The sequence below is a fragment of the Brassica napus genome, chromosome C7 (genome assembly GCF_020379485.1).
Source record: "Brassica napus cultivar Da-Ae chromosome C7, Da-Ae, whole genome shotgun sequence".
In the NCBI taxonomy this organism is placed as follows: Eukaryota; Viridiplantae; Streptophyta; class Magnoliopsida; order Brassicales; family Brassicaceae; genus Brassica; species Brassica napus.
In genome coordinates this window covers 8,249,603-8,393,781 of record NC_063450.1, presented here as the reverse complement: position 1 = coordinate 8,393,781, position 144,179 = coordinate 8,249,603, and the positions used below count along the sequence as shown (strand labels likewise).

At 39.2% G+C, this 144,179-nt stretch overlaps 7 protein-coding genes, 2 long non-coding RNA genes, 3 other non-coding genes and 1 pseudogene across 12 annotated transcripts; 6 read left to right on the top strand and 7 right to left on the bottom strand.

Moving 5' to 3' along the window:
• Positions 1–33,834: 33,834 nt before the first annotated feature.
• LOC125590796 lies at positions 33,835–33,941 on the bottom strand. The gene has a single exon (XR_007326798.1). It is a non-coding gene; the product is annotated as a small nucleolar RNA R71 (small nucleolar RNA).
• A 10,484-nt stretch (positions 33,942–44,425) lies between these two features.
• Positions 44,426–44,532, bottom strand: LOC125590754. Its single transcript, XR_007326758.1, has one exon. It is a non-coding gene; the product is annotated as a small nucleolar RNA R71 (small nucleolar RNA).
• A 17,984-nt stretch (positions 44,533–62,516) lies between these two features.
• On the bottom strand, positions 62,517–63,241 carry LOC106453687. The gene is made up of 2 exons (XM_013895908.1): positions 62,800–63,241; positions 62,517–62,707 (listed from the first exon to the last, which is right to left on the bottom strand). The coding sequence occupies exons 1-2, from the start codon at positions 63,239–63,241 to the stop codon at positions 62,517–62,519; spliced, it is 633 nt and encodes a 210-aa protein (XP_013751362.1).
• Positions 63,242–76,682: 13,441 nt separating this feature from the next.
• Positions 76,683–78,181, top strand: LOC106453686 (annotated as a pseudogene).
• Positions 78,182–92,173: 13,992 nt separating this feature from the next.
• On the top strand, positions 92,174–93,701 carry LOC125590255. Its single transcript, XR_007326566.1, has 2 exons — positions 92,174–93,112; positions 93,251–93,701. It is a non-coding gene; the product is annotated as an uncharacterized LOC125590255 (long non-coding RNA).
• A 563-nt stretch (positions 93,702–94,264) lies between these two features.
• LOC125590388 lies at positions 94,265–100,232 on the top strand. The gene has a single exon (XM_048763943.1). It carries the CDS (start codon positions 94,572–94,574, stop codon positions 100,230–100,232), a length of 5,661 nt encoding a protein of 1,886 aa, XP_048619900.1. The 5' UTR covers positions 94,265–94,571.
• LOC125590853 lies at positions 95,154–95,260 on the bottom strand. Its single transcript, XR_007326855.1, has one exon. It is a non-coding gene; the product is annotated as a small nucleolar RNA R71 (small nucleolar RNA).
• Positions 100,233–101,369: 1,137 nt separating the features above from the next.
• On the top strand, positions 101,370–102,954 carry LOC125590705. Its single transcript, XR_007326712.1, has 2 exons — positions 101,370–102,351; positions 102,490–102,954. It is a non-coding gene; the product is annotated as an uncharacterized LOC125590705 (long non-coding RNA).
• Positions 102,955–115,701: 12,747 nt separating this feature from the next.
• LOC106453684 lies at positions 115,702–116,988 on the top strand. The gene has a single exon (XM_013895906.2). It carries the CDS (start codon positions 115,702–115,704, stop codon positions 116,986–116,988), a length of 1,287 nt encoding a protein of 428 aa, XP_013751360.2.
• A 16,966-nt stretch (positions 116,989–133,954) lies between these two features.
• Positions 133,955–135,211, top strand: LOC125590387. Its single transcript, XM_048763942.1, has 2 exons — positions 133,955–134,438; positions 134,496–135,211. Exons 1-2 carry the CDS (start codon positions 133,955–133,957, stop codon positions 135,209–135,211), a joined length of 1,200 nt encoding a protein of 399 aa, XP_048619899.1.
• Positions 134,270–143,365, bottom strand: LOC106451486. Its single transcript, XM_013893417.3, has 2 exons — positions 138,789–143,365; positions 134,270–134,426 (listed from the first exon to the last, which is right to left on the bottom strand). The coding sequence occupies exon 1, from the start codon at positions 139,635–139,637 to the stop codon at positions 138,885–138,887; it is 753 nt and encodes a 250-aa protein (XP_013748871.3). The 5' UTR covers positions 139,638–143,365; the 3' UTR covers positions 134,270–134,426; positions 138,789–138,884.
• Positions 135,559–135,981, bottom strand: LOC125590386 (uncharacterized protein At4g04775-like). Its single transcript, XM_048763941.1, has 2 exons — positions 135,853–135,981; positions 135,559–135,783 (listed from the first exon to the last, which is right to left on the bottom strand). Exons 1-2 carry the CDS (start codon positions 135,979–135,981, stop codon positions 135,559–135,561), a joined length of 354 nt encoding a protein of 117 aa, XP_048619898.1.
• On the bottom strand, positions 136,571–138,866 carry LOC125590385. Its single transcript, XM_048763940.1, has 5 exons — positions 138,789–138,866; positions 138,007–138,711; positions 137,466–137,806; positions 137,322–137,400; positions 136,571–137,251 (listed from the first exon to the last, which is right to left on the bottom strand). The coding sequence occupies exons 1-5, from the start codon at positions 138,864–138,866 to the stop codon at positions 136,571–136,573; spliced, it is 1,884 nt and encodes a 627-aa protein (XP_048619897.1).
• Positions 143,366–144,179: the final 814 nt, after the last annotated feature.

The following is a 144,179-nucleotide window of genomic DNA, read 5'->3' as shown; positions in this document are numbered from 1 at the left end:
CCGGAGGTCTGTGATACATGAGCTCATAGGGACTCTTGGAATTAGTTAAGGCGGTATGAGGGAGAAGGTTACTGAGAAAGTTGGCCGTGAAGAAGGCCTCAACCCAGTACTTCTGAGGAACTTTCCCATGAAACATCAACACAAGACCAAGCTCAGTAATTTGGCGATGCTTTCTCTCTGCCAAACTGTTCTGTTGTGGTGTATGAGGGCATGAGATTTGTTGTTGAATTCCATGGAGTTCTAAGTATTTGAGAAACCTGTGGCTAGTGAATTCACCACCACCATCACATTGGAAAGTACTGATTGTAGCTTGACCCTGATTTTGAGGTAAGGCTTGAAACTTAATAAAGATTTCATAGAAGTCAGACTTGCATCTCAAAGGATAAAACCAGCAAAATTTAGTGTAGTGATCAATGAAAACTACATAGAATCGAAATCCTTGAATAGACAAGACTGGAGAAGGACCCCACAAATCACAATGGATCCTTTTTAAAGGTCTAGAAGCTACAAAAGAAGAAGCTACAAAAGGTAATCTCGAACTCTTTCCTAAACGGCATGCTTCACAGGCACGCTTGGAACTTTTGTTGATGAAGATAGCCTTAATTGCGGAGAGCTGTTGTAGAACTAAGGGGTTGGGATGACCAAGTCTCTGATGCCACACTTCATCACTAGCACTGATCTGCCTTGTTGAATACAAGACCCGAGGAGGTGATGAATGTACGGAGTAGAGGCTTTTAGCATGAGGTCCTTGAAGAAGAACCTTCTTTGTTGCTTATCATATATACGCACATTATCACAGTCAAAATCAACAGAGAAAGGAAAGTCTGATGTCAACTTAGAAATATACATTAATGATTTGGCAATCGCTCAGACAAGAACATCAGAGACTAGAATGTTACCTGATGAAGAAGCCAATGATGTAGAGTCTGTGTGAGTAATAGGCAAGAACTCACCATTTCCTACCATAACCGAGTCAGAAACAGAGTAGACCTGAGCTTGTTGGAGATGGTTAGGAGAGCTGGTAATGTGAGAAGAAGCGCCTGAATCAGGGAACCATTCAAGACCGTTGCTGTTTGTGACATCAGTGATACGCAGAGCAGTCTATTTTCAAAGCGATGCCAACAACGGAGAGCATTGTGACCTGTTTTGCCACAGATTTGACAAGTTGGTCGAGAATCTGAGTCAGAGGAGACAGAGGACCCTGAAGAAGAGCTGACATGTTGGTCAAATCCTCTACCTCGAGTGGAGAAAGATCCTCGACCTTGACTGCAACCCCTTGATCGATAGTACTGGCCTCTACCACGTTTAGTGTAGAACGCCAAGTGTGGAGAGACATTATGTTGAGAAGAGTAGCTTTGGAAATGGTCGTCGTAGCTGGTGAGACAAGGGATGATGTTTTCGAAGGTGGGCGCATGAGAGGAGTCCATAGATCTTTAAATGGTGGTTTTGATCGGTTCATAGTCTCGACCTAAGCCATGAAGCGCAGCAAAAACATTCATACGCTCTGGAACAGGGCTTCCAATAGAGGAAAGCTGAGAACAAATGGACTTTATCTCTTGCAGATACTCAGACATAGGCTTGTCGAGCTTAGAGATAGTCTGAATCTTTCTCTATAACTCAAACAAGCGAGAGGAAGAGGAGCGGTTGTAGTAACGAGCAAGAGAAGTCCACACCTCGTGTGAGGTTTGACAGTCAATGATAACACCAAGTATCTCTTCAGAGAATGACCCAAGAAGCCAAGATTTCACCACTTGGTCCGTTTGAAACCACTTGGTAGATTCAGGGTTTGGAGTCTGCGTAGCGGAGCCATCGATTCCACTAACCGTTAGAGTAGCTGGAGGTTGCGTAGTATGGCCGGTGACATAACCGAGGAGACCTTGACCATTGAGAAAAGCTTCAAACTGAGATTTCCAGAGGATGTAGTTTTTCTTTGTCAAGGTGATGGTGACGCTGTTTGTGATTCTTAGAGAAGGTGGGTGATAAACTTCAAGATTCTGAGCTTCCATGCACTGATACCATAAAAGCAACTGTGATTTCACAGCTGTGAACAAGATGAAGTTCAATTTTATTAACTTTTTCCCTTGAAGGCAAGTGATTACAACTCAGGTTTTATTTATACAAGAAGAGTAGAACCCTAGTATGTGACAGATGTCATCATCATATGTCTTTAGCTTCATCAAGGGCTGGGAATGGATCGGACAGCTCAACCTTGAACGTACTGTCCTTGGTCACAGCTTTGTCTTGTAGCTTGCTTCTGAAAGGAATATTCTTTTGTGACCGTTGCTCTTTGAACCGTAGATCAGAAGCTGAGTTGTCACTGTTTGGTTGCTGATCCAAGTGAGATTGGTCTTCTTCATAAACCATCTTTGCTTTTCCCTTTTCTTCACTTGTAAGTCTTCTTTTGGCGGGAAATTGAGTAGAAGTTTGAACCTTAAGCTCTGTTTTACTTTGATCTCTAATAATGATGATGGTAATTTGACAGAATGCTTATTCCATTTCTCTAAAAGCTCTTCAGAATAACAACACTAGCTGCTCGATTCTCTTTGGATATTTCGTATCAGAGCCTCCAGCAAACATCGTTTTCGGTCAGAGACCAGTAACCAATTTCTATAGCCTCCTTGGCTAAACCAGGATTTCCTGCAACAACGGTAACTGATTACAAACTCAATTTGGGGAAGAGAGTGGAAGGCAGAAAAGTAAAATGATTGATTTAAGGTTCTGTTTATTACTAATACTTTCTCCAGTTAATCTCATAGAAACAATGAATATCTGCCAAATGTCTGATTTCCTTTCTAGTTGCAAGAGCCACTCACTTCAAAGAGCAATCAATTTCCACAAACCTTGTTGTATCCTGTATGAATGCACAGAATCGATAAAGGCTAAAACGCATCCTCAAATTTTTTTGTTTGTGTTAAAAGTTCCAACAATAATACGATTACACAACAACCTCTGTTGGGGAGGTATCAGGGAATCTAAGGCGCAGAAAGATCTTAAATGACGAAGGTGGAATCATACACTGTTTCCGCCAGACATGATGTTTTTCAAGTTTGGTCAGCTCCCCTGGTTTTGCCAAAATTCTGATAAGAAAATTGCATAAACAACAGAATCAGATATATATATATATGTGTGTGTGTGTGTGGCAAAGGAAGGAGATGGCAAGAAAACGTTTAACTTACATCTCAACCAACTCGAGGATGAGACAACTCCACTTGGGGTGGCTATTGAGTAATAGTAACAAGTAATGCACCCATGTGTTGGGAATGCCCTGAAATCTATTGTACTAACTCTAGTAGAAGTTGTAACGTTGAGGTTCTGACAATCGTATAATATTAGGTGGTTATAATGTTTTGTTAGAAACCACTTATAATCTATGAATTGAGAACTCATTGCTAATATTATATGATCCTACACAGGGGCGGAACCAGAATTGTTTTGAACATGGCGCATATAAACATTTTTGGATAACATTGGGCATATAAAGATGTTTAAGCAAATTTTAACATTAACTATTAACGAAAATTGACAAATCAAGGTGGGGTACAGGCCACAGCTCCTCTTGTTTTGGGTCCGTCCCTGATCCTACATGATCACACCTAAGCAAATTGGAAAAGGTATTATATATATGATTGCACGTCACATTATAAACACATTAAGGAACGTGTGTGCATTAGTCTCTTTTTTAAGATAATTGGGCTAAGACCACTATTAACCAAATTAGGTTAATGGTACCAATTATATAAAGTATGCAATGCCGATAATAAAACCTAAGAGAGACAAAAGGAGTTTGTCAAGTTTCTGAGATTTGATCTCGACGGCACTAGCATCTCGTTTCGATCCAGTTTGTGTGCGTGTGGATACCGGTAGAAGCACGACATTTGGAGTGCTAGAAATCTCGATTTGGTTTATCCATCTTTCCGGTAAGAATAACCAGGTATATTCGAAACCTTGAGATCTATATTTATTTTAGTATTTACATGAGATGAGATGTAGGCAAACTGAATTCATAAAAAGATTTATAAACCGGTATGAATTCATACAGTGGTATCATAGCCTATTTGTTTAATACTAAAATTGAATCTTATTTAATTTATATATTAATATAGATAAATAATTTTGTTCGATCTTGTATTAATTGTTAATCAACCGAGTCTGTGATAATCGTAAGTTGACGAAGATGTTCATCAATTTCCAAAACAAAGATATGCGTATATTAGATACACATGTCTTTTGGAAAGGTCAATATCTTAAGTTGATATTGTATATTACGATCACGACATCCTGAATTATATGTTAAAGATTATTGACTTTTGGAAACTCTAGAATATACGTTAATAGAGATATTAAATGGCTGATATGATCATCCCGCTAGGTATGCGATTAATTTATATTATCTAAATCACACTTTTCATACCTTATCTATACTATTAAATCATGATCCTATTGTCTTTTTTACCTTAGCCTGCCCTTTCTTTATTAACATTGCATGTTTCATTAAGGGCAATCAAGTAATATTAATAACACATCTATATTGGGCCATTATTTTCGGATCCAGCCCACTATCCACATCAGATCTCTCTTGGGCCATTTGGGCCGATTAAGAAATCAGATCCAATTCTCACATTTTTTTTCCTTTGGGCCATTGAGTCCAAGTTCAAATAATTTTTTTTTTCAACCATTCTTAATTATTTTTTTTTCTTTTCTTAATATAATTTAAGCATTTATAAAAAAAAATTGATTTTTTCATTGAAAAGTATAAATATTTATTAAAAGTATATAATTATTTTTATTAAATATATTTACCACATAATAAAATTAATTCATCAGAGTTATACCAACTTAATTCATTAAAAAAATAAAATTTAATTTTTTAAACATAAATAGTCATTTAAAATGAAACACGATAAAGAAAGATAAAAAGTTTAAGTCTTTTATAAAATAAAACACAAATATATGAAATATGACGCTAAATATTTGTCAATTGAAAAAAAAAGAAAATAAACCCGCGCTTTGAAAGCGCGGGTCAAAATCTAGTTTGCATTTAGAGTACATGCATGACTAATCTAAAATCAAGCACGTATTATTGTAACAATAGTTGCTAAATTTTAAGACTAATAAAATATACTAGGTTGAGACTCCCGTCCTCCGCGGGATGAGAATAAAAAATAAGAAAAAAATATTTGCATTTGACTTTAAAATTTTAATTTACATGTTGGTTTAGATTTTTATAGTACGATTTGATTAAAAATGGTGACTTTGTAATAGGAGATTCATAATATTGAAATAAATTATGGGCTACACAATTAGTAAATGTTATGTGTAACATAAATTATAATGAAATATAATTTAAATTATAATACTACATTATACTTTTAAGAATATGTCAAACTAAACATGTCGTATATGGACAAATGTCTAAAACGATGAACTTTTAAAGAAAAATTCTATAGGATAGCCTTTTATAGAGTTAAGGAGTAGGGTTCTGAGAATATGGTTTCAAATTTTAAAAAATAAAAATAAATATTTAAATTAAAAAAAAAAGTTATTTTGGTCATTTTCTTCTTCGAGGGCTATATTTTGTGACAAAACTTTTAAAATAGCTCTTTGTGAAAATTGCCTACTTTTAAAACTATAATTTCTTGAATCCAATATGTTGTTTGAATTGATGGGCTTTATAAACAAAGTGAAGAATTATGCCCTTATTAGAATCAGCTCATTAGTTTTCCTCTTTTTTTTTCAAAAGGGGAAAAGCAAGTGTATTAGGGTTCTAAAAAAGGGGAAAAGCAAGGGGTATAGTAAAAAAAACAAAAGGGAATTAGGGTTCTAAAAGTTCTATGATCAACAGATCAAAAATATTCACTTACTCATTAACCGAGTAATTCTGGTGAATAATTTTCTTCTGTGGTTTCCATTCCTACTTTGATTCATTTTGGTTTGCTTATTTCGTTGCTCAGACACTACTTTCATATTATAATCAGACAGTCTTCAATCGTTTAGTTATAGTACATGCGATCAAAATTGTTGGAGGTCTAATCACGACTGTAAGAGATTGAGAAGGAAGGGAAGACACTAATAGCATGAATGAAAATGAATGGTTGTTCTTTCTTAAATTTGACAAGTAATAGTTTTGTCTTTTAATTTTCTACAAAAAAATAGAATGAGAGGGAATGAGAGGAAATTATTATTCCTTGTGAATGATGATTTTTTATAGGAACGTTAGGTAATGCATTATTCCCATCATTCCCGGTCACCATTCATACCCTAAAACTAAGGCGAATAACCTTAACCCTAATTCTCCACGTGAACTTTTTAGGCTTCAAATTGGAAATCATATCAAAACCTGCCATTGTAAACGCTAAGAACTGAGCCTGAATGTTCAGAGATGATTCTAACTTGGAATGCATTTTTGTTGTAGGTGTAAACTCGTATATATAGTAGAACCGTACACGTTTAGTATTAATGAATACTAGATCTCGATCCGTGCAACCGCGCGAGTTTTTGTTTTCATTTATTTTTATATAAATATTTTATTTTCAATTCTAAATTGGTATATATTATAATATATATGTGTCTATCAATTTTTAAAATACAATAAGTTTACGGTATATATTTTTTATTGAATAGATTGTTTCAAACTATCACATGTATTTGTATCTTTTTATATATATATATTTTCGGATTATTATTTCATTATTAAAATCGTAACTATATATATAAAAAGATTAGTAAAATATTGTTTTTTGTCATATTTAAAGATATTGTAACATTTCACAAATTTAGAAAGTTTTTAAAAAATTAAACTTTTTGCTTCATAGATTTATATTATCGCGGGTTTTTGTTTTCATTTATTTTTTATATAAATATTTTATTTTCAATTCTAAATTGGTATATCTTATAATATATATGTGTCTATCAATTTTTAAAACAGAATAAGTTTATGGTATATTTTTTTATTGAATAGATTGTTTCATTCTTTCACATGTATTTGTATCTTCTTCTATATATATTTTTGGATTATTATTTCATTATTAAAATCGTAACTATATATACAAAAAATTAGTAAAATATTGTTTTATTGTCATATTCAAAGATATTGTAACATTTCACAAATTTAGAAAGTTTTTAAAAATTAAACTTTTTGCTTCATAGATTTATATTATCGAGTAAATAATTAAACATTTAGTTTTGTTTAATTTTTGAAATAAACTATATAGTTTAAAATTTGTTTTCATTGGTTTAAGGTAGTAAAGATTAATCATTGTTAGATAATATGATTTTTGTTATTTAAAAAGAATCTTTATAATTTTAAAAATTAACATCGACAAATATTTAAATATTTACCAAATAGAGGTATTGTACTACAACAATAAATTATATTTATTTAATTTATACTATCTATAAATCCAATAGACCATCTATTGTTTAAATCCAATTATTAATATGCCAATAAAAATTTCTAGTTGGCCCAAAATTTAAATGATAAGATTAGATATTAAATGTAACATGACTTTCTAGAAATAGGTCTATTAGGTTCATTTTAAAAACAAATCACACATGAATCAAGGTTGTGACTTCTGTTTTAATATATAAGATTTTACGATAGTCAATTAGGTGAATCTTGATTTTCAAAATTTAATTTTTTCGTATATATTGATTATTAATAAGTTAGAATATTTTCACCCTGTTAATTGGACAGATAAAGAAATACAATAATTGATATCACATAATTGTAGTAAACTTTTCCTTTCTATACATTTGTGTAGATAGGCAAAATCTTCATTCAAATCTTATATAATTACGTATACATTGTGAGGTGAGAATATAGAAAGTGTAAATAATTTGACCAATCACGGGATCCTAATTATGTGAATATACATAAATAATTGTAGTCAACGTTTCCATTCCTAAACATTTGCTTGATTGTCACATTTTCATTTCACTCATATATAATTTTGGGATAACCATTAGGTGAGAATATAGAAAGTGTAAATAACTTTCCCAATCATAGGGGGCTCGAATTATGTGAATATATATAATAATGTATAACATATTTTGGTTATATTTTTTTCCTGTTTGTTTGTTTTTTTTTTTTTTGACGTTTGAGCTGATCTATTACTCAGGCTTGAGGTGGTCTGGGGAACCAAACCGGAATAGAACAACCAATGTAATACATGTCTCTGTGAAAGGATCGTCCTATATATCTTAGCTAAACAATCAGACGATACATTTTCAGAGCGAGGAATAAAAACAATCGAGAAATCTGAGAATCTGTTATTCAGCTTCTGCAGCTCATCTAATTCAGTGGAGAAGTTGGGCCATGCTCCTAGGTCTTGAATCATTGAGATTAGATCTTTACAATCCGTGCCAAAAACCTGACACGTCGATAGTTGAAGCATGCATTCCATCGTCCACAGAAGGGCATCAAGTTCCGAATGAAGTGGTGAGATTCTTCGTCGCTGATTTTTTGCTCCCAATAGCTGAGTTGTTCCTTCTGAGGTTTTCCATGTCCATCCATAACCACTAAAGAATGCGTCATGTGTCCATGAGCCATCTATTAGGCATCTCTCAGAACTTGCTATCTGGTCAGAGGTTGTTGTAACTGTCTGTTCTTCTTGTTTCATGTTTGCTTCGAACCAAGCATGGCATTCTGATTCAGCATGACATTCTGATTCAGCATGTCGGACAGTTTCCAAAGGGTCTCTGTCTATTCCTCTGAATAGTTTATCATTCCTCGCTTTCCAAATATACCACATAATCCAGGGATATGGATCTTTAACCAGCTCAGGGTTTTCAATATCGTTTTTCCTCCAAAAAAGATAGTCGACGTTCGCGTAGTGACTCGCGGTGGGGAACATTAATGGTGGAGTTGGGGTTGCTGCATGTGCCCATGTCTGTAATGCTGGTGGACACTCAAAGATGACATGATTTATAGTTTCATCATCTGTTCCACATCTAGGGAAATAATTGTCACATCACATATGACGATGTGCTAGGTTACTTGTTACTGCTAGTTGTCCAGAGATTGTTTGCCAGATAAAATGTTTTAGCTTTGGTGGAGCTTGTATCTTCCAAGAAGAGGCTTGGAGTTTTGTGATGCTCGGTTCCCCCTGGGTGTCCACTGTTTCTCTGTTGAGGATGTTTCTTGCTACCTAATACCTTAATTTAACAGTATACATCCCACTCTTAGTAAAACTCCAATAATATTTATCCCGTTGATATCCTTGGCTGATGACCAATGATTGAATCAAATGGATATCTTCATGGTTTACATAATTTTCAAGCATCTCCGAGTTCCATGTTTTTGGATCCTTTATCGTAAAATCGTGAACTGACATCATCGGATGGACCGCTTGTGCTATTGGCCAAGCTTGTCTTGCTGGTATTGTCGGTATCCAGTGGTCTTCCCAAGCTCTAATCTCATTTCAGGAATGTACTTTTTGTCTGATCCCCAATAGCATTAGTGGTTTCGCTGCCATTATACTCGTCCATCCATATGAAGGTCTATCTGTCTTGTTTAGCCGCAAGGGCGTGCTACATCTGAAGTATTTTCCTCTTAGGACTCTAGCTACCAAAGAATCTGGGTATTGTACCAAGCGCCATAACTGTTTGCCTAGTAGGGCCAGATTAAATTCATGGATTATCCTGAATCCAATTCCTCCCTCCACTCTTGGCTTGCAGAGATTTTCCCATTTTACCCAATGTATACCCCTTTTAGGAAGGTTCGAGCTGTACCAAAACTGTGCAATGACACTAGCTAAGTTTTGACAAGTCTCTAGTGGTAGGAGCAGAGTTGACATTACGTAAGTAGGTAGAACCATTAGAATAGACTTTATGAGTACTTCCTTTCCTTCCTTTGTTAGTCAAAGTCCCCATTAACGCTATAGATGATATGAACTGATGAATTTTGAAAAATCCCAATCACCGTGTTTCAATAGTAAAAACACGATTAGTATCATTTTAAATTGACGCACTTAACGTTTACATTCTTTTCTTTTCTTTTTAAACAAAAAACGTTTAAATTCGATACTATAGAATTCTTAGGAAATATTAATCATTATTATTTTTGATTTAAATACTATACCAATAGTACGCACAGAGTTTAAAAAAAAATATTATACAAAAACTACAAAAAGAAAAATGTTCCAATCTTAAAAAAACGACTATGCTCCCCTAACTATTCATGTGTCCATCCGGAAGTTCGAGTTTTGTCAAGGACATGTAGAATCAGCTTATTTTGATAGTAGATGTTTCGTACGTTTCTAATATATTGGGGGATGAAAAATCTCTTACATTGATATCTGAGTTTAATAGTCATTGTTGAACCATATTATATGTAAATAAGCTTAAACCACAATGTTTCTGTCGATATTTGAGGTTAAATATATATATATGTTACTTTTTAGTCAGTCATACAGATGAAGCTCTAATTAAAATGCTTCTTTGATGATTTCTTGGTCTCAGCAGGTTTATCAATGTATTATACATGGGATGAAGAAGTGAGATTTTTTATAGGTGGGCAGTAATCAAAAACAACTTTCTAAATTCTAATTAGTTTATATGTAAACCATATATGCAGTATGTTCGTGACAATGTGTATAGTGGAAAGAATATATACGAAAAAATCATATGTAAACATGAACATTTTCATTTCCCCTAATTAATATACGTCCGATAAATAAGAGGATCGTATCTTAGTTTGTATTAACATACATGAATTGTCTTACCAATGGCACAAGCTGTAATAAATCTAGTTAGGAAATGGTTTTTCCAAAAAATGGCTGAGAAGGATTTTCAAACCGCCACATCAGCATGGCACTCATGTAAATAAATATTGAAAAAACCTGACACGTCGATAGTTGAAGCATGCATTCCATCGTCCACAGAAGGGCATCAAGTTCCGAATGAAGTGGTGAGATTCTTCGTCGCTGTTTTTTTGCTCCCAATAGCTGAGTTGTTCCTTCTGAGGTTTTCCATGTCCATCCATAACCACTGAAGAATGCGTCATGTGTCCATGAGCCATCTATTAGGCATCTCTCAGAACTTGCTATCTGGTCAGAGGTTGTTGTAATTGTCTGTTCTTCTTGTTTCATGTTTGCTTCGAACCAAGCATGGCATTCTGATTCAGCATGTCGGACAGTTTCCAAAGGTCTCTGTCTATTCCTCTGAATAGTTTATCATTCCTCGCTTTCCAAATATACCACATAATCCAGGGATATGGATCTTTAACCAGCTCAGGGTCTTCAATATCGTTTTTCCTCCAAAAAAGATAGTCGACGTTCGCGTAGTGACTCGCGGTGGGGAACATTAATGGTGGAGTTGGGGTTGCTGCATGTGCCCATGTCTGTAATGCTGGTGGACACTCAAAGATGACATGATTTATAGTTTCATCATCTGTTCCACATCTAGGGAAATAATTGTCACATCACATATGACGATGTGCTAGGTTACTTGTTACTGCTAGTTGTCCAGAGATTGTTTGCCAGATAAAATGTTTTAGCTTTGGTGGAGCTTGTATCTTCCAAGCAGAGGCTTGGAGTTTTGTGATGCTCGGTTCCCCCTGGGTGTCCACTGTTTCTCTGTTGAGGATGTTTCTTGCTACCTAATACCCTGATTTAACAGTTTACATCCCACTCTTAGTAAAACTCCAATAATATTTATCCCGTTGATATCCTTGGCTGATGACCAATGATTGAATCAAAGGGATATCTTCATGGTTTACATAATTTTCAAGCATCTCCGAATTCCATGTTTTTGGATCCTTTATCGTAAAATCGTGAACTGACATCATCGGATGGACCGCTTGTGCTATTGGCCTAGCTTGTCTTGCTGGTATTGTCGGTATCCAGTGGTCTTCCCAAGCTCTAATCTCATTTCAGGAATGTACTTTTTGTCTGATCCCCAATAGCATTAGTGGTTTCGCTGCCATTATACTCGTCCATCCATATGAAGGTCTATCTGTCTTGTTTAGCCGCAAGGGCGTGCTACATCTGAAGTATTTTCCTCTTAGGACTCTAGCTACCAAAGAATCTGGGTATTGTACCAAGCGCCATAACTGTTTGCCTAGTAGGGCCAGATTAAATTCATGGATTATCCTGAATCCAATTCCTCCCTCCGCTCTTGGCTTGCAGAGATTTTCCCATTTTACCCAATGTATACCCCTTTTAGGAAGGTTCGAGCTCTACCAAAACTGTGTAATGACACTAGCTAAGTTTTTGATATCTTCTCAATTTGCATTGTTTTAACCATTCATTCTAGCATATGCTGACCATTTAGGATAGCATTTAGATATGTTTAGGATTGCATTGCATTACATATGTCCTTATCAGGTGATGGAGATTTCAATTGGTGACTTTGGAGCATTTAGAGATGGTTTGGAGGCAAAAAGGGGTGATTCTCGAGAAAGAGACGCATTGATCAAGTGTCCCAGCGGCATAAGGAAGTCCCAGCGGCCTTTTGGCCCCTCAAGAAGCCGCTGCCAGCGCTGTGAAACGGAGAAGTATGGGAGCGGCCTTACGCAGCGGTGTACCGAAGCCGCTGTAGACGCTCGAGAGATGAAGACTCAAGAAATGGAGAACAAGTGCGGGAGCGGCCTGACGCAGCGGTGTGACGAGACCGCTGGCAAAATACCTCCTTCCCTGCCGCGTTCGTACTTGTCGCAGCGGTGTACCGAAGCCGCTGTAGACGCTCGAGAGATGAAGACTCAAGAAATGGAGACCAAGTGCGGGAGCAGCCTGACGCAGCGGTGTTGCGAGACCGCTGGGAAAATACCTCGTTCCCTGCCGCGTTCGTACTTGTCGCAGCGGTGTGATGACGAAGCAAGTAAGCCGCTGCGAGTGTCCCAGCGGCTAGGCGGAGCGGTTTCACGTGGCCGCTGCGAGTCAAGAAAGTCAACATTTTCCGGGTTTGACCAGATAATTACCAATTTGTGTTTTGGTTAACCCAGGTTTGTTGGGTTAAACCAGGTTCGACTTTAAGCTACTATAAAGGTCCTTCAGACCTAATTGTAGGATCTTATCTGGTTTTCTATCAAATCACAAAAGAACTTGGAGGTGAAAGATTATATCTTGATCATTTCTCTCTTGTGATTGCTTGATTTTCTTGATCTCTTATCATGTTTAGCACCAAATCATCTTTGATTCTTGGGCTCATCATGGAGAGTAGTGAGTAGTCATCTTTGGATTCATGGGTTAGGGAGATTAAGGGTGATTAAGCTAGATCTAAGGTGTTTAGGTATAGATCAATCTTATTCCTTGCTAGTAGAGGGCTTTTAATGCAATTTTAGAGTTGGCCTCTCCAAAGTTGAGCTCTAGGCATTTCATACCCGAAAGGTGTTTGATGAAATGCCTGAACCAACTCTCCTAAGCTTTTAACATCCTTTGCCAAAGGGATTTGTTGTTAAAGGTGTTAAGATGGCTAGTAGACTTGAGATTAATGATTACTTAGGTAACATTCAACCAAAGGAATTTGATGCTTGAGTTATCTAGGTAAATGAGCATTCATCTAGGGATAGAGTTTGCTTAGGATTGTGTCTAGGCCTAAGGAAGATATAAATTGGTTAAAAGTTGACACCTTTAGGTTGAATCTTGATCACCCAAGATCAGTTCCCATAGCCCATGAGTTCTCACTTCTTATAAGAAAGAAAGCTTGTGCCTTTATTGCATTTTAGGTAGTAAGTTAGTTTCAAATCATCTCAAAAACTGGTAGCACTTAGATTAAGCATGGTCTTGCATTCCCTTTGCATCATAATCACTTAGGATTGGTTCGACAATCTTTTATACTACATTGATTTGATCTTAGACCCTTGAAAAGTCTTGTATCAAATTGGCGCCGTTGCCAAATTCTAAGTTGATTGTGACATTGAGATTTAGTCATTTGCTTGAGACTAAGTCAATTTTTATTTAATCGTGTTATTGCTTCTCTTTGTTCTTCTCTCTTTGCATTTCAGGTGTATGAACACAAGGAGCAGAGGTCCAACAAACCTAGTTCCAAGAGTTGAAGACATTAGAGCACTTGAGAGGGAAATAGCAAGACAAAGAAGAGAAGTAGAGCAACAGGCTCACTTGCAAGGGTTGGGGTTTGATATGGAGAATCTGCCTTAAGATGGTGAAGCCCAAGGAGGCAATGGTCCAGGAGCTGATCATTTTAGACCACAGCGCCAGCCACAACATCCACAGCGCCAAGCTCGTGCCATTGGAGCCTATGATCAACCTCACATTCATGGTCATAGGTTGGGAATCAGAGCACCAGCTGTGGAGAACAACAACTTCGAGATCAAGTCAGGGCTGCTCAACACTATAGAGAACAACAAGTATCATGGTCTTGCTGCTGAAGAGGAGTTGGCACTTGAAGACTCTCTACAACATGCCTTAACAATTGAGAGAGAGGTCCAAATGGTTGAGAACAAGGAAAGTGATGCTTATGTGAAGATGCTGGACTCTCACAGAGAGATTAGTGATGAAGAACAGAATGAGGAGATTTCATATGAGGATCACCATGCTTCCCCAACTTCTCAACAAGAGAATCTCCAAGAGGATGATTGGAGTGAACTCAAAGCACCAAAAGTGGAGCTTAAACCTCTTCCCCATGGTGTAAGGTATGATTTCCTTGGCCCTAATGAGACTTACCCTGTCATAGTGAGTAGTGAGCTTAGTGAAGATGAATTGTCTAAACTTTTGAATGAACTTAAAAAGTATAGAAAGGCAATAGGCTACTCACTAGATGATATTAAAGGGCTATCACCTTCTTTATGCATGCATAGGATACATCTAGAAGATGAATCTATGACTTCTATAGAACATCAAAGAAGGTTGAACCCCAACTTGAAGGATGTTGTTAAGAAAGAGATTCTAAAACTCTTAGATGCAGGAGTCATCTATCCTATTTCGGATAGCAAATGGGTGTCTCCTGTGCATGTTGTTCCAAAGAAAGGAGGAATGACAGTGGTTAAAAATGATAAGGATGAACTAATACCAACAAGAACAATAACAGGACATAGGATGTGCATAGATTATCAAAAACTTAACAAAGCATCTAGAAAGGATCATTTTCCATTGCCATTCATTGATCAAATACTTGAGAGACTTGCAAATCATCCATATTATTGTTTTCTTGATGGGTATTAAGGGTTCTTCCAAATCCCCATACATCCAAATGATCAAGAGAAAACGAATTTCACATGCCCCTATGGTACCTTTGCTTATCGAAGGATGCCATTTGGGCTATGTAATGCTCCAGCCACTTTCCAAAGATGCATGATGTCTATTTTCTCTGATCTTATAGAGGATGTTGTGGAGGTGTTTATGGATGATTTCTCTGTCTACGGATCTTCGTTTTCTGCTTGTTTGTCAAATCTTAGCAGGGTCCTCAAGAGATGTGAAGAGACCAACCTTGTGCTGAACTGGGAGAAGTGTCACTTGATGGTTAAGGAAGGGTATGTGCTTGGACACAAGATTTCAGAGAGGGGGATTGAGGTAGACAAGGCCAAGATTGAAGTGATGGTTGGGTTAGCTGCACCAAAGACGGTTAAAGACATTAGAAGCTTCCTCGTTCATGCTGAATTCTTTAGAAGATTCATCCAAGACTTCTCGATGATAGCAAGGCCAATGACTAAGCTTCTATGCAAGGAGGTTGCATTCGTCTTTGATTGGGAATGTCTACAAGCCTTCAAGAAGTTGAAGGAGAAGCTGGTTAGCGCCCCAATTGTGCAGCCACCAGATTGGGATCTCCCCTTTGAGATCATGTGTGATGCCAGTGACTATGCTGTGGGAGCTGTTCTTGGTCAAAAGAAGGACAAGAAGACTCATGTGATCTACTATGCGAGTAAAACTCTTGATGAAGCCCAAATGAAGTATGCCACAACTGAGAAGGAGTTGCTAGCCATTGTCTACGCCTTTGAAAAGTTCAGAAGCTACTTAGTTGGGTCAAAGGTCATAGTCTACACTGATCATGCTGCATTGAGACACCTCATGGCCAAGAAGGATGCTAAGCCAAGGCTGTTGAGGTGGATCTTGCTGTTACAAGAGTTTGACCTTGAGATTAGAGACAAGCCAGGAGTTGAGAATAGTGTAGCAGATCACTTGTCTAGACTGAAGATTGAGAGTGGGATCCCTATTGATGAAGGGCTTCCAGAAGAGCAAATCATGGCCATTGGAGCGGTGGTAGCAGTTTGTGAAACTGGAAAGAAACTTGAAGAAGTGAAGGCAACTGAAGAGAAAGGGCCTTGGTATGCTGATTTGGTGAACTACTTAGCTTGTGGGAGAGAGCCACTTGATCTTGAGGGATATGCCAAGAAGAAGTTCTACAAAGATGTGAAGCGATACTATTGGGATGAACCTTACCTCTACATCCTTTGTAGAGATCAACTCTATAGAAGAGCAGTAGCTGATGAAGAAGTTGAAGGGATCCTCACACACTGTCATGGATCATCCTATGGAGGGCACTTTGCTACTTTCAAGACTGTCTCAAAGGTGTTACAAGCTGGGTTTTGGTGGCCTCATATGTTCAAAGACACTCAAGACTTTGTCTCTAGGTGTGATTCATGCCAAAGGAGAGGAAACATCACCAAAAGAAATGAGATGCCTCAAAACCCAATTCTAGAAGTGGAGGTGTTTGATGTGTGGGGTATTGACTTCATGGGACCATTCCCATCATCTTTTGGCAACAAATACATCCTTGTAGCTGTTGACTACGTCTCCAAGTGGGTAGAAGCTGTGGCAAGTCCCACCAATGATTCTAGGGTGGTGATAAAGATGTTCAAAAGTACCATCTTTCCAAGGTTTGGAGTTCCAAGAGCTGTCATCAGTGATGGGGGTTCTCACTTCATCAACAAGCTGTTTGAAAGTCTTCTCAAGAAGAATGGTGTGAAGCATAAGGTTGCAACACCATACCATCCTCAGACAAGTGGACAAGTTGAGATCTCCAACAGAGAAATCAAGTCTATTTTGGAGAAAACAGTGGGGACTACAAGGAAAGATTGGTCCATCAAGCTAGATGATGCACTATGGGCTTATAGGACTGCTTACAAGACTCCTTTAGGAACCACGCCTTTCAACCTTGTGTATGGGAAGGCTTGTCATCTACCGGTTGAACTTGAGTACAAAGCATTGTGGGCTGTTAAGTTGCTGAACTTTGACATCAAGAGTGCAAAGGAGAAGAGACTTCTCCAACTCAATGAACTGGAGGAGATCCGACTTGATGCTTTTGAGAACTCAAGGATTTACAAGGAGAAAACCAAAGCTTTTCATGACAAGAAGATCTTGAAGAGAGAATTCAATGCTGGAGATCAAGTGCTTCTCTACAACTCTAGACTGAAGTTGTTCCCCGGGAAGCTCAAGTCAAGATGGTCCGGTCCTTTCAAGATCAAGGAAGTTAGGCCATATGGGGCAATTGTGTTATGGAACAAGGATGGTGGAGACTTTACAGTCAATGGACAGAGGGTTAAGCTCTACATGGGAGCCACAACAGAGGATGAGAGAACCTCGGTTCCTCTCTCCGATCCCATTCTCGCCTAGCCAAGAAGAAAGGAAGTCAAGCTAGAGACTTAAAACAAGCTCACTTGGGAGGAAGTCTCATGTCTATCCTTGTACATATTTTATTTTTTTTCTATTTCTAGTATGTCTTTGGCTATTTTTCTGTGTCTATGTGTCTATCAGACCTTCAGGTCCAAGAGGAGAGATTGTGGCATTAAACGAGGTGTGGTGAGGTTCAAAACGCTCACAGCGGCCAACCACAGCGGTCTACACATACCGCTGCGACTAAATGAGAAATATGCTTGAAGTCTCACAGCGGTATCTTGGAGCGGTCTCATCAAACCGCTGTGAAAATACTCTACCCCCTGCCCGATTCGTACTTGTCGCAGCGGTCTGTGAGATTTTGAGGCAATAAGCCGCTGTGAGAGGCGCAGCGGTCTGTGAGATTTTGAGGCAATAAGCCGCTGTGAGAGGCGCAGCGGTCTGGCGGAGCGGTTTACGGTGACCGCTGCGACACTCAATTGCGCGTACTGGCGTCGATTTCCGGTTCAATTCAACTGAACCGGATCGAAATCACCAAAACCCGACGCGAGACACTCCTTCTTCCTCTCTAAAATCGTATCTCTCTCTCTCTCCCTTATCAAAAACTCCATACTTTCATTCTCTCAAACATAAAAACTCATAAATCTCTCAATTCTTCACCAAATTCGTTGATTCAAGTTGCTATCTCCGTGATTTTCACTTCGACTTTTCATTTCCCTACTCTTGTTTATCTGAAACAAGCTAAGGTATAGAGAAATCGTCATCTTATTTTCGGATTTATAATTTCCATTTTTTTTAAAAGTGGTTGCATGGTTGATTTCTTGTTCAATACTCGTTAATTATGTCCTTTTATGCTTGATTGATGAGTTGGGTAGATGAAAAACGTGTTTAATTGACCTGAATTCGAATTTGAAAAAGTTAGGGTTCATATTGGGGATTTTCGAAATTTGAAATGGAGTGATTGTTTGATGTTAAAATTGAGTTTATTGAGTCATAGAAGATGAGTATGAATGCCATTTGCTGTTTTTGAACTCATTAACTCTTTCCAAGCTTTAATTTGTTTCTTATTGATCATGTCACTTATACAATTTCGAGCTTGTTGATAGCAGGACATGGGGAAAGATCGCGGTCCCGGAACTGATCGCATTGTGGATGTAGGCACTTCGTCTCGAGCTGGGACAAGAACCAACCCACCACGAGCAGGACGATCAAAGCCAAACCCACCAGCTCAAGTTTCCCGGCGCAGAGCTCCACAGCAAAGAGAAAAGTCGCCAGCTGACAGAGCGACATTAGAGGCAGAGATCGAAGAGATGATAGAAGAGGGTCTTAGAGCTGATACTGAAGATGAGGAGGAAGAAACACCTGCTCCCAAGCCAGCTAAGAAGCGGAAGAGAGTGCCCCCAACCAGCAAACCGACTTCAGCACAACTCTATGAGCGCCTTTATGATGATGTCAAATGGAACCCCATGAGATTTCCGGATGCTGAAGCTCTTCATGCGCTTGGGATCTATGAAGATGTAAGGATGATTCTCCGGAACATGGGCATGGAGTCACTACTTGGCATGAGCTACGGGATTCACAAGGAGGCTTCTTGTGAGTTTTTGTCTACATTCTTCGTGCAATACCATTGCGACGAACATAGGACCGAGGGGTTTGGGCGCATCAGTTTTAAGATCAATGAGAGAACCTATAAGGTGGGTTTCAAGAAGCTAAGCTCCATTCTCGGTTTCTCGGACAACCGTGGGTCGTTTCTACCTGCTAGGTCGGCAATTGTGGATGACATATGGACAGTGATTACGGGGTGGTCGCGTACAGCGGGAGAGGACAAGAGCAATGACATCTCTAACCCGGGAGTGAGATATGCCCACAAGGTCCTTACTCACACCTTTTACTCACGGAGGGAACCGGGCGGAGCAAACGATGATGAGCTCAAACTTCTAGCTCTTGGACTTCTCCCTATTCTTGAGGAAGGAACGCTACTCCACACCGATCCGGAAGATTTTGAGGATTTGGGACTTGTGGGATTGTTGATGAAGCGGTTTGAGTACTACCGAGATTGGGCTTGGACAACTCCGAATGAAAAACCGACGCTGTTTATCGGGAGCTTCATTACTCCGATCTTGGAAGCATTTGGGATAGATTTGGGACCTCAGGATCATGCTCCAGCCTCCATTGATCTCGCTTACTTGAAGAAAACCCATTTCCTTACCGGCCAATCTGGCGATCGGTATGGTTACCCCTTTTGGTCCACTGATCTCGAACCTGAGCAGCTACAGATATTCCTACCTTGTGAGAGATTGACGACGCTATCTGATCCTCGGCATGTACTCTTCGCTCCAGCTGCTCATGAGCTCATTCCCGCAGATTTTGGTGTACTTGAGACCATCACCAAAGCGCGCAAAAAGAAGACCAAGGCCAGTTCTTCTCGGGCAGCTCGTCCTAGTGATGCTGATGACGAAGGACCGACCACACCAGCCTCGGTGTATGGGACAGAGAGATACCACTTTCAGCCTTATGGTGGAGTTACACCGAACATTGCATTGCGCCAAGCTCTCTCTCAAAACGCCAAGTTGCTTCGGTGGAACAAGATGCAAGATTCCACCATCCACAAGCTGAAGAACTCAGTGAAAGCGCTTAAGAGACAGATGAAAAAGGTCACTGCACTTCTCTCTCAAGTGTCTATCGGTTCTGGTTGTCAACGGGATGACGTGTTGGCAGCTGCTGGTCCATCTACTCTCCCATACCCCGTCTTCTATGGACCTCCTCGTTCCCCGGAGTACCGACTCCGTCGTAGACGCAGGAACACAGCTCCTCCACCCCGAGCCTCCTCCAACGAGTCTCCTTCAGTCGCTACCGACGACGACGACACGGAGGGAGCATCCTCCTTTGCTTAGCCAGGTTTCATCATCACCCTTCCTTTGTATATATCAGTTTTTCTTTGCATTTATTTCTCTTTTCGGTATCTCCTCCTACTTTCTAACACAGAGACTGTGTGAACAAAGTTTGGGGGAGGTATCAAGTATTTGATCATGTTTTCTTTGATGAATTGAGTCTCATGCATCGCATTGTACATACATATATGCATAGAAAAAACCAAAAAAAAATAAAAATTTGAAAAACACAAAAAGAAACATGTAGTTGCATCACTTGCACTTTTAAGATTGAGTCTAGAGCATATAGGTTGCATTCACTTGCATTGGGAATAATGATTTAAAATGCCTTGCAAAGAACCCTTGTCTAGAACTCAAAATGACACCCTAGTTAAACATATCAAGTAGCTTAAGCATCTCTTGAAAACCTTGTACGCTTCGAGCCTTGAAAACTCTTCTTGAAACTTGTTTGCTTGCTTGATGTTAGCATTGTTCTTAAGATCAGCTCCAATCTAAACTTGGCTTGAATGAACTTAATCTCTCTTGCATATGGGCATTTGCATACTTGATCATGGATCTCATACACATTTGGGTTATCTTATTCCTTCATACCTATCTTTGTTAACCCAAATGGCACTCCTTACCCTAAAACCCTAACCATTCTTTGAGACCAAACATTGAATTGCATGAGTGAGGCCTCTTTTGATAGCTTGTCATGTGCAAAATCTTGAGAGTATTGGAGGCGACATAGGTTTATTCTCATCTCTTGCTAGCACAATGAGTTAGCATTTGGGGGTGGTGAGAGGGGTTTGTGTTTTAAATTTCAATATCTTGGGTTTGGAGAGTGAGAAAGATGAGAGATATGAAAATAAAGCTCCTAGGGATATATATAAAAAAAAAATGATAATAAGAAGCTCTTGATTATGCAACAAAGAACCTTCCCCCTAAAAAAAAAAAAAAAAAAAAAAAATAGGTGGCAGAGCTTGTGGAAAGTGGATTAAAATCCCTAGTGAGTGGGTCATAAAAAAAAAAAAAAAAAAAAAAAAGAGAGAGTTGTACATTGAGTGAGTGATGTGAAGGGTTTTAGATTGATTTTTGAGATGATGATAAAGAGGGTAGAACTTGTGATCATTTATAACAAAATGGGGTAGAATGATGAGAATGAATCTATGTATGCATGAGTTGCTTCTAATCTTAGATAAATTTTGCATAATGATCAAGCTCCTTGTTTTGAGTGATAACCACCCTTAAATAAAAAAACATTTGAACCCATCTCTTCATTCATATTAGACCATTGCATACCTAGCCAAATGATTGAGATCATGTGCCCATTTGTGAGACTTCACCTTGTGTGTGTGTGTGTGAATCAATGTGAGAGCTGATTGAAGGGACTTGTTGGTAGAAAGTATTGCAACTTGAGTAGAGGAAAAAAGAGTATGGATAGGCCTAGAGAAGCTAGAGTATAATAAGGAGAATGCTCATGCTATTTGCTATGTTTCTTTAGGATGTTAAGTTGAGTGCTAGGAAGTGTTACTTTTGGCTATGAGTTCCCACCTTCAAACCTCTCTCTCTTATGAGTTCTTACAAGGTCACTTGAGGACAAGTAAGATACAAGTTTGGGGGAGTTGATATCTTCTCAATTTGCATTGTTTTAACCATTCATTCTAGCATATGCTGACCATTTAGGATAGCATTTAGATATGTTTAGGATTGCATTGCATTACATATGTCCTTATCAGGTGATGGAGATTTCAATTGGTGACTTTGGAGCATTTAGAGATGGTTTGGAGGCAAAAAGGGGTGATTCTCGAGAAAGAGACGCATTGATCAAGTGTCCCAGCGGCATAAGGAAGTCCCAGCGGCCTTTTGGCCCCTCAAGAAGCCGCTGCCAGCGCTGTGAAACGGAGAAGTATGGGAGTGGCCTTACGCAGCGGTGTACCGAAGCCGCTGTAGACGCTCGAGAGATGAAGACTCAAGAAATGGAGACCAAGTGCGGGAGCGGCCTGACGCAGCGGTGTGACGAGACCGCTGGCAAAATACCTCCTTCCCTGCCGCGTTCGTACTTGTCGCAGCGGTGTACCGAAGCCGCTGTAGACGCTCGAGAGATGAAGACTCAAGAAATGGAGACCAAGTGCGGGAGCGGCCTGACGCAGCGGTGTTGCGAGACCGCTGGGAAAATACCTCGTTCCCTGCCGCGTTCGTACTTGTCGCAGCGGTGTGTTGACGAAGCAAGTAAGCCGCTGCGAGTGTCCCAGCGGCTAGGCGGAGCGGTTTCACGTGGCCGCTGCGAGTCAAGAAAGTCCACATTTTCCAGGTTTGACCAGATAATTACCAATTTGTGTTTTGGTTAACCCAGGTTTGTTAGGTTAAACCATGTTCGACTTTAAGCTACTATAAAGGTCCTTCAGACCTAATTGTAGGATCTTATCTGGTTTTCTATCAAATCACAAAAGAACTTGGAGGTGAAAGATTATATCTTGATCATTTCTCTCTTGTGATTGCTTGATTTTCTTGATCTCTTATCATGTTTAGCACCAAATCATCTTTGATTCTTGGGCTCATCATGGAAAGTAGTGAGTAGTCATCTTTGGATTCATGAATTAGGGAGATTAAGGGTGATTAAGCTAGATCTAAGGTGTTTAGGTATAAATCAATCTTATTCCTTGCTAGTAGAGGGCTTTTAATGCAATTTTAGAGTTGGCCTCTCCAAAGTTGAGCTCTAGGCATTTCATACCCGGAAGGTGTTTGATGAAATGCCTGAACCAACTCTCCTAAGCTTTTAACATCCTTTGCCAAAGGGATTTGTTGTTAAAGGTGTTAAGATGGCTAGTAGACTTGAGATTAATGATTACTTAGGTAACATTCAACCAAAGGAATTTGATGCTTGAGTTATCTAGGTAAATGAGCATTCATCTAGGGATAGAGTTTGCTTAGGATTGTGTCTAGGCCTAAGGAAGATATAAATTGGTTAAAAGTTGACACCTTTAGGTTGAATCTTGATCACCCAAGATCAGTTCCCATAGCCCATGAGTTCTCACTTCTTATAAGAAAGAAAGCTTGTGCCTTTATTGCATTTTAGGTAGTAAGTTAGTTTCAAATCATCTCAAAAACTGGTAGCACTTAGATTAAGCATGGTCTTGCATTCCCTTTGCATCATAATCACCTATGATTGGTTCGACAATCTTTTATACTACATTGATTTGATCTTAGACCCTTGAAAAGTCTTGTATCAGTTTTGACAAGTCTCTAGTGGTAGGAGCAGAGTTGACATTACGTAAGTAGGTAGAACCATTAGAATAGACTTTATGAGTACTTCCTTTCCTTCCTTTGTTAGTCAAAGTCCCCATTCACGCTATAGATGATATGAACTGATGAATTTTGAAAAATCCCAATCACCGTGTTTCAATAGTAAAAACACGATTAGTATCATTTTAAATTGACGCACTTAACGTTCAAAAAACGTTTAAATTCGATACTATAGAATTCTTAGGAAATATTAATCATTATTATTTTTGATCTAAATACTATACCAATAGTACGCACAGAGTTTAAAAAAAAATATTATACAAAAACTACAAAAAGAAAAATGTTCCAATCTTAAAAAAACGACTATGATCCCCTAACTATTCATGTGTCCATCCGGAAGTTCGAGTTTTGTCAAGGACATGTAGAATCAGCTTATTTTGATAGTAGATGTTTCGTACGTTTCTAATATATTGGGGGATGAAAAATCTCTTACATTGATATCTGAGTTTAATAGTCATTGTTGAACCATATTATATGTAAATAAGTTTAAACCACAATGTTTCTGTCGATATTTGAGGTTAAATATATATATGTTACTTTTTAGTCAGTCATACAGATGAAGCTCTAATTAAAATGCTTCTTTGATGATTTCTTGGTCTCAGCAGGTTTATCAATGTATTATACATGGGATGAAGAAGTGAGATTTTTTATAGGTGGGCAGTAATCAAAAACAACTTTCTAAATGCAGTATGTTCGTGACAATGTGTATAGTAGAAAGAATATATACGAAAAAATCATATGTAAACATGAACATTTTCATTTCCCCTAATTAATATACGTCCGATAAATAAGAGGATCGTATCTTAGTTTATATTAACATACATGAATTGTCTTACCAATGGCACAAGCTGTAATAAATCTAGTTAGGAAATGGTTTTTTCAAAAAATGGCTGAGAAGGATTCTCAAACCGCCACATCAGCATGGTACTCATGTAAATAAATATTGAAAAAACCTGACACGTCGATAGTTGAAGCATGCATTCCATCGTCCACAGAAGGGCATCAAGTTCCGAATGAAGTGGTGAGATTCTTCGTCGCTGATTTTTTGCTCCCAATAGCTGAGTTGTTCCTTCTGAGGTTTTCCATGTCCATCCATAACCACTGAAGAATGCGTCATGTGTCCATGAGCCATCTATTAGGTATCTCTCAGAACTTGCTATCTGGTCAGAGATTGTTGTAATTGTCTGTTCTTCTTGTTTCATGTTTGCTTCGAACCAAGCATGGCATTCTGATTCAGCATGACATTCTGATTCAGCATGTCGGACAGTTTCCAAAGGGTCTCTGTCTTTTTTTTTTTGTCAAACAAACTACTTCCATTAATAAAACTTCAGTTCAAATAACATTAAGTAGTCTAGAGAGGCTTGATCGAGCTAGTGTATCAGCCTGAGAGTTTTCAATACGGGGAATAAAGATAAACGATACTGGACAGAAGAGAGTGGCAAGGATCTTGATGTCCGAAAGGACTCTTGCAATCTCATTCATGCCCCCCCTGAACATAGGGTAGTGATAAGGACCTGAGAGTCCGAGAATACTTGTAGGCTTTGAAGATCTAACTCTTTAGCCTTCTTTAGAGCTTCGCGCATTGCCAGCGCTTCTGCCATCAGTGCTGAACTGACGTGGGATCGACTGGCGGCTCCTCTGCCTAGCACCTCCCCTGCTGCATTCTTGATAATCCAACCCATTCCTCCTGCTAACTCTGTTTCTTTCCACGCACCATCAGTCCAACAAGAAGGAGTCGAGGGGAGTCTTTTACCGGTATGCTTTGCCATTTGCTTCTTCGTTGCCTTCTTGACGTTAGTCCTCTCCCATTCTCTAGCATCTACCACTGCTTTTGAGATGATGTCCTCCACTTGGAAGATTTTATCTTCAAAGATCAATTTGTTTCTTGCTGTCCAGAGATTCCATAGCAACCATGGGACTAATGGATATGAAGTTAATCCTGTAGGAGGGAGGACGCCTATCGAAACATGAGATGACAGCCAATCTCTAAACGGTTCATTTGTAGATACTCTGTCACCCGGTGTTACGAGGGGGGCTTTCGCCCAGACTTCAGCAGCAAAACGACAGTCCAGTAAGAGATGAGATATCGTTTCCAACTCTCCACACCTTTTACATTTCAACTCAGAGGTGATTCCTGTAATAGCCAGAGGAGTTCCTACCGGTAGTGCGTTGTGAAGCGCTCTCCATAGAAAGTGACGTATTTTTGGTGATGTTTGCAGCTTCCAGACCGTTTTCATCCAGTTGAATTGATCATTGGTCAAGTCGTTTTTTTCTTCAAAAATCCTTTTGTAGCCTGACTTAGTTGTGTAAGATCCTGAAACGTCAGGTAACCAGACTTGTTTATCCAAGGGCTTTAGCGTGCTTGGGATAATAAGTCTGATTGCTTCCTCATACTGAGGTAGATGGAGACGGATCCTATCCAGGTCCCACTCTTTGGTTTGCTGATCTAGGAGGTCTGAGACAAGTAGGTGTTGGTTAGAGTAAGTTGGAGGTCCTATAGGGGCCGCTGGTATCATTGGGGAGAGCCACTTGTCGGTCCAAACTTTAATATCCTCTCCATTCCCAACAATGAATCCCAAGCCTTTTTTTAACACCTCTATTCCCGCCACAATGCTTGTCCAACCATGAGAAGATTCAGATTTCTCACCACTCTCCATGAAGGCGCTGACTGGAAAGTATTTTCCTTTTAGTACTTGAGCAAGGAGACACCGTGGGTTACTTTCAATGCGCCAACTAAGCTTTCCCAAGAGAGAATCGTTGTAGTCTTCTATGTTCTTGAAGCCTAACCCTCCCAAATATTTAGGCTGTGCCATAGTGTCCCAAGAAACCCATGCAATCTTTCTCTTATCAGGTGCACTGTCCCACCAGAATCTTGTGAGAATGGACTGGATTCTCTTACACAAAGATCTCGGGATCTTGAAGCTCGACATGTGGTATGTTGGCAAGGAGGTAAGAACCGATTGCAGCATGACATGCTTACCAGCACCTGACAGGAAGCGGTTTGGCCAAGATTGAGCCCTTTGTCGAATATTATCCACCATGCCCGTGAAGACATCACACTTCCTTCTTCCAAAAGTCTCTGGTAGCCCCAAGTACTTTCCCATACCACCCTCTTTGTTGATTCCCAGTGAGGATGTTACTCTTAACCTGATGCTATCTGGAGTCTTCAAAGAGAATGTGATCGTAGACTTATCTAGGTTAATGCTTTGTCCTGAGCTTCTTTCATATCTGCACAGAATATTTTGCAGAGCTCGGCAGTTCTTCACATTAGTTTTACAGAATAGCATCGTATCATCGGCGAAGAGTAGATGATTGACATATGGGCTCTTCTGCGACACTTGAAGCCCTCCAAGGCTGCCATTTTGCTGGGCGTTTTTGCATAGACCAGATAGAACCTCTGTGCAGAGTATGAATAGATAGGGGGAAAGTGGATCTCCTTGTCGGAGGCCTCGTGTTGGGATGAGAAAGGAATATGTCACTGAGGTGACACACTCCATCACCCACTGGATCCAAATCCCCCGAAACCCGAGACTCTTCAACACTTCTTTGAGGAAACCCCACTCTATCCTGTCATACGCCTTGCTCATGTCGGTTTTTACGACCATAGAGCATCGCTTCTTTGCCCCTGAATTCTTCAGGTAATGGAGGGTTTCGTGTGTGATTAACACATTATCCGAGATAGCTCTACCTGGGACGAAAGCTGATTGATGCTCTGAGATCAGCTCTGGTAGTATACCTTGCAGGCGCAGTGTAAGGATCTTCGCGATGATTTTGTACCGGACGGTGCAGAGGGCAATTGGGCGATACTCCGCTGCTGATTGTGGAGCCATGGTTTTTGGGATCAAACAGACATAAGTCTCGTTAATCTTTGGGTTCATAGCTCCTGTTATGAAGAAATTCTGGATCTCCCGGTAAATGTCTGCCCCCAACATCATCCAAAAAGATTGGTAAAAACTTGCAGAAAAGCCATCTGCTCCGGGTGCCTTTTGCGCATTAATAGCAAAGGTGGCCCTCCTTACTTCTTCTTCATCCGGAATTTGACAGAGCCTGTCGTTCATCTCAGTCGTGATTCGCTCTGAAATGGTTTCCTCTACTGTTCGGTAATTTGTGCTCCCATTGGTAGTGAAGAGCTTCTGGTAAAATTCCACAAAGACTGCTCCTACTTCCTCCTCCTCATGGACCGGGAAACCCTCAGAATTTTCAATGACAGTGATCCTGTTCCGCGCCTGCCGTACTCTTGTCACTGCATGGAAAAAGGCACTATTTTTATCTCCTTCTTGCAGCCACATGATTCTACTTCTCTGTCTCCAAAAGAGCTCCTCCGCCTTGTACGCTTTGCTGAGATCCTCGGTGAGGGTTGCTATCTTGCTGGTGTTTGGCTTTTCCGCTGACAACTCCTCTTCTAGCTCTATTTGTTTCTGTAATACCTCCTTGGCCGTGACCTCCTTCTGCATTTTTGCCCATCTAATGATCTCATGTCTACACCTTGAGATTTTAAAATCAACCTCCTCCTCAAAGCCTTGTTTCCTCGCTTCTTCAATCTCGTTTAGTCTTCTATCATACCGGAAGGGGGTTCTCTTCTTGGCTTTATGAGATTATAGATAGGTCACTAGCGGTCGGTGATCCGAGCCCTCAAATCTGAGGTAGTTGCAACTTCCAGACGGGAACATGTCAAACCACTCCACATTTGCAAGTGTTTTGTCCAAGCGTGATTTGATATCATGAGTATGCCGTTTGCCTCTCCATGATAGTGGGTTCCCAGTGTGTTTAACATCCCAAAGCCCATTATTTGAGACAAAGCTTCTAAAAGGAATAAAAGTTCCTTCACATCTTGCTGGACCTCCCGACTTCTCGGAGTTATCCAGTATGTCATTGAAATCACCCGTTAATGTCCAAGCCTCATCTCTGTCCTGGCCCAAGCTCGAGATTTCCTCCCAAAATGCAGCCTTGTTCTCCTGTTGTGGCGCCCCATAGATGAAGGTCATGTAGAAAGCTTTCCTTTTGTAGACAATCCTTGTGTCAATAAAGTTGGAGGATGTCTTGAGCACTGTAAGGTCTATGTCGCTCTTCCACAGGAGGGCTAAGCCTCCACTTAGGCCCAAAGGAGGGATAATGCAATGTTGTTTATAATCTGGAGAAACCTGTTTGGAAATTACAAATTCAGTCTGATTCTTTGTCTCCATTAAATACAAAATATCCGGTGCATGAACACGCTTCATCTCCCGGAGTCTAGGAACTGTCAAGTCTCCCCCCAATCCTTGACAGTTCCAACTCAAAACAGCTAAGGAATATGGTTTGATGGATTTTGAAAATCCATCCTACCCCTGCTGGTTCCTTTTCCATTTTTTGATGTTTGTGCTCCATCTTCCTTATTCAAAGGTAAATCTTGAGGTTGAGCGTTTTTGTCCACACATAATCTCTTACGAGCTGTTGGCCATCTTGCCGCTAGCTGTTTGGACGCTCTAGCCCCTTGAAGGGGGCTTCTGATGCCTCTAGTTCTTGTTGCTCCTGTCACCTTTGTTGTAGCTTTACCCTGAGCTTGTTGTCTTGCCTGAGTTCCCTTCTTTGTCGCAGCCCGCGGGGGATTTTTCCTCTTTCCAGTGGCTGAAGGAGACCCCAATCTAAGAGCCACAGGAGACCTTACCGCTTTATGTTGGATCGCTGGACTTGTGGAGTTCATTAGTCTCCTCGATGACCCTTCCCCTGTTATAGGGCTGTGGTGCTCTTCCTCCTCGTATACTACCTCTACATCCTGAAGTCTTGCGAGTAGTGAATTCGAGAGACCCGTTGGTCTTTGCTGATCTTCCAGAGGCTCTTCAATTCTCTCAAGAGCAGAGACTCTATATGACAATGGGATGTCAGCTTCCCCGGGTTGTTCCAATCTTTCCAACGCTGGAACTCTTCCTGCTGAGATATTACTTCTGTCTTCAATTCTTTCTAGCGCTGACACTCTTTCCCTGGAACGGCTGTTACCCTCTACCTGCTCCGGAACGCCTGAGAAAGTCATCCCCTCTCTTGTAGGCCGAGGAGGGGGTGTACGTGAGCTTTGAGATTTCTGACTTTCATTGTGAGCACGTCGATCATTGCGACTTCTGAGAGAGGGAGAGGAACCCCTGGGGGTCCTTCTGATTGGGGACTGAAACCTCTGCGAAGGGAAGCTATGGTGGGAGGATTGGTCTCTCTCTGGGAACTTGTCTCTTCCTCCTCTTTGCTCTTCATAGCTTCTTTGATCCCTATCTCTGGAGGGTAGTCTTCTTGATCTATCCTCTAATTGGTATCTTCCTCTGAAGGGTTCTTGTATCCTAGAATGAACCGATTTATGACTGTACCCTTGTTCTCGAGAATCCCGTCCTCTGTCTCTGGATGTGTAAGCATCTTCTCTTCTAGCATCGTGTCTGCGGTGATGATCTTCTAGCTTTCTTAGGGTATTTTGTTGGCTGATACCTTGCGAGACTACTTGCGGTTTTGAATTATCCCTATTCAGAGGGCAGTTTTCCTTCTCATGGTTAAGAGAAAAGCAAACAAAACAGTGTTTTTCGAGCTTTTCGTATTCCAGATCCACTGTAATGATCTCTCCTGATGGAAGCTCAATAGGGAGACACATTTCTAGCTTGTTCAGACCATCTATATGAACCCGGACTCTTCCATGGTTTGCATCCTTGTCCAGGACTGGGCCCAACTCTTTTCCAATAGTGTCTAGTGTAATGTTAGTCCAGAAGTGAAGCTGGAGGCCGTGAAATCTGATCCAAAACGCTATCTTTCTTGGGAAGGAATTGGAAATCACTGGTTCCCATCTCTGAAGCAATATCATCCATCGTTTGTAATGGTAGGGGCCTTTCTTGAGAACCGTTTGGAGGGCCTCTTCTGAGTTGAATCGGATCTGGAAGAGCTCTGGTCCCAACTCTCTTCCTGTGAGTTCTCCTTCCACGCTCCAGTACTGCAAGAGCCATTCTACTACCCATTGAGTCTTCTGGACTGTCGGGTTTGTTACTCTACCTATCAAGGTGAGTTTGTTGTCTTCTATCAACATTGAGTTATCATTCTGGGGGATCTGAATCGGACGTCTGCGCTCTGGTTTAGCTGAGTTCGAGGGCCATTTTCCTTTCTCCATTCTTGAGTATCTATGCGCATACTCTCTTGTAGAAGCTACAGTAGTTCTTGACTTTGCCAAGAAGATCCTCAAACTGAGGTAAAATGCTAGTAACCCTGAGAGAAGAAGCTGTCTAGTTTAAGCTCTTAGTTCTTTGCACTGCTGAAAATCTCCAAGCTCTGTTTCCTTATCTTCTGTGTTTCTTGGGTATGAGGGGTTTCCTCGAGGGGGAAGACACAGTAGGTGAAGCACCATCTCGAGATCTATCAACTGATCGGAGTAGATTTTGATTTGCTGAGAATTAGGTCATTGGAGAAAGGTGGTTGCGGCGGGGCTCTTCTTTTCTTGCGGTGGAGAGTTGTAGGTGCCGTGGAGATTTTTAAAAAAACCAAGGTTAGGTGGCCGGACATTGGTAGTCGTGCCTGGGAGAGATTCATTGAAACTGTTTTTATGTTAGAATCCAAAGGGTCTCTGTCTATTCCTCTGAATAGTTTATCATTCCTCGCTTTCCAAATACCACATAATCCAGGGATATGGATCTTTAACCAGCTCAGGGTCTTCAATATCGTTTTTCCTCCAAAAAAGATTGTCGACATTCGCGTAGTGACTCGCGGTGGGAAAAATTATTGGTGGAGTTGGGGTTGCTGCATGTGCCCATGTCTGTAATGCTGGTGGACACTCAAAGATGACATGATTTATAGTTTCATCATCTGTTCCACATCTAGGGAAATAATTGTCACATCATATATGACGATGTGCTAGGTTACTTGTTACTGCTAGTTGTCCAGAGATTGTTTGCCAGATAAAATGTTTTAGCTTTGGTGGAGCTTGTATCCTCCAAGCAGAGGCTTGGAGTTTTGTGATGCTCGGTTCCCCCTGGGTGTCCACTGTTTCTCTGTTGAGGATGTTTCTTGCTACCTAATACCCTGATTTAACAGTTTACATCCCACTCTTAGTAAAACTCCAATAATATTTATCCCGTTGATTGATATCTTGCATATTTGCATTGTTTTATCTATTCATCCATGTGCATTTTCATCATAGAGATTAGGATTTAGACATGTTTAGGTTGCATTTTGCATACATGAGTCTCTATTAGGTACTGGAGTGCCACATGGAGTTCTTAGGGACATTTGGATGCATTTGGAGCTCGAAGGAGGTGAAATAGGTGATCATTAAACGAGCAGAGCATGGGAGCGACCTCCCGGAGCGACATCACAAAGTCGCTGTGTCCCACCTCTCAGAGCGACCTTCCTAAAGCGACGCCATGAAGTCGCTCGCGTTCTCGTTACTCCGAACCGTCTTAGATGACCCTGGAGCGACCTCTCAGAGCGACCTACCAAGGTCGCTCCCGATCCAGAGCGACCTGTTGGAGCGACACACCAAAGTCGCTCGCGACCTCTCACCCGGAGACACCAAAAATCGGCCTTGGAGCGACTTCCCGGAGCGACACCTGCAAGTCGCTCCGCGTTACTTTGCTGCCGAAAATCATGATTTCCCGAGGGCCTTTTTGCAATTTATTTGGACGTTTTGCACTTGGAAAAACCTATGTTTTAAACATCTTTTGTAGCCACCAGGCAGACCATCTTTGGATCTATTGAGAAATACACAAAAACTCTCTTGAGAAGTTCATCTCTTGGATTTTGATTGTTATGTTCTTGTGTTCTTGTTGATTTCTTATCTATTTCTCTACATGATTAATCTGAAATCCAATATGGGTTTAAGAGGAATCATGGAGATTAGTGAGTAATCACCTTTTGAATTCATGGGTTAGGGAGATCAAGGGTGATTAGGTTAGTTCTAGGATGTTTTAGTGTAGATCATTCTTGTTCCTTGCTAGTAGAGTATTCATAATGCATCTTCTGAGTTGGCCACTCAAAAGTTGATCAATAGGCATTTCCCACCCAAAAGGTGTTTGATGAAATGCCTGAGACAACTCTCCTAGGCTTTTAGTATACTTTGCCAAAGACATTTGTTGTTAAAGATGCTAAGATAGCTAATAGACTTGTTAGTAATGATTGCTTTCATATTATTCAACCAAAGACATTTGATGTTTGAGATATGTTAGCAAATGAGCATTCATCTAGACATAGAGCTTGCTTAGAATTGTGTCTAGGCTTAAGGTTGATAGTTTGATTGATCATTTGCCATCCTTAGTTCGATACTTGATCACCCAAGGTCTAATCCCTATGCCCATGAGTTCTCTTTTCCCTTAGTCAAGAAGTATCATTCTGTTATTGCTTTCTAGTTTTAGTCATAGCTTAAAACCCATCTAAATCATTGGTTGCACTTAGATTAAGTGAGTACTTGCATTCTCAGTGCTTTGATATCCCTCAGAACTGGTTCGACAATCACTATACTACAACATTTGTCTTAGGAGCCTTGAAAACTCCTAACATCAAATTGGCGCCGTTGCCAAATTCTGAGTAGATTTAAACATTGAGATTTAGTCACTTGCTTGAGACTAAGTCATTTTAATTTTGTTTTGTTACTGATTCTTCTTCTTCACCTACCTTTCACTTTCAGGTGTATGAACTTGAGGAGCAGGGGTCCATCAAACCTAGTTCCAATAGTAGCAGACATCAGAGCTTTTGAGAGGGAGTGTGCTAGAGCTAGAAGAGAAGAAGAACACCAGGCCCACTTGGATATTGATATGGCAGATCCACCGCAAGGGGCAGAACACCAACCGCGGGCAGCTCGACCCATTGGCACTTACGACCGCCCCAACATACATGGTCATAGATTCGGAATCCGAGCACCAGCTGTGGCAGCCAACAACTTTGAGGTCAAGTCAGGACTCCTCAACGTGATCGAGAACAACAAGTATCATGGCTTGGCTCTGGAGGACCCATTTGATCACTTGGATAGGTTCGACAGCTACTGTGGGTTGTCAAAAACCAATGGTGTGTCCGAAGATGCCTTAAAGCTCAAGCTATTCCCTTTCTCTTTGGGGGATAAGGCACGTCAGTGGGAGAAGTCTCTACCCAGCGACTCTATCACCACTTGGGATGAGTGCAAGAGAGCATTCTTGGAGAAATTCTTCTCATCCTCAAGAACTGCTAAGCTGAGAAATGAGATCTCCAGTTTCCAACAGAAGAACTTGGAAGGATTCAGTGAAGCCTGGGAGAGATTCAAGGGCTACCAAGCTCAATGCCCACACCATGGTTTCTCTAAGGAGAGCTTGCTGAGCACATTCTACCGTGGTGCTCTTCCTAAGTACAGGGCCAGACTGGATACAGCTAGCAATGGGTTCTTCTTGGGGAGAACTGAGGAAGATGCAGAGGAGCTGGTTGACAACATGGTAAAGAGTGATGCAGTCTACAGTGGAGACCACGACAGAAGCAGTCGAACAGATGATAAGCAGACGAGGAAGGAGTTGAAAGCTCTACAGGATAAGATAGACATCCTCCTTGCTGATAAAGCCACACAAGAGCAGCTGCACTTTGTTGGTAACCCAAGCCAAGATACACCACCTGTTGTCCATGAGGTTGAGGGTTTGGAAGGTCAGGAAGAGCTGTGTTTCATCAACAACAATGGTAGCTGGTACAAAAAAGAGCCCAACTTTCAGTACAACAACTACCAACAGAAATCCTATCCCAACAACCAACAGAGTGGTTATCCGCCTCGAAACAACCAGCAAGGCAGCTATCAACCTCATCAAAACCCCTCATCTGGTTCCTCTGCTCCTCAAGAGAGCAGCACTGACACCCTGCTGAAACAAATCTTGGAGTCTCAGACTAGAAGTGAGAAGCATGTTGGTTATGAGTTGAAGAACCTTCATTCCAAGATTGATGGGAGCTACAATGAGCTCAACAACAAGTTCTCACATCTTGCTTCTACAGTCAAGAATTTAGAGAATCAGTTTGCTTCCATGAACACTCACCAGACTCGCCAGCAAGGATCTCTACCTGGAAAATCTGACCAAAACCCCAAGGAGGCCAAAGCTATCACCCTTAGGAGTGGTAAGCAGTTACCTCCTACAACCCTCACCAGGGATGCTGAGAAACTAGGTGAGGAGGTGGCCATCAACTTAGATGATGAAGTGGTGATTGTTGATGAGAAAATCAATGATGAAATCTTGGAGAAGATTGTGGAAGCCAAGGGTAAAGGAAAGGTTGGGGAAGAGAAGAAAACAGTGAAGGATGGTGAAGTTCTTGCTCCAGCAAGTGAGAATTCTTTTGTTCCTCCTCCCTATGAACCCAAACTACCATTCCCTGGTAGATTCAAGAGGCAGCTGCTAGAGAAGTACAAGGCTTTGTTTGACAAGCAAATGAGTGAAGCTCAGGTTGCAATGCCCATCATCGATGCTTTCATGTTGATTCCTCAATACAACAAGTTCCTGAAAGATGTTGTAGCTGCAAAGAAGAAGGAAATGGAAAGCATGATGATTCTTACCCATGAGTGCAGTGCCATCATCCAAAGGCTTGATGTTCCAGAGAAGTTAGAGGATCCAGGATGCTTCACACTACCTTGTGCTCTTGGACCTATGGTATTTGAGAAATGTCTCTGCGATTTGGGAGCTAGTGTCAGCGTGATGCCTTTGTCTGTTGCAAAGAAGCTTGGATTCACTCAGTACAAGAAGTGTAAACTCTCTCTGGTGTTAGCTGATCGTTCAGTGAAGTACCCTGTGGGCATCTTAGAGGACCTACCTGTGAAGATTGGAAGGTATGAGATACCTACAGATTTTGTGGTGCTTGAGATGGGTGAGGAGGCTCAGGACCCATTGATTCTTGGAAGGCCATTCTTAGCTACAGCAGGAGCAATTGTTAAGGTGAAAGAGGGCACGATTGATCTCCATTTGGGTAAAGGGCATGTTCTCCACTTTGACATCAAGGAGAAAATGAAGAAACCAACTGTGTTCGGGCAAGCCTTCTACATTGAAGAGATGGGCACTCTTACTGATGAGCACCTTGAAGAGTTACCACCTGAGGACGACGAGGAGGGAGCATCTCCCTCTACTCATTCTCCATAGAAGGTAACCCACTACTTTCCCTTGTATATACCATTTCGTTTTTGCATATTAGTTTTCTCTTTTTGGGTATCTCTCTCTCCTTGACAACACAGAGACTGTGTCATTTAAGTTTGGGGGAGGTACCAAGTATTTGATCACGTTTGCTTTGATGATTTTGAGTCTCATGCATTGCATTATACATATATATTTGCATAAAAAAAAAAAATTCATTTAGTTTGCATCATTGGCATTTCTAGGAGAGTCTAGAGCATATAGGTTGCATTTACTTGCATTGGGAGCAATGATTTGAAATGCCTTGTAAAGAACATTACTTTGCACCTGAATAGCTTATGCACCTCTCAAAAACACTTGTATGCTTCGAGCCTTGAAGACTCTTCCTGAAACTTGTTGATTGCTGAAACTCAGTCTTTGAAGCCAACTACAACCTTATTTGAACTGAACGAACTTAATGCTTCTTGCTCATGGTCCCTTGTGTACTGAGTCATGGCTATACACACCTGAGTTGTCACATCCTTTATGCCAATCTTATTCTGACAAACTCTAGTGGTAGACCACTCCCAAAACCTTTCCCTCCTTTTAAGCTTTCATTGTTTGATGAGTGAGGCCTTCTTCGGAAAGTCTTACATGTGCATAATGTTGAGAGTATCGGGAACGACAATGCTTGATCTTCATTCTTGCTAGATTGGGCACTCTATTGTCTAGCTATAGGGGGGGGGGTGAGAGTTGTGATTATGATTTGGGAGCAATGAAAAAGGAAAAGAAATAACTCTTTGTGTTTAAGTGAATTGTCTTACTGGGATAAGTAAAAAAAACCTCTAGCTCAAGTTATGAAAAGTCTTGGCCCCCATTTAAAAAAAAAAAAAAAAAAAAAAAAAGAAAAGAAAAAGAAAGAAAAAGGGGGCTAGCAAAGTTGTTAGGAGCTAAGTAATGTTTTGAGGTTGTGAAAAATCCCTTGTAGATTTCAAAGAGAAGGAGTTAATGTTCTTAGGATCTTTTGGTGAGAGATGTGAGTTGGGTTTGACATTTGAGAATGATTGTGTAATTGTATGTTTGGGAAAAGGGTAGAACAATGGAGATTGAGCATTGTATGCATGAGTTGATCCCTTTCTTAGATATATTATGTGCAATGTCAAGGCTACTTGTTTCGAGAGTAAACCACCTTAAAGATTTTATGTTTCGAACCTCTTGAATCACTTGAATAAAAGCCTTCCCTTACCCAACCAATGACTTGGACCAACTGACCATTTGCAAGAATTCACTTGATGCTATGCTTAATGAACTTGAGAGTTGGCTGATTTGCATGTGTGAATGCATGATGATGAGTGTAGGGATGAAAAGAGTTGAATAGGCCTAGAGAAGCTAGAGTATAATAAGAGAGGATGTACTAATGCTGAATTTAGATGTTGATTTGAGTGCTTTGTGTGTTTCTTTTGGCTATGAGCTCTCACCTTCAAACCTCTCTCCCTATGAGTTCTAGAAAGTTCACTTGTGGACAAGTAAAAGAACAAGTTTGGGGGAGTTGATATCTTGCATATTTGCATTGTTTTATCCATTCATCCATGTGCATTTTCATCATAGAGATTAGGATTTAGACATGTTTAGGTTGCATTTTGCATACATGAGTCTCTATTAGGTACTGGAGTGCCACATGGAGTTCTTAGGGACATTTGGATGCATTTGGAGCTCGAAGGAGGTGAAATAGGTGATCATTAAACGAGCAGAGCATGGGAGCGACCTCCCGGAGCGACATCACGAAGTCGCTGTGTCCCACCTCTCAGAGCGACCTTCCTAAAGCGACGCCATGAAGTCGCTCGCGTTCTCGTTACTCCGAACCGTCTTAGATGACCCTGGAGCGACCTCTCAGAGCGACCTACCAAGGTCGCTCCCGATCCAGAGCGACCCGTTGGAGCGACACACCAAAGTCGCTCGCGACCTCTCACCCGAAGAAACCAAAAATCGGCCTTGGAGCGACTTCCCGGAGCGACACCTGCAAGTCGCTCCGCGTTACTTTGCTGCCGAAAATCATGATTTCCCGAGGGCCTTTTTGCAATTTATTTTGGACGTTTTGCACTTGGAAAAACCTATGTTTTAAACATCTTTTGTAGCCACCAGGCAGATCATCTTTGGATCTATGAAGAAATACACAAAAACTCTCTTGAGAAGTTCATCTCTTGGATTTTGATTGTTATGTTCTTGTGTTCTTGTTGATTTCTTATCTATTTCTCTACATGATTAATCTGAAATCCAATATGGGTTTAAGAGGAATCATGGAGATTAGTGAGTAATCACCTTTTGAATTCATGGGTTAGGGAGATCAAGGGTGATTAGGTTAGTTCTAGGATGTTTTAGTGTAGATCATTCTTGTTCCTTGCTAGTAGAGTATTCATAATGCATCTTCTGAGTTGGCCACTCAAAAGTTGATCAATAGGCATTTCCCACCCAAAAGGTGTTTGATGAAATGCCTGAGACAACTCTCCTAGGCTTTTAGTATACTTTGCCAAAGACATTTGTTGTTAAAGATGCTAAGATAGCTAATAGACTTGTTCGTAATGATTGCTTTCATATTATTCAACCAAAGACATTTGATGTTTGAGATATGTTAGCAAATGAGCATTCATCTAGACATAGAGCTTGCTTAGAATTGTGTTTAGGCTTAAGGTTGATAGTTTGATTGATCATTTGCCATCCTTAGTTCGATACTTGATCACCCAAGGTCTAATCCCTATGCCCATGAGTTCTCTTTTCCCTTAGTCAAGAAGTATCATTCTGTTATTGCTTTCTAGTTTTAGTCATAGCTTAAAACTCATCTAAATCATTGGTTGCACTTAGATTAAGTGAGTACTTGCATTCTCAGTGCTTTGATATCCCTCAGAACTGGTTCGACAATCACTATACTACAACATTTGTCTTAGGAGCCTTGAAAACTCCTAACATCATTGATATTCTTGGCTGATGACCAATGATTGAATCAAAGGGATATCTTCATGGTTTACATAATTTTCAAGCATCTCCGAGTTCCATGTTTTTGGATCCTTTATCGTAAAATCGTGAACTGACATCATCGGATGGACCGCTTGTGCTATTGGCCTAGCTTGTCTTGCTGGTATTGTCGGTATCCAGTGGTCTTCCCAAGCTCTAATCTCATTTCAGGAATGTACTTTTTGTCTGATCCCTAATAGCATTAGTGGTTTCGCTGCCATTATACTCGTCCATCCATATGAAGGTCTATCTGTCTTGTTTAGCCGCAAGGGCGTGCTACATCTGAAGTATTTTCCTCTTAGGACTCTAGCTACCAAAGAATCTGGGTATTGTACCAAGCGCCATAACTGTTTGCCTAGTAGGGCCAGATTAAATTCATGGATCATCCTGAATCCAATTCCTCCCTCCACTCTTGGCTTGCAGAGATTTTCCCATTTTACCCAATGTATATCCCTTTTAGGAAGGTTCGAGCTCTACCAAAACTGTGCAATGACACTAGCTAAGTTTTGACAAGTCTCTAGTGGTAGGAGCAGAGTTGACATTACGTAAGTAGGTAGAACCATTAGAATAGACTTTATGAGTACTTCCTTTCCTCCTTTGTTAGTCAAAGTCCCCATTCACGCTATAGATGATATGAACTGATGAATTTTGAAAAATCCCAATCACCGTGTTTCAATAGTAAAAACACAATTAATATCATTTTAAATTGACGCACTTAACGTTTACATTCTTTTCTTTTCCTTTTAAACAAAAAACGTTTAAATTCGATACTATAAAATTCTTAGGAAATATTAATCATTATTATTTTTGATCTAAATACTATACTAATAGTACGCACAGAGTTAAAAAAAAAATATTATACAAAAACTACAAAAAGAAAAATGTTCCAATATTAAAAAAAACGACTATGATCCCCTAACTATTCATGTGTCCATCCGGAAGTTCGAGTTTTGTCAAGGACATGTAGAATCAGCTTATTTTGATAGTAGATGTTTCGTACGTTTCTAATATATTGGGGGATGAAAAATCTCTTACATTGATATCTGAGTTTAATAGTCATTGTTGAACCATATTATATGTAAATAAGTTTAAACCACAATGTTTCTGTCGATATTTGAGGTTAAATATATATATATGTTATTTTTTAGTCAGTCATACAGATGAAGCTCTAATTAAAATGCTTCTTTGATGATTTCTTGGTCTCAGCAGGTTTATTAATGTATTATACATGGGATGAAGAAGTGAGATTTTTTATAGGTGGGCAGTAATCAAAAACAACTTTCTAAATTCTAATTAGTTTATATGTAAACCATATATGCAGTATGTTCGTGACAATGTGTATAGTGGAAAGAATATATACGAAAAAATCATATGTAAACATGAACGTTTTCATTTCCCCTAATTAATATACGTCCGATAAATAAGAGGATCGTATAAATAAGAGGATCGTATCTTAGTTTATATTAACATACATAAATTGTCTTACAAATGGCACAAGCTGTAATAAATCTAGTTAGGAAATGGTTTTTTCAAAAAATGGCTGAGAAGGATTCTCAGACCACCACATCAGTATGACACTCATGTAAATAAATATTGAATTAAAGGTTACTCTTATTTTTTGCTTCTGTTTTAATAGTAAAGGGATGTCATGAAATTATGTGATGACCATGCGTCTTCTATACGTATAGTTCATGTGTACATATAATTAATCTATAGAGACAATTGTATTATTGTAATGTTTGAATGCCTGGTTTTAAATTAACCTAATACACATGAGATGTGTAAAGACCAATTAAAACAATGAATTGTTTACTTGGTTTATAAGATTGGTTTGGTTCAATCACTTTAATCTTTTATTGAATTAGAAATCTAATTTGATTAGATTCTACTAATAACGTTAAGATTATTTAAATGATAATTAATAATTTTAAGTAGATTAAAGTTAATTTTATTATTTATAATTCAGTTAAATACATATTAGATATGTGTTAGTTATATTTATATTTTATATAAGATATAAATTTTTAAATATAAATTAAATTTGAATTAAAATTTGTTCCTCAATTAATTTCAATATTTTTGATGTCTACCCAATCTTATCAACTATCAAGGCTCGTTTCGTTGTAAGATGGGCTTGCCAAAACAAGGTATTTGTAATTATATTAGTGAAGTAGATGGTAACAGTTACCATATGAATATAAGATTGGTTCACTTGACTAAGCTATCAAAACGGTTTTGGGCTTAGAGACATAGGTTGGAGAAGACATAAGATGTCGTTTGACAACCGATAATTATATTGGATATAATTAGCCAAGTGTTGCTTACCTAAATAGCTAAACATTCGGGCGATGAGCCAAAGCTCACTCGGGTTCTAGTGAAATATGGGTCTTGGATTATTAGATTCATTTGAGGAAAAAGTTTTGAATATAATATGAGTTTTCTTAATTGTTGAGATTTCTCTAATTCCTAAACATCATATCAATATTTGTTATTCTTCAATTCCAAAAAAGTTAACTCCTCACAACTCACTTTCATTGTGATATGCCCTTGAGAAGGACATATTGAATGAATCAAATTTCCTCCAATGGTATTGAAACCCGAGAATTGTTCTCAAACAAGAGTGTAAAACTTTAAGGAAATGATAAGCCAAGCTGGATTGCGAATCCTAACCAGCTTGATCCTTCTCCTAAGTTTAAATCCTACTTGGAAGATCTGAAAAAGAAAAAGACTTTTGAAACATCGTCTAGGGATATTTTTTGTTATAGAAGTAAATGTTACTACTTCTGGCTCTACTTCTTGGGTATTGGATATCGTCTGTGGTGCTCATATTTGTATGAATATGAATGGCCTAAGCAACCATAGAATTTTGGATAAAGGACAAGTAGGCCTACGCTTGGGAAATGGAGCAAGAGTAGCTGCTTTAGCTGTGAGAACATTTCACTTGTCTTTACCTTCAGGTTTGGTTTTAGAACTTAAGAATTGCTACTATGTACCTGCTATAAGTAGGAATATTATTTTCATTCCTTGTTTGGATTTGGAAGGATTTCAGTTTTCGATCAAAAACAAGTATTGTTCTTTTGATCGTAATGATATCTTTTATGGTAGCGGTCCATTAGAGAATGGACTTTATATTCTAGACCAAAGCGTGCATGTCTATAATATCAGTACCAAAATATTGAAGTCTGACAACATGAATCGCAATTTTCTTTGGCATTGTCATTTGGGCCACATAAATGAGAAACATATTCAAAAGCTTCATAGTGATAGACTTTTGAGCTCCTTTGATTGTGAATCATATGAAAAATGTGAATCCTATTTATTGGGTAAAATGGCTAAGGCATCTTTTACTGGACGCGGTGAAAGAGCCAAAGACTTATTGGAACTTATACATACTGATGTATGTGGACTAGTCAGTATAAATGCTAGAGGAAACTATCAGTACTTCATTACATTTACTGACGACTGCTGTTGGGGTCGAAAACGGTTACGACGAAGTTAACATCCAAATCTCCGCAAAATACAAGTATGAGTGTCTTTCCGCGACAAATTGTGCTTGGTCAAAAGAATGTCGTGTGATATCTTGCATATTTCCATTGTCTTATCCATTCACCCATGTGCATTTTGATCATATAGACTAGGATTTAGCCATGTTTAGGTTGCATTTTGCATACATGAGTCCTTATCAGGTATTGGAGTACCACATGGAGTTCTTGGAGACATTTGGGTGCATTTGGAGCTCAAAAGAGGTGATAAAAGTGATCATTGGACGAGCAGTGCATGGGAGCGACCTCACCGGAGCGACACCGTGAAGTCGCTGTGACACCCTTTCAGAGCGACTTGGCCAGAGCGACACCCCGATGTCGCTCGCGTCTCCATCGCTCGGAGGCACGAGAGCGACTTGGCCAGAGCGACACCATGAGGTCGCTCCAGCTGGGAGTTACGTGACCGGAGCGACACAGCGAGGTCATTCGCGAAGAGAGACCCGAAGCGACGTCTCCCAGCGACCCCTCCAGGTCGCTCCCGAAGCCTGGAGCGACCTCTCGGAGCGACTACTGGAGGTCGCTGCGCGCCTTCTGTTTGCTCGAATTCATTTATACTCAAGGGCCTTTTGGTCATTTCATTATGCACATTTTTACTTCTGAAAACCTATGTTTTAAGTACTTTTGGCAGCCACCAGACATATTATCTTTTGTTCTAAGAAAAACCTTTGGAAAGTTCATCTCTTGAATCATCTTTGTTCATCTAGTTATTGCAATTCTGTGTTTTCCAATTCGTTGTTGTATCCCTCTGTATGATTAATCTGAAATCCAAAATGGGTTTAAGAGGAATCATGAAGAGTAGTGAGTAATCACCATTTGAATTCATGGGTTAGGAAGATTAAGGGTGATTAGGTTAGAGCTAGGATGTTTTAGAGTAGATCATTCCAAAACCTTGCTAGTAGAGTAATCATAATGCATCTTCTGAGTTAGCTTCTCAAAAGTTGATCTTTAGGCATTTCCCACCCAAAAGGTGTTCGATGAAATGCCTGAAACAACTCTTCTAAGCTTTTAGCATATTTTGCCAAAGACATTTGTTGTTAGAAGTGCTAAGATAGCCTTAGACCTGTTAGTAATGATTGCTTCCATATTATTCAACCAAAGACATTTGTTGTTTGAAATGTGTTAGTAAATGAACATTCATCTAGACATAGAGTTTGTTTAGGATCATGTCTAAGCTTAAGGTTGATAGTTTGATTGTTCGTCTGCCATCCTTAGTTCAAAACTTGATCACCCAAGGTCTAATTCCTATGCCCATGAGTTCTCATTTTCCTTAGTTAAGAAAGTCAACTCATTTACCGTTTTTATTATTCCGAAACAGCATTAGTATTAATCATTAGTTTAGAAACCCTTAAAATCATCGGTTGCACTTAGATTAAGTAAGTACTTGCATTCTCAGTGCTTGAAATCCTTTAGAATTGGTTCGACAATCATTTATACTACAACATTTATCTTAGGAGCCTTGAAAACTCCTAATATCAAATTGGCGCCGTTGCCAAATTCTAAGTAGATTTGAACATTGAGATTTAGTCATTTGCTTGAGACTAAGTCATTTTTATTTTCTTTAGTTACTGATTCTCCTTCTTCACCTCCCTTTAATTTACAGGTGTATGAACTTGAGGACCAGGGGTCCATCAAACCTAGTTCCAAGAGCCGCATACATCAGAGCTTTAGAGAGAGAGTGTGCTAGAAAGAGAAGAGAAGAAGAGCAACAGTCTCACTTGCAGAGATTGGATACTGATATGGGAGACATACCTCAAAATGATGCCAACAACGTTCCACAAAACCAACAGCGAGCAGCTCGACCCATTGGCACTTATGACCGCCCCAACATTCATGGTCATAGATTGGGAATCCGAGCACCAGCTGTAGCAGCCAACAACTTTGAGATCAAATCAGGACTCCTCAACGTGATCGAGAACAACAAGTATCATGGCTTGGCTCTAGAGGACCCATTTGATCACTTGGACAGGTTCGACAGCTACTGTGGGTTGTCAAAAACCAATGGTGTGTCTGAGGATGCCTTAAAGCTGAAGTTATTCCCTTTCTCTCTGGGGGATAAGGCACGACAGTGGGAGAAGTCTCTACCAAGTGACTCAATCACCACTTGGGATGACTGCAAGAAAGCTTTCTTGGAGAAGTTCTTCTCTACTTCAAGAACTGCTAAGCTGAGAAATGAGATCTCCAGCTTTCAACAGAAAGGCTTGGAAGGCTTCAGTGAAGCCTGGGAGAGATTCAAGGGCTACCAAGCTCAATGCCCACACCATGGTTTCTCTAAGGAGAGCTTGCTGAGCACATTCTACCGTGGTGCTCTTCCTAAGTACAGGGCCAGACTGGATACAGCTAGCAATGGGTTCTTCTTGGGGAGAACTGAGGAAGATGCAGAAGAGCTGGTTGACAACATGGTAAAGAGTGATGCAGTCTACAGTGGAGACCACGACAGAGGCAGTCGAACAGATGACAAGCAGACGAGGAGGGAGTTAAAGGCTCTCCAGGATAAGATTGACATTCTCATTGCTGATAAGGCCACCCAGGAGCAGCTGCACTTTGTTGGTAACCCAAACAAAGAAGCCACACCTGTTGTCCAGGAAGTTGATGGTTTGGAAGGGCAAGAAGAGCTGTGCTTCATCAACAACAATGGTAGCTGGTACAAGAAAGAGCCAAACTTTCAGTACAACAACTACCAACAGAGATCTTACCCCAACAACCAACAGAGTGGTTATCAGCCTCGGAACAACCAGCAAGGCAGCTATCAGCCTCAACAAAACCCTCCTCCCGGTTTCAACAACAAAGGACAACAACCTGCCCAACAACAACCTACTACTTCTACCTCTACTCCTCCAGTCAGCAGCACTGATGCCCTACTAAAACAAATCTTGGAGTCTCAGACAAGAAGTGAGAAGCATGTTGGCTATGAGTTGAAAAACCTTCACGCAAAGATTGATGGAAGCTACAATGAGCTCAACAACAAGTTCAGAACCTTGGAGAACCAGTTTGCTGCCATGAACACTCAACAAAATCGCCAACAAGGTTCTTTACCTGGAAAATCTGAGCAAAACCCCAAGGAGACCATGAAAGCTATCACCCTCAGGAGTGGTAAGGAGTTACCTCAGAAAGCTCTCACCAAGGATGCTGAGAAACAAGGTGAGGGGGTTGCCATCAACATAGATGATGAAGTGGTGATTGTTGATGAGAAAATCAATGATGAAATCTTGGAGAAGATTGTGGAAGCGAAAGGTAAAGGAAAGGTTGGGGAAGAGAAGAAAACAGTGAAAGATGGTGAAGTTGTTGCTCCAGCAAGTGAGAATTCTTTTGTTCCTCCTCCCTATGAACCCAAACTACCATTCCCTGGTAGATTCAAGAGGCAGCTGCTAGAGAAGTACAAAGCTCTATTTGAGAAGCAAATGAGTGAAGTTCAAGTCACAATGCCCATCATTGATGCTTTCATGCTAATTCCTCAATATAGCAAGTTCCTGAAAGATGTTGTAGCTGCAAAGAAGAAGGAGATGGAGGGCATGATGATTCTCACTCATGAGTGCAGTGCCATCATCCAGAGGCTTGTTGTTCCAAAGAAGCTAGAAGATCCAGGATGCTTCACATTACCTTGTGCTCTTGGACCTATGGTATTTGATAGATGTCTCTGCGATTTGGGAGCTAGTGTCAGCTTGATGCCTTTATCTGTTGCTAAGAAGCTTGGTTTCACTCAGTACAAGAAGTGTAGACTGTCTCTGGTATTGGCTGATCGTTCAGTGAAGTACCCGGTGGGTATCTTGGAGGACCTCCCCGTTATGGTTGGAAAATATGAGATCCCTACAGACTTTGTGGTGCTTGAGATGGGTGAGGAAGCTGCAGATCCTTTAATCCTTGGAAGGCCTTTCTTAGCTACAGCAGGAGCAATTGTTAATGTGAAAGAGGGCAAGATTGATCTCCACTTGGGTAAAGGGCATGTTCTTCACTTTGACATCAAGGAGGTAATGAAGAAACCAACAGTTCAAGGGCAAGTTTTCTACATTGAAGAGATGGATGCCCTTGCTGATGAGCTCCTTGAAGAATTGTCAATAGAAGACCCTCTACAGCATGCTTTGACGATAGAGAGGCCAGCTGAAGTGATTCAGAACCTGGAGAGTGCTGCCTATGGGATGATGTTGGATTCACACAGAGGATTTGGTAGTAAGGATCAGTATGAGGAGCTGCCTCAAATTGTCCATCAGGAAGCCTCGGTCATTCAACAAGGGGACACCCAGCAAAACGACTGGAGCGAGCTTAAGGCGCCTAAGGTGGAGCTTAAACCTCTCCCCAATGGTGTAAGGTATGCATTTCTTGGTCCTAATGGAACTTATCCAGTCATTGTGAGTAGTGAACTTACTGAAACTGAGCTATCTGAACTTTTGAAAACACTTAAAAGATTTAGAAAAGCAATAGGTTACTCACTTGATGACATCAAGGGAATATCACCCTCTTTGTGTATGCATAGGATACATCTTGAGGATGAATCAATGACTTCTATCGAGCATCAAAGAAGGTTAAATCCTAACCTGAAGGATGTTGTAAAGAAAGAGATTCTTAAACTCTTAGATGCTGGTGTTATCTACCCTATCTCAGATTCTAAATGGGTATCTCCTGTGCATGTTGTGCCAAAAAAGGGTGGTATAACTGTGATTAAAAATGACAAGGATGAATTGATACCAACAAGAACAGTCACTGGGCATAGGATGTGTATTGATTACCGCAAACTGAACTCTGCATCTAGAAAGGATCATTTTCCACTTCCATTTATTGATCAGATGCTTGAGAGACTTGCAAATCATCCATTCTATTGTTTTCTTGATGGATATTCAGGATTCTTCCAGATCCCCATACATCCCAATGATCAGGAGAAAACAACATTCACATGTCCTTATGGTACCTTCGCATATCGAAGAATGCCATTTGGTCTATGTAATGCTCCAGCCACCTTTCAAAGGTGCATGATGTCGATCTTTTCTGATCTGATTGAGGATGTTGTGGAGGTGTTCATGGATGATTTCTCTGTCTATGGATCTTCGTTTTCTGCTTGTTTGTCAAATTTGTGCAGGGTCCTACAGAGATGTGAAGACACCAACCTTGTGCTGAACTGGGAGAAGTGTCACTTCATGGTCAAAGAAGGGATTGTGCTGGGGCACAAGATTTCAGAGAAGGGGATTGAGGTGGATAAGGCCAAAATCGATGTTATGGTTGGTTTGCCCCCACCAAAGACAGTGAAAGACATCCGAAGTTTTCTTGGTCATGCTGGGTTTTACAGGAGATTCATAAAGGACTTCTCCATGATCACTAGACCATTGACCAGGCTGCTGTGCAAAGAAGCCACCTTCAGCTTTGATGTGGAGTGTCTAGAAGCCTTCAAGAAGCTGAAAGGTGAACTCATCAGTGCTCCAATTGTCCAGCCACCTAATTGGGATCTCCCCTTTGAGATCATGTGTGATGCTAGTGATTATGCTGTGGGAGCTGTTTTGGGGCAGAAGAAAGATGGCAAGACCCATGTGATCTACTACGCGAGCCAAACCCTGAATGATGCTCAGATGAGATATGCCACAACAGAGAAGGAGATGCTAGCCATTGTCTTTGCCTTTGAGAAGTTCAGAAGCTACTTGGTGGGATCTAAAGTCATTGTCTACACAGATCATGCTGCGTTGAGACACCTTTTGGCGAAGAAGGATGCAAAGCCCAGGCTCTTGAGATGGATTCTTTTGCTGCAAGAGTTTGATTTAGAGATCAAGGACAAGCCAGGAGTTGAGAATGGTGTAGCTGATCACTTGTCCAGGCTGAGAGTGGAGTGTGGCATTCCCATTGATGAAGGACTCCCTGAGGAACAGATCATGGCTATTGGAGCAGTGATAGCAGTTTGTGAGACTGGAAGGAAGCTTGAAGAAGTCAAGGCAACAGAAGAGAAAGAACCTTGGTATGCTGATTTGGTGAATTACCTAGCCACAGGAAAAGAGCCTTTGAATCTTGTGGGTTATGCCAAGAAGAAGTTCTACAAGGATGTGAAGAGATACTACTGGGATGAGCCCTACCTCTACATTCTCTGCAAAGATCAACTTTATAGGAGAGTGGTTGCTAATGAGGAGATTGATGGGATCCTTACACAGTGTCATGGATCATCTTATGGAGGCCACTTTGCTACCTTCAAGACTGTTGCTAAGGTGTTACAAGCTGGATTCTGGTGGCCACACATGTTCAAGGACACACAAGACTTTGTTTCAAGGTGTGATTCATGCCAAAGGAGGGGAAACATCACCAAGAGGAATGAGATGCCTCAGAATCCAATCCTTGAAGTTGAAGTGTTTGATGTGTGGGGTATTGACTTCATGGGGCCATTTCCATCATCACATGGCAACAAGTACATCCTGGTAGCTGTTGATTATGTCTCAAAATGGGTGGAAGCTATTGCAAGTCCCACCAATGATGCAAGAGTGGTAATCAAGATGTTCAAGAGCACCATCTTTCCAAGGTTCGGAGTTCCAAGAGTTGTAATCAGTGATGGAGGGTCTCATTTCATCAACAAACTGCTTGAGGGACTTCTCAGGAAGAACGGTGTTAAGCACAAGGTTGCAACTCCTTACCATCCTCAAACAAGTGGTCAAGTTGAGATTTCTAACAGAGAGATCAAGTCCATTCTGGAGAAGATTGTGGGGATTACAAGGAAGGATTGGTCAGTTAAGCTTGATGATGCGCTTTGGGCTTACAGGACAGCTTACAAGACACCTCTGGGGACCACACCTTTCAACCTATTGTACGGGAAAGCTTGCCATCTACCAGTGGAGCTTGAGTACAAGGCACTTTGGGCAGTAAAGTTGCTGAACTTTGACATCAAGAGTGCCAAGGAGAAAAGGCTTTTTCAGCTACATGAGCTTGATGAGATAAGAATGGATGCCTTCGAAAACTCAAGGATCTACAAGGAGAAGACTAAATCTTTCCATGACAAGAATATCCTAAAGAGAGAGTTTAAAGAAGGAGATCAAGTTCTTCTCTACAACTCAAGACTGAAGTTGTTTCCAGGAAAGCTTAAGTCAAGGTGGTCCGGCCCTTTCAAGGTCAAAGAGGTTAAGCCATATGGAGCAATAGTTTTGTGGAGTACTGATGGAAGAGACTTCACAGTCAATGGGCAAAGGGTTAAGCTCTACATGGCTGATGCACCTGAGGAAGATGGAGTTTCAACTCCACTGTCTGATCCTACCCCAGCCTAATCCAAAAGGAGGCAAAGTCAAGCTAGAGACTTAAAACAAGCTCACTTGGGAGGAAGTCCCATGCGTATCCTTGTACATATTGCATTGGTATTTTCATTTTCATCATATTTCATAAAAAAAAAAGAGGGGAAAGTGTTGAAGTAGGGTTCAGGTTGTTCATCGATCCGGTCAAGGCAAAGAATCGAGCGTGGGAGTGAGGTTCCACAGCGACGCCACGAGGTCGCTCCAGCTGGGAGCGACGTGATCAAAGCGACTGGTCCAAGTCGCTCGCATTTTCGGTGTCCGGAGCTCGAGAATCGCTCTCGGAGCGACGTCTCGCAGCGACCACGTGAGGTCGCTCGCGTTTTCTGTCGCTGGGAGCAACGTGATCAGAGTGACTCGGCTAAGTCGCTCGCATTTCTGTCTCCGGGGCTCGAGAATCGCTCTCGGAGTGAAGTCTCGCAGTGACCACGTGAGGTCGCTCGCATTTTCTGCGACCCGGAGCGACCTATCAGAGCGACCACTCCAGGTCGCTCCCTAGCCTGTCCAGGTAAGTCCCTCTTTGATTTTGTCCGGTTTAATTCGAGTTAACCAGCCCTAAATCTAACCGGACGACCCTAGACCTACCCATACCCATGACCTTCATCTCTTTCACTCTCCCTTCCTCTCACAAACACTCATACTCTCTCAAACAAACCCACACCAAAAATCTCCTAACTTTCTCAATTCTCTCACCCAAATCTCCTAGTTCTTGTTTCTAAATCTAAGCTTTCGCCCCAACAGTCTATTCCTCACCACCCATTCCCCCATTTCCTTCCATCCAAAGCAAGGTATTGTGTTTTTAAATTCAAATTCGTAGGTCCATGAACCCTAGAATTTGAAAATCGAAATTTGGTCATTTTCTTGCTTGATTGTGGTAAAATAGACTAGGGAAAGCTTATATATCAAGTTGGGTTGTTGAATTGATGGTGGAACTGAGCTTAATTTGAACTTTGGCAAAATTAGGGTTCATGGATTTGGGGCTTTTCGAAATTGATCCTAATTGAGTGTGTTAGTGGGTGAGTTAGTATGTTAAGGTGTTGAAAGGTTTGATTAGAGAACCCTCTCATTCTAGAATTACTTTGATTATTGAATTTTACTTGTCTTGTAATTTTCACATGATGAAAAGATTGAGAATTGTGATTCTTTACGTTGCTTCTTGAAGTTTACATTTGCAAAGTCAATCGACTTATCCCTTTCCAAGTTTTGTATTTCTCAGGTACAATGGTTAAGAAAACTAAGGGAAAGTCGGATGCTGAGAGGCAAGAACCTGAAAGACAAGAGTTTTCGTTGAGAGGAAAGGCTTTAGCCTCGGAACGAGCTGGTTCTGGGACACAAAGGACTTCTCGACAGCAAACCGTGGCTGCAAAGAAGGCAAAGGAGCAAGAGAAGAGGGCAGGAAAGAGTATAGCAGTTGCCACAGATGAGGAGAATGGCGATGAAATTGCAGATGAGCAGGCTCCTACAAAGAGGGCCAAGATGTCCAAGGGGAAAGAGGTTGTTGAGGATAGAGCTGTATCATCATTTGCTGAATGGGGTAACTTGGACTCCAACCAGATTCGCTGACCTTGATTTGCTGAAGGAGGTGGGTCTCGATTCTGATATTGAGGCAATGCTGGGGCACCTGAAGATGCCCAAACTCCTCACCATGGCCTACCCCGCCTACCGGGATGTCTCCTGTCAGTTCTTGTCTTCCCTTGAGGTCACTTACCATGACGATCCGCACGTGAGGCAAGGATGGGGCAAAATAAAGTTCAAGGTCAATGGGAGAGAGTACAACATGAACTTCAAAGACATTGGGAGAGTCATGGGTTTCCAAGACTTGGCAGACTACTCCCTTCCCAAGTGTGAAAACCTCCCCACTCAGCTTTGGAAGTTAATCACTGGAAACAAGCACTCTACCGGGGCTGACAAGAACTCACATATCCGGCACCCGTCTGTACGCTACCTCCATAGGATGCTCGTCCATGCATTCTACCCACGGAAGCAAGCTGGTAATGTCACCGAGGAAGACATGCGAATGCTCTACCCGGCTATCCGCCCCTATGCCCCACCTGGAACGTTGCCCCTTCCAAGCAACGACATCTATGCTTCCTTCGGGATGGTCAGCTTCTTCGTGAATCGTCTCGAGCACTACAGAGACTGGGCATGGTACACAACTGATTCGCAACCAAAGGTTGGGATAGGCGGGATGATCACGCCACTGCTCCAATTTCTGAATGTTCCCTTGGGAAAGGACGCAGCAGGGCCTAAGTTCATCGATGGCACTTACTTGAGGATTGCCACCTATTTCAGTGGGATGTATGGGAAGGACTACGTCTACCACTACTACTTGCAGGGCAAGCCGGTCGAAGTGGTTCTTCCAAACCAGAGACTGACGAGCTTAGAGAGACCTGGAGCTATCAGCTTCAACTTATCCCAAGAAGACTTTCTTGGAGAACACGGGTCTCTCGGTCCCATTGCTGCACCAAGGAAAAGGAGTGTTCCGACGAGACACGACTTCACAGAACCTCCTAGGGAAGAATCTGTACCCATCTATGGACCTCCACGCTACTACTTCAAGCCACATGATGGAGTCCTTCCCCCTGGTGCGCTTCGTGATGCTCATGACCACATTAGCCGACTTCAGCGATGGAACAAGGCACAAGACAGAACAATCGAAAAGCTGAAGGACAAGTGCAAGGCGCTGAGCAAGACGGTGAAGAAGCAAGCAAAGACTTCAGCCAAGTTCATGAAGAAGGTGGCCGATGTCTTGACCAGAGGAGGAATAGCTGGATGTAGCTCAGCGGACTTCGCCTTCGCGAACACATCAGTCCCCCAGCCCCCACCTCAGCCCACTGATCTTGGTTTCCCACTCACTGATAGACAGCTCCAGCGACAATGGAGGAACCCACCCACTCAGCCTTCCGCCTCTGGAAACAAGTCTCCATCCCTAGCCTCTTCAGAAAGTGAAGCTGAGATTGAAGAAGTTCAGAGCCAACAATGGTATGGAGACTACAGCTCAGGACATGGAGGTTACTACACCACGTTCCCACCAGACGACGATGATGCTGGGGCATCTGCCCCCACTTACTATCCTTGAAGGTACTTCTCTACTTTCCCTTGTATATACCATTTCGTTTTTGCATATTAGTTTTCTCTTTTTGGGTATCTCTCTCTCCTTGACAACACAGAGACTGTGTCATTTAAGTTTGGGGGAGGTACCAAGTATTTGATCATGTTTGCTTTGATCTTGTTTCATTGAGTCATGCATTGCATACCTATTTGCATATAAAAAAAAATCATTTAGTTTGCATCATTTGCATTTCTAGGAGAGTCTAGAGCATATAGGTTGCATTCACTTGCATTGGGAGCAATGATTTTAAATGCCTTGTAAAGAACACTACTTTGCACCTGAGTAGCTTATGCACCTCTCAAAAAGACTTGTATGCTTCGAGCCTTGAAAACTCTTCCTGAAACTTGTTGATTGCTGAAACTCAGTCTTTGAAGCCAACTACAACCTTATTTGAACTGAACGAACTTAATGCATCTTGCTCATGGTCCCTTGTGTACTGAATCATGGATATACACACTTGAGTTGTCACATCCTTTATGCCAATCTTTTTGACAACCTCTAGTGGTAGACCTCTCCCCAAAATCCCTTCCTCCGTTTAAGCCTTCATTGATTGATGAGTGAGGCCTTTTTCGGAAAGTCTTACATGCACATAATGTTGAGAGTATCGGGAACGACAATGCTTGATCTTCATTCTTGCTAGATTAGGCACATTATTGTCTAGCCATAGGATGGGGGTGAGTGTTGTAAAGTTTGATTTGGGAGTATGAGAAAGCTGAAGGAAAAGAGTGAACTCTTGTGTTTAATTGACTAGTCTTTATGGGATAAGTAGAGAAACTTCTAGCTCGATTTGTGAAAAGTCTTGGCCCCAAAAAAAAAAAAAAAAAAAAATATAAAAAAAAAAAAAAAAAAAAAAAAAAAAGAAAGAAAAGGGGCTAGCAAAGTTGTTTAGAGCTAAGATTTGTTTAGAAGTTGAGAAAATCCTTTATAGATTTCAAAGAAAAAGAGTTTTATGTGCAAAGTGTTCTTGGGATCTTTTGGTGAGAGATGGGAGTTGGGTTTGACATTATGAAGTGATTGTGTAACTTGTATGTTTGGGAAAAGGGTAGAACAATGGAGATTGAGCATTGTATGCATGAGTTGGTCTCTTTCTTAAATATATTATGTGCAATGTCAAGGCTACTCGTTTTGAGAGTAAACCACTTTAAAAAAATCATGGATTTTGAACCTCTTGACCCATTTGAATAAAAGCCTTCCCTTACTCAACCAAATGATTTGGACCAATTGACCATTTGCAAGAATTCACTTGATGTTTTATGCTTAATGAATGTGAGAGTTGGTTGATTTGAATGTGTGGATGCTTGATGATGCGTATAAGGGCAAAAGGAGTTGAGATAGGCCTAGAGAAGCTAGAGTGTAATAAGAGAGTGTGCTCATGTTAGATTAGATGTTGAATCGAGTGCTAGTTGTGTTTCTTTTGGCTATGAGCTCCCACCTTCAAACCTCTCTCCCTATGAGTTCTAGAAAGTTCACTTGTGGACAAGTAAAAGATTAAGTTTGGGGGAGTTGATATCTTGCATATTTCCATTGTCTTATCCATTCACCCATGTGCATTTTGATCATATAGACTAGGATTTAGCCATGTTTAGGTTGCATTTTGCATACATGAGTCCTTATCAGGTATTGGAGTACCACATGGAGTTCTTGGAGACATTTGGGTGCATTTGGAGTTCAAAAGAGGTGATAAAAGTGATCATTGGAGGAGCAGTGCATGGGAGCGACCTCACCGGAGCGACACCGTGAAGTCGCTGTGACACCCTTTTAGAGCGACTTGGCCAGAGCGACACCCCGATGTCGCTCGCGTCTCCATCGCTCGGAGGCACGAGAGCGACTTGGCCAGAGTGACACCATAAGGTCGCTCCAGCTGGGAGCGACGTGACCGGAGCGACACAGCGAGGTCGCTCGCGAAGAGAGACCCGGAGCGACGTCTCGCAGCGACCCTCCAGGTCGCTCCCGAAGCCTAGAGCGACCTCTTAGAGCGACTACTGGAGGTCGCTGTGCGCCTTCTGTTTGCTTGAATTCATTTCTACTCAAGGGCCTTTTGGTCATTTCATTATGCACGTTTTTACATCTGAAAACCTATGTTTTAAGTACTTTTGGCAGCCACCAGACAGATTATCTTTTGTTCTAAGAAAAAACCCTTGGAAAGTTCATCTCTTGAATCATCTTTGTTCATCTAGTTATTGCAATTCTGTGTTTTCCAATTCGTTGTTGTATCCCTCTGTATGATTAATCTTAAATCCAAAATGGGTTTAAGAGGAATCATGAAGAGTAGTGAGTAATCACCATTTGAATTCATGGGTTAGGAAGATTAAGGGTGATTAGGTTAGAGCTAGGATGTTTTAGAGTAGATTATTCCAAAACCTTGCTAGTAGAGTAATCATAATGCATCTTCTGAGTTAGCTTCTCAAAAGTTGATCTTTAGGCATTTCCCACCCAAAGGTGTTCGATGAAATGCCTGAAACAACTTTTCTAAGCTTTTAGCATATTTTGCCAAAGACATTTGTTGTTAGAAGTGCTAAGATAGCCTTAGACCTGTTAGTAATGATTGCATCCATATTATTTAACCAAAGACATTTGTTGTTTGAAATGTGTTAGTAAATGAACATTCATCTAGACATAGAGTTTGTTTAGGATCGTGTCTAAGCTTAAGGTTGATAGTTTGATTGTTCGTCTGCCATCCTTAGTTCGAAACTTGATCACCCAAGGTCTAATTCCTATGCCCATGAGTTCTCATTTTCCTTAGTTAAGAAAGTCAACTCATTTACCGTTTTTATTATTCTGAAACTGCATTAGTATTAATCATTAGTTTAGAAAACCCTTAAAATCATCGGTTGCACTTAGATTAAGTAATTACTTGCATTCTCAGTGCTTGAAATCCCTTAGAATTGGTTCGACAATCATTTATACTACAACATTTGTCTTAGGAGCCTTGAAAACTCCTAATATCATCGTGGCATATGTTCTCGAGATAAAACCTTGTTCAAACCCCGTTTGAATTCAACACAAGCTGTCCCAAGGTAACAGAAACGTAACTGAGCCAGCCACAGATAGGTTCGAATGTGACGATCAGAACAAGGATAGACCAAGCTCAGTCACTACGTAACTACCGCACATGCACACCGCCCGGTCGCTACGTAGCGACCGAGCGTCCGTCCCGCTCGGTCGCTATGTAGCGACCAATCTCGAGCCAAGCTCGGTTGCTACGTAGCGACCGAGCGTCCGTCCTAGCGACCGGGCTCGAGCCAAGCTCGGTCGCCACGTAGAGACCGAGCGTCTGTCCCGCTCGGTCGCTACGTAGCGACCAAACTCGAGCCAAGACATAGCGACCGAGCGTCCGTCCCGCTCGGTCGCTACGTAGCGACCGAGTGTCCGTCTCGCTCGGTCTCTACGTAGCGACCGAACTCTTCCAAAACGTTGATACGACATGAATCCATGCATTATCGTCTACCCTTCGATGCTGTCTCCCGAAGACCGTAGCGAACCCATTTCATGTTTTCCGCCATTCGAAGTCATCAATCAAACTTTACGATAAAAACTGCGGAAATTTCGCTTTTATCGAAAGAAGTCGTAATAAACGCTTCGAGTAGAAAGACGGCCCCAAGGGATCTAAGACATGACTCGAAGCCCACCTTACGATTTCTTAACCAGCAGCCCATAAATCGTGGGACGGTTTACGCTTGGTTCGCAAGGAGAGATAAATGTCAAGTTTCCGCGGATAAATACGAAATTTTGAAGATAATTACGAAGATCGGGAAAATAGAATATCTCCATTTTTAGGCTATGATGGCTTAAGGGCAGAAGGGGAACATTGTAAACCGACCTAGGAGCGAGTATATAAGGAGTCCTAGGCGAGAGGCATGAAAAAATAATTTTTTCAGAGCAACTTTCCGTTTTTGTTATTTCGAGCTGCGACTCAACTAGGTTTTGCAGTCTTAGGTTGTTAGAACTAGGAATCTCTCCGACAGCTCTCATAGCCGAGGCTTCTACCTTGTTGTAACGCTCATACGCAAATTCGGAATAAAACTCCTTTTGCTCTCTTTTTACGATTTCATATACTTTATCGTTGTTATCTCGTGTTCTGATTGCTTAGCGTGTGGTATTAGCAGATATCTGGGACCTCTGGGAAATTAGGGTTCTCCAACTTTCCTTATTTAACGGAAATCGACAGTGTGAATTTTGGTTCCCACATATTGGCGCTAGAAGGAGGGGGGGGGGGGGTTACAGATCAATCTAACTCGCAACCACATCACGCTCAACCAGACATGTCAACTGACGACGCGGACAACGTGCAAACTTCTCTCAACGGAGGCAGCGGCACTGATCTGCACACTCCAGCAGCGGACGTATCCGCGGCCAACGCACCAGCCAACGCCGCGGCGCTCGAGGAGTTTAAAAAGATGTTCGCCACCTACGAAAAAAGGTCAGAAGAACAGGATAAGCTCGTGCGCACCTTGACCAAACAAGTTGAAACCTTAACGGCAAGGACTCGAGCGATCCGTCCCCGCGGAACCACTAAAGTTCGCGGGAAGAGACTCGAATTCGGAACCCCACTCGATAGGCTTGGAACCGCGCGGGAATGACCTTCGGGTCAAAACCTTAGCGAAAACTCTCCCATCGAAAAAGGGAACCCTGAAAGTCCTCCGCCTCCCGCGAAGGATTCGGAGGATAATTAAGTCGAGCACGTCGGACGGGTCAAATCGAATTACGAAGTGTTCTTCCATTTTCGTCTCAGTTCTTCACACAAGGTATTCGATTACTTCTATTGATTCTCATCTAAAACGAAATCGAGTTGTTCTTCCCTTTTACATAGTTTTTTTAAAAATTGATTTCTCATATTTCTTAAGGTAAATTCGATTCACGGGTTAATTAAAATCTTATACATCACGATTAAGTGTTTGCATGTTAATGTTTTAGATTTGTAGTTGTAAAATATCGATTTAGGTTTTTGGAAAGGGGGAAAGTTTGGTTCTTGAAATCTTATACTAGTTGCTGTCCGATTGTGTATGTTTTCAAGTAGAGTAGATGTTGTCCGATTGTAATATAGGCCATGGGTAGATTGATTGTTGTTGATTGATCAATTGAACAAATTGTTGTTCTTTCTTAAATTAGAACTAGGTGGAATACATATTCTAGGATAAGGAGAATGTAAATGTAAAAGGCATTTGTCTTGTTCTCATTATTTGTGTTATAGTATCGATACTTTAACCTGTTGAACTAACAAGTTTTTCTGCGCTTTTAGATATGTCTCTGGAGTTACCAAAGAGGATTTTTAAGGAGGGTGAGGAGCCCCAAGTGACTCAGATCAATAACAACTGCAGAATTGACTACATTATGTGAAAGTTCACTGAGTGGATGCCAAAGGAGTTGGAAGTTGTGAAGAAAGATCCGTTTTTTTCTCATATTTTTAAGCTGCATAAGAATGGTCTTGGGTTCTACGAGAGAGTGGTACACATCTTCTTGTGTAGGGAGCTGGTGACTTACAAATTGCACGAGCTTTGGTTCATCTTTGCGAGGAGACCACTTCGATTTTAATTACAAGAATTCCATGCAGTAACCGGGTTTTAGTGCAATACTCGTATCTCTCTTAAGGAGTCTGAAGACTGAAAATATGACAGTAGTTTCTGGAGCAATGTGTTGAGGAGAAAAGATGGAACAGTTACACTCTTCAACCTGTGGAATAAGGACAAGAAAGGTGTTAAGAAGTGGAAGAATGCATATCGCATACAACTGATCTATCTGGTCATCATTCTTTGTGTGGTTTTAGCGAGAGATGAGAAGGCTAATATCCCCCTCAAATACATCAAGGTGGTCATGGATCTTGAGAAGGTTTGAAAGTATCCTTGGGGAGTTGCTGCTTATGACCTTCTCTGCAACTCAATAGCCAAAACTCATGACAACCTGAAGGATAAGACTACTAGTTATGTGTTGGATAGATTCTCGTACGCCTTCCAGATTTGGGCAATGGAAGCTGTACCAAAGATTGGGAAGCTTTGTGGAAAAAAACTTGATAAAGGTTTCACGAACGGTCCTAGATGCATAAACTGGATGGGAGCTGGAAATGTGTCATATGAGGAGATCATTCGATTGGAGCAAATACTGACACCTGAGGTGATCTCTTATCTTTATGTAAGTTGAGTCCATCCGGTTTCTATGAGTTTTTTAGGATCTAACTCACTGTACCTTTCTTGTGTAGGATGACATCTATGCATATATCGACTGGAGAGGAAATTATGATGTAGTCCAATCTGATGCTTTTCGCAGAGATGATGATGTGGAGGATGATTGAATCAAGAACCTGATGGAGTTGATAAGAACAGAACATGATTTTAGTGACCATATTTGGGAAATCGAAGAAACTCCAGAGGTTTGTTTAGATCTTCATGATGAAGCACCTGTGAATGATGAATTAGTTGTGAATGATGAATCAGCTGTGAATGATGAATCGACTGTGAATGATGAAGCAGCTGAGAGTGATGAAGACTACCATACTCCAAAAGGATCAAAGAACCTAAGCGCTACATCAAGAAAGGGGTAAGAAGTAGCTTCCGGATCGTGGTATGGAAAAAAGGAAGCATAAGGTTCTCTCTACTGGACCTAAGCAAGCGCCTTTTATTGAAGACATGAAGGCTTTTGTGGCACAGTTGTTTAAGCAGAGTTTCTCTAGAATGGAACAACGGCTACAAAGACTGATGACTGAGACATTTGAGCAAATGAGGACAGAGCTTAAAGATTCACAGAAGGAAGCAAGCGTTGACGTTGAGCTTGGAGAGCCTTCAGCGAAGAAGCCTTCACCGAGCCAGCCACCATTGAGGAGGTCCACACGCGGGGTAAAGAAACACTAGTCTTCACCACTCTCTTAAATGTCATTTTATCTTGTTTATTAGGTGGTTTGCGTGTCTGTTTGTCTTACTGTCATCTATGATATTGGCCTGAATTTTTTGGTGTTTTATAAGGTCTCGGTTTGTAAGTGTGCTTGGTGTGTTAGTGTCCTTGGTTTGTAATCGTGTAGTTTGAAATTTTGTAAAATGTTAGTGTGTAAAATATTAGAACTATTTATAAAATGTTCATGAAATGGATTTGTTTGTGCTTAATATTATGTTGTTAATTGATTATTTATCCTAACATAACAGGAAGCATCTCAGAGTTCATTTGATGTGAATTTTAGCCAAGCAGATGATATCATTCCCGGGATAGGTACGCAAGGCGTTGAAGGGCTTTCTCAGACCTCGTATGTGCCCGGCTTTGATCCATCTCAGACCAATAAGGGAGATTCCAAGGACTTCAGTCCGAGATTCAATAGCTCCACTGCCGTCACATTGGGAGAAATGGAATAAAGGAAAATGACTTCAGCTTACTGATTCACCATTGCGCACAGATGGTTCTCCGCAGTCGTCACTGTATTATTGCTCCGAAGAATCATGGATAGGATTCACGGAATGGGTTAAGAAACCAAAACCTTACCACTTGGTCCGTCAATCGTAAATTTGTCTATAGCTACAAGGATTGTAAGTCCTGGAAAATGGCTTGGCAACGAGGTAATGTTTTCTTGTACTAATTTGTTGAATTTATCTTTGTAACACATTAGTTTATTTTCATTGTGAATATTCAGGAAATGGATGCAGTTATGTTTATATGGCGAGTCAACACAACTTTGAAGCGTTGGGATCCAAGCCGTGTTGCTTTCTTAAATGCTATGTTCTGCCTCCAAATCGACCCTGCATACAACAAGTTCTTTCCTAACAAAAAACCTATGAATTGCCTGGTATTCGTCTTGGGTACGGCAGAGGAGAGCTTCCATCTCATGGGCGTACTGATCAAGTTTGGGGTGTCAATGTTGATCGTCTCTACTTTCCTTTGTTTGTAAATGGTAATCATCCACTCCTCTACACGTCTTAGTTTTCAGCTGGGTTTCATTTACAAATTTAGTATTGTCCAACGCATGTAATCACTGGGTTCCTGTCTGCATCAACATTATTGAAAAAAGGGTGGAAGTCTTTGACTGCGGCGGGGGAAAGAATAGACAATACGTTGACAAGTTTGTTGCTATGATTCCTAGGATAGTGAAGGCCGCGTTTGACCACCTGAAAGACAGAAGCAACTACTCCTCGCATCATATTCTATCATGGATGTGCCTATGAAGATGAGATTGAACAAGTCTTGTTGTGACTGCTGTGCATACGCACTCAAGCATTTGGAATGCCATCTGCTTGGTATCGACCTCAGTTTATTGGATGATGAAATAATCATGGGTTGCAGACAGAAGATTGGTGTGGATTTATGGGAGGCTGCACACGATCCCATTTACGCTGAGGCAATGACACGATATGTGCCTTCACCATGGGAGAGAGAAGAGGTCTTTGACCTTGAAGATTGATTATGTGTCTAATTTTGTGGAAAATTCTAGCTTTTGTTTAGATGAAAATTTGTGACAACTCTAGCTTTAGATTTTCTAGGAATTATGTGACAATTCTATCTTTGTTTTTGTAGGATTTTTAGTTCTTCTAATTTGATTTTCTGTAAAGAATTGTGTACTACATGATCATAAAACCTCAGGACCAAAAACACATTCAGAATACATCCATAATTCATAAACAAGCCCTAAACCCTAAACAAACTCTAAACCCTAAATAAACCCTAAACCCTAAACCCATAACCTCAAATATATCCTAAACCCTTAACTCTAACCAAAATCGAAACCATAACCCCAAACAAACATGACATCTATTTATTCACCAGTAATGTAAATCTTATACTGATTATCAATTGATCAATTGTCAGGCCACTTTCTTTGCTCTATGTTTTGAAACTAAATTAGAGGATTCGAAGACAAAGTACATACGTTTAGCAGCTTGTTGTAGTCGTATATTTTGTGATTTTTTTTCTGATCTGCCTTTGCTAGTATACACGTTATAGAAGTATGATAGCACGTCGTTTAGCTAATTATTTTGACATATTCCCTTTTCTTCCTCATTCTTCCTCGATAGAGAGAATTACAGCGACAAAAATTTGGAGATCGACTCAATCATGTCTTCGTCCAATTCTTCATCCACTCCAACAGATCGAGTCGCCAAACAACGCGGAATTCACACGAGATGCAATTGCGGTGAGGCAGTGTCTCATTTCACTTCAAAAACAGTTAGAAATCTAGGAAGATTATTTCATCGTTGTCCGATGGGATCTGAGATGGTTAGTCTTATAATCATGTAACTTTGTCTTTGTTTCAATCTAATTGTTTATTGGATGTTAATGATGAAGGACAAAACCCACTTGTTCAAATGGACTGATAAGTCAGTTGTTGAGGAAATTGAAGACTTTCAGGACCTGTTTGACGTGCTGCTTGTTGACAATATCGAGTTTCAGAAATCAGTGAGAGCTGGTGAGACCATGATGAAAGGCCATGAGAGTAAAATTGAAGAGATGGAAGATGCAATTGCACATTGTGAAGAGAAGATCACAGAATGCATTAGAGAATTAAGGATCATAAAAGCTTTGTTTGTGTGTTGTTTGGTGATGGTCTTCATGTACCTTGCATATGCATGATGTTCATGTGCTGCCTCAAATTGTTGTTGTTTTTTCAAACAAGTTTAAGACTATGTTTCTTGTTATTTCTTGGTGATTATCATCTACTAGAACTAATAATTTTTCAAATACCAAATTGTCACAAACATAGATCGATTTGTCTCAAGAGTTTAGCAAATACCAAATAGTCAAATAGGTTCTTAAACAGAAGATCACTATGTTTCAAGATCAATAAGAAACAAAACAGAGACAACAAAACACACAGAACAAACTAGATGGGTCAATCACATGTTCCTCTCTTGTGTCCTTCGGTACCACAACGACTGCACTTGTGCTTTTTATTCTTTCTTGATCCTTCAAAAGATTTTATCTTGTCTTCTACTGATTCATACCTTCTCTCTGACCAGCACTCTTTTTTGTCTCTGGTGGTAAAACCTTAGCAAGTTTAACCTCAGCAGGGACATTCCATTCAGACTGTGGAACTGCTATTGGATTAATGCATTCCGCATAGGCGGTTCTCCACGCTGCAGTGGTGTATAAGTCGTCAGTTAATTTGTGCACTTCCATGCCTGTACCAACAAAACTGTGATTGATTGGAGTCGATATGCTGAAATTACCAAAAATAAGTAGGTCCCAAGTTCATGTGTTTATACTTCCATACCTCGTGAATAAATTGCAGGAATGGCGTGTCGGCAAGGAATTTTTCCTATATTGTACTTCCCACTTGTGCATGTTCTTTTTTCCAAATCAACATGACAATCATATATGTCTCCTTTCACAAGCGATTCGAAGTCGTCAGCCTTGTAGACTTGAAACCCTTTTGCCTTCACAATTCTCCTATCAATCTTTTTCTCCACCTTAGTGGTTAAAGGATCAAGATGCTTAGAGCTTACCAAGCGACGCTCATAGAACCATCGAGTCAACAATTCTCTTATACTATCTAGCAAAGGAATAACCGGATATTCTCTAGGTATTCTCAGAACTGAATTTATCGACTCTGCAGGGTTTGTGGTCCTAATTTCATACATTTCACCAGGGAAGAGAGAACGATCCCATTTGCGCACATCAGCCTCCCGTAGATATCTTCCAAGCTCAGGACTCATTTCAAAAAATTTGGTGACACGTTCATGAAATTCAGTTACCTATATGCCCGTGAAGCCTTTTCCACCAAGGCAGTCAACCCGTTTGTCTTGAAAAATGCAACCACATTGGTCAACAAGTGATGAATGCAAATTCCATGTGCTGATTGAGGGTAGACAGTCCCAATCGCTTTAGAAATAGATGCATTTCTATCTGAGACAAAAGCTAGGTCTTGACAATCAGCAAAAACCACTTTCAACTATCTGAAGAACCACCCCCATGAATCGTCATTCTCCGAATCAACAACCCCAAATGCAATCGGATACAAATTAGAGTTATCATCTACATCAGTACCAACAAGTAGGACTCCTTTGTAATTTTTTTTTAAGAAAAGTTCCATCAACAACAATCACCGTTCACATTGCATTGTAGAATCCTCTAACTGATTGACCAAATGACATAAATAGATACATGAATCTTCTCTTCTCATTAGTTTCATAGTGAGTATGCGTACCAGGATTAGCTTCTTTAATCATATGCAAATATGTTGGTATTTTAGCATAACTGCGATCTGGTATACCTCTGGCAGGTGCAATAGCAAACTCACAAGCTTCCCAAGCGTGCCAATAAGTAATCTCACAACTATGCTCAAATCTCATAAATTGAATGATGTCATTTGCTTTTGGGCCATCGTTTGCACCATCAAATCAATGTTGTATCAGAGTCCCAATTGTTCTTGCCGATGTTGTTTTTCCGAATTTCCTTTTCTTTGAAGGAGCACATGAATGTCTTCCCTCGCACTGGTTGATTATGAAATATGTAGACCCATCTATACCTTTCGCATGCACAGTCCAGTTGCACAATGCATCCTTACATCGAATATACCACCATTTTCTCGTGGATTTGAAAACAGTGTAATCAAAATTATTCTCCATCGCCAAAAGTTCCATTGTGGCCTTCAGAACCCCTTTACTTCTGAAAATTTGATCCTTCTTCACGAAATCTCCTCTCCAAGCTCGACCATCCTTTTCACTGTCTCCATTGTTTTTACTCCTTAACCCAGCATCACCGGAACCATCCACAGCGACATGATCCTTCCTTTTATCACAAGACTCCTTTGACGGCTTCACAAAATCTGCTCGATTTATCTCAGGAACTTCTTCATCCTCAACATTACTTGAATCACACGGCTCCTTATTCAAATCGATATTGACTCGTTCTTTTTGGTTTACACCCAAACCAGAGAACGTGACACACAAGGTAGTAGATGAATCCCTCTTTGCATACGCCAAAAAATTAGATGCTTGCCGATCATTGGTGATAATAATTGGAGGATTCCCTCTTTGATTAACCATCGAATAACTGAACTCGGTATTAAGAACATTATGGTCCACCCCATAATCCTCACACACGATCCTCTCGAGCTTCTCCAATGGAGTAGTAGTTTCTAATGTTACCATTCGACCACGCCTTGCTTTGTCTACCACGAAACTCCACTCTTCACTGCAACTAGACACCCATTCACCAGATTTAACATAGATTAGAACCATGTTGTATTGATAGAGAGAAGAGATGACTTTGTGGATGAAGAAGAGAGAAACACAAACGAAGAGAAAAAGATCGTGGGAGGAGGAGGAGGAGAAGAACGTGGAGAAAATTTTCTCAAATATATTTTGAGAGATTTAGGGTAGATTTAGTTTAGATTTAGGAAACTTCTTTAACAGAATATGGAAGTTTCCATATTTTCACGATTTGCCTAGAATATGTACACTACCTAAGTAGAACACCGTATAATAGGTGAGAAATGTATTCTTCCTGTAGGCGTCATATAAGGTAAAAGGCAGAACAAGTTATGTCACGTGATATAACCGACCTATATCATTGAGTTGTGGCTATATATCGTTATCAAGCTGTAGGTAGACCGAAGACATCTTTCTTGATTATAACGTAACCGATTCTATCTTTGCTAGAATATACAAGAAAGGTTAGTTTACGGTATATACCCTTGATATATCTATGTTTAAAACTTAGAATCGGACATATAAACTAGGTAGATTATCAGAATGAGTATTCTAACTGTAGCTAGAAGATAAAATAAAATATGATTCCAATTTTTTTAAAAAAAAGTTTAAACATATATATTGTCATACTTATGTTTCCAACAGTTTTCATATTTTTTTACATTTTTAAAATTCAATTTTCTATTTTCCCCATTAAAGAAGGGTAAAACATGTCTATAATTGTTAAAAGTATGAGAAGTCTTATTGTGACAAACAAAAGTTCAAAGTGTCTCATTTTTCCAATTCTCCTTTTATTAAATAAGTAATTAATCTATGTAGAATGTGAATTATAAGTTACCTTGTCCAAGACTTTGAGCCTTTTTTTGTTTCGTGCTTCACATAGAAAAAGTATATAACACAGATGATAATAGTTACCACAATTGCTGCTATTATGATTCCAACTAGCGGCTGAAACATCCAGTGACTCTTGGAAGCTTTATTAACACCTGCAAAAATGACACAGAAGCTTATCTCTTGCCATATTTTCAAACTGATAGAACATGAAACAAATGCTTTAACCATTGGCAGAGATATACAATGATATCAACCAAAGGCTAAAATCACTAAGTGACAAGTGAAACATGTACACTTCCTATGCCACGTTATTTCTTCTTGACAAGGAACGAACACAAGACAAAACGAGAACACTCCCTTGTGCAACAGATGTTATATGAACAAAGCCAACTATAAGAGATGAAAACGAAAAGAAACCCTCGTGTTAATCTACATCAAATAAATCTACACTTTAAATTTTACAGCAAAAAAACAGAAAGTTACAGTTCATTCCAATCACCCTCTTAACCTAAGTATCTTGTTACAAGAAACTCTCGTGATAATGAGTTGCCCGGTATTTTCGTTTTTTATTTATTTATTCTAAAGTTATTAAATAAAATTTAAGAAACAAACTAAAAGGGCCTTGCACGGGATTTTCACATTTTTAATTTTATTTTTAAAAAAATTTCTCAAAAAAAAATTATTTTAAAACTATTAAATAAAATTTAAAAAACCTAATTATTAGGAAGCCGACTGGTGACCATTCTGAAAACAAGAGGAACGAAAAGGAATAAAATTGCAGGAATGAAAACAAATGGTTGTTCCATCCCATATTGAACAAGGAATAACTTTGTTCTTTATTTCTCTACAAAAAAAAAATGCTAGAGAATGAGAAGAAAAATTATTGCTTATGAATGGTGATTTTTTTAGAAATGTTAGGGAATGCATTATTCTTCGTCGTTCCTTGGTCACCATTCATACCCGGAGTTTTTTCTTAGGTTTACCCATAGGGGAAGAGGTTCACCCTTAACATAATAACTAATTAAAATTTGCAAACTTATATTATATTTTTGAAATAAAAAGTAAAAAATTATAAAAGTAGTAGTAATTGCCAGAAAAATAAAATAAAAATAGTAGTAATTGTCATCAAAATCCTAAATTCCACTAAATCCTAATGTTATTCAAATTATTGGAGGTATATCTCTTCTTCTATTTTGACATATTGGTGGTCATTATTACTATTTTGTTTTGGCAATTACTTTTAATTTTAATATTTTTTACTTTTTTATTTCAAAAATATAATATGAGTTGACAAATTTTTATTGGTTATTATGTTAGGGGTACATCTTAGGGGGTAAACTTAAGAAAAACTCAATTATTAGGGAAATTGTCCTAGATAGCTCTTTCTTAAGTTTTTATCAGTACAATAGCATCATCAGAAACGACGTGTTCCATGTGCATCTCACAACCTCGTCTTCCCTACTGCTGTGCCTTGATTTGTGCGCAGTGTCGCGGACGAAGAAAACGAGTGACTAGTAGATGAAGAAGGAACCGAAACGGTGAAGTTTGTACTACCAGCTCCATAGACATTGAAAGAGACTCGCAGTTCCCTCTACGCGTCAAATGATGTTCGAGCTGTTGATGCTGGCGTTGGCAACGTATGGCGACTTACGTCCTTCTCGTTCCGTTGATCCACATCAAGTGTTATCTCTGATCCTCCTCCCCATTGTCGTTGTTCTCCTCTGGCCATTTTCGTCAGATATTCTTTCAACGGTGGTGGCTTCCCTGATCCGAAATTGAAACTTATGCTTAATCTACCACTCTTTCGAACTATAGAGGCTGATCTCTACCACTGGTTCCTGCATCCGCTACAGTGACTTGTTCGGAAATTTTGCTGTCTTGCCAGAAGTTGTAGTTAGGATCACTTTCCACGGGTGCGTCCCCAACGTCTTCATGGCTAGCGCTCTGTTTTTTGGTGGTCCATGTCGGGATGGTGATCATGGTGGGAGGATTCGAACTCTAGTTTGGGTTCATGAACTATGGCTATTTAACCACTACACTAAAGGCACACTTGTCGAACATTACCTGGTGGCCGGAAGCCCATGCTTCTTTTGCTTGGGTCCAACCGTCGAGGGCCGGCTCTGTGCTTAGGAGGGCTTGTGTCACTTTGATCTCATGGGCTACGAATCCGTTTGCAAGAGCTGTGAGATTTGAAAGAATTTCTGAAATCCATTCAGATAGTGAAATGAAAACAACTGAAGAAAGGAAAACGGATTTACGAACTTTAGACAAGGAAACATAAACTTCGGCGCTTGTTGTGATGCTTGGCACAAGACTTTTGATAAATAAAAAAGTGTTACGTGTAACTGCATGGAGTATACTGTAAGCAATTTAAGTTATTCAATTATTTTCAAATAATATTATCTTGGTTTAAGAGAGTTAAATCGTTATAAGTTGGGGTAAAGAAGTGTTCAATAGCCAAATAGCTTCAGTGATTTCATTGTATATCTTCATCTTAAACTTTTAGAAGATAATTTGTTGAATGTACACAAACTGAATCCTTGGCTCAGCCATTGGGAATACGCACAGATAGACGACATCCACTCTTAGAGATCATTATTGCAGATTATCTTGGATGACTCCTTCTCTTCAGAAGGGATCGTTTTAGACAACCCCAATTTTATTAAAGATAGTTTGTTTAAACAACCTTGGTTAAAACATTTTAACCATATGTGTTGGTTAAAACATTTTAGGGCTATTTGCAAAATTGACTCAAAACTCAATGTCAAACACAAAACTAACTTATTATTTTAAAAAAAAAATTAATTCATTTGCTCTATTTGCCCCAAAAGTTCGTATAATTCACGAAAATCTCATTAATATTTTTTTTTTTTGAAAATTATTTTTTTACTCTCTCAACCTCATCATCCTCAAGTATTTACAAGATTGTCATTGCCATGAATACACCAACTACCATGAACAACCAATTTGAAACTCTTAATGCACCCAAAATTGATTTACACTCCTTCTTTCTCATTTCTCATGAACTACAAACAACATCTCTTTCACTTTCTCTCTATATTCGTCCGAAAAAACTCAAGATTTTGATTCTAAATTTTTTTAAGGTTCATAGAGCCATTCAAGCTCACGATTCTTGGTGGGTCGCTTTCGGTTGAGGTTCTGGGTGCTTGGAAAAAACTTATGTGTGCTAAAGAAGTTTTCTCACGAATTTAAGGTATGAAATCAATTTTTTTTTTCCAGATCTGTCCGTCAGACGACTTCTGTGTAAGTCTTCTGGATGTAGAATACTTACGCGGAAGTCTTCTGGTCAATGCAGAGGTTAGTTTTGTAATTGACCTTATGTGTATCTTTTTGATACGACTTATCTAGAAGTCTTCCGGTTTTCTTTGTTTTCCAAAAAAATTCAAAAATCCCAGAGATGACTTCCATGTAAGTCGTCTAGGATAAACATGTTAATTTTGCATTTGACCGGATTGTGTTAGAAATTTGAATTTTCCTAGAAGACTTACAGGGAAGTCGTCTACAAAAAAATAAGACTTCAATATTTAATTTTTGCTAGAAAACTTCTGGGTTACTTTTGCAATTGGAAAATAAAAATTAAATATTTAATTTCATCCGGACGACTTACATGTAAGTCTTCCGTTAGACGACTTACGTGTAAGTCTTCCAGGATTTTATTTTGATATTCTGGTCAAACCTTGGTTACCACAGATGAATTCCATGTAAGTCGTCTGCTAGAAGACTTACATGTAAGTCGTCCCAAGAAAATTTAATATTTAAGTTTTATTTTTAATTGAAAAAGTAACCCGAGACGACTTACATGGAAGTCGTCTAAAAAAATTAAATATTGAAGTTTTGTTTTTATGTGGACGACTTACGTGTAAGTCGTCTAGGAAAAGTCAAATTTCTGACACAATCCGGTTAAATGCAAAACTAACTTGTTCATCCTAGACGACTTACATGGAAGTCGTCTCTGAGATTTTTGAATTTTTTTTTGTAAAACAAAAGTAAGCCAAAATTTACAAATGACGACTTCCAAAGAAGTCTCCTGTAGAGCAGACTTCTCTGTAAGTCGCCCTTTGTAAATTTTCAATTGCAAAAACGACCTCGTCTTACGACTTCCATGAAAGTCGGCCAGAAGACTTTCATGGAAGTCTTCAACGTCAACGTGTTATAAACTTTCAATTTCTCGAAAACTATAAAGATTTTTTTTTAACATTTTCTTGTTAATTAATGTATATTAGTCAATATTGTGGGCTACTGAATGAAACTTATAACTTAATTGGAGATAATTATGAGGTTAACAACATTCATGCTTATTAATGTTTCTAGGTAATTCGAGAAGACTTCCACATTCTACGTTAGTTTTTGTAAAACTTGTATTTTCAACTTTAAGATATAGTTTTTTTAACTTTCAAAAGTGTTAAGTAACTTCAAGAATATCAAGTCATATGGTTTAACGTGTCTTCTTAGATCATAAGATATACTTTTTAACTTTCATGAAAATTAAAATTTTAATTTTCACCTAAAATTTTGACTTTTTCGCTTAAATTTCCCGCTTATATTTTAATTTCTTTCTTGAAATTTAAGTCTTCCGGGAAGTTTTCCGGAAGACTTCCCATAAGACTTGTAGTTAAAATGTTATATGTCTTCTTACAAACTTAGTTTGTTTTACTTTTTAAAAGTTAAAAATAATGAGTCAACTGTTATAAGTTAATGAGAAGAACTTGTTTATAATTTCAAACATATTTTTCGCAGAGTATAGGAGATCCAAAGATGAGAAGAAGTACACAATAAACATCATGTCCATTGCAGTTTCTTATTTCATTGATTTGAAAAGGTGTAAACACACATTGTTAGGACATAAATCATATCTTTGGAAACATCATTATTGATTTTACAAACATAGAATTATACTCTTATTCTACTCTTGCTTGCTGGTCATAGAACCATACTCTTATTCTATATTACATCTGAGCTTTTGAGCATGGCCTCACAAATGGCGGTAACTGCTTCGCTAACAGACATAGAACCCATCCTTCAACCACCCTGCAATATGAAATACTCAGTCTCAGCAACTCAAAACAGATCATAAACCATAAGCGAAGCCAATACACATGAAACAAAAGAAAAAAATATCTAAATCATTTGAATATTGATCACATCATTTCAATTATAAACAAAAGAGAAAAAAAATTTACAGAGAGTACTAATCACAAAGAATCATCCCACCTGCTTCCTATCAAACCTACCACGATTCATTTATGTGTCAAAAATACACACACACACAAAAAGAAGCATTTAAACGAAACTGGTCACCACACCATAATTCACAAAAAAATCATCTTTAAAAAAAAAGTTCTTAACCACAAGTGTGGTACGTTTTCGGACTACTCCACTCTATAGAATTAAGTGTGTTTTTCCTAGGGCCGACCGGATCAGCCGATAGGACTTATAAAAAAATGATAACAGTTATTTTTGATGATTTTTATTGTTCGGAAATGTGGTCAAAATGTGGTATGTTTTCTTATAGTGTTTAGTCGACCTTTTAAATTTTTGTAATCAACAAATAGTTTCTTTTTTTTATCAAACCACCAAATACTTTGTATTGCTGATTATTAATACAAAAGTCTTTAGTTCCACCCAAAAATACACTTTTTCTAGCTGATCAGTTATGCAATCAAACAACAATGGCCTAATAGTTTCCAATGACAATGAAACATTGTGAAACCCCATATTTAGGAAAATAAAATCACATAAATTATATTATATACGAATAATAATATTTAATAAAAACATGAAATATATACTATATAGTTATAAATTGTAAAGATCTAAACTATTCAACTACATTCGATTAATCGTTCTAGACCATAGGTGTTGTCATTGTCAGCTTAACGAATTATTGAGAACTGGTTATAACTGAACCACCCCCCCCCCCACTTTTTTTTTTCACCGGTCATAGCGTTAGTATCAACATTTGTATTGAATCAAATTTATTTAAATTATTTTAAATTTCATGATAAAAGGTAAATATAAGAATTAGACAATTTTAAATAAATCTCATAAAATCTTTTAAAATACTGCAAAAGTTATTACTCGTGAATTCTTTCGAATTCCAGAATTCAATACCACCCCCTAAGTCCTAGAAAAGTCTAAACCAGATTGGTTCGTCGGTTCGTGTCAAAATCTTTGCCTTAGATTTGAAGGGTTTTTATATCTACCCGTACCAGATTCAAATCTGGTTGTCCGTTTGATACGAATCGGGTCAACATTTACCGTCGTTTTTGGTCTAAAGTAGTTAGGTGAACGAACAGCTTTGAATTCAGTTATCGTGGATTGGGCAACACTCCCGAAGGATCTCCGTAAGGACCCGGTTTTCTCTAAACCAGTATTGGGATTGGATTGATTATTTAATTGGACTAAACCAAAATAATTACAAAATCAAAACAATATATAAACCTGTATGCATCTCCTTCGTCATGTTAACCTAGCCGTCCTCTTTAAAAATAAGAGACAAGCCGTGATCATTGACGTTCCATCAGAACACCACCGTTCGTCATAGTCGTCATCAAGGGGCCACCACCGTCATGACCATCTCACCGGAGGAGGGTCTGAGATCCTTTCCGCGTCGGAGCCTTTATCAACCCTCGTCATGGCTGAGATCTTAACCGAGAGATGTGGAGGAGGCACGATCTAAACTGGAGCTGTGGCGTTTAACACCACCACCAATCCATGTTCATCCCGGAGCCATTAACTACACCAGTTATGAAGCCACGTGAATTGGGGTCACAGTTAGCCAGGTTCCGTCCCGGCCTCGACCCGGGATGGCGATTAGGGGATTAAGTTTTCTACGTTTTAAAATATATATATATATATATATATATATATATTAAAAAATAATATATATATATATATATATATATAATAAAAAAATATTTGCGAAGTTTTTTTAGCACCATTCTATCTAGTAATTACTAACTCAATTGTCTCTTTTTATGACTATGAGTAAAATCATCGTCATTCGGCTATCTTATGTTCAACAGATGTGTGATGTCGTAGTTGTCAGATTGCAAAGAGGTTTATCAGATTCTTCGGTCATTATTCCGAGGTTGTTCAAGAGTTTATATGTGACGTTTCTACCACCACCCAATCTCAAGCCATCGCTCCACGAGTTTCAGATGCATGAGTTATGTGATTTGAGGTGTGAGCCATTGGTTGGCATGTGTTGTTTTTGTGTACGAGTATGTTGACTATTTTGGAGGTATGTTCAGTTTGTAAACTCGTGGGGATCGCTTTTGGATTGGGGGTGCGGCAGCTTGCGTTGTATTGATATTGGAGTTACGCTAGGTTTTGTTTGCTAGTTTTTGGCATTGTTGATCGTTTCAGAGATGTGTCAGTTGAAACAGCTGGCATGGGATGTGGGAGCTATTTATATTCATCGCATTGTACCAGTTATGCTCAGAGGACTGATTTGCTCAGAGACTCGTTAGAGATGGAGCCACGTTTTTACGATGTCATCCTTAGGATGGATTGTCTACCACGACATCGAGTAGTGTTGGATTGCCTGAGGGCAAGAGTTGACATTGCTGGAGCAGATGAGAGTTTTTATTGCATGCATGCTACATGCTGAGGAGTTATTGGACATAGGAGCAGATGGATTTTCGGAGAACATTTTGATGGTTAAGGATGATGGACAGCATGAGCTGCAGGATCTTTCAGATATTATAGAGTGTGAGAATGGATTTGAGGCTTTAAAAGGATCACTGTCAGCCAGAGGAGACATTCTTACGATTGAGTTGGAGTCAGGGACGACACCGGTTTCACGATTTTCTATACCAATTAGTACCAGCAGAGATGACCGGGTGGAAAGAGCATATGGAAGATTCATCAGACAAGGGTTTTACCAGACCGAGTACTTCACCGTGAGGAGTATCATTATTATTTGTGAAGAAGAAAGATGAGAGTTTCAGAATTTGTATCGACTACAGAGGTCTGAACAAAGTGACCATTAAGGATAAGTATCGTTTCCGCGTATTGATGAGTCGTTAGATTACCTACAAGAGGTTCATAGTTCTTGAAGATGGACTTGGCATCAGGATACCATCAGATTGCTATAGCTGAGGAGTATCTACGGTTGTGGATTTTTGTATATGTTATGGATATTATGAGTTGTAGTGATACCATTTAGCTCGACGGATGCACCGTTAGCATTCGTGAAGCTTATGAATGACGTTTTCGTGAACACTTGGATAAGTGCGCAATTGTATTCATCGACGACATCCTGATTTATTCTTGGAGCTGAGAGGAGCATGTTGAGCAGTTACAGATTGCGTTAGGTAAGCTTGGAGAGCATTAGTTGATTGCCAGCTGAGTAGGTGTAGTTCTGGAAGAGGAAAAAAAAATTGGATTTTTGGATCACGTGTTTCAGAAGCAAGAGTTGCTGTATATTCAGAAAATATTATTACAAGTTCAAAGTGGCCGACACCAAGGGGTACAATGATATGAAGTGTTATTATCATTGACCTAGTATGAAAACGGTTGTAGCTACACCGTGTCACAGTGTCAGACATGTCAAATGGTCATTTCTGTTGATCAGGTACCTTTTTGGTTAACGCTGAGTTTGCTTTTGTCGGAATGGTAATGAGGCTTGGTGATTATGAATATTGTTACTGGATTGTCGATCACCGCATGTGGAAAGGATGTCATCATTGATAGTCATGGATAGACTTACCAAGTCAGCCACCATTTCCTAGTAGTTAAGAAGGCAGACAGAGCTGATCAGTTGGCGCATATTTACATCAGCATAATTATGAGGTTGCATGGAGTTCTTGTCAACATTGCATTGGATCGGGCAGAATTCACGTCTACATTTTGGAGAGCCTTTCAGAAAGCGCTTGGGACGAAGGTCTGTATAAGTACAGCTTAACACCTACAGACAGATGGTTAGTCAGTGAGGACTATTCAGAACTTAGAGGATATGTTCAGGGATTTCATCTTCCAGTGGGATGGAAGCTCGTAAAGCATCTTCATCTAGCAGTGTTTATCTACATCGATAGCTATCGTTCGAGCATTGAGATAAGACTGTATGAGGCTATTTATGGTAGGTCTTGTCGTATACCACTTTGTTGGACCAAAGTGGGGGAGCGACATGAGTAGAACTATTAATGGTTCAAGAGATAATAGAACAAATGGACATGCTCAAGATTCGGCTCAAGGAAGTCCACGACCGCCATAAGAGTTATGCAGATAAGCGACGTAAAAATTGGAGTTCAGAAAGACGACTTAGTATACCTGAAAATGAAGATATTTCAGAGAGGATCTAAGACTCGGGAGCTAAGTAACCCCCTTTGTGGAGCGGATTTGAGCAGTACCTTTTAGATTGCAGTTATCAGCAGAGCTGCCAGACTTCCATTTCTTGACGTATTTCATGTGTGAGTTTGAAAAAATTGTGAGATAGCCAGAGCTAAATTTGCAGCAGCCACCAACTTCAGGATTCGAATTCGAGGACGAATTCCTTATAAGTAAGGGCGAATTGTAACGATCCGGTTTTCTCTAAACCAGTATTGGGATTGGGTTGATTATTTAATTGGACTAAACCAAAATAATTACAAAACCAAAACAATATATAAACCTGTATGCATCTCCTTCGTCATGTTAACCTAGCCGTCATCTTTACAAATGAGAGACATGCCGTGATCATTGCCGTTCCATTAGAACACCACCGTTCGTCATAGTCGTCATCAGAGGGCCACCACCGTCATGATCATCTCACCGGAGAAGGGTCTAAGATCCTTGCCGCGCCGGAGCCTTTATCAACCCTCGTCATGGCTGAGATCTTAACCCAGAGATGTGGAGAAGGCACGATCTAAACTGGAGCTGTGGCGTTTAACACCACCACCAATCCATGTTCATCCCGGAGCCATTAACCACACCAGTTATGAAGCCACGTGAATTGGGGTCACATAATAGATCTGTGAATTGGAGAGCATGAGGATCCATAGCTGCCACGTTAGTCACGACCGATCACCAATCTATGCTGTCGTGAGCCGTTTGTCACCGGAGAGAGGCGTTCTGTCAGCGGAGAACCGGCCGTGTCACCAGAGAGCCGTGCCGTGTCAAGCCATAGCTATCCCGAGAAGGTTAAGTGTAACATTAGTTGTTTCTTGTGTTGCAAGTAACCTTTATATCATAAAACCTAATTGTATCACTCGTATGATGCAATCTTGAATTTGGGTGCAACTTGTTTGATAAGTATTTAATTCTAAATGCAAGACCGAGATTTATTGGTAGAGAGGCTTATCCATTTCAGGGCGTTTCCCATTTGATCTTGGCTAAGTTGAGGGTCTTTTCCCGAACTTCTCTTACACGGCTTAGAATTTTGAATAAGTATAATTTATTTCTAATATGTTCTCCCTGCGTGAAATCGAGTCTGTCATTGCTTGTTTAGTTTTTAGGTTCTTTGCTTAAACCAGAACTAGGGCGTTAGAGGATTCAACAATGATTGTTTTATTTAAAAATTGGTAAATAAAAATAGTTGTTTTATTAAGAGTTATGTGATTGGTTGAGACGGATACAGAGACTGACTTTTGTATGCCGGATTGTATGTAGGTTACGGTCAGCTATAGTCGACCGGTTGACGCGTAACTCAGGAGGTCGATAAATCGTCTACGGGCGTGTGTTACCGAGCACTTGTTCGGTGTGTGTATGAACTGAGCACGTATTCGGTGGTGTTTTTGGCCTGTTAGTGGGTAGCGAGTGTGCACCTCGCTAGAACTATTGTTTGATCTCTGGGTACTTTAGATACCATGTTTGCAACGTGTTAGGATTAAATTATATTTATTCAGAGTGCTCTGTCCGGGTCTATGGACTTCGGATTTAGTATCCCATACCTCACTGAGTGACTTCCCCGTTACTCACCTCTCTTTCTTTCTTATTTCAGGTGAGACAGACAAGTATATGATATTTGGACGGATTTGGTGCTATTGGGTTTTTTATTCGGATTTTTGTTTGGGCTTATATTGAGTGGAGTCGTGTATATGGGCTATGGTGTTATGAGATATTGTTGGTGGCAAGCTGTTCTCCGGATTGGAGGTGACTGGTGTCACAATGTCTTAGACCTAATCTCCAAATCTCTCGACTCCTCCTCCAATTCCGTTTCGTATGTTCGTCATGGCCAATAGCCGCCGAACCAAAACGTCCTCTCCCGACACATCACATCCCAATCCTCCCCGACAACAGCGCTGGTCTCATCAAAACCTCACCAATCTCACGATCTGCTTGGATGGCATGTCAAGGTCGAGGAAACCCTTAATGTTCCTCGCATAGTGACTCTCCTCGATCCTCTTAGTGATCAAAGACACTCTCTTCCTGACCGTTTCCCTCGTAATCTCGATATGTCGAAGCTTCACTAGTTCAATACAGTCGGTGATATTGTGAACGGTTTATACTTGGAGAAGGCTTGTTGTCAAGTACTTAGATAGCAACGCGGGTAGTTACAGATTCGTGTTGCTTACGATTCACCTTTCTGGGAAGTTAGCTGTGCTTAGGTCTTGTGATCGAGCTTGGTCCGTGATCAATGACATGCCTTCTCCTTATGATGATGTCATTGTTTTTGATGGACGTTTCTTTCTTTGCTGTTGACAACAATTGGAGGACTGTGTCTGTAGATTTTATCTCTTTGGAACTGACATTGGCTGCGAGTCCTGTCTATGGCGGTGATAAGAAGTTTTTGGTTTGACTCTTGTGGTGAGATGTTGCTAGTTGATATGTATTTAAGTATGGAGGAGGCTGATGGGGATCCGGGGTTCGCCGAGGAGGTCTATGAGCATCAAGCGGTTCTTATGAATGAGAGGACGGTGAAGTTTTAAGCTTTTAAGTTTATGGAAAGAGAGAAGAGTTGGGTCGAGGTGAAAGATCTTGGGGATAGAATGTTGTTCCTTGGAGATGACTGCACTTTTTCAGCATCAGCTTCTGCTTTGTTTCCTCTTCGTGGTGGAAGCTCTGTTTTCTTCTGTGAGGATGAATTGGGTGGGATGCAAGGTCGAGACTTGGGAGTGTTTGTTTTCAGAAATGGTGCACCAACATCCGGAGTATACCAACCTGTTCTGGCCTCCACCCTACTGGGTTACTTCTCATGAGGTCAGTGGTTTGTCTAGGATCATTTTCATCTTGTGGCTATGGAAACTGTGACATTATCATTTTATCACTCCTTTTTTGCAATACTAGTCTCTGAACATATATTAGGTTTCTTGTCAGTTTCATGAGCGGTTCTTTTATGCTATTATTTCGAGTTAGACTCGCTAAACAATGCTCAAAACATATACATTCTCAGAGTGGTGAAGATCATACGGGAGAAACGTCATCCCGACCTGTTATTGTATAATTTGGAGTTTACAACCTTGGACATTCAACATATAGGGAGGTTAATAACCTCTCTGATACTTGTGGGATGAAGAACCCTTGTATCACATGTTTATGCTTGTTCTTTTACGAGTTAACGACCCTTTCCAATCTTTTCAGTAACTTTGCATTTGTATATAGAGAATCTTTTTTTGTAATATTCTTTCTCAAAGATGATAGAGAACCAAACTCACGTTTCTTCCAAAATATTTGTTACACCCTTAGACATATGTGACAGAACTAATCTAAAGCAATGCTTTTTACGTGAAAAAAAATTCAGCAACATCTGAATTTTATAATTCAACTAACTTGAACTGGATGATGGTGCCACATAATGTTAAAAGATACAATCTCACTGTTATTATAATATTTGTCAGAATAAGAAAAATAGGCATGACATGTACTAGAGATGGATTAAATCCCTTCACAAGTCCCATTAAATAAGGAACTCGACCGTTAAGTCAGCTCAACTTAGTGCTACTTGGCGCCATCAGCTCGACACCCGTGGCTAAACATGTTGACTTTACTTGGTGCCACAATCCCGGCGCACGAGCTCGGCCCAATAGCCCGAATGCTCGGCTCAATCGCATTCCAATGTTCTTCTGCAAGTGAAAAAATTCATTGGTCATACTCATCCCATGATGTCTCATTGGTTATGATACGCCCTAAAACAGGGAAGGATCACTCAATCGGACTAAAGGGATATGAACTCGCCAAAAAGGAGAACTGATGGATTGAACGGTGACACAATGGCTTGCGGATGGCCCAATGATACTACCAGACTTCAGTTGGTGTTTGATATGACTCACGAGTCCACCAAAAGAAGGATTTCTAAACGTTGCCTGATATGACGCACATGTCCAACAATATAGAGATTTGTTTACTTGGAGTTAACCTCACCAAGAAATGAAAAGTGTTCTACAAAGAACAAAGAGATAAACTCAAATAAAAGAAAAAAAGGAATGCTTTATTTCGTGGCTCATAAACCCTTCAAGTTGTAGAAATCCAAAGAATAATGTGTTAAAAACAAGGCATTGAAAATATAAACAAAGACTTGACTAAATAAAGTCTTTGACTGAAAGTTGGACTGCCTCTTGATATAGCCACGACCAGGACTTTTAAAAGGGAAGAATATGCTCCCGATATGGGCCAACACATGTCTCTTTAAGGTCTGGTCGAAATCCATCTTTTTTCCTTAGCCAATTTTTATCGGTTTCTCCATTTGGCCCAAATAAGTCTGTTTTTGATTCTTTTTTTGTAAACCAACAAGCCCAAGACTTTCTTGGATATTTAGAGTATGAATAATCACCTTTGGCATGATTTAATTGGTTGTTGGTTCAACAAAAAGAAGGTTAGCCATTTCCAGCTTTTCGGGTGGTCTGAATTCGCGAGAAATGAAAATCTCCTGATTTGTAAATGGCATAACTGTCACATATGAACTTCGTTTGATCTGATTGTTCTTCAAGGAGTTCCGTAATTGATTTGAAAACATTCTACAAGTGATTTCATGCGTAGAAGCCTCGTGGTTTGGAAGATATGAGTCAAACAATGAACATATATCTTTAGTTCTTCTCATGATCAAGCCATGCATGTCTGTTTTGCCCGGTGCGCTACCCAAGGGCACATCATTCCCTCCCTCTTGAAAAGGATTTGACCTCAAATCCATTTTACCTGTATCAAAAGGAAATGAATCGGGAAAAAATAATTTAAAGAACATGTAAAATATAGTAAATGAAAATTTTGGAAAAAAACTTCCTTGGAGTTTTGAAGTTGTTTTCCGCAAGTACTTCCATCTCCAAATCTCAAACTTATAAGCACGATCTCTGCTTCTGTTCCTAACACTTCTTGGAGACTGATCATGTTTATCTTGGACACTCAAAACAAACATTAAAATACCAGGATCATATGTGCAAGACAAGTACTTGTTCAGATCGAAAACCAAAGTTTCTTTCCCTAGAACATGTAGCACACGTTTCAGATCATCATGAAGCCTATCAAAATAAGTGTTGTACACCAGAATGGTGTCAGGGCACGTGATAGCACAGTTACTAAAGAACAAAATCAAACCATGCGCAAGTTTCTCAGATTTAGAACACAAAAGATCAATTTCAAACCGAGAATTACTTATCTAAGGATCAGCACTTTTATCAAAGAAGGTGTTGTAAATCAGAATGCTTTCAAGGAATGAAATATCATAGGACATTTTCAAAACATGCCTAACATGATCAGAATTAGAATACAAAAGTTCAAGATCAGATTTCAAAACAAAATCACAACAAAAATCGGTTTTAGCTCTAAGTGATTTCTGTTCCAACAACTTTTTAACCAATAATTCGTCCAAGGTAAAAGTGGATGCAAACAAATTCCCAATGATCAGTGCATGTCTAAAGAACTCAGATTAAAGCTATTTTCTTTGAAGACAAATGAATCAAACAATTTTCTAGAAAAAAAAAACTATTTGTTGCAAATCAAGCTCAAACGACTTTTCCAAATGATCAAGACCAGAACATTTTATGTCATTGGAACTGACTTTATCAAATAGATCAGGTGCTGAACTGATGATACAAAGTTCCTTACAGTGCTCTTTGAACAAAGGCGTAGGAGTTGTGCTGGGATCAAAGCAAAGTCGGTTCTCCATGATGATGAGCGTGATGGTTAGTGCTTTCTCATCAAAGATTGGATCAAGTTCGTCCAAGTGATCATATTCCTCATCAAAGATGGGATATAGATCAACGTCCATGGGTCTCCTGGTGCCAAGAAGCGGTCCTTGATGTGGGTAGTCGAATGGCTTCTCCTCAAAATCCTGTGAAAATAGAACAAGAATACTCGGATGCTCCGGTTGCAAAAAGGTTAATTCTGCAATAGTGTTCTTTATCAAACATAAAATCAGGTTCTGGAAAAGGAAGATCACAATTATCCTTACAAATCATCAAACTTTCAATCAGAAAATTGGTAAAGAATCTGAAAAATCTTTTAGATCTTCAAGGTTGTTTTCAGATTTACCTTTGGGTTTTTTACTGATGAATAATGATGGCTCAGCTACAGGTGCACGTGTGGATGTGATCTTCTTATGGATCTTGCTGACGTCCTTAAGGATTTTCATCATTTCCTTCTCAAAGTTCTTACAGATCTCTTGGACATCAAACTGAAGAAAACACCTCTTTGGATCATCTTTCCCTTTGGATGTTTTGAACAGCTCTTTTCACCTCCGGTCTGGCATCTTATGTGGTCTTCTTTCGGTTAGTCTTTCCTGCACATGAACAAAATCATCAAAAAAATTCAATGAATTTTGAGATGAAGATTTAAAGTTAGCCTCTCGTTTGAATTTCTCCTTGCTACTTTCCTTGTGAAGACCAATCATCTTTATCCTGAAAAATTACTCAACCCAAAAGGGTTAACATAAAATAATCCTCACACTCTCAAGTGTTTGATCTCACCCACACAAGTATTTCTCTCAGAATTTAGTGGTCACTCAAGAGTCTTTTCTCAAAGTTCCAAGAGAACAAATCAAGTAACCCAATGGATTTCTCCAAGCAAGCAAGAGATGAAACACAAGATAAAAAGATAAGAGAACTGGTTTTGAAATCCGTATTAGCCACTCCAAGGCTGGATTACTCCTCAGCCAGCAGGATTTCTCTTCAACCACCTAGCCAATGAATCAAACTTCTTTTTTTTTTTTTTTGATAGATTTTTTTTTTTATAGAAGAATGCAATAGGTAAGGTAGTGACCCGGATTTAAGATATAAAGAAGAAGAAGTGTTTAGAAAATGAAAGATGAGAAGATCAATAGATAGTACCGGTTGAGTGGCTCTGATACCACTTGATATGCCCTAAAATAGGGAATGATCACTCAATCGGACTAAAGTGATATGAACTCGTCAAAAGGGAGAACTGATAGATTGAACGGTGACACAATGGGTTGCGGATGGCCCAATGATACTACTAGACTTCAGTTGGTGCTTGATATGACTCACAAGTCCACCAAAAGAAGGATTTCTAAACGTTGCCTGATATGACGCACAGGTCCAACGATATAGAGATTTGTTTACTTGGAGATAACCTCACCAAGAAACGAAAAGTGTTCTACAAAGAACAAAGAGATAAACTCAAATACAAGGGAAAAATGAATGGTTTATTTTGTGGCTCATAGGCCGTATTTATAGGATTACAAGTTGTAGAAATCCAAAGAAGAATGTGCTAAAAACAAGGCACTGAAAATAGAAACAAAGACTTGACTAAATAAAGTATTTGACTGAAAGTTGGACTGTCTCTTGATATAGTCACGACCAGGACTTTGAAAAGTGAAGAATATGCTCCTGATATGGGCCAAGACATGTCTCTTTAAGGCATGGTCGAAATCCATCTTTTTTCCTTAGCCAATTTTTATCGGTTTCTCCATTTGGCCCAAACAAGTTTGTTTTTGATTCTTCTTTTGTAAACCAACAATCCCAAGACTTTATTGGACATTTAGAGCATGAATAATCACCTTTGGCATGATTTAATTGGTTGTTGGTTCATCACAAAGAAGGTTAGCAATTTCCAGCTTCTCGGGTGGTCTGAATTCTCGAGAACTGAAGATCTTCTGATTTGTAAATGGCATAACTGTCACATATGAACTGCGTTTGATCTGATTCTTCTTCGAGGAGCTCCGTAATTGAGTTGAGAACATTCTACAAGTGATTTCATGCATAGAAGCCTCGTGGTTTGGAAGATATGAGTCAAACAATGAACATATATCTTTACTGCTTTTCATGATCAAGCCATGCATGTCTGTTTTGCCCGGTGCTCTACCCAAGGGCACATCAGGTTGTTTCGAATCAACTGCTTCAAAAATTTTAGAGAAGAAAAAGACAGAAAATAGTGCAAATACATATGAGTTTTAAGCATAAATGGTGGAATTCAGTTTTAGAAATACATGATTTGCTAATGGTTGATAAAGAGAGGACGACATGGGATGGGATAAATTGTGTTTTGGTCGGTTTCTATCTTTTGTTTTGAGTCGTTTATCGAGTCACAGTATGTCTTCTAGATTATTTTAGTCTTTAACGCGTCTTTTCAGTTATTAGGTCGAGTTGGAGCAGAAAGTTTCAAATTGTAGGCTTGGGCATTCTGATAACCGGATTGGGTTAGGATCATGTATTTCGTATCTCGGATATTTTAGATATGTACAAATTGGTACCGATCGGGTATTTATAAAACTCGGATCAGATTCGGTTCGATATTTGTCGGATCCGGATAATTTTGGATATATCCGAAGTAACTGTAGAAAAATCGGTTCTGGTTTAGGTTTAGCTGTTTTTATCCGAACAAATCCAAAATGGGGGCTTTTTACCCGACTTATCTGAATACTCGAATCAATTATAAGAGAATAAGACATACAAATATCAGAATTATGAAATTAAATAAAAACAGACTTGAATAAAATCACATTAAATTAAAATCAGTCTTGAACAAACTAAATCCTACCTTAATTAATGAGTCTATGAACCAAAAATCGGATATGTTGGATAGTCATTCAGATCTTGGATAATATCCGATCCGACCCGGTAATCGAAACATAAATGAAATCATACCCAATCGGGTATTTCATTATATCAGGATCCGACCCGAAACCCGATTTTTCAGATCGGTACCAGTCGGAACTTCGGATTCGGGAAATATGCCCAGGCCTATCAAATTGGATGAAAATGAGTTGCTAAAAATGCAGAACTGTCAGAACTATAGCAATGGATTGAGGATCTCCCACGGTGCGACTGAGTTCAAAGTTTGACACAAGATATAGAATTGAGTTAGCTTTCCAATCCCACCGGTTTAAGATCGATCCAATGGTTAGATTGAAAGGTATGCATATTTTACTAAACACTTGCCTAAAAAGAAAACATTTGGTTTTCTTTATTTTCGGCGTGGTTTAGCCCCAAATTCGACAAGAACGTGATTTTGACCTATATCTCTTGTTTTCAGTGACTGTTTAGACTACATTTTCTTTATCATCATACTTTTAGGTTTAGAGTTTTGGGAAGACAAATTCGTCTCTACCTTTGGAGAAGTGTTTTGAACCCCACCTTTTGTGTTTTATCGTTTTATGTATTCATCCTCTTTCTCTGTTTCTTTTTTCATGTATGAGTTGTTTCTCAATTGGGGTTTAGAGAAATCAAAATGATTTTATGACTTTTGGATCTCAGATTTTTAGATAAGGATATATCAATTAGATTCTTCGTCTAAGTTGTTCTTAATGATGAAATTAGACTCATGACCTAGTTTCTGATTCATATGTATTTTAATGCACGAAAGTGATTGTTTAAATATCTGAACGAACGTGGATGAGTAAATCTTCTTAGCTAGCATAAATTAATGTTAGGGAGTGTCATGAATCTATCAAACTCTATCTTTATGCATGTTTAGAATACAAAATTCAACAGAAGTTACTCTCTAAGTTTCTAATACATAGGGTTTAGCACTGCACAAGTAGGTTAAGCTAGGAGTTCTGAGAACATTTATCAATGATTGCCTTGATTCATCTGTTATCTGCATATTTGAATCCCTTCGATTTCCTTGATGCCCTTCTTATACATTGAATCTTTCTGCATATTTATACTTGATTAGCTTTAGATAAAAAACATATTTTCTTCGTAGCTCTACTCTTCTCTCGCAAACCTGTAGTGTAGTCTTGGTTTTTGTGGAGTCGATCCATAATATACAACTGTGGTTCACAATGCACTTGCGATATACTTTTAAGAGTAAAAATCTAATTGTATCTAGTTATCCGTGACCAATAGCATTACCTACGAGTTTAGGACTAGATGTTAGTCTAGATCTTTCATTTCAGCACTAACTTTTTTGTTTTTTGTTTTTTTTTGCTTACAGTAATGACCATGAATTACAATGACTGGCCACAAGAAGAGAATGTCACTTTTGGAGATTACATTCTAGATTAGCCATATGTAGAACACTCATTTTATGGAAGTGTACTCCCACAAAACAAAGTGTGAAGGTAGATGAGCTTTACAAAGAGTACCCAATGTTGACAAGGATTGAACTTGGGAGATATGATCTGGTTAAATTTTATGTCACATCAGGCAACACTAGGAGGAAGATAGCTCACATTTGAAAAGATAAAGGTTGCTCATGCACTTGAAGAGGTAATATATTGGGTTCCACCATCCCAACTACAAGGTACATGTGACTCAACTTTTGAGTCTCATGATGTTTAGGATAATCATTTGCCTTGTATTGTAGATGTTACCTCTGATTTGGATTATTTTTTTCTCACTGATGAATGTTATGATCTAATATTTGAGACTGAAAGACTAGATATTGTAAGAGTAAATTTTGTTAGGGATTATCATGAAGTATGTTTTGATATGAGTTATCTTTGTGCTTCCAATGATCTTAAAACTGACTTTGTGATTACTGAGTAATGTAGATCTCCTCTTAATATACCCAACCTAGGGGATTATTTAGGTGTTGATAAGATCGTGAATGAGATTAAAAAAACCATGAGGTTAAGAGTGATCATAAGAGGATGTAAACATTGTGTTCTATATGATTGAGAGAAAAAAAATTGACTGTTTTGTCAAACTTGTTTACACCTGCATTTGACTTTGTTTTTCCACTAAATGCATGTGATCCTTATGAGTATCTAACTATCAAGAAGTATTTCAAGATATATGCACATTTTGTTTCTTGTTCTAGCAGGAGAAGGACAAAAAGTGCATTGGCTCATCCTTTTGATTCTCATGATCAGCACGTGTGTTCATAAGTCAAACTAAAGACTTAAAACAAGAGGCAACCCATGATAAATGTTCATAATTCTCATTGTTTCACATTTCTTTTGAGTTTTGGTTTAGTTTTTCTATCATTCAGGTTTTCAAAAAAAAAAAATAACTTGCCAAAATAAAATAAGCTGATTGGACTGACGATCGAGCAGCCACCTGCGGATCGACCGATTGTGGCTGCGATCAATTGTTAGAACATCTAGTATCAACCGATCGGGTGTGCGCAGGTCGCCAAGATCAGTGCTTCTAATTCTGAATGCAAGACCGATTCCTGTTGTCTTATGTTCTGTGTCCCCATTGCATTAATTTAATTTTTTTTTCGAGATGTCCTTCCAAACTCATTCACATCCACTGAATTGAGAGGTGGGAGTCCATGATTTATCCACCAAATTAGGGCTGGGCAAAAAATCCGAATCCAAAGAACCGACCCGAACCCGACCCAAAAAAGTAGTACCAAACCCGAACCAAAGTTGATTAAATATCCGAACAGGTTCAAAATTTTGGTATCTAAAAAACCGGAACCGAACCCGACCCGAACCGAAGTATTCTGGGTACCCAAATGTATCCGAAATTGATTTCTATACCCCCTTATATAAATATATTTTAGATTTAATGTCTATTAAAAACATCCAAAATATAAAAGATACTTTAAATTGTTCAAAATACTTGAAAATATATACAAATAGTCAAATATAAATGTCTAAAATAGCTAAAGTATACTCAAAACACCAAAAATATTTAAAATATCTATTGATTTTATATCCAAATATTCAAACCAAATCAAATTATATGTTAAGTTTAGTTATTTTGACATATGTTATTCAAATTTGTATGTAATATAATATTTATAGATTTTGAGAAATTTAAAGTAAATAATGAATTTAATAAATAATTTTAATTGGTTATCCGAATCTGAACCGAATCCGAAACAAAATTTAGAAATATCCGAATGACACTGAAATCTTTGACTCAGAAAATGCGAAACCCGAATAGACCCGAACCAAATCCGAGTGGGTATCCGAATGCCCACCCCTGCACCAAACATATGTTCTCCGAGCATATCCATTGTGAATTTGTTTTATTTAATGGTTGTGATGTTATGGGAACAGTCACATTGTAAGGACCCTACCTCTTTATTTGAGTAGTTTCGTAGATGTAATAATGTTCGTTCAAAAATATGTACTAATGTTCTGGTTTAGTATTTATAAAGACAAATAATTGAACAAAAGTTGCCTTTTCTGCAATTTCCAAGAAACTCTTGTATGCTATTTTTTTTTTTTTTTAAACACACAAAACTCTTGTATGCTAGCATATGTTCCTTGCCGCACTAGTTGTTAGTCGCTATGTATTGTTGTTTGTTCTTTGTTTAAAAATATTAAACAATATTTTTTAGGTCGAACTTTTAAAATTTACTAGATATTCATCTAGATTTTCCTAAATATAGTAAAAATTATTTTTTTAGAACCGAATATTTCTAAAATATTTCTTTTTATTTTTTCACACATTTGAATTTTTGTATTGTCTGATAAATGTATCAAGATAGTTAAATTTGCATCCCGCCGAGATGCCTATAGCCTTGCTCACGAAAATCCTAACATTCTCCGCCCAACGACCCCTCCTTCAAAGTTAACATGATTTCCAGGATAAATCTGTTCCCAACAATTGTCACTGGCTTGGTATTTTTATGTTCTGAGTTCAATTTTTGTTCGGTAAAGAGTGTTATTTTCTAAATCAGAATTTCGAAAAACTGATTCGGATCTGAAGGAGTTGGCTAAGGCCCAAAGCTACCAGTATCCCAAAACACAATCCCTATATATTAATCCTGAAGAATTACAACATATTTTCGTAGCCACGTGTCATCACGAAGATGATTTTTAGAATTTAATTTGTAAAAAAACAAGTTGGTTCATATAAACATATACTATGTTTTTTATTAAACTAACTATTAAATTAATTAGTAGTGTACAAAATAATATTTTTTACTTACTTAAATAAAAGCTATGGAATTATCTAATATGGTTAATATATATATATGACAATTAATGATTATGAATAATACATATTTGATAATAATTTTTGTATGATCTCTCTTTTTTGTTTAATTTTATATTATTAAAATATTAAACAATCACATTAAGGATATAATAAAAAATTAGATTTTTTCTTCTATGTTATATTTTGAATTTTTATAAACGGCTATAAATTATTAAAAATGGTAAAAGTCCCACACTGAAAACTTTATGATAAATGGTTTAACTTTTTTTGTTCAAGCAAAATACAAATGATCATATATCGTAGGGGTGGACGTTCGGATACACGTTGGGGTTCGTATCGGGTATTTAGGATTTTGAGGTATTTCAGTATAAAAGTATAGAACATGTTCGGGTATTTCTACACTTCGGGCCATATTCGGGTATTTTTATGTTCGGGTTCAGATATTTTGGGTCGGGTTCGAATGTTTAAATTTTGAAGAAAAAATAATAAATTATTCATTGTTTAAGTTTTTTGTATATAAAAGATATTTTTAACTTAACTGGTTTACTAATTTTTAAAAGATTAAACTATAATAGTTTTGGAGATAAAATTTAAAAAATAGAAAGACACTAATTTAGTTGTTGTTTTGAAATTTTAGACGCAAATTTTGTTAATGCAAGAAACAAGAGGTTGATATGTATTTTAAGTGAGTAGCGAATGATTTTGTCCATAATTATATGTATATTATCTGATTTTGAGCAATGTGCATCATTAATATAAATATTTTGAATAAAATGAGAGAAGTAAACTAGAAATATATGGTTAAGTATACTTATGTTTGGTTATCTTAAATTCGGATATCTATTCGGGTTCAGATATTACAGTTTCGGGTTTGGATATTACACGTTCGGGTTTGGATATTATCCATTTGGGTTCGGATATCCAATCTCTCTGAATTCAATAACCGTTCGGGTATTTTGCTATTTCGGTTCGAATATTCGGATCGGAATCAGATACGGGTTCGGATATCGGATAAAATGCCTATTCCTAATTAATCGTATGAATATGAAGTCTCATTAATAGATATTCATATTATAAATATATATATATATATATATATATATATATATATATATATATATCATTAGAAATAAATTATGTAGTTTATAAAAATAAAAAAATATGTTAATTTCAAAATTTGCAGTGAAAAATTATTGAGATCTTAATATTTTAATTTTGAAATTTGTGTTGAAAAATCTCACATTAAAATTTTGTGATTAACGATTTAAATTTTTGTTATAGGAAATATATAAATGTTAAAAAAATCATATGAGTATGAAGTGTCAATAATAAATATTTATATTAAAATATATTGTATATCTATGTCAATATCAATAAAGTTTAATTTATACCATATAAAGTAAATAAAATGATTGTTTTGATTTATTTACCAAAAACATGATTGTAAATTAACAAAAGGTATTGGTTTTGATTTATGTACTTACTCTAATGTATATACTTTTATGTGTACAAATTATTTTTTAAATATGTGGTTTCTGATATCTTATTTGATCCTCACAATCCGAGAAACACACTTCTTCAAATCAAAGTGATTTTTAATATTGGAAGCACTATATATATTATTTTATTCAGATTAAATAATTTATAATTTATTTTTATACATAAAATATTTTAATGAAATATCATGACATGATTTCAATCACCTCTCTCGCATCCACGATCCTGAATAGGATCGTTGGGACGGCCATGGTTCGAGGAAACGTACTAGTCAGTCCTAGGACATAAAGGCAAGCGTTCCATGGCCAGGAAAGAAGGTTAAGGACATAAGGAAACTTAGATTTAACCTTATAAGAGCAAAGAGACAGCTAGGACGAGTAAGACGTTACCTGGATGATGTGATCGAGTAGCTCGACTAGCTCATCGGAGCTAGGATAAGTTTACTCCAACTCAGTCACTACTAAGTCAGCTCCACTAGCTGGACTATTAGCTCACTCAGCTGGGGCAGCTGGGAGTCAGCTCATCTCAGCTAGACAGACTGTTCGGGTTTTGGGCCGATGGCTCGGGTCCGGGTCAGTTGTGGGCTGTGAGGTCCGGCCATAAGGCCATGGGCTGTTGGGTCTTTGGACAAGGCCATGGGCTGTTGGGTCTTTGGACAAGGCCGTGGGCTATGTCCAGAGGGCTTAGCGAGTGGGTTGGGCTTATGACCGACCCCAAACCTAATCAGAAAGGGGCGATGGGATGCAAGTGGCCGAAAGGGCACAACCCTTGGCCGATGGTGCCCATTTGCTAGCAAGTCGTGCCTGTTCGGGGGGCAAGACTTACCCCCTCGTTTCCTATAAATATGGGGGCTCTCCTGTTGATTTCATTATCCATTTACAGAGTAAAATACTCAGAGAAAAACGTAGAGAGAGAGAAAGAGAGAAAGAGAGAGTTCCGGCTAAGAGAAAGGCCGTGGTGGTGTTTTGTTCCGGCGACTCTGATCGTTTGGGAACTAACTCCGACCAAGAATGAGAGATCAAGACAAGGAGAAGAACATGGAGAACCCAGACGTGGTTCACAAGGTATGTGATGGGCCGTGGCTCCATCAGACCAAGCGGACGATCTATGCGATCGCACCGCGGCTCTGCTCGGTTCCTAAGTCCCATCCGGTTCTCCTTATCTGTTTCAATTCGTTTCTCTTCTCTTCTTTCTGGTTAAACACGAAAGGTTGTGATGGTTGAGTCCAAGGGACACGTCCCTAGGCTTTGGCCAATCATAACCAAACCGCTAGCCTAGACACGGGTCGGTTAGAAGGACGGTGCGAATCGCACCATGACTGGGCGGTTGATCTGAAACGGTTTGGAATGTCTCCAAAAGGCACGAGTTGCCAAAGGTCACGAGTTCCAAAGGTTGTGAGTTGCCAAAGGATGCAAGTAACCAAAAGGTACAAGATACCAAAGGTTACGAACATCAAGAGGTACGAGGACCAAGAGGTACCAATGACCGAAGGGGTGCATGTTCCAAACGGTGTCTTTGAGACAAGCTATGTCCGATCCTTATGGATCAGTCTAGGACTTTTTAAGTCTAGGTAAGGTCACGGTTTGTCTAAGCCAGGGTATGAGTCGCAAGGTCTGACCGGTTGCTAAAGCCTTCCGGATTGGGCTTGAGGCTTACTCGGCCGTTGGATCCAGGCCCAAGGCCGGATCAGGTAAGGAAGTCGATTGGGCCATCGAGCCGGACTTCATTGGCCGGTCGCACCTAGATTCTATCCGGTTAGATGGATTGGTCTTTGGGATGATCCGGATCTGTTAGTGTGTTCTATTTATCTATTCTGGACTATCTATCTGATTCTAAGTCAAGGGGTGGTTGGTTGTATGACTTAGGATACGGTAGATAGGTTCACATCTTTTTATGATTATATTGACTGAGGTTTATCTAAGTTCTAGGAACCAAGCCAAGCATTGTAGAATCGATCCGTTCTATTCTCGGTTATGATTAATGCTTATCTGGTTGTGGTTTCAAGAACTAAGGATGGTTCTGGTCAAGCCAAGGAGCCGTGAAGGCTCGGTCAGTGAGAGGCTGTGTAACGTGTGGTTAGATGATGCTAGGGATGAACTAGTGATTGTCTATGAAACTGTTAAGAAGTTGTGTATTGGATCTCAATATTCTAAGTAATACAATTTATACACATTTATATTCCGCTGTGCAATCTGTTCGTTTGTTTATGAACCTCATATTCGAATATGACTTAGTAAATAAAGACTTAAAATGAATCAAACAAGCAAAGAAATTAATAAGTAAGCATTCGTATCCAGTTGGGTCGAGAGACCAGGATCGGGTCTTACAAGTTGGTATCAGAGCATGCTTGATTCTAGGATAGTTGGGTTATCTAGTCCACACACACGCAGCCAGCTGATTAGGTCTCACGGTGAGGTTTGATTGCTTAGTCTAGGGATTGTTCTGTCTTGTTTATGTTTAGTATGTTTTCGTACTAATATTGTCTGAATCCTTAGGCTGGAAAAAGCAAAACGGGAAAGGTCCGAAAGATTAAGAGAACGGCTGGTCAGTCAAGTCAAGGGGCCGCGGACGGAGCTAATCTGTCCGGGTTACCAATCGATCCGGTGGAGACTAACACCGGAGGTGGGTTACCGACTGACCCAGCTAACCTTACCGGGACGCAACAGGAAGGTCAGCACCATCAGGAACATGATGAGGAAGTGGAATCCTCGAACGCTAACCAAGATGGGGACCAGCGTGAGAAAGTGGCTGATGGTACGGCAAACGTACCCACAGCACTGTCCAAGGAGGACCTGATAGAGGCCATGAAAGTGATGGGTAATCAGGTGGCGGTTATGACTCATCTGTTCACTCCGCTAGTGAATTCATCAGTTGGTCAAGCTACACCCGTAGCTACGGCTACACCTATTACTAATGGTCCAGCTGTGGACGCGGTTGAGGTGATCGAGATCGATCCACCGGAAAAGTCTGTAAGAAAGGTTGATTATCTGATTTTGCTTCAACATCTATCCAGATTGGGTACGGAGCATTTCTCGAGTAGCACTGACCCTATTGAGGCAGACGAGTGGAGGAGTAGGCTGGCCCGAAACTTTCAATCAACTCGCTTTCCAGAGGATTACAAGCGAGACATTGCCGTTCACTTCTTGGAAGGGGACGCGCATAATTGGTGGCTTGCAGTGGACAAGCGCACCAATGGAAGTCTCGAAAGTTTTGCGGAGTTTGAAGTTGAGTTCAACCGCAAATACTTTCTTGCTGAGGCTTGGGACCGTCTGGAAGGTAAGTTCCTAGACCTGGTCCAAGGCCGCAGAACCGTACGGGAGTACGAAGAGGAGTTTAACCGACTCACACGGTTCGTTGGAAGGGAGTTGGAGGACGAGGCGGTCCAGGTTCGTAGGTTCATCCGAGGCCTAAGGCCGGAACTGAAAACCCACTGCTCAATCCGCACTTTCAACACTGTCGGGGAACTAGTTGAACGGGTGGCCTTGCTGGAGTCTAACTTAGCTGAGGAAGCTAAGCTTAAGGCTATGATGTGTTGTGATTTTGCATAGTTTTAGCTTTGTTATTTCATATATATTCATGCATTAACCTTACATTTATTTGCATTTAGAGTCTATTGCATGTACATTTGCATCTTGTAGGTGTTGGATGAATTGTTTGGAGTTTTGGAGGTGATTAGAGCACAAAAGGAGCTTTCGAGGAGTCTTGAACCGAACGTGTGAAAGACAAGCATGGATGAAGGTCCTAAAGATATATTTTGAAACTTGTCTTTTGGGAAGACATGGCAAATTGAGTTAGCTTTACAATGGAGGTGGTTTCAAGTCGTTTGGAGCTGTATTGAGGGATTTATGATCAAAATACTACACACATATCAGTATGACATTCCTAGCGGCCACCCTAGCAACATCAACAATAGCCTTCGAATTTTAAGCCTTTAGACTCATTTTTATTCACTTAAAACCTATAAAACTCATTACTATTCATTATTCTTCTTATTTTTGGTATTCTAAAGGTGTGTGCAACATGGAGAAAGTGGAGAAAACTTTAATGAGTGAGTTTTATCTCTTTAAAGCTTGCAACATGGGGGATGGGTTGTCTATCATGAGTTTGGTGGCTCTTTTGGCCTAACTTTCTCTACCTTTTCTGAAGAGGCAAGACTACTTTGGCCATATGAAGGGGCAAAAGGTGTTCTATAATGGAAGAAAGTGGAGAATAACTTTTATGAGTGTGTTTTATGCTTTATGCTTTCACATGATGGATGTGTTGTCATCCTCCTTTACTTAGGCTATAAAAGAGACTGCAAGGGGAAGGAGGAAGACACACAATACACAGAGTACAATACAACAAAGAGTAGAGAGTGAAAGTTTTATAGTTTCATATTTTGTATTTTGAGAGTTTGAGAGAAAACATTTGTTCTTGAGCTGTTCTTCATTGTTCATCATCTATTCTTGAGTTTTAATTTCGTTTTGCTTGTTTAATCCTTGTTTATCTTTATTCTCTGTTGTATCTACTTGAATATGCTTCAATCTATTATGAGATTAAGTGTTTTCATGGAGATTAGTGAGTAGTTTCCTTAAGAATTCATGGGTTAGGGAGATTAGAGTAACTTAGTGAAGATCTATGGTGTTATTGTATTAGATCCTTGTATGAACTTGCTTGTTGAGTATTTTTAATGCTTGTTTAGTCTTGATCACTCTAAACCTGATTTCTAAACACTTCTCATCAGACATGATTAGATGAAGTGTTTGAATCAACTCAACTAAGCTCTAGTGAGATTAGCCAAGGACACTTGATGTTAAAATTGCTAGATAGTTATTAAACTTGAACTTAAAGATTGCTTGATTGAATTAAGCCAAAGACATTTGATGTTTAATGATTTCTAAGCAAATGGACATTTACCTAGACATAGGACTTGTCTAAAATTGTGTTTAGACTTAAGAGATTACTTTGATTGAAAGCTTGTCACCTAGATTGGATCTTAGTTACTTGAAGTCAATTCCCAATACCCATGGATTCACTTGTCTAAATTGATTAAAACCTTGTTGTATTGCTCTGTTTGCTATTGTTACTTGTCACACACTCACCACTATTGAATCTGCTTAGCTTAAGAAATGACTTGTACTCTCACTGATTCACATCACTAGGACTGGTTCGACATTCACCCCACTATACTACAACATTTGCAATAGGCAGAAAAACCTATTATCAAATTGGCGCCGTTGCCAATCCTAGTCTGATTGTGACATTGAGTTTGAGTCTTTGCTTGAGACTGAGTTTTACTTTGTTTTAAAGTTACTAATTCTACTTCTTCATCTACTTGTGATCGCAGGTGCATGAACCTAAGAAGTAGAGGCACTACACATCTTACTCCCTTGACAGATATCAAAACACTTGAAAGAGAGAACAAGAGAAGGTTAAGACAAGAAGAGCAAGAGGCTCAGATACAAAGATCAGAACCTATGATGGAACCAGTTCCAGAACAACCTCAAGCTGAAGAGGGCAATGGTCAAGGAGCTGCCAACCTTCGACCTAGACAACCACAACGCCAAGCTAGGGCCATCGGTACATATGATCAACCTAACATAAATGGGAATAGGTTGGGCATTAGGGCACCGCCAGTTGCCAACAACAATTTCGAGATCAAGTCCAGCCTCATCAACATGATTGAAAACAACAAGTACCATGGACTTGCCTTGGAAGACCCACTAGATCACCTTGACAGATTTGATAAGTACTGTGGCTTGTCAAAAACAAATGGAGTTTCAGAGGATGCTTTCAAGCTCAGATTGTTTCCCTTCTCTTTGGGAGACAAGGCTCACACTTGGGAGAAAAACATCTCAAGTGATACTATCACCACTTGGGATGAATGCAAGAAGGCCTTCCTCAACAAGTTCTTCTCTGCTACAAGGACTGCCAACCTTAGAAATCAGATCTCTGGTTTTCAACAAAGAGGACTTGAAGGATTTTCAGAGGCATGGGAGAGATTCAGAAGCTACTTGTCTCAATGTCCCCACCATGGCTTCAACAATGAGAGCTTGCTAAGCACTTTCTACAGAGGAGTCTTGCCTAAATTCAAAAGCCAGCTTGACACTGCAAGCAATGGAAACTTCTTGGGGAGGACTGTCGAAGATGCATTAGAACTCTTGGAGAACATGGCACAGAGTGACTCTGTCTACAATGATGAATATGATAGAAGAGACAGAGGTGGTGGAGGAGAAGATATGACCACAAAGAGAGAGCTGAAAGCACTTCAAGACAAGATTGACATGCTACTATCAGAAAAGACCAAGAAAGAGGAGTTACATATGGTTGCTGAAGTTGATGGAGTAGAATGCCAAGAAGATATGTACTATGTCAATGCTCAGGGTACATGGTACAAGAAGGAGCCTGACTATCAATACCAGAACAACTACCAACAGAAACCCTTCTACAACAACCAACAGAAGCCATTCAACAACTACCAGCCAAGACCATTCTACAACAATCAGCCTAAGCCATTCTACAACAACAACCAAGGTGGTTACCAACCCAAACAGAACTTCCCTCCGGGATTCTCACCAAAACCAAGTCAACCTGCACAAGACCAAGCTGGATCATCAACACAACCTCCACAAGAGAGTAGTACTGAAGCTATGCTGAAACAATTATTGGAGGGACAAGCAAGAAGTGAGAAACAATTAGGGTATGAGCTGAAAAATCTCCACAACAAGATTGATGGGAATTACCATGATCTAAACAACAAGTTCAAAGCCTTGGAGAACCAGTTTGTCTCTATGACAGCCAGCTCAAGTCGCCAACAAGGTTCCCTACCTGGAAAGCCTGAACAAAACCCAAAGGAGACAATGAAGGCAATCACCCTAAGGAGTGGAAGAGAGTTGCCTCCTAAAGTTCTCATTAAGGATAATGAGAAACAAGGTGGGGAGGTGGTCATCAATGTAGATGATGATGTGGTGATTGTGGATGAGAAGACTAATGAGGAAATCTTGGAGAAGATAGTTGAAGCTAAGGGCAAGAGAAAGATTGGAGAGGAGAAAGTTGAGAACAAAAATGAGGCTGCTACATCAACAAAAGAGAAATTGTTCACTCCTCCTCCCTATGAGCCAAAGCTTCCCTTTCCTGGAAGATTCAAGAAGCAACTCCTAGAGAAGTACAAAGCCTTGTTTGACAAGCAAATGAGTGAAGTTCAACTCACCATGCCCATAATTGATGCATTTATGCTGGTTCCACAATACAGCAAGTTCTTGAAAGATGCTGTAGAACAAAAGAAGAAAGAGATGGAAGGGATGGTGATTCTTACTCATGAGTGCAGTGCCATTATTCAGAGACTGACTGTCCCAAGGAAGCTAGAAGACCCTGGTAGTTTCACCCTGCCATGCGCCATTGGACCTTTGACATTTGAGAGATGTCTATGTGATTTGGGAGCAAGTGTCAGCCTCATGCCACTATCCATTGCCAAGAAGCTTGGGTTTACACAATATAAAAAGTGCAAGATCTCTTTGGTGCTAGCTGATCGATCTGTCAAGCTCCCCATTGGCATCCTAGAAGATCTTCCTGTCAAGATAGGAAATTGTGAAGTGCCTACTGACTTTGTAGTGCTTGAGATGGATGAAGAGCCTAGAGATCCTTTGATCTTTGGAAGACCTTTCTTGGCAACTGCTGGAGCAATGGTGAATGTGAGAGATGGCACAATTGATCTCCACCTTGGAAAAGATCACATTCTCCATTTTGATATCAAGGAGATGATGAAGAAGCCCACAACTCAAGGAGAAATATTCTACATTGATGAGATGGATGCCTTGGCTGATAATTTCCTTGAGGAGTTAGCGATTGAGGACTCTCTTCAACATGCCCTGACCATTGAAAGAGAGACCCAAATGATTGAAAACAAGGATAGTGATGAGCTAGTAAGAAGGCTAGATGTTCACCTTGAGAAGGATGGAGAAGATGAGTTCATGGAGTTGCCACAAATGACTCAACATGCTGCCTCAGCAGACATTCAAGAGAACCTCCATGAAGCTGATTGGAGTGAGCTCAAGGCACCAAAAGTGGAGCTTAAACCTCTTCCCCATGGTGTAAGGTACGCTTTCCTTGGACCTAATGAGACATATCCTGTCATTGTGAGTAGTGAGCTGACTGAGAATGAATTGTCTATGCTTTTAAATGAACTTAAAAAGTATAGAAAAGCACTAGGATACTCACTTGATGACATTAAAGGAATCTCACCATCTTTGTGCATGCATAGGATACATCTAGAGGATGAATCTAAAACTTCAATTGAACACCAAAGAAGATTAAATCCTAATTTGAAAGATGTTGTTAAAAAAGAGATAATCAAATTGTTAGATGCTGGTGTGATCTATCCTATCTCTGATAGCAATTGGGTTTCACCTGTGCATGTAGTTCCTAAAAAAGGTGGCATAACAGTTGTTAAGAACGAAAATGATGAGTTAATACCAACAAGAACAATAACTGGACATAGGATGTGCATTGACTATCGAAAACTGAATGCAGCCTCTAGAAAGGATCATTTCCCTTTACCATTCATTGATCAGATGTTAGAGAGGCTAGCTAACCATCCCTATTATTGTTTCCTTGATGGATACTCTGGATTTTTCCAAATCCCTATACACCCAAATGACCAAGAGAAAACGACATTCACTTGTCCTTATGGTACCTTTGCATATCGAAGGATGCCATTTGGACTGTGCAATGCACCAGCAACATTCCAAAGAGCAATGATGTCGATTTTCTCTGATCTTATTGAGGATGTAATGGAGGTGTTTATGGATGATTTTTCTGTATACGGTTCTTCGTTTGCTACTTGTTTGTCAAATTTGTGCAGGGTCCTACAGAGATGTGAAGATACCAACCTTGTGCTGAATTGGGAGAAGTGCCACTTCATGGTTAAAGAAGGGATTGTGCTTGGGCACAAGATTTCAGAGAGAGGCATTGAAGTGGACCAAGCCAAGATCGAGGTGATGGCGAGGTTGGCTCCACCAAAAACAGTGAAAGACATTAGAAGCTTCCTTGGCCATGCTGGTTTCTACAGAAGGTTCATCAAAGACTTCTCCAAAATAGCTAGACCATTGACCAAGCTGCTGTGCAAGGAGATCATCTTCAACTTTGATGAAGAATGCCTAGAAGCCTTTAAGAAGCTGAAGGAGGAGCTCACCAGTGCCCCAATAGTTCAACCACCAGATTGGAGTCTACCCTTCGAAATCATGTGCGACGCCAGTGACTATGCTGTGGGGGCAGTCTTGGGGCAAAAGAAGGACAAGAAGACACATGTGATCTACTATGCAAGTAGAACCCTTGATGAAGCTCAAGCTAAATACTCTACAACTGAGAAGGAGCTATTGGCCATTGTCTTTGCATTTGAGAAGTTCAGAAGCTACTTGGTTGGGTCAAAGGTGACTGTCTACACTGATCATGCTGCATTGAGACACCTCTTAGCCAAGAAAGATGCAAAACCAAGACTGTTGAGGTGGATTCTGCTGCTACAAGAGTTTGATCTTGAGATCAAGGACAGGCCTGGAGTTGAGAATGGAGTAGCTGATCACCTGTCCAGGTTGAAGGTGGAGTGTGGAATCCCTATTGATGACAGACTTCCAGAAGAGCAAATGATGGCTATTCATGCAGTGGTAGCTGTTTGTGAGACAGGAAAGAAACTTGAAGAGGTGAAGGCAGCTGATGAGAAGGGTCCTTGGTATGCTGATATAGTCAACTACTTAGCTAGTGGAAAAGAGCCATTGAACCTTGAAGGTTATGCCAAGAAGAAGTTCTATAAGGATGTGAAGAGATATTATTGGGATGAGCCTTACCTCTACATACTTTGTAGAGATCAACTCTATAGAAGGGCAGTGGCTGAAGAAGAAATTGATGGGATCCTTACACATTGTCATGGATCATCCTATGGAGGCCACTTTGCTACATTTAAGACAGTTGCAAAGGTGCTACAAGCTGGATTTTGGTGGCCTCACATGTTTAAAGACACCCAAGACTTTGTCTCAAGGTGTGACTCTTGTCAAAGAAGAGGAAACATCACCAAGAGGAATGAAATGCCTCAAAACCCCATCCTAGAAGTTGAAGTGTTTGATGTCTGGGGTATTGACTTCATGGGGCCTTTTCCTTCATCTTATAGCAACAAGTACATACTGGTGGCTGTAGATTATGTCTCTAAGTGGGTTGAAGCAATTGCAAGTCCAACCAATGATGCAAAGGTGGTTCTAAAAATGTTCAAGAGCATAATCTTTCCAAGGTTTGGGATTCCAAGAGTTGTGATCAGTGATGGAGGGTCTCACTTCATCAACAAACTGTTTGCAAACCTCCTTAAGAAGAATGGTGTGAAGCACAAGGTTGCAACTCCTTACCACCCCCAAACAAGTGGTCAGGTTGAGATTTCCAACAGGGAGATCAAGTCCATTTTGGAGAAGACTGTGGGGACAACAAGGAAGGATTGGTCTACAAAGCTTGATGATGCACTTTGGGCCTATAGGACTGCTTTCAAGACACCCTTGGGAACCACTCCCTTCAATCTTGTCTATGGGAAAGCTTGCCATCTGCCAGTGGAGCTTGAGTACAAGGCATTATGGGCTGTTAAGATGCTGAACTTTGACATCAAGAGTGCCAAAGAGAAAAGACTTTTCCAACTCCATGAGCTTGATGAGATTCGACTTGATGCTTTTGAGAACTCAAGAATTTACAAAGAAAAGACCAAGGCATTCCATGACAAGAAGATCCTGAAGAGGGAGTTCAACATTGGAGATCAAGTGTTGCTCTTCAACTCTCGATTGAAGTTGTTCCCTGGAAAACTTAAGTCAAGATGGTCCGGCCCTTTCAAGATCAAAGAAGTGAGGCCATATGGAGCAATTGTGCTTTGGAACAAGACTGGTGAGGAATTTGCAGTGAATGGGCAAAGAGTCAAGCTGTACATGGCGGCCACACCTGAGAAGGAAGGAACCTCGGTTCCACTTTCCGATCCCAAACCAGCCTAAACAAAAAGGGGTAGTCAAGCTAGAGACTTAAAACAAGCTCACTTGGGAGGAAGTCCCATGTCTATCCCTATATATATTATTGTTTTACTTGTGTGGTTTTTCTTTTGTGTGTTTGATAAGTGTGTTTAAAATTTTCAGGTGATTCTCCACTTAATCAAAGAGAAAGATGGCCATCCAGCAAAGCTACAAGTGTTAAAATTATTCAACTCCATCTAGCAACTCCAAGCTAAGTGTCTCTACAACCATTGTAAATATATAGTTTTCTTGTTTGTTTCTTCTAGACCTCTTCTTTCACCTTGCTCTCACACAAGAGACTGTGTGAAGTAAGTGTGGGGGGAGAGTCTACTTATCTCACATGTTTTCTGTTTTGTTTACTTGTCATAAGCATTGCATATCCATTTGCATAGAAAATCCATAAAAATTTGCAAAATTCCAAAAAAAAAAAAAAAAAAAAAAAACATTTAGTTATATCATTTGCATCTTTAGGTTTGAGTCTAGATCATATAGAATGCATAGGTAAAATCCCTACAAAGGACTCATGCAATGAACTCATTGTTGATACCCTTTTGAATCATAATAAGTAGCTTGAGCTTCTTCTGAATTTCTTGTAGACTTCGAGCCTTGAAAACTCCTCTTAAGACTCATTGAATCTTACTCTTTGAAACCAACTCCGATCTTAATTGACTAAAATGAACTTAATGCTTCTTGCTTATGGTCTCTTGAGTACTAAATCATGGCTTTACACACACTTGAGCTTGTATAAACCGTTTTACCAATCTTTTTGACAACTCAAGTGGTAGTCCATACCCTAAACCCTTCCCTTCTTTCAAACCATCATTAATTGTTGAGTGAGGTCTTTTTGTGAAAGCTTGTCATGTGCAAAATCTTGAGAGTATTAGGAGCGACATTGATTTGTTCTCATCTCTTGCTAGCATTAGGACCTCTTTTGGGCTAGAATCTAGGATGGTGGTTGGAATGATGTGCTTTAATTATTTTGATCTTGAGGATTGAATTGGGAAAGATTATGTAAAGGAAATGAATCAAAAAAGTGTGTCTTAAAAAAAAAAAAAAAAAAAAAAAAAAAAAAAAACTCAGATTGTGTCAATAAAACCCCAAAAAGAAAAGAAAAAAGAAAAAAATAAGAGAATGGGGATAACAAATTTTTGAGCTAAGATACATAGTTGTTAAGAAGACAGAAAAGAAAAGAAAATAGTGTTCATTGGGTACGAGATGAAAATGGGTGTACATTTGGGATTTGAGATGAAGAAAAGAAAGGGTAGAACTTAAAAATTGTCTAGGAAAAGGGTACAATGATGAGAACCGATTTATGTATGCATTAATTGCTCCTTTTCTTAGATAAATTTTGCATAATGATCAAGCTCCTATTCTTGAGTGTAAGTCACCATAGCAAAATGTATTTGGACCCTTCTCATTCTTCACATTAAGCCATTTTTTCTCACCAAACCAAATGATTTGGACCAATTGGCAATTTGCGAGAATTCACTTATGATATTTCTTATTGAATGTGAGAGTTGGTTGATTTGAGGATTCATGATAATGAGTTAAAAGATCAAAGGAATTGATAGGCCTAGAGAAGTTAGAGCTAATAAAAACATCTTGCTCTTGCTATTTGGTATGATTTTGTAAGGATATCACAACGATGGCATTGAAGAGTTTCTTAAGGTCATGAATTTCCATTTGTGTATTGAAACATCACTTCCCATGTTCTTGAAAGTTTACTTGAGGACAAGTAAAGGACTAGTGTGGGGGAGTTGATGTGTTGTGATTTTGCATAGTTTTAGCTTTGTTATTTCATATATATTCATGCATTAACCTTACATTTATTTGCATTTAGAGTCTATTGCATGTACATTTGCATCTTGTAGGTGTTGGATGAATTGTTTGGAGTTTTGGAGGTGATTAGAGCACAAAAGGAGCTTTCGAGGAGTCTTGAACCGAACGTGTGAAAGACAAGCATGGATGAAGGTCTTAAAGATATCTTTTGAAACTTGTCTTTTGGGAAGACATGGTAAATTGAGTTAGCTTTACAATGGAGGTGGTTTCAAGTCGTTTGGAGCTGTATTGAGGGATTTATGATCAAAATACTACACACATATCAGTATGACATTCCTAGCGGCCACCCTAGCAACATCAACAATAGCCTTCGAATTTTAAGCCTTTAGACTCATTTTTATTCACTTAAAACCTATAAAACTCATTACTATTCATTATTCTTCTTATTTTTGGTATTCTAAAGGTGTGTGCAACATGGAGAAAGTGGAGAAAACTTTAATGAGTGAGTTTTATCTCTTTAAAGCTTGCAACATGGGGATGGGTTGTCTATCATGAGTTTGGTGGCTCTTTTGGCCTAACTTTCTCTACCTTTTCTGAAGAGGCAAGACTACTTTGGCCATATGAAGGGGCAAAAGGTGTTCTATAATGGAAGAAAGTGGAGAATAACTTTTATGAGTGTGTTTTATGCTTTATGCTTTCACATGATGGATGTGTTGTCATCCTCCTTTACTTAGGCTATAAAAGAGACTGTAAGGGGAAGGAGGAAGACACACAATACACAAAGTACAATACAACAAAGAGTAGAGAGTGAAAGTTTTATAGTTTCATATTTTGTATTTTGAGAGTTTGAGAGAAAACATTTGTTCTTGAGCTGTTCTTCATTGTTCATCATCTATTCTTGAGTTTTAATTTCGTTTTGCTTGTTTAATCCTTGTTTATCTTTATTCTCTGTTGTATCTACTTGAATATGCTTCAATCTATTATGAGATTAAGTGTTTTCATGGAGATTAGTGAGTAGTTTCCTTAAGAATTCATGGGTTAGGGAGATTAGAGTAACTTAGTGAAGATCTATGGTGTTATTGTATTAGATCCTTGTATGAACTTGCTTGTTGAGTATTTTTAATGCTTGTTTAGTCTTGATCACTCTAAACCTGATTTCTAAACACTTCTCATCAGACATGATTAGATGAAGTGTTTGAATCAACTCAACTAAGCTCTAGTGAGATTAGCCAAGGACACTTGATGTTAAAATTGCTAGATAGTTATTAAACTTGAACTTAAAGATTGCTTGATTGAATTAAGCCAAAGACATTTGATGTTTAATGATTTCTAAGCAAATGGACATTTACCTAGACATAGGACTTGTCTAAAATTGTGTTTAGACTTAAGAGATTACTTTGATTGAAAGCTTGTCACCTAGATTGGATCTTAGTTACTTGAAGTCAATTCCCAATACCCATGGATTCACTTGTCTAAATTGATTAAAACCTTGTTGTATTGCTCTGTTTGCTATTGTTACTTGTCACACACTCACCACTATTAAATCTGCTTAGCTTAAGAAATGACTTGTACTCTCACTGATTCACATCACTAGGACTGGTTCGACATTCACCCCACTATACTACAACATTTGCAATAGGCAGAAAAACCTATTATCAGGCTAAGCCACAGTCTGGCCCGTCGGGCAAGACAAATGATAAGAAGAGAAAGTGGGACCAGGTGGACGGAGGTAAGACCTCTGGTGGCCGACCTGAATGTTCCAAGTGTGGTAAGAATCATTCCGGTGAGTGCTGGAAAGCCATGGGGGCTTGTGTACGATGTGGCAGTATGGGTCACACGATTAAAAACTGCACTCGTCCAAGCCGATTCTCAGACCAGTCTAGTGGAAGCGGCTCCGTGACTTGCTTCCTATGTGGCAAGACTGGACACTGCAAGTCGGACTGTCCTAAGCTGCAAGGAGGACAAGGGAAGGGTCGTGGAGACACAGGCAAGTCGACCCAGAGTAGGCCGACCACAACACCAAGGGTGTATGAGCTGTCCCGGGATGACGGCGCTTCTGGATCGTTTGATTCGATCTCTGGTAATTTCTAAATTTATCTTTTTTACATTCAAGTAGAAATGTTTGGTCTGGAACCTAGAATATCTAGGGGGTTCTGATGAGGGTCTCTAATAGGAACCCTCATGATTGGTGGTGTGGAAACCCACGTACTTTTCGACACATGGGCTACACATAGTTTTGTGAGTCCGAGACTGGTCGGAAAGGGTCTGTTCTGTCTGGACGCTGGAGATAATTTTGGGATAGTGAGGGCAGCCGGAGGGCAAGCCATGAACTCACTAGGTCTCATGTCAAATATCCCAGTGTCAATCCAGGGAAAGGTATTCCCTGTGAATTTGGTCTGTGTCCACCTAAAGAATCACGAAGTGATCCTAGGTATGGATTGGTTGGGAAAGTATCGGGCCACTCTCGATTGCCATAAAGGTCATGTGCAATTGGAGACTGGGCTTCATCCGATCAAGTACCAATGTCTGTGTCCGGCTCAAGAGAAAGTAGTGGTTTCAGCAGTTCGATCGATTTGGATGCTGAAACAGGGTTGTCAGTCCTTTTTGGCTACAATTACAACTATAGAGCCTGGCAGTTCTGTCTATCTGAAAGACCTTTCAGAGGATTCGTTGGTGTCTAAGTTCCCAGATGTGTTCCAGTCGCCACAGGGTGTCCCCCCTGATAGGTCGGATCCATTTACAATTGAACTAGAGCCAGGGACAGCTCCGCTGTCCAAGAGTCCGTATCGAATGGCTCAGGCCGAGATGGCCGAGCTAAAGAAGCAATTAGAAGAATTGCTAGACAAGGGGTTCATACGGCCAAGTAGTTCACCTTGGGGGTGCGCTAGTCCTCTTTGTGAAAAAGAAGGATGGTAGCATGCGTCTGTGCATTGACTATCGAGGGTTGAACAGGGTTACTGTGAAGAACAAGTACCCATTGCCCAGGATAGACGAGCTGTTGGATCAACTCAAAGGAGCCAAGTGGTTTTCTAAGATCGATTTGGCCTCAGGGTATCATCAGATTCCTATAGAACCAAATGATATTAGGAGGACGACATTTAGGACCAGGTACGGTCATTACAAATTCGTAGTGATGCCGTTCGGTTTGACCAATGCACCTGCCGCATTCATGAAAATGATGATCAGCGTGTTCCGGGATTTCTTGGATGAATCTGTGATCATCTTCATTGATGATATCCTAATTTATTCCAAGGATGGGGAATCTCATCGGAAACACTTGAGAGCTGTGCTGGAACGATTACGAGAACACAAACTTTATGCTAAACTCAGTAAATGCAGTTTTTGGCAGAAGAGTATTGGGTTCCTCGACCATATTGTTTCCGACCAGGGCATCTCAGTGGATCCAGAGAAGATCAGGGCAATCAAGGATTGGCTCCGACCACGCAGTGCCACGGAAGTCAGGAGCTTCCTAGGGCTAGCAGGTTGCTAAAGAAAGTTTGTGAAAGGATTCGCAAGCTTGGCTCAGCCTATGACACGGTTGACTGGGAAGGACGTTAAGTTCACATGGTCTAAAGAGTGTGAGGGATGTTTCTCCGCACTTAAGAACATGTTGACTAGCGCACCTGTACTGGTTCTTCCAGAGGCTGACCAACCATATGTGGTTTATACTGACGCGTCCATCACTGGACTAGGTTGCGACCCAGCATGGGAAAGTCATCGCCTATGCGTTAAGGCAGTTGAGAAAACATGAGGGAAACTACCCCACCCATGATCTCGAAATGGCTACGGTAGTATTCGCCTTAAAGATTTGGCGATCGTACTTGTATGGCGCCAAGGTTCAGATACTTACGGACCATAAAAGTCTGAAGTATATTTTCACCCAGCCTGAGCTAAATTTAAGGCAGAGGAGGTGGATGGAATTCGTAGCTGAGACGATTTGGACATCACCTATTATCCGGGAAAGGCTAATCTGGTAGCAGACGATTTGAGCCGGAGAAGGGCTGATGTATCAGCCGAACGGGAGGCGGACGACTTAGAGGGTATGGTCCGTGCTCTGCGGCTGAACGCGCTGACCAAGGCGACCAAATCATTAGGGTGGGAGGCGGTTAACCAAGCCGACCTGCTTACCCGAATTCGGTTAGCCTAAGGTCAGGACGAGAACCTCCAGAAGGTTGCTCAAAATGACAGGACGGAGTACCAGACTGCAAAGGATGGTACCATCCTAGTCAATGGTCGGATCAGTGTTCCTAATGATAGAAGTCTTAAGGAAGAGATTACGAGCGAAGCTCACAAGTCCAGATTCTCGGTTCATCCTGGTGCTACCAAGATGTATCAGAACCTTAAGAAATTCTACCATTGGATCCGTATGAAGGCAGATGTTGCTGAATGGGTGGCCAAGTGTCCAACTTGCCAACTCATTAAAGCAGAACATCAAGTGCCTAGTGGTTTACTTCAAAACTTGCCTATTCCGGAATGGAAATGGGACCACATCACAATGGACTTTGTGACAGGCTTCCCTACCACCAGGAATAAGAAAGACGCGGTTTGGGTTGTGGTGGATCGCCTAACCAAATCGGCGCACCTTCTGGCCATCCAGAAGACGGACGGGGTCGATCAGATTGTACGCAAGTACATAGACGAGATCGTCCGACTTCATGGTGTTCCGGCAAGCATTGTATCAGATAGGGACCCAAGATTCACATCTTATTTCTGGAGAGCTTTTCAAAAAGCTTTAGGAACAAGAGTGAACATGAGTACTGCCTATCACCCACAAACGGATGGACAATCTGAACGGACGATTCAAACATTGGAAGATATGTTGCGAGCATGTGTCTTGGACTGGGGTGATTCCTGGGAGAGACATTTACCTTTAGTGGAATTTGCTTACAACAATAGCTTCCATAGGAGCATTGGCATGTCGCCATATGAAGCTATGTACGGACAGCCGTGTAGGACCCCGTTATGCTGGACCCAAGTGGGGGAGCGTAGCATGATTGGTCCAGAGATAGTCGAAGAAACAACTGAAAAGATAAAATTCTTGAATGAAAGGTGAAAGAGGCACAAGATCGAGCCAAGAACTACGCAGACAAAAGGAGAAAAGATCTGGAGTTCGTGGTCAATAACTTGGTATACCTCAAGATGATAACCTTCAAGGGACGGGTGAGAATTTCTGGGAGAAGGAAACTTGACCCGAGATACTTAGGTCCATTCAAGATCATTGAACGGGTTGGTAAGGTGGCATACAAGTTGGAATTGCCAACAGCAATGGATGCATTCCACAACGTGTTCCACGTCTCACAACTCAGGAAATGTTTAACGGACCAAGATGTCATTGTGCCAGAAATTCCTTCTGATCTGGGTACGAACTTAACCTTAGAAACAAGGCCGGTTCGAATCTTAGATAGGATGGAAAAAGCAATGAGAAAGAAAACAATCTAGATGGTCAAGATCGTCTGGGATTGTAGTGGACGTGAGGAAATCACTTGGGATACCGAGTCTAGAATGAGAGCCGACTATCCGGAGTGGTTCAATCAGTTCATGGACGAGGATACACTTGATTTAGATTCGAGGACGAATCCCTTGCAAGTGGGGGAGACTTGTCGCATCCCCGATCCTAAATAGGATCGTTGGCACAGCCATGGTTTGAGGAAACGTACAAGCCAGGCCTAGGACATAAAGGCAAGCGTTCCATGGCCATGAAAGAAGGTTAAGGACATAAGGAAACTTAGACTTAACCTTATAAGAGCAAAGAGACAGCTAGGACGAGTAAGACGTTAGCTGGATGATGTGATCGAGTAGCTCGACTAGCTCAACGGAGCTAGGATAAGCTTACTCCAACTCAGTCACTACTAAGTCAGCTCCACTAGCTGGACTATTAGCTCACTCAGCTGGGGCAGCTGGGAGTCTGCTCATCTCAGCTAGACAGACTGTTCGGGTTTTGGGCCGATGGCTCGGGTCCGGGCCAGTTGTGGGCTGTGAGGTCCGGCCATAAGGCCATGGGCTGTTGGGTCTTTGGACAAGGCCGTGGGCTATGTCCATAGGGCTTAGGGAGTGGGTTGGGCTTATGACCGACCCTAAACCCAATCAGAAAGGGGCGATGGGATGCAAGTGGCCGAAAGGGCACAACCCTTGGCCGATGGTGCCCATTCGCTAGCAAGTTGTCCCTGTTCGTGGGGCAAGACTTACCCCCTAGTTTCCTATAAATATGGGGGCTCTCCTTTTGATTTCATTATACATTTCCAGAGTAAACTACTCAGAGAAAAACGTAGAGAGAGAGAAAGAGAGAAAGAGAGAGTTCCGGCCAAGAGAAAGGCCGAGTGTGGTGGTGTTTTGTTCCGGCGACTCTGATCGTTTGGGAACTAACTCCGACCAAGAATGGGAGATCAAGATAAGGAGAAGAACATGGAGAACCCAGACGTGGTGCACAAGGTATGTGATGGGCCGTGGCTCCATCAGACCAAACGGACGATCAATGCGATCGCACCGCGGCTCTGCTCGGTTCCTAAGTCCCATCCGGTTCTCCTTATCTGTTTCAATTCGTTTCTCTTCTCTTCTTTCTGGTTAAACACGAAAGGTTGTGATGGTTGAGTCCAAGGGACACGTTCCTAGGCTTTGGCCGATCATAACCAAACCGCTAGCCTAGACACAGGTCGGTTAGACGGACGGTTCGAATCGCACCATGACTGGGTGGTTGATCTGAAATGGTTGGGAATGTCTCCAAAAGGCACGAGTTGCCAATGGTCACGAGTTCCAGAGGTTGTAAGTTGCCAAAGGATGCAAGTAACCAAAAGGTACAAGATACCAAAGGTTACGAACATCAAGAGGTACGAGGACCAAGAGGTACCAATGACCGAAGGGGTGCATGTTCCAAACGGTGTCTTTGAGACAAGCTATGTCCGATCCTTATGGATCAGTCTAGGACTTGTTAAGTCTAGACAAGGCCACGGTTTGTCTAAGCCAGGGTATGAGTCGCAAGGTCTGACCGGTTGCTAAAGCCTTCCGGATTGGGCTTGAGGCTTACTCGGCCGTTGGATCCAGGCCCAAGGCCGGATCAGGTAAGGAAGTCCATTGGGCCATTGAGCCGGACTTCATTGGCCGGTCGCACCTAGATTCTATCCGGTTAGACGGATTGGTCTTTGGGACGATCCGGATCTGTTCGTGTGTTCTGTTTATCTATTCTGGACTATCTATCTGATTCTAAGTCAAGGGGTGGTTGGTTGTATGACTTAGGATACGGTAGATAGGTTCACATCTTTTTATGATTATATTGACTGAGGTTTATCTAAGTTCTAGGAACCAAGCCAAGCATTGTAGAATCGATCCGTTCTATTCTCGGTTATGATTAATGCTTATCTGGTTGTGGTTTCAGGAACTAAGGATGGTTCTGGTCAAGCCAAGGAGCCGTGAAAGCTCGGTCAGTGAGAGGCTGTGTAACGTGTGGTTAGATGATGCTAGGGATGAACTAGTGATTGTCTATGAAACTGTTAAGAAGTTGTGTATTGGATCTCATGTTTCTAAGTAATACAATTTATACACATTTATATTCCGTGCAATCTGTTCGTTTGTTTATGAACCTCATATTCGAATATGACTTAGTAAATAAAGACTTAAAATGAATCAAACAAGCAAAGAAATTAATAAGTAAGCATTCGTATCCAGTTGGGTCGAGAGACCAGGATCGGGTCTTACAACCTCCTTTTGAGTTTGTTCGAAGAATGAGAGATTTGATCATTCGTTTTATATTATTTCTCCCTAATACCCTATCTAGCTATTATCATTGTAAGAATGAGAGAATTGAACTATTTATTATAAGTCTTTTGGTTTATCATTTAATAAATTAAACAGTTCTTAGCTTATACATAGTTACATATACTAGAATGATCAAGTATTATATATATTTTTATCTGTATACTCTTAAGTAACTAAACCTCAAAAGCGTATGCCAATACTTTTCGCTGTCCTAAAGGATTATGGCTATGTTGAATCTTGGCTTTTGTGGTGGCTTTTTAGGTGCAAGAGAGTGAAAAGTAAGAAGTTTGGGTGGAATGGTCAGAATACATGTGCAAGTTGCTGGAAAATGCAGAGAAGTTGTCAAATACGTAACCAGAGTTGGAGTCTGAAGACAGGCTCTGGGTCGAAGAGGAGAGTAACAATACGTGGCCATAGTTAGGTTAGTGTAAGTATTGTCAAGTGTTTAAATTTTTAAGTTTTTGGTGCTTTACGCTATATGAATATTTTTCATAATTTCCTTTATGTTTTAGAGTGTTTTTCGCATTAGGATTATGAATAAGTAATTTTCATGACTTAACTGTAATCCCTAAAAATACTATGGTTAAAAGAAAGATTTATTGACGCATATAGATATTTGAAAATATTCAAATATATTATCTTTTATTTTATTGATAATTTTAAATTTAAATAATTATCTTTATTGTTTAAGAGTTTTTGCGATTTTCTTATATAAAGTCGTTCAAGCTTAACTTTGTATTTAATTTATTATTTGATTTATAAATTTAAGATTTCTCTTTTTTGTTTTTTGTTTTCTATTGATCAATAAAGATATCATAGAATTAAAGAAGACATTGATTTTAGGCATTGGAAATCTAATGAAAATCCTCTTATTTATCTAGTTTCCGCTACATCACACCATTTACGTAAGCTTTCTATCTCTTTCTGTCTTGAACAAAGATTTACATCAGGCTTATTACTAGGTCTTAATACGATCATATCAATCAGAAGACTTTGGATAGCTTTCTCTTTCTCTTTCTGAGTTGCTTAATTTTTTGGATGAAGATAAGGTTCATTTGATATGCGAATTGACTCAGTCGTCGGTTTTTTAGGAAGCATCGAGCCATCAAATGGAGTTCCACTCGAAGGCAAGTTGGATGTAGTTGATAATGATGCAATGGATGGATGACATCAATGTTAGGTAATTTAGTGAAGAAAAAAATGGAGAATGTAGTTGCTGGCTCCAGAAAGCACAGCAACCTAAGAGGAAAGTCACCAGTAACAGCATTGGTATAATGGTCCGTCCTGGAAGCCCTATGAGAATAGACAGGAACAACATTGGTAGTTTTATTCCTAATGGAGAAAGATAAACGAGCTGATTTTTTGTAATCAGAGTTGATTTATCGATGAAGTTAATGCAAATATGAGTTCATTTTTTTTTTGTTTCACTAGTCATCATTGATGCGAGCAATGATTTCATACCGACCCGGATCCACGAACGAATCGATAAATCCAGTGATCCATATATAATTCGGTTCGGAATTATTAAAAATATTTAACTTAATAATTTGATAAAAACCCAAAAACTTACCAATAACTCACGACTCGATTGATCTGATATAAACCCATAAAAACCTAATAACATTAAAAAAACATCTGATATATTTTTTAAAAGTACGTAAATTAAATGAAATTTTTTATTTATACTTTTTCAATTTTTATTAAACTTTTAGTGTGTCGTTTGAAGAAAATGAAAAGAATGGTGATGGAGAAAAGCAAATTTTTTTAATATGATTCAGTGTTAGTTTATTTTCATTATTATAATTTATTATAAGTTTATAGTCTTCGTTTCTTGTGGATTTAAAAGTTAACTCTATAATAATTGTTATTTAATTACTTGTTATCCTAATATTCTGGCAAAGTCCTAATAAATTAATCAAATGATTTTTTTTTTCATGACAAGTACTAACTGAAATTAAAATAAAATTTTCAAATATTGAATTATATTTTAAAAACTATAGTTTAATTTTTGAAATTATTTAATATTTTACAGTGGTTAGTAGTATTATATTAATATACAACTATATTATAAAAACAATTAAATAGATTGACCAGCAGTTCAACTACAGTTGATCCAGTGACCTAGTGATCCAAAAATATCCGATCCAGTGTCCAGATCTGATTAAAAAAACATTAGATACCAGATATGATATGTTAACATTTTCTGTAGCCAATACAAGGTTTTATTTCAATACCAAAAGCATCTCTAATATCTTATTTTATTTTTACTTGAAATTTGAGTAATTCTAAAGTAAAATGAAGTTTTACAGTAAATATATTATATCTTATATATTAAAACAGAAGTCACAATCTTGATTCATGTGTGGTTTTTTAAAAAATAGACCTAATGGACATATTCCTAAAAAGTCATGTTACATTTAATCTCTAATCTTATCATTTAAATTTTGGGTCTACCGGAAATTTTTATTGGGCTATCAATAATTAGATTTAAACAATAGATGATCCATTAGATTTATATATAATATAAATTAAATAGATATAATTTAATGTTGTAATACTATACCTCTATATGTTAATTATTTAAATATTTGTCAATGTTAATTTTTAAAATTATAAGAATTTTTCTTAAATAACAAAAATCATATTATCTAACAATGATTAATCTTTACTACCTTAAACCAATGAAAACAAATTTTAAACTATATAGTTTATTTTAAAAATTAAACAAAAACTAAATGTTTAATTATTTACTCGATAATATAAATCTATGAAGCGAAAAGTTTAATTTTTTAAAAACTTTCTAAATTTGTGAAATATTACAATATTTTTGAATATGACAATAAAACAATATTTAACTAATCTTTATATATATAATTATGATTTTAATAATGAAATAATAATCCGAAAAATATATATAGAAGAAGATACAAATACATGTGAAAGTTTGAAATAATCTATTCAATGAAAAAAATATACCGTAAACTTATTATGTTTTGAAAATTGATAGACACATATATATGATAATATATACTAATTTAGAATTGAATACAAAATATTTAAATAAAAATAATGAAAACAAAAACTTGCTCGGTTGCACGGGTCGAGATCTAGTTTTAGATTAAAAATGAAGTGAAAAACTGAAAATAATTTGATTATTTTATTTTTAAGGTAAACCTAGTTTTTACTTTATAGTTGAGTTAAAATGAAACAGGATTTAAATACATTTTACTGTAAATTATAATTTGAACTGAAAATAGAATAAAATTTGGAGATTCTCTGAATAGTTTCTGGTCACATTGAAAAGTACATTTCACTAACATATACTCCATACAGCATATACAGTATATATTAATTATGTTTTACTGAATAATCATCATCCAATTATGAGGAATCTTCTTAGGACCCTACCTTTTTTTGGGTAGTTCCGTTGATATTTTATTGATGTTTGTTTAAAAAAGTAGTTTGATGTTCTTGTTCGGCATTCGTAATTACAAATAATCGAATAAAAGTAGTTTTTTCTGCAATTTCCGAGAAGCTATTATATGCTAGCGTTTTAGCCAAAAAAAAAACTATTATATGCTAGCATACATTCCTTGCCACACTAGTCGCTATCTCTAATCTCTATAATAATCTCTCTGTTTCATATTAAGTATTGCTTTAATTTTAAAATTTTATTTCATTATAAGTGTTGTTTTTCATTTCCAATGCGTATTTTAATAAACAATTCCAAACTTTTCCCTTATTTTTAATTAATTAATTAAGTAAACCAAATGAAAATTTATATAAAATAAGGATAAACCTGAAAATTTAACAATTTTCTTAATTCTTATGCGAAAACCTTAAACGACACTTATATTGAAACGGAGAGAGTAATATTTTAAAAATCAGTTTTGATGTACTAATCTAACATTAATTCTAGTAGTGATATATTTAATTAAATAACATATTATGCATAAATAGTAATTTTTTTCTATTTTAATTTTTCTTTTTACATAATGGTTTTAAGTAAATTTTTAATTTTAGTTTCTTTTTCATTATAATACTTACAAAACTACAAAAAAAAAAAAAAATCAACAAATTATGAAGAGGTGCATATATATATATGATTTCAGAAAAATTTCTTTCATAAACAATCATGTACACATTCATTTTAGATAGTACTTTCTTTAGAAAAATTTATCTGAGATAGTATAATAAATGTTAAAAGAAAACAACAAAAATATTTTATTATATACCTATTTTATCAAATGACTAGATTAATAAAAAAAAATTACAAAGTTGATTATGGATCATATATTGACTATTTGATCATCGGATCTGATCATATTTTTATGTTATTACTAACTTTAAAGTAAATTAGACACGACCCACACGGTTGTGCGGGTGTTTCTTCACTTTTATGTATATATAAATGTTTATATTAATTTTGCAAACATAGTAATTCTATTGTTTACATTTTTGTCTATTCAATTATTTTTTAAAATCGACCACATGTATTTTTGTTGCTTCTTATTATAGATTTATCTTATGGGATTTCTATTTAATTATTACACGAACTAATATATACTTTCTTATACAAATTTGAAATTATTTTATATTTAACATCTTATTATGAAAATTAAAATTTACATGTAATTTTTTGAACTCATTTCACTTATTGTACTCGATCTCAATTCACTTATTGTATTCAATCTCATTCATCAATAAAATCCATCTTTGCCTACTGGAATCTGATTACATCGTTGTGTTCTAAAGAGATTGTTGCCTACATAATCTTTTCTTCCCCAGATTAAACTCTCGATCACTATCAAATACGTAGTGTGGATTTTAGGATCTACATTTTGGCGCCGACTGTGGGGAAGATAAACGAAAATGTCTTTGCTAAGAAACTGATCACAGTTTTCTAAGCGCGACTATGGATCCTAATCAAACAATCGGGACCACACCATCAAGAATCAACGACGTTGATCCTATCCGATCCAACTCGAGAACCGAAACCCTGCCCGCTAGACCAACGGGTGCCGATGGGACGACCGAAACAACCCAGACGCAACGAATCCCTCCAATCGGAACCTCAAACCAGGACCGAGAATCAAGCCACGATCGATCCTCACCACCAGACCGGACCTCAGTTCCAGATCGAACCTCGATCCCCGACCGAACCGGAGCTCGAGTCTGGAATCGTCCCGGAGAAAGGCAGTCTGCCGACGACCTAACCCGACCTCAATCAACGAGACCAATATCTCTGACCCCTCTAGCCCAAACTCGGGAAGAGGTGGCCGAGCTCCGGGGAATGGTCTCGTCATTAATCGATAAAACTCGCAACCAAGAGGTCGCTTATCGGACCATCGTTAATCGACTGGATCAGACCAAACGGGTACTCGCGGAACACAGATCTAACACCCGAGAAAGAAACCAACCGCCGTCCGATCCATTAAGAGGAACGCTAAATCCCCAAAACACAGGAGCATTCAGCACTCCGGAGATCCTAAGCGCTCGATCCAGACGCTACATGGGAGAAAACTCGCAACGCGCCCCCCCCCCCCCCCCCCCCCCGCAGCAGAGCTGAGCCCACCGAATTTTGAGTTACAGCAGACTGGATGAAATAGATACCAGGTTGCAAGGTCCGTGAAGTACTCCGATCCAATCACAAAACGGATGTACAGAAAGACCTGGGGAGCCAAGAACACGAATTCCACCACTGAGTCATCCGACCTCCGAGAATCGAACTTCATCTGCTACGAGAACTTTTCAGCAAACAAGGTTCGGTGACCCAATAGGACAAGCTCCAGGGTAGGACCACCGCAGACTCATCGATGCGGATCCCCAAAGAGAAGACCCGAGGATCCTGAATGAAACCGAAACGTTCAGGAACTATATCGAAAGAAAAAACACCTAGCTCAAGAGGATACACGCCATCGTGCATATGGCACCAAGCTCCGCCCCGGACATAGATATGGTTATCGAGGAAACAAGAAGGACTCCATTCACGAACCGAATAGCCAGCGTAAGACTACACCATGTGGGAAAACTGAAATTCCCCGAGTACGCTGGGAACACAGACCCAAAAGCTCACGTACAAGCCTTCCGGCTAGCGATATCAAGAGCACATCTTAACGACGACGCAAAAGAGGCTGGTTATTGCCGCTTCTTTACCAAAAATCTCACCGGGGCTGCTCTTGAGTGGTTTGCTGGGCTAGAAGAAAACTCAATCGACAACTTCACCCAATTGGTGTTTACATTCCTCAAACAATACTTAGTTTTCATAGAAACAAGGGTTACCGAGGCAGATCTCTGGAATCTCAAACATGCGCCCTTTGAACCGCTAAGAGCATACATAAACAAGTTCAGAGAATTCAAAGCCAAGATTTCGCATCCAAACGAATTCGTGGCTTTGGCAGTGCTAAAAAATGGTATCTGGTTCTCATCCAAATTCAAAGAAGAAATGGCAGTACGAGCACTCATCTCGTTGGACGACGCCCTACACCGAGCCTCCTACTTCGCAACCCACGAAGAAGAAGTCGCAGCCTTAAAGGAACAGTACAACGCGAACAAAAATAACGCCGCCAAGAAGACTAATGCTCCTAAAGAGCCAGCAACTAAAGGGAAACACTCCTATGCGATAACCAATTCACTGCAAAACAAATCGTCGACACACGATCTCAACAAATTTTGCGCCTTCCATAACCAGAAGGGCCATTCAACCGAGGAATGTCGAGCAGCACTCCACAGCCAAAACGAAAATAAAGAAACCAGCGAAGATACTGGAGAAGACGAAGAAGCGCTAGCAACTCCGAAAACCAACCGGAAAATTAAAGGATCTTCGAATAAAAGAAATAGGGAAACCGAGTCGGAATCACACAGTTCTCCGCCCCAAGCACCAAAGAAAAGAGTCGACATGATTTCCTGGGGACTAAAATGTCATATCCCTAACAAAATAGAAGGTCAGGCCGAAGGAAAATTATGCATCAATATCACGGTAGCAATCTGCACATTAGAGAACCTCAACGGAGCCTCTCCTCCTTCTAACGTCTCTCATTATAATCCAAATACGAAGTCTCCCTTCAGAAAAATCTCCAACTTTAAGCGAAAGCCTACGTTGGCCAAAATCAGGGAACTACTAGAGAAACCGATTGCCCCTCAAACTCGGAAAAAGACAGCACGCGAACGTTTAATCGTAACCTGTCTGGGGGACAGAGACACCACCAACTAGCACCAACCAAAGAATGGAATTTCTCGGCTTTTTACAAAAACAGAAAACGAATCGACTTTATCTACGGAGGCTCTAAATTCTGAAACTCGGTCAACTCGATCAAAGCATACCAACGAAGAGCTGAGAACAACATAGGAATCAGAGAGCCCCTATCAGGCCCCGACCACGAAATAACTTTCGACGAAAACGAGACCGCAAATCTTGACTAACTACACGACGACGCCCTCGTAATATGACTCGGCGTCGGTGGCTGCGAACTATCCCGGGTCTTGATCGACACAAGAAGCTTGGCCGACGTCCTCTTCTACGCCACATTCAAAAGAATGGGATTCACCAAGGCCCTCCTTAAGCAAGAACAAACCCCATTAATCGGATTTGCAAGAGAAACTACTTACTCCCTCGGATCAATTGAGCTCGCAGTAACCGCCGGAGAAGTCAGGAAAATCGTCGAGTTCATCGTGATAGACCGTACAGCCCCGTTCAACGCAATCCTCGGAAGACCCTGGTTATACAACATGAAGGCAGTTCCCTCAACCTATCACCAATGCCTGAAGTTCCCGACTCCAAAAGGGATCAAAACAATCAAAGGAAGTCAGAAAAACTCCAGAACCTGCTACCTCGCAAGCTTTAAAGATATTGAGCCACATCCCTAGTCGACGCCCAAGCCCCGAGCGGGCGTACACACGTACACAAACAACAGAACAAACGACCCTACTCCTAGGGAAAAACAATCTAACTTTGTTACGACTTGATCCCTCATCGAGCGTACGTAGGTAACTCACGACACAAGTTCACTCACCCACCAACCACAAAATTCGAAAGATGTATACCACGACACTCGAAGTACGCTAGCACGCCAACACCGACCTCGAACAGAACAGTCAAGCTACTATCTTTGTTCCAAATTTGTAACATACCGACATTTTAATAAAATCCAATTCTATTTTATTACTCAGATAACTTTGAGCTCATTAAGATATCCCATATCCGAAAAGCACAAACCCCTCGAATATTCAAAACGGCTGGCTGCAAACCAAGACCTTGATCAAGTCTTCGGACACAGCCAGTCCCACCAATAACGCGGCAAAACTCACTAACAAAATCTTTTGTTGCACCAAACACGTGTCGATAAAAGTATCTACGACGAACTTGACCAACAGCCTCCAAAAATCGGCCCACATACGAATAAAATAATAATAATAATAATAACAACTCAAGAACTCTCAGCCCTTTTCTTTATTGAAAGAATAATATGACCAAAACAGAAGGGAAAAACAAAAGCAAAAATCAAAATCCCTGGAACTACTCTTCGGCGTCAAACTCGCCATCCTCGAACTGATTGGCCGCGCGCCTTGCCTCACCGCCCAGTTCATTCACCTCAGAAGGAACTTTCGCAAAGAACTCCTCCTGCAGATCTTCCGATATCTGAGGAAGGTCCAGCTTCCCGACAGAGAAATCCGACACCGCCATCACATCGAGTTCGGACCCGAGCTCAACCTCCTTCTTCTGAAGACGCAACAATTCATCCGAAGCCAACAGGTTATCGTTCATGATCTCCTTCAGGAGATCTATATAAGCCATAACTTTTTTGAGATGAGCTTCACAGTCAGTTGCGGCCTTCTCCTTCAGAGAAATCAACACATCCAAATAGCTGTCGGCCAAGGCTTTCTTAGCATCATAAGTTGCGCGACGAAGATCATCAGTGATTTTGCCAGCGGAAGACTCGATCTTCGCCTCCAAAAAAGAGACCTGCTCGAGGGCCGACTTCCTCTCGTTACTCACGACTCGCAAACGAGCCTCGAGCGAAGCAGCCTGATTTCCTAGCTTTATGGCAGCAGCCAGCTGAGCCGTGTTAGCACGCTCTAGATCCTGAGCATTCTTCAAACCAAGCTTTAGCTCCCGAACGACCTTTGTAATCTCGTAGAGCTCGTCGGAGCGCGGAACATCCTGCAAACGCCTCTCCAAAGTCACTGCGAACTCGTTGTTAGCCTCCATAGCCTGAAACATGACGAATCAGCACAAATAAAAATGGATTGTGGATTCGATATTAGGAGAATCAAAAGGCCAACCTTATCGTACGCAACAACCATTTTAACATAGGCGTCACACTCTATCATGTTTTGGAGAGAAGGAAGCGGACACCCGGCCGGCTTAAAATGCCTGACCAGATGAGCAACGCTGTCCGGATCTTACGTAACCGGACAATCCTTGGAATGAGAAAACTGCCAATGAAATGGCTTCGCCACAATCCTGTCACCCGAGACACCAGGACGATGATCAGCACCAGTCACTTTTGCCTTCTTCGGAGGACGGTCTCGACCTTCCGAGCCATTCGGACTGTTCCAGCTCGTACGAACCTTTTTCTCCTCCAAGATCCTTCTCCTCTACGCAAACGGGAGCACGAGGAAGTCAGCTCTCCTCGCGAAGTACTTCTGTTAGCTCCTCGCTTACATCACCATAACGAATTCGTTCTGCGCCGACACTCCCACTTCGGCCGCGTAACCTCTCGGACTCACAGAGACATACTCTTCTCGACGACATATAAAAAAAAGAGAGAAGCCTCGTTCAAAACATGGAACCGATACTAATAAAACAAGACCTTTTAAAGGGTAGAAGCCCCACATGATCTCAACAAGAAAGGGGAATAAAATAAAATAAAATATATTCCAAAAATCGTAGTTATCCATTCAAAAGTAAAAGAAATATCAAAGACAAAACAGAAAAGATCGCTCAGATCTGATAAAAAAAAAGTAAAAAGAAAAGAGACAAAAAAATTTAAGAACTAGCTCCTTCGCCGGAAGACGAGCTCACGGGTGCATCATTGACAACCGAGTCCTCAGAGATTTGAGGAAGGTCGAGATCTGCCACCGACCAATCCGGAACAGCAGCCAAGCTAGCAGTAACTTCACAATCCCTCTCCATTTCTTTTAGACGAACGATCTCTTCATCTACCACTAGCCCCTCATTCTTGATCTCGTTCAACAAATCAAGATTAGGGACTACCTCGTGGAGTTGAATATCGGCAGACACCTCATTCTTTTTGTCAACCCACCTCTTCTCCAGGGAAGCAAGAACCTCTCGGAAGCCATTGGCGACTTCACGACGAGCAGCACGAGAACCCCTACGGATGTCTCGATCACGACCTGTTTCGAGCTCCGTGACCTTGGCCCTAAGAGCGGCGACCTCAGTCTAAAAAGCTGCCCTTTCACGATGAGCCCTCTGCCATTCATCTTTCAAGAGCATCGCCTCTCCCGTCTTCTTCCTAGTTTCTTCTTTGGCCACTCGGAGATCCTCCGTAAGCCTCTGAACCTCGGCCTTTCCTTTCTCCACCTCACCCTCATTACGGAGAGCACGAATGCGATCCTCCATCGTTACGGTAAACTCGTTAAAAGCTTCCACAACCTGGAATTAACAAAGTCAATACCCCGACATTTCCAGAGAAAAATACGTATGTACATACATAGATCGGCAAGACGAACCTTGGAACTCGCGGAATCCACTTTGACATAAGCCTCATCCTCTCCGGGATAAGGCTGAGAAAGATAAATAAGGACGCCTTGATCCATAGACAAGGGACCATCGCCTTCAAGAATGAGCTTCCAACCTTTCAACTTTCGACCTGAACGAGACGACTCGGGTATGGCAGCCTTCGATAATCGACGTCGCTTACGACCCACAACGACGGAATCGTCCTGAGAACCGGGACTCAAGGAAACAGGAGACTGACGTCCACCAGGGGCACCTTCATCATCCGAATCTACAATCGAAATTGGAGGAAGTCCGCTGACGAACTTGCCCGCTGACGAAGTTCTAGAGGTACGAAACGACGACCTTCTCGCGAGCTGCCTCTCCAACCTATCGGAAGGAGGAGGATTTCTAGAAGGAGCCTCTACCTCCTCCTGAGAGTGCTCCGCTTCATCCTCAGAAGCACCCGCGATCTCCGGGGTGACACCCGATCCGCCCGGCATCAAGAAAGCAGCTCGAACTCGAGAATGGTCAAAAGAGGAACAATCTGAGAGACCTCTCCGGAGAGATCCGATTAACCCCGAAGCCCATCGGTCATATCTGATCTCCTCGAATGAACTAGAACAAACGAAAAAGAAGACAAAATCAATCAAGAGCTATCCGCGCATGCAAAAATTAGGAAAAGCAAAAATACCGAAGAGGAGCTCACCTATGTCCTCAGCCCAATAACGGGGAAGCCTCGAGAATTCAAAGCTTCCCACTGACGCCTCATCGATCCTGAAGACAAAAAACTCCTCTCGCCAGTTCTGATCACGGTACGGGACGCCCTGTATGATTTGACGTCCTGGACGGGGAGACATAAGAAAGGTCCCAGGGTTTTGGTTGTTTTGCTTCATCAGAACGAGGTGACGAAGCTCGTCGAGACCAAACAATAGACCTTCTTTGCAAGCCTTGACCAGGAGTGCCAAAATATGCCTCAAGAAATTGGGGCATATCTGAGTAAGCGATAAACCTAGCTCCGCCAAAATATTAAGAATAGGCTCCGGGATCGGAAAGAACAGACCACATGTCTCAAAGAAGGAGAGATACGCCCACCGTATCCGTCACAAACAGCGTCTGGAGACTCAGACGTAGAAGCCAAATCAACTATGACGGCCCGATCGACATCGTGAACGGTGTAAAGCTCCTCGAGCCAGTCAGCCTTGATCGTCGGAAGAGGACAAAAGAATGATGGAGCCATCTTATCAAAATTCGGCAACTAAAATACTTTGATCGCAAAAGGAAGAGAAAGGACAAGACTGAAACAGAAAAGGAACACTCTCGGGTACTTATAAGCCATCGTAAGCCCTAACGGGTCTATCGCTAAGCCTGAGAAATTTAATGATTCACCCTAAGGTGGCGCATATAGCCGTTACACCCATAAACCAAAAAACGCGCGCGAAACAATGTACAAAATCTATGTTAATCATCTCTCTTCGTTCAATCCGAAGAAAAGAGATTGTGGGACAAATGTTGGACCCAATTTTGGTCAACTAGGTAATTGGGCCTAAGTGACTTGGGCCGCGCGACCAATGAAGAAGCCCGACTCCAACGAGCAAGAAAAGATCGATTCGAAGAACCGGAGATCGCGGAGCGGTTACGGAGATCGCAGATTCACTCCACTATAAGAAGAGATTGACCGTAGACAATAGAGGGGACGTTGAAAAACCCTAGAGAGAGCTACACATACACATCGACCTTATTTTCACCTAGCTTTAAGTCTTTTCTCTTATCAATCTCGTTTGCAACGCTCGATCTCATTTCACTTATTGTATTCGATCTCATTCATCAATAAAATCCATCTTTGCCTACTGGAATTTGATTACATCGTTGTGTTCTAAAGATATCGTTGCCTACATCATCTTTTCTTCTCCAGATTAAACTCTCGATCATTATCAAATACTTAGTGTGGATTTTAGGATCTACAATATGCATTGCATTTAATAGAGAATCAATTTTTAGATTATGAATGATATTTTTATGTCTTTATTATTTTGTCGCAGATTAACTAATACATTATATGTTTCGTTTACATGTGTTTTCAGATAATTAAAATACATGGATCAAGATTCTTAAAAGTACAAATTAATTGCTTCCTTACGATCTTATAGAAAACTAGTTATTATAGTCGATAATATATGAAGTAGTTTAATAATGATGCCAAAATTTTATTAAAAATAAATGAAACATGACTTTCTAGGGTGATCCATTTTTAAAAACATTACACATATATAGAAGTTGTGACTTCTATTTTAATAGAACAGATAACCGATTCATGAACTGGAATAAAATTATGATGACTAATTAATCTAAAATAAAATTAGGGAGACTGATATCACTTTTTTCTCTTAAAATAACATATCACACAATATTATTAAGGAATTAATTTTTTTGTGTATCGCTCTTACTTAATTCATAAGAGTGATCAATCACAAGAACATATGAAATTATTATGTATAATGCCATAACCAAGTTTTAATTTATCATTTTACTTAATAATATTTGGGAATATTTTACATTAATACAAAAAGAAAATATCCATAAATAAAATTTGAAGATATATATATATCCTCAGAACTTCCGAGGATTGGACCATCGGAAATTTCCTCGGAATATACCGAGGAAGTCCTCCCTCGGTATATTCCGAAGAACTTTCCGACGATCTAGTGGTCCTCGGAGTTTCCTCGGAAATTCAGTTCCTCGGAATTCCGTCGGAAATTTTCGAGGGATTTCCGAGGAAAAATGAATTTCCGAGGAGTTATTTCCGACAATTTGTTTCGTCGGTATATCGTCGGAATAGCCTTATTCCGACGACATACCGACGATTTTTTCCCTCAGTATGCCGCTGTTTTCTTGTAGTGTGTGTGTGTGGCTTAAAAGTTTTTTCTTATTAAAAAGTAATTTAGATATTTGTTTTAAAAGAAAATCATATTTTTTAAAAATACTACCTCAGATAATATATAAATATTACAGTAATTCATGAATTTAACTAAAATTATGATTAATACAGATAAACTTAGCTAAACTAATACCAATTGAATAATGTTTTTCCTATTTATTTCAAAATAACATATAAGAAAGTATACAGTTTTTTAAAAAAAATTACAAGTTTAAAACAATTTTGTTTTTGAGCCTAACTCGCTAAATTCAGATTAATTTTATTCATGGAATTTAGTTCATTCCTTCATCTTGAATTTGTAGATATATTTTTGTAAAACTTTGTATAAACTGAAATAGTCGCTAACTGAGAGTTTGATTCCATCAGGTAGGTTATGTTTGGCTCCAATAAAGTGAATTATAATTATAATCTCTAAAAATTCAAATCTAAGGTTAACTTTTACCAAAGTTTTCAAAATAACTATTTTCATAAAAATTTAATATTATTACTCATGAAAGAAAAAAAATTATCTACAAAGATCGTAGAATACCAAAAAATTGAAAGAATCTACTGTACGATTGACAAAAAAAAAAACAAAAGTTATCACATATATTGCAAGTAGTTGATCACCATATCTAGATATTATAGGATGATGTAATTGTTACCGGTGTTAAAAAAAAAGAATCTATTGTAAGATTGAGGAAAAACAAAGGCTATAAAACAGAGTATGGAAAGGATGATGCAAAACAAGAACATCATGACAAGCCGTCATCCATTTATGTAACCGTTCGGAAACTTCATTTTGTTGGCTGGTGAGAGATGTGATTCGATTTCGATTCTCAGATGTATATATATATATTCCCATTTACATTTGGGATTTTAAAATATCTTTATATAATTGCAAGTATCTTAAACATCTGTAAAACCAGCCCCATGAACTCGTGTGATAAAATATATACTAGAAACCCGCTCCACCGGGCGGGTGTTTTTTTTTTACGTAATGTAAATAAATATTTTTACACCATTATATAATCTATAAAAATGATAATAAAATGGTCACAAAAATACATTACATAATACATATATTGCTGTTACATAATTCCACTAATAGTAAAAGTAAAATTATTTATATAACTGTAAATGTAAATATCACGCGAATATTTGTTTTTATTTGACTGATATCATTTTTATTTTCCCGATATTGAGTTGGCTAGTGGTAAAGGAAATGCTACTAGCCTTTCATTGGTCGAGTTTGATATACGTTGGAAAAAATTATTTACAACATTTGTGTTCCCTGTAAAAAAGAGAAACCACTTTTTCATTTTTTAGAAATATACTTTTGTTTTCTATAAATAATATAATATATATATATATATTCACGTATTATGTATTTTTATTATGACATTACGCATAATAATTAAAATATATATTTTTAGTTTATGTGTGTGTTTTCCATAAACTAAAATTTATATGCGAAAATAATATTTGAGATGTTTTGATAGGTGTTTGGTCTTAAATTATAAGTTTTTCTAAATTTCCAACCCGTTATATAAGTAGTCTTAATTTTTAATTTTTCAACCCGATATATAAATATTCGTCATCCATTTTTAACACTAAAATATTTATATTATACTTATTAAAATGAGTAATTTGTTAGAATGAGTAATTGCATTTCTTGTATTCATATTATTATCAAATTAACTTTATATATGTAGGATTTTTATTTTATATGAACTTTTTTTTAGAACATTGTTATCTTATCTAAATGTTTTTCTTTACATACAAAACTTGAATAATATTCTTTTGAAACTTTCTTTATTACAATTTTCTTATAAGAAAAATCTTAGGTGTTTTTAATTTTTTTAATACTAATACTTAAATGTACATGTTAGTACCAAATCTAATATTTCAAATCCTTACTAAAGAAAAATAATTTAAGGTAAAATTCAATTGAAAATATGTAATATCATACGTAATTTAAAAATAATTTTCTAATAGCATTTTAGTTATATACATCTAAAACAATATCGTCAATTAAATAGATTAGTCAAATTGGTTATTTGAAAAAATTAATTAGGTCCAAATTTAGAATTATCAAGTAAAATGGATCTTTTTTAATATGTTCTCATTATTAAGTTTTTATTCCCAAATACTGCATATCCTTTAAATTTTTTAAATATTGTTAATTGATTTTATTAACAATAAAATTTTGAAAAATGTAATAAAAATTATTAAATAGTTAAGTATAATACCCACAAATTTATGGAAAGAGATTTTCTGCTTTACATATTAAGGTTTATAGTATTAATATGCATTATGTGTAATATTTATCATGAAGTTGTTGTGGAATAGATTTAAGAAAACAATTTATTTAGATTTAAGTTTATTTATTACTTTAGTTGTATTGCTTTATAAATAAGTTATAAGTTTTAGGGTTATTTCTTATTTGTACTTCTATTTTAATAAGATAGACTTTAGCATTGAACTTGCCACTTGTATGCTATCCTAAAGAAAAACATTTGACAGGAATTTGTAAGCTTTTAGGAAAATGAATATCTCTTACATCTTATTTGGCATTTGATCACAAACAATGGTTGATTATGAATAGTTTGGATTAGGGCTGGGAATCGAACCAATTCGGGTTTCTGTTCGGGTTCATTCGGGTTTCGGATTTTCGGGTTCATGAATTTTAGCCCCATTCAGATATTATAAAAGTTTACGTCGGATTAGGTTCAGGTTTGGTCAGGTTTGGTTCGGGTTTAGTTACATGTTCAAGAGCCGGTTAAACCCAAAATAGTTTCGGTTTCAGATATTAAATCGGGTTATCCATTCCAAACATATTGATTTGTACTTGATTAAACTCAATATATCTAATATTTTCTATTAATTTTTATAGGTAACTTCCTCAAACCATATTGTTGTCTTTTAAGATAATTTTGGGAGACTCGTTTATCAACCAAACGAGTCACTTCTTTGAACTATATGTAAAAACATTAGACATATCATGACAAACCAAAGCCTTGTGCGAACAAGAATCACATTTCATGTAAACAAATTAAATTAACAATTAGTAACTCTATAAACCTACGAAACACCATTTAAAATTTTAAAAGCATTGTTTAAACTTGAGAAGCAAATTTATTCATAATTGCACTTTAAATGCAATTTTTGAAACATAAGAACATTAATATTAACCAAATGCCAAATATATATATTAAACTTAGTATTTGAGTTAAATTTCTAATAGTTAAATATTTTAGGTACTTAATAATATCTTAGTGTATTTTGGATATATATTAGGGACTGAGATCGAGTTTGGTACAAATTATTTTTAGGGATTTTGATTTTTTTTGTTTCATTCGAATATCCATTTGAGTTTGGGTTCGGATCGGGTAAAATTTATAACCCAAAATACTGTAAAACAAGATCCATTCGGTATTTATGTCGGGTTCGGATAGGTTTGGATTCATTTTTATCGGGTCAGGTTCAGTTCAGATTTTTTGATTCTGTTTATTTTCCCAACCCTAGTTTGGATGCCACATTATCTTATACATTACAATTCATGTTGATAAATTTGGAAAAAAATCTTCTAAAATTTTGAGATCTTACTTTTAAATTCACATCACTTGAATTTGAGATACATGACACAAAAATTAAAGGCAAAATTGCCAATATGGAACTAAATCTGTAAAGTATTGTCCCCTTAGAACTAAATTAACTTTTCACACATTTGGACAGTGACTACCCTTTTTGTATATAAAAATTCATAAGATTTTTTTTACAAAGGAAAAAAATATGGAAAAATAGTTAACTTAATGTAGATAAGCATGTGCATGTGAGAAAAATATTTTTGACATCAAAAGATGTTTACATAATAATTTGAAAAATTGGCTAAATGTGCTAGTTAACCATATCTGCCATCTACGGCGGTTTAGAATACGTAATCTGAAAGAAACACAATGTTCTAAGGCATGTAGGCTGCATATTATAACGGAAACGTATACAACTAGTAAGGCAGAATATGAAGTTCACGATTTCCTCTATGCTCTATATTTCTGGTAGATTTAAAACACTAAACAATGTCATCTCATCAACCGCGCTAGAAAATAAAATCTAAATCATTCTTTATTATAAACCACGCAAGAAAATACAATCTACAACATGTCTTTATATGTATTGTAGTAGTATATAACATCATATTTATTATTCTATTTTCTAAATTGGTAGAATGCAAGTTCTATAACGGTTAGTAAACAAAATCCGGAAATCTTGGTAAAAACGGTTATGAAATATTCTCTAAATCTTTTAAACATTTTGTTTTCCTTTTTTAATTGTTATTTTTCCTAAATTGGGGTCTTCTTCATCGTTGTCTAACGATTTCTTTTTTTTTTCTTCTTCTCTAATTTTTTCCTATCTGAACTATGGATTCACAAGAAGAGGTTGAATGGTGTGACAAAGAGAAGACCAATGGAAATGATGTTCGATTTTCTTTGGTGGATTTTGTGAAGGAGGGTCAACATTTTATTTCGAAAACGCTTTTGAAGGCAGCATTCGAAATATGTGCAATGAAACATAATTTCGACTATAAGCTTGTCAAGTCGGATAAAAAAATGTGGTACATTCGTTGCGCAGATGATGATTGCAGCTGGCGTGTTCGTGCAGAGGGGTTACCTGGTTCATCTTATTTTATCATCAAAAAGTATGTACCTCATCATTCATGTGCTGCATCCAAAAGGAAGGTGTAATGACCCTAAATGTAATGACCCCAAAAAAAAAAATTTGACCCAAACTATCCCCAAAGGCCATTTTGCCTTTCTTTAAAAGAGAGAGAGAGAGAGAGAGAGAGAGAGAGAGAGAGAGAGAGAGAGAGAGAGAGAGAGAGAGAGAGAGAGAGAGAGAGAGAGAGAGAGAGAGAGAGAGAGGAAGAAGAGGAAGGGAGAAAGCTCACCTGAGCTCGCCGCCGGAGCAACCGTGTGCCGTGACCACGTTGAGCTCGTCACCACCGTTCGCTGCAGCTTAGAATCGCCGGAAACCGCCATGCAGTTAAGCTTAGTTTCGTCAGTTTAGTAATTCGCCGATAACTCTCTAACCGTTGTGAATCTCGTGCATCCAACACCATCATCGTGTTCCTCTCGTCAAGACGAAGCCGTAGACACCAACCACGCCTCAATCGGAGCCCGGACGAAGCCACACGCGCCTCCCGAAGATTCGCCTCGGCGAGCGCGTGAAACACACGCGCCGCCGCCGTCCGCCGCAACTCCGCCGCCGGACCACCGTTCTCCGCCGCAACTCCGCCGCCGGCCCACCGTCCTCCGCCGCAGCTCCGCCGTCGCCGCCGGCCAACTTTCCGGTAAGCCACCGCCGGATCTCCGCCGTTGCCGCCGGTGACCGCCACCGGTGACTCGCCGGAGACTCGCCAACTCGGCCGAGTCGACCCGGTGAGTCAACTCGGTTGACTCGGTTAACCGGTTGGTTAGCCGGTTTAAATTGATTTCAATTCGGTTAGGTTAAACCGGTCGGTTAAAATCAATTGGAAATCGGTTAGGATAAACCGGATTAATTAATTAATTAAATAATTAATTAAATAATTGATCTTTGACCACCGGGTTGACTTTTCCGTAAATACCCGTTTTAAACCGTTCGAAAGGCGTTCTGACTCGAAATTTCGATCTGATTTCAGATTTGGAGTCCATTTGAGCAGCTGGAGTTCATATATACCACTTCTCTTCATTGCTAAGGTGAGGGCTACTCCGTTAAATCCCGAGCTAGTTTAGTACTACCATTATGGAAAGTTTAGTTTCGAAACATGGATCCGTCTCTTTGAATCGAGTCTGTTTGAGAGTCTTGGTTGTTCGTTATTGATATTGATTGTTAAACCGGAAATATGATAATAGAGGATTCAACGGTTGATTGAAATGATTGCTGCTAAAAACTGTTAATTATATATATGTATATATGTTAGTCCATGTGTTGAGATTGCGGGGTGCATAGGTATCTGCACTAGGCCGCGGAATTTGCGGGGTACAGAGACGTTTGTACTAGGCCGTGTGATTGCGGGGGCACATGACGTTTGTGCTAGCTACGCCTTGTTTGAGAGTTCGCGGGGTACGGAGATATCTGTACTAGGCCGTGTGTTTAGCGGGGTACAGAGACGTATGTACTAGGCCGCTTGTTTGTGGAGATTGCGGGGGTACAGAGTGGACTACTGTACTTACGACGCTGTAGAGTTATATATATATATTTATATCCTTATGAGGAAATGCGGTATGTTATTATCGCATTGGTTGTAGCGTGTCTAGTCCACTAGACATATGTGATTGTTCTGTGTGGTGTAATAGACACCGTGTTTGCTTCATGCTAGAGCTAGGCCTACATAGTTGTAGTGCTATGAACTGAGTCAGTGGTTTGCGGTTTAGCATCCCATACCTCACTGGGCGATTCCCCTGTCGCTCACCCCTCCTTCTTTCCCCCTTTCAGGTGAGACCGACGAGCAGGAGTGATTATACCGGACCGGTGCTTTTGGGCTTTTACTACTATTGGGCTTTTGGGCTTCTATCATTTTATCGCTTTTATCGTTATCGGGCCTCTAGGCCTTTGGGCTTTTATCGTTTATGTTATTTCGTATTTCGGACTCTCGGTTTATGTCGTACTTTATGTTTCAGATTTTATTTTATATTATGGAATTCAAGCGTGGATGTTGACTTTCAAATATTTATATATGGATATTTCAGATATTTGTACTTATCGAATTATTTTTACTATTTCGAAAGTTCAAGAGTTTACTAGGACACTTGCTAGTCTCAGATTGTGTGCCACTACCGTGGAAGGTGAGGCAGTTGGCCTCGAGGCTGTGGAGCAAGCAGATTTGTTATGGAAAGTGCGTAAGGCTCAGGATGCTGATAAGGCTTTGTGTAAGCAGATCAAGATTGAGAATATTGGATATCATACAGCTTCGAGTGGGATGTTCATGTATCGGAACCGGGTTTGTGTGCCTAATGATGAGTTGTTAAAAAAGGAAATCTTGCAGCAGGCACACCACTCGCGTTTCTCTATTCATCCAGGAAACACCAAGATGTACAAGGATCTCAAGCGTTATTATCATTGGCCTGGCATGAAGAGGGATGTTGCTTCATTTATATCGCATTGTCAGACGTGTCAGATGGTCAAGGCCGAGCATCAGGTGCCTAGCGGGTTATTGCAGAACCTGCCACTGCCAGAGTGGAAATGGGACATGGTAACTATGGATTTTGTGACGGGGTTGCCAACCACCTTAGGTGGAAAGAATGCCATCTGGGTAATCGTGGATATACTTACCAAGTCAGCCCATTTTCTAGCTATTAAGAAGACGGACAGAGCTGATCAGTTAGCACAGACTTACATCAGCGAGATTGTGAGATTGCATGGAGTTCCTGTCAGCATTGTATCAGATCGAGATACAAAGTTTACGTCCGAATTTTGGAGAGCCTTCCAAAAGGCGCTTGGGACGAAAGTGCATATGAGTACGGCTTATCACCCACAGACAGACGGTCAGTCAGAGAGGACGATTCAGACTTTGGAGGATATGCTTAGAGCTTGTGTTTTGGATTGGGAAGGGAGTTGGGCAAAGTACCTACCCCTAACGGAGTTCGCCTACAATAATAGTTATCACTCGAGCATTAAGATGGCACCATATGAGGCCCTTTATGGTAGGCCTTGTCGCACACCGCTTTGTTGGACCGAAGTGGGGGAGCGACGTGAGATAGAACCTGCAATGGTTCAAGAGACAGTTGAGCAGGTTGAGATGCTTAAGATACGGCTTAGGGAAGCCCATGACCGTCAGAAGAGTTATGCAGATAAGCGGCGTAAAGATTTGGAGTTCCAGGTTGGCGACCTGGTATACCTGAAAATGAGGACATTTCAGGGAGGATCTAAGACTCGGAAGCTGAAGAAGCTTAAACCGAGATATATGGGACCATATCCCATTTTGGAGCGAATTGGAGCAGTTGCTTACCGATTGGATTTATCCGAAGAGTTATCAGATTTCCATGACGTGTTTCATGTTTCTGTTTTGAGGAAAGTCGTGAGAGAACCGGAGCTCATTTTGCAGCAGCCGCCCAGTGACCGTGTCAGCCAGTAGAGCTATAGGATCGCCAAGTGAGAGCAGATGATGGTATGATGACTATGTTGGTCAAAGTTCGTTGGGAGAGAGATGGTATTCAGGAGGAGACTTGGGAGTCCGAGCCCCAGATGAGGATTGATTATCCGGAGCTTTTCCGGGTTGACATTGGGCATGACAGCTTATGAATTGAATTCGGGGACGAATTCCTTGTAAGTAGGGGAGAATTGTAATGACCCTAAATGTAATGACCCCAAAAAAAAAATTTGACCCAAATTATCCCCAAAGGCCATTTTGCCTTTCTTTAGAGAGAGAGAGAGAGAGAGAGAGAGAGAGAGAGAGAGAGAGAGAGAGAGAGAGAGAGAGAGAGAAAGAGAGAGAGAGAGGAAGAAGAGGAAGGGAGAAAGCTCACCTGAGCTCGTCGCCGGAGCAACCGTGTGCCGTGACCACGTTGAGCTCGTCACCACCGTTCGCTGCAGCTTAGAATCGCCGGAAACCGCCATGCAGTTAAGCTTAGTTTCGTCAGTTTAGTAATTCGCCGATAACTCTCTAACCGTTGCGAATCTCGTGCATCCAACACCATCATCGTGTTCCTCTCGTCAAGACGAAGCCGTAGACACCAACCACGCCTCAATCGGAGCCCGGACGAAGCCGCACGCGCCTCCCGAAGATTCGCCTCGGCGAGCGCGTGAAACACACGCGCCGCCGCCGTCCGCCGCAACTCCGCCGCCGGACCACCGTTCTCTGCCGCAACTCCGCCGCCGGCCCACCGTCCTCCGCCGCAGCTCCGCCGTCGCCGCCGGCCAACTTTCCGGTAAGCCACCGCCGGATCTCCGCCGTTGTCGCCGGTGACCGCCACCGGTGACTCGCCGGAGACTCGCCAACTCGGCCGAGTCGACCCGGTGAGTCAACTCGGTTGACTCGGTTAACCGGTTGGTTAGCCGGTTTAAATTGATTTCAATTCGGTTAGGTTAAACCGGTCGGTTTAAATCAATTGGAAATCGGTTAGGATAAACCGGATTAATTAATTAATTAATTAATTAAATAATTAATTAAATAATTGATCTTTGACCAGCGGGTTGACTTTTCCGTAAATACCCGTTTTAAACCGTTCGAAAGGCGTTCTGACTCGAAATTTTGATCTGATTTCAGATTTGGAGTCCATTTGAGCAGCTGGAGTTCATATATACCACTTCTCTTCATTGCTAAGGTGAGGGCTACTCCGTTAAATCCCGAGCTAGTTTAGTACTACCATTATGGAAAGTTTAGTTTCGAAACATGGATCCGTCTCTTTGAATCGAGTCTGTTTGAGAGTCTTGGTTGTTCGTTATTGATATTGATTGTTAAACCGGAAATAGGATAATAGAGGATTCAACGGTTGATTGAAATGATTGCTGCTAAAAACTGTTAATTATATATATGTATATATGTTAGTCCATGTGTTGAGATTGCGGGGTGCATAGGTATCTGCACTAGGCCACGGAATTTGCGGGGTACAGAGACGTTTGTACTAGGCCGTGTGATTGCGGGGGCACATGACGTCTGTGCTAGCTACGCCTTGTTTGAGAGATCGCGGGGTACGGAGATATCTGTACTAGGCCGTGTGTTTAGCGGGGTACAGAGACGTATGTACTAGGCCGCTTGTTTGTGGAGATTGCGGGGGTACAGAGTGGACTACTGTACTTACAACGCTGTAGAGTTATATATATATATTTATATCCTTATGAGGAAATGCGGTATGTTATTATCGCATTGGTTGTAGCGTGTCTAGTCCACTAGACATATGTGATTGTTCTGTGTGGTGTAATAGACACCGTGTTTGCTTCATGCTAGAGCTAGGCCTACATAGTTGTAGTGCTATGAACTGAGTCAGTGGTTTGCGGTTTAGCATCCCATACCTCACTGGGCGATTCCCCTGTCGCTCACCCCTCCTTCTTTCCCCCTTTCAGGTGAGACCGACGAGCAGGAGTGATTATACCGGACCGGTGCTTTTGGGCTTTTACTACTATTGGGCTTTTGGGCTTCTATCGTTTTATCGCTTTTATCGTTATCGGGCCTCTAGGCCTTTGGGCTTTTATCGTTTATGTTATTTCGTATTTCGGACTCTCGGTTTATGTCGTACTTTATGTTTCAGATTTTATTTTATATTATGGAATTCAAGCGTGGATGTTGACTTTCAAATATTTATATATGGATATTTAAGATATTTGTACTTATCGAATTATTCTTACTATTTCGAAAGTGACGGGTGTCACAGAAGGGTTCTGTTCGGACAGCTTCAGCAAAAACAATTGGTACTCTGGTTATGCATATGTATGAAACTGCTAAAGAAGGGCCGAGATCTAATGATATAGTCCAGTATATGCGTTGAGAACATGGACTTGAGATATCCTATTCTTTGGCATGGGATGCACGTGAGTATGCAATCAACAAAGTGAAAGGCCTTCCAGAGGAAGGCTATGAAAAAAATTCCCAAATACTTGCACATGATGAGGGAAGCTAATCCAGGGTCACACACGTCTTATGAAAGGGATTCTGAAGGGCGATTCAGATTCCTCTTCATCTCCTTTGGTCAGAGTCTTCGCGGTTTCTATGTTGCAATTCGGAAAGTTATTGTTGTAGATGGGACGTTCTTGAAGAGCAAATACAAAGGGGTATTACTGGTTGCTACTGCATTAGATGGAAACTCTAATTTATATCCTATTGCATTTGGAATTGTCGACTCAGAGAATGACCTTGCGTGGAACTGGTTTATGAGACAACTTAATGCGGTCATTGCTGACGAGCATAGTTTAGCTTTTTTGTCTGATAGGAATTCCTCGATTGCTAAAGCTATTGCTAACGTGTACCCGCAAGCTCATCACGGAATTTGCATTCACCACTTGCTGAATAATGTCGTAACATATTTTAGTGGGAAAGGTGTGGCTGGTTTGGTTGCAAAGGCTTCTAAAGCTTATCGAGCTGCTGATTTTCGTAAGCTATTCACTGCTATTTACTCTATTAGTCCTGAAATTTGAAATTATCTAATAGAAGCCGATGTGAGGAAGTGGGCTCGTTGTCAATTCCCGGGTTACAGGTATGATATCAACACTACTAACCCTGCGGAGTCGATAAATTCTGCTTTGCGTACGCCTAGAGAGTTTCCAGTAATACCTCTAATGGACAGCATTAGGGAAATGATGACTCGATGGTTTTTCCAACGTAGAACTTTAAGTTCTAAGCACTCGAAGCCACTGACCATTGCTGTGGAGAAGAAGATAGACAGAAGGATTGAGAAGGGTAAAAAGTTTAAGGTCTTCCCGATTAGCGATGACAGGTTTTTGGTTCAAGGTGACACTTTTGACTGCATGGTTGACTTGGTCAGACGCACGTGTTCTTGTGGGAAGTTTGATCTGATGAAAATCCCATGCAGGCACGCCATAAAAGCAGGCTTCAGTGTTGGAATACAAGCACACACACTCACAGACGACATATACACTACTGCGTCATGGCGCACGGCTTATGAAGAAAGCATAAATCCTATTGGTGTCCCTGAAGATGCTTGGACTGTTCCATCTCATGTGGAGCAGACGAAAGTCCTTCCTCCAGAGTCTAGACGAGCTGCAGGTAGAAGAAAGAAACGCAGATACGAGACAGCCGAAGATAAGATCCGTTCGTCACAAGGAAATCAAGGCTCTAAAGGTCGCAAATGTAGCATATGTGGGATTCGAGGGCACGATAGGAGAACATGTGATCGAGCAATATAGGATACTCAGTTCGTTTCATGCAAGCTTTGTTTATGTTGATTTATGCAAGTTATGTTTCCGGTTTTTTTTGGGTTACTATGTTTCAGACTTTATGCAAGTTCTGTTTACGCAAGCTTTATTCATCTTGATTTATGCAAGTTATGTTTCAGAGACTATCAAAGTTATGTTTCAGCTTTGTTCATCTTGATTTATGCAAGTTATGTTTCACATTTTTTAGGATACTATGTTTCAGAGACTATGAAAATTAGGTTTGTTTGATAACGTTGTTCATAACACGACAATAAAACTGGAAATCAGATTGGCTCAATATTTGAAAATGTAACTTGAATCAGAGAACCATTACAATATCAATCACATTTGGACCAGAGACATAACAAACTGAAAAGGGTTCCTACGCAACCTACATCAAGCGAATGCTTATGGTTCATAACTTCTTCCTGCACTGTCTTCTTCATGGAAATTCTCAGATCTTCAATTTCCTCAGCAACTCTCGCCTGATGCTCAGACATCCTTTCAATCTCATCAAGCAGAGCCTCGTCCACCCACTTAAAAAGATGATTTTCTTTTTTTCTCTGTTTCAAAACACAAAACAAATCAATTGACATATAGAAGAATATGAAGTAATGAATTATCAGATTTACCTGTAAACCAATCTCACATCTGAAGAATCGTCTGTATGGGTTCTCTTCCGTTTTTGAAACATAAGTGACAATCTTCTTTCCACACCAGCATCTGGAAGGGATCGCTCCATGGTATTTCGTGTTCGTCATTCTCTTTTGAGGAGAGATTTTTTAAGAACAAGTAGGAGAAAAAAACACCGCAAGATGTAGTGTTTGTGGCCGCTTTATGATCTTATATAAGCAATATAATTAGGGTTTACAATGTTTCTAATCGGATCGGCACATATGGTCAACTTGTATGTGTTTTCATTATAAAGATTTGTTTTGATTATTATGAATTTTTCAGATTACTAATGATTGTGTTGATAAATTTTGGCACCAAATAGATTGTGGTATTTTAGTGTCATTTAGGGTATAGGTTTGAAATCGTTTGTCTTCTTTAGTGTCATTTAAGGTATAAGGTTTAATATAGTTTGTCCTACTTTAATGCCATTTAGGGTATAGATAGGTTTAGATTTCGGTTATGTTTTGATAAGAATTAGGACATCGCATATCAATCATTTAGGGTATAGATAGGGTTTCATATTGTCACCTAAAAAGTAAAGAGAAAGCAACTTCAAGAGTCAAATAAAACAGTGAAATAAGGTAGTAACTAAAGGAGTAAAATGGTAACTAAAAGAGTCAAATAAAATCACCAAATAACAATATACTTCCTACACAAGTCATAACAGAAAGAATTTTATTCAAGTTCCACTAGAGCACTTGAAATTGTCTTCGGGGGAGTGAATTTTGCCATCCTTTCAATAAGGACAGGATCAATAGCAGCTTCCCATAGGTCATAAGCAATCTTCTGCCGCGCTTCACGAATGTTGTTGTCATTCACCAGGGAAAAGTCCAAGCCTAGAAGATGGCATTCAATGTGCTTCAAGGCATATACTCCACAGTCACTGCTACTTTTGTTCAATAAGAAGGGCATTGAGACGTAGGAGACGGTATACTGCTTGACTTGATACTGTCGACTCTTAGAAGACTGAATGGCTTTGACAATTCTAGGGATGAGAACTGCAAATGGCTCCACTGCACCGGGGTGTCTCAGTCCCTCACAGTCAAAGACCTCTATCGACCGAGTAACAAAGTTGACGCACATAGAGATCCAGTGCTTACCAACATTTAGGGGGACATACATGCGGTTAACATCAAGATCCCACATTAGTCTTGTTCGTCCGTGTGCTGGAAGTTCGCCAATGCCGTACTGTTGTAGCAGTCCGCCCACTTTGAATTTCTTCTTGTCCTTCTTATACTCGTTGTAAGAGTTCGTAATTTGATTACTGAACAAGCATGTCATGAAGGCTACTTTATTTGGAAACCATCGCCGCAAGGAAGTCCTCTCAGTGAATAACCACATCATACCATCAATTTCCTATGCATAATTTGATAAAAGAATGTAAGTTTGTGTACACAAAATAAAAAGGAACAAGGTAATAACTGACCTTATTCAGGAGCCACTCTGAAGGTCTGACACGAGATACTAACTCATTTGTGAGCATAGATGGTCCAATTTTTAGTTCTCTGCATTACGAAATTTAGTATCAAAATGGTAGAATTGTTAAAAAAATTTAAAAATATCAACTTACTTGAAAGTTTTGGTCCAGTCAACAAGTTTGCCCCATAATGCCTCAGGGACAAACACTAGTGAGTAATCGGGATCATGTATCCGGTCCTCAAGTGAGTCCACGTCTTTCAGAGTAGGTGGTCTCCAATCCGCAGGCTTAAACGAAGACAGTGGAGTGGCAAAGTCAGCTGGTTCATCACCATCCAGATGTTGTGAAGGATCAAAACCTTTAACATGAGATGCTTGAGAAAGGTTTCCCATGGCTTCTTGTAAAGAGTCTTGGGTCCCCTTATCTACACATCTCGCTGATTTGGTCAAATTCTTCAAAAAATCCATCATTTCATTTTCATCAGTTTGAACATCCTGTTAATAAAAACAAGCATAACATTAATACTAAAAAGACAGTCCATAGCAAAATATAAAAAAGTACATTACAAAATAGTCAATCCCACAAGTCATCATCATTAGTTCATACAAGCCGATATATTACATATTACAATACAAGGACATTACATCAAAAGAGTCGACATAGCAAAATACACAGAGCTTCATTTTTTGGTTACCTCTCTTACTGGCCGAGGGCTACGACGAACCGGAGGAGGATCCACATTTGCAGATGCCTTGCCTTTTCCCTTTGCTGCGGGAGGACCCGTACTATGAGATGATGGTCCTTGGTCTTTTCCAATTGTTGCTGAAGGAGAGAGAATCTCAGATGTGTTGCCTTTTCCCACTGTTTCCGATAGACCCTTAAGCTGAGAGACTTGTTCCTTGAGTTGAGCCACCTCATTGGCAACGTTGTCAAAACGCTCATGTATGTCCTTCTGCACCACTTCCTTAAAAGAGTTGAAAGAAGCGGTGAACAAACCTTCAATGAAGGTCTTCATTTCACTAGAGACACCACTGTTGTGTTCAGCCGCACGTTGACAAAGCAGTTGTTTCTTTCGAGACTCGGCACCAGGATCAATTAGCTTGCGCTTGCCTCTTTTCGCAGTAACAGCCGGTTCCCCTGCAACTACAGTCGGTTCCTCTGCAACAGCTGACGGTTCTTCTGCAACATCAGCCGGTTCATCTTGTTCTGAATCAGAAAGGTCCATATGTGCAGGCAAAGACTCAACTTCCCAATCGAAATGCGTCCAGTCTTGTTTCGCATTGATCAATTCAACAATACGACCAACTCTTTCGTCCTTCTTTTCATCTTCCCTAAGGAACTCAGTATCAGCAATCACATCGAAATCACCAGTAGATGATATAAATGTGAACAGCTCTCCCTGCAAGAACAAACAAAACACTAAGCTTACATTGAACATTTATTGAACTCAATATTTAAAGAAGAAATATCAGTTACCTTATCAAAGTGGGACTCTAGGCTGGTGATATCTTGGTAGGATACTTTACCACTACCTTTCCAATTCCTACATCTCATTTTCTTCACGTTTTTTTTTTATTTTTTACCCACCATAGAACCAATGTCTGGAATTGCCTCCATAATCCATATCTGAAACGCATATGAGAATCCATCCAACACGTAGCTGTTCTTCGTATGCACATCTTCTCTTGCTCTGAGTATTGATGCAATCAGCTCATCATAAGCGCGAAGACCCCAAGGATACATCCTCAATTTCTCAAAATCCATCACCAAGCGGATGTATTCTTGAGGGATATACACTTTCCAATCCTTAGCCATGAGGAATGATTGTATAATGGACAGATACACTAACCTCACTCTGTCCACATACGACCACTCGTTACACACCTTAAGGAGCTCATCCCTTATAGTATATAAGTTGATCTTCGCATTGGTCTTCAGCGCATTAGCCCAGAACCCCTTATCATTCTTCCAGTTAATGAAGTCTACGTCGGGTTCCTCTTTGTACTTCAATCCAGTCACAGCATAAAATTCTTGCATAGAAAACCTAAGAGGCCTCTTCGCAAAAATAAACCACAGCTCGTGAAGCTTGGAAACCCTGAGCTGCTTGCACATGAAGCTGTGAATAATCTTCCCTGAGTAGATGAGGTTGTTCTCTATGATCGCCAGAAGAGGCCCGAAGACAGGGTCTTTCAAAACTTCCTCATACTCATCTTTCAGAGCCACCTTTACCGCCTTCAGAAGCGTCCTTCTACATGTGTTGTTAATCTTATCCATCTGCGTCTCAGCACCTTCTTGAAGAATGCGTTTAGGAAACTGGTGAGCCATTCCTAAAAAACATGAATTCCATAAGTTAACAGCGAACCAAATATAACCATCTCACATTTAACTAGTTTTTTACAATTCAAAACTACTTAGAAACACAAATCGAAACAAAATATAATCAACTAGCAAATGTGTTTACCTCTAAAATAAAACAGAGTCAAAGCTACGCACCAAATGAATAACAAAAGACTACACACTATCGACAAATTCAATTCAAATAACAAACTCGATCCCAAAACAAGTATGTAAAATCGATGTCTAAAGCATGTCAAAGTCATTAGCTTTTTCAAGTCTATTATGAATTCTAAACCTTAATAAAGCCGATACCAAACAAACTAGAACTCAAAATCACCTCAACAACAAGCCAATCTCACACCCCACTCAACCACATTCCGCCTCTGAAAACCATAAACTTGTTTCGATTTGTGTTTTAAACTAACTCTCTATCTAGTACAATTTGTAGTACATGCAAATAAACATAAAGAACAAACAAAAAAAAAAGCAAAATCGTAACGGGGATTTCAAAGCCTAACCTTCAAATTGTCAGAACCGAGATGAAGGAAGAGCAAAAGAAAACAACTGTGAAACTAATCGTCCTTAATCGGGGAGGAGAAGCTACTCCCAAGCTTGAGCAGCTTCGATCGTCGGCGGCGACGGAGATAAGAACGATAATCTAACCGGTGGCACTAACAGAGGAAATACGCAAGAAGGAGGAGGGAGAAGCTATGTGACTCCTCGTTGAAGCTCTCCGACGAACCAAGAATCTCAGAGGCGGAAGGTGTCGCCGGCGAGAAAGAAATCGTCTCTCGATTGGGAAAGAGAGTCGGAGAGAACGGGACCGAGAGTTGGGAAAAAACTGCCTTATTTTTATTTAATTAAGTATTTCCTTTTTAATTCATATAGTTTTTAAAATTTTATTAATTATATTATAAAGAAAAGGACAAAACAGTATATTCACAAAGTATTAGTTCTAAGGGGACAAGAATTAATTCTATACGGACAAGGTTAGAGAATTTAGTTCTAAGGGGACAATACTTTAGAGATTTAGTTCCATATTGGCAAATTTCCGAAAATTAAAAGAATAGCCCGCTTTTGTAAGTTATTTAGAAATATCAAAATCCTGAAAGAAAACTTCCTTTAACTCAATAATCATTCATGTACGACAAACGCAAAATTCAAAAAATGATAGCCTAGCACGCAGTGTCAGGAGTCAACTGTCTTACGTCGTTTACATGGATGTGGAGTCATCCGTTTGGTCTACAGAGTCAATATGAGTCTGTTTATGTTGATGACAATACAAATAAAAATATGCATCAAACATCCATTAAATCAATTTTCTATATTTTCATTATATTTCCCGAGAAAATATTTTCATTATATTAAATAAGGAGACTTTTTAATATTGAATTAATAAAAATGACGTTAAAATATTTATGTAATAAATGAGTTTGATCTATAATTTGGGTTTTATATAATATATTATTGTTATATATTATGAAAGTTTTGAAAACTAATGCTGAATTAGTTATAAGAAAAATTAAAATTCTCTTTTATAGATATATTTAAATCATGTCATTTATTTTTTAATAAATATCTCAGTAATTAATATACTTCAAATTTTTAGTTTATTAATTAAATAACTTTAAAATATAGTGATTCTGTAAAATATATTCCATCATACCAAAAGTATATCCACAATTTTTTGTTCAACCGACTTTAAATATTCAGTAACTTTATTATATTTTATATCTTTCCATTCGATGGTTATGATTATACAATAGTACGTAATATTAAACTAACCAAAACCGTATTATCGGATTTACAAAGGCACAGGCTCAGTCCCACAATCTTATAGACTGGAAGCAACAATATTTTCGGACTTGTTATTTGAATATTTTTAAAAGGAAAAAAATCAGAAGAAAACGTGGCCACTGCCATTTGATCCCAACCAGAAAAACTCGACCGATAATCCGAACCAAAATAATAATATACCCGAACTGTTATAAACATGTCTGGATAACCGAGCCAGATCGGTTATAACTGATATCAAAACATACATATATAATCCTAAATCTACATTTCTTAATCTACATTTAGTTTAGCCGACTTTATGCAATTGGTTAAATTTTTTTATTTCAAAGCTAATCCAAGTTAAATATAAAAGTAAACATAATGATAAAGTATACACAAATTGTTATAAAATATTGAATATTCAACATTATTAATTATCATATATATATATATATTAAACCAGAATAGGTAATTTCTAATTTCGTAGTTTTTTAAATGATTTTTTGTAGATTGTAAATTAGTATTATGGTTACTTTAATAAAAATATATATTCTATATCTTAAGATTCTGGACCAGATAATAGATGACATGTATTGTAATTATTTTAATAATTTAAATATAATTTTATAATGACTATAAAAATCATTCACACGTTATTTTATGTTTGGAGTAAACCTATTTTAGAGTAGAAAATAGAGTGATGAACAAAAAAACAAGTTATTTTATGTTTGGAGTAAACCTATTTTTCACTATATTATTGAGAAATATAGTATCATTGAAGTATTTTTACTCTAAACTATATTTTAAAGTGAAAAATAGAGTGTGGTTGGAGATGCCCTTAGCACGTATATTAAAATTGTTTTGCGATAATATATAAAGAATGTGTTGACATCAATACAATTAAAATAAAAGCACAAAGTTGGACCAAATTTGCTTCTAAGTAAAAAAATTTAAAATACTATATAATATAATTAACTAGGTGATTTTACGTGTTCATGCACGAGTATAAATATTTATAAAGTAAATATATTATAATAGTTTTAGTAATAATTTGTCTTAATTTTTTAATTATTCTCTTATTTATATATATTGTAATCAATATAAATAGTTTATTTTAAATAACATTATGTTATTTTAATTAGACGTATAATTTTGGATATATAATATTTTAACTGTTTGGTTATTATTCGGATATATTAGATAACATTTACTTATCTGATTCAACTACTATACTTTTGTTATACATATTAAAATTTTGATTAATTTTTTATTTTGATGTAGTTTGATTCATTTCTTAGATTTGTAAATATATTTTAGCAAGATTATGTATAATTTAATATATGTTGTTGTGAAAATCAAATAGTAAAAGTAAACTAAAGTGTTGACCGATTCAAAATTACATAAATAAATATAACAATAATAGTCTTTTGAAACCTTATGCATAAGTTAATACAAAATACATAATTTTAATAGTTGGTTAATATATTTATAATTTTAATTGAGAATTTCATATTTGTTTAGTAATATGTTGAGTCGTTCTATAATTTATATGTATAAAATATTACTATAAATAAAATATTTTATTTTATTTTCCGTTTGACTTTGTATAAAAAATTTAGATTGGTTTAGTTACTCACTTTTTGGATATATAGTGTTACATATAATCAGTAAAATTAAAGTATAACTATTTTTAATCTAACTATTATATTGGTTTAGTTACACACTTTTTGGTTCTTCATCATGGATGTATAAATATATTTTTGATTTTTTTTAGAAATTTTTTATATGTTAATTTGCAAAAGAAAAAATGAATAAATAAAGTGAAGATAGGTACAAAATTGCATAAAAATATAACCGATAAATTTAAAAAATGAAAATTATTTCTTTACTTTAATATCAAATTTATTTTTCTAAGCTTTCCTTTTTATGAAAACACATTATATATATAATATTTTTGTTTTAAGATTTATAAATAATTTATTTATCACATATGTTATTTGAATAATATAAAAGGGAAAATTAAAATAAATTTTATTCATTAAAGGTATCTTAGTTTATTTTATTTAAATTATTTTGTTATATTTTGAAAATAGATTTATTAAAATAAAATTCTTAATACTTTTAAAATATATATTTTGTTGTTTAAGATTATCTTTTATAAAATCAAGATTATTTTGTGAACTTTCCTTTTTTATGAATTACAATATATATAAAATATATTTTCGTTTTTATAATTTATAAATTTTCGTTATTGTATGGTTATTTGTAAAAATATATAAAAAAGAAACATAAATAAAAAAGAAAAGGTTTAAAGGTTTCTACACCCATGTCTAGGGTTTGAATCTCATACTATGCAATTTCTTATAGATTGCACATTACATGAGGTTTAGGTTTCAATTCGCGGATAAAGTGAATTATTAAATAATTATGCAGACTACAGAAGAAAGACTTTCAAATGATCTTCAACATGGTGCAAGTAAATCTGGCCAGGTGTAGATCTTCACAGGATGGCTCAGGTGATGCAGTTAGGCAATGATCTTCATAAGGACAGTAGTATTGCCGGTTGTCGAATCGTCTATGTAATATTTCTCATAATTGTAATATCATAAAAAAATCAGCGTTAAAAAAGGAAAAATAAAATAAAACAAATATTTGATAAAGATAATTAGATTTATTTGATTCATTAAGGGTATCATCGTAATCAACCAGTGTGATAATTAGCGTTAATGCGATACGTAGGAAACTAACCTATCA

Bases quoted from the DNA above. Each gene is read 5' to 3' on its own strand.
- LOC106453687 (XM_013895908.1), bottom strand. From the start codon at position 63,241: ATGAGTCCTGAGCTTGGAAGATATCTACGGGAGGCTGATGTGCGCAAA. The intron at 62,708-62,799 runs GTATGGAAGTAT...TTGTTGGTACAG, and splicing joins TCCTGCAATTTATTCACGAG to GCATGGAAGTGCACAAATTA.
- LOC125590388 (XM_048763943.1), top strand. From the start codon at position 94,572: ATGAACCTAAGAAGTAGAGGCACTACACATCTTACTCCCTTGACAGAT.
- LOC106453684 (XM_013895906.2), top strand. From the start codon at position 115,702: ATGGCACCAAGCTCCGCCCCGGACATAGATATGGTTATCGAGGAAACA.
- LOC125590387 (XM_048763942.1), top strand. From the start codon at position 133,955: ATGAGGGAAGCTAATCCAGGGTCACACACGTCTTATGAAAGGGATTCT. The intron at 134,439-134,495 runs GTAAGCTATTCA...ATTATCTAATAG, and splicing joins TTATCGAGCTGCTGATTTTC to AAGCCGATGTGAGGAAGTGG.
- LOC125590386 (XM_048763941.1), bottom strand. From the start codon at position 135,981: ATGACGAACACGAAATACCATGGAGCGATCCCTTCCAGATGCTGGTGT. The intron at 135,784-135,852 runs GTAAATCTGATA...GTTTTGAAACAG, and splicing joins GATGTGAGATTGGTTTACAG to AGAAAAAAAGAAAATCATCT.
- LOC125590385 (XM_048763940.1), bottom strand. From the start codon at position 138,866: ATGAGATGTAGGAATTGGAAAGGTAGTGGTAAAGTATCCTACCAAGAT. The intron at 138,712-138,788 runs GTAACTGATATT...TTGTTCTTGCAG, and splicing joins TAGAGTCCCACTTTGATAAG to GGAGAGCTGTTCACATTTAT. The intron at 137,401-137,465 runs GTAAGTTGATAT...TTCGTAATGCAG, and splicing joins GACTGGACCAAAACTTTCAA to AGAACTAAAAATTGGACCAT.
- LOC106451486 (XM_013893417.3), bottom strand. From the start codon at position 139,637: ATGGCTCACCAGTTTCCTAAACGCATTCTTCAAGAAGGTGCTGAGACG.